This window comes from Pectinophora gossypiella, chromosome 3 (assembly GCF_024362695.1).
Source record: "Pectinophora gossypiella chromosome 3, ilPecGoss1.1, whole genome shotgun sequence".
NCBI lineage: Eukaryota > Metazoa > Arthropoda > Insecta > Lepidoptera > Gelechiidae > Pectinophora > Pectinophora gossypiella.
Window position 1 is genome coordinate 15,977,439 of NC_065406.1, and position 144,179 is coordinate 16,121,617.

Consider the following 144,179-nt stretch of genomic DNA (forward strand, 5'->3'; position numbering starts at 1 on the left):
AGCCATAACCATCTGTAAGAAAATAAATTAAATTAGTAAACAATTGACAATGTCATTGAATACCTACTAGTGCAATCGTAACTAAAACTTTAAAAGATGGTTCTGACTATGATTCTGAGTTGATATCAAGTAGAATTTTCTGTCGCAAAACTTTCTCTCTCTCTCTTTTTATTTAAGAGCTGCGCTCTTGTCGGTGAATTAATCACCTTCATTACTTCATAGATAGGGCGTGTAGAGCGGTGGTTGCCCCAATCGCCTTCCGTTCCGCAGTACACCGACCAATTTCTCAATCGGTGATGTCGCAAAACTATGGCACTGAAAATTATTTAAAAACAACTAAAAAAAAAACATTAATTTTGAGACGGAAAATTCCACTTGATATTAACTCAGAGTCATGGTCTGAATCATCCCCCTCAGTATTCGTTACGATGTCACTAACATCCTGTATTATTATGATAAAAGTGAGCTACGTTGATCATTGCAGTCGAGACTGGATTTCAGCCCGAGTCGAAGGCGAGAGCATAATGGAGCCAAGAGTGTTCATCGCTAATGCTCACGCGTTTGACACAACGATATTCAACACACTAGTAAAAAGAAAAAATACAAAAGCCTCCAAACTTAACTATTTGTAAAAAAAGACGGAATTGGCGCGTGAATGTATTTTTCTAATGACGAACGCAAATAGTGCAGATTCAAGAAGAGTAGAAGAATGTGGGAAGAATCAAGGGAAAGCTTTTGCTTCGTATTTGACAGATAAATTATAAACGCTAATCAGCTCATTTGACTATTGTCAAATACGCCATTAAATTTTCACATAAAACCCTAATTATAAGTTTTAGTTTCGAGCTTTTTTGATAAGTTTACTGCAACCTACCCTCTACGTTTAACATAATTATAAGTGGCTGAATGTCTATCTACTTGTAAGTTCTAGTTACGTGTGTCAAATAAATAAATAAATAAGCTAGATGGGAGAAGATATTAAGTGAGCCTTATAAATGTTCATACTTACAGAACTATCGTTGATCAAAAATATCATAAATAATACACATAGTTTCTTCACATGTAACCTGGAGAAGAACAACATGTCTTCCATCAAACGCCCATATGGGTAGAACCATATCAGAGCTATAATTTCTATGATTGTTGCATTCCATTGTCCAGATAAGTTCAAAAGAAACCGTGTCTGAAACAAATCAAATAAAATCAAATACACTTTATTGCACAGAACTAAATTTCAACAATCAGACATAAGACATGAATACAGTACAATTTGGGCGGCTTTATTGCCCTAGAGCAATTTCTTCCAGGCAACAAACATTTACGAACAACTTGGATGCGGGATACATAAACATAAACAGCCTATATACGTCCCACTGCTGGGCACAGGCCTCCCCTCAATCAACCGGAGGGGGTATGGAGCATACTCCACCACGCTGCTCCACTGTGGGTTGGTGGAGGTGTTTTTACCGCTAATAGCCGGGACCAACGGTAAACGTGCCTTCCGAAGCACGGAATCATCTTACTTTTTCGGACAATCAGGTGATTCAAGCCTGAAAAGCCCTTACCAAACAAAGGACAGTCTCACAAAGTGATTTCGACAATGTCCCCATCGGGAATCGACCCCGGACCTCCAGATCTTGAGCCTAACGCTCTAACCACTAGACCACGGAGGCTGTGTGTGTGTGTGGGTGTGGATGCGGGATGGTGCAACAAAAAAAAATTACCTAAAAGTAAATCTAAAATTTACTAAAAATATACCTAACCATAATCTAAGGAAACTATAATTATAAATAATAGACTATACACACATACAAAACAAGTATTGAAATAAATAAAATACATCATACATAATAGTAATATCCAACAGCTAACAAACAGCTATAATATTAACAAGGTGACAGCCCTAACTGGCCATTGCTGCTTTAACAAGCACATGCCCAAAGAAAAAGAGAAGAGAGAGAGAGAGAGAGAGAGAGACTTAGGAGTCTTTTTGTAATTATTTCTTTTTCTTTTGGTGCAATAAAGTGTATTTGTATTGTATTGTATGATCACTTCAGCTAAAGGACTCCAACTCTAACTCTAAATTGTGTTGATTCTGCCACATGGAAGCTAAAACTCCCTTACATAATATTAGGGGATAGTGAGCTCCCTGATGAACAAATTCTGTGTCATTTTTGGAAGATACTTAATGACTTTAGAGGCGCTCAAACATTTTACCACTAAAATACTACACGGAACTTTGAACTGTAACATAAGGCGGTGTTCTTACAGTTCGCAGTGATACAGTGCATGATGCCTGCATAGCCTAAAGCTTCAAAACAAAGAAAAGTAATTTTATTTATTTATTTATTTTGAGGAAGACTTACGGCCATATACATGTTCTAACATAATAACCAGACAATAACTAAAGGCTAATTACAAGTCTCCACCTAATAGTGGCTAAGTTACCCTTTTACAATTATAAAAATCAAGAATTAAGTAAGTAGGTAGGTTAAAGCAGGTTAAGTAAGGTAGATACAAACATTTAACGTTCTCAAACTAGGGCTGATAAGTCACTTGTGTCTCAAAGAAAGTTTTCGCAATTTTTTGTCGCATCATGGATACTTTAGAACAAAACAAGTCTAGATCGTACTCAGGTGGTAAGCTAATGACATAAACAGTCTTATAACTATATCATAGTCGAGTAATAGGTACATCCGATGCATCGCATGATGAACTACGTACTACACTTCACCGAGTTTTCTGTTAAGCCAACGTGAACTGTAACGCCGTCTATAAGTGTTAGTCAAAACTCATCGTGTTCCTAGCATTATCCCGTTTTACACAGGGTCCGCTTACCTAACCTGAAGATTTGACAGGTCCGGTTTATACAGAAGCGATTGCCTGACGGACCTTCCAACCCGCAAAGGGAAAATCAGACGAATACAGGTTAGTACACATACCTCCGAAAATGCATTTCTTGGGAATGTGAGTTTCCTCACGATGTTAGTGAAAACTGTATACTATAAATGAATAACTCATTGGTGCAAATCCAGTGCCCAGGTTTGACCCGGCGCTTCCCCAGCGAGAAGCAAGCCGATGTACAGTCATGAGCAATATCATGTACCCACTTTAGAACACTGTATCACTATTATATTTGACATTTACGGCTTAATTTTGTCAAAAAAGTTAATATGTGACATGGTTTCAAAGTATAAACATATTAGTACTCGTCACCGTACCATATTACAGTGACTATTCACAGTAAGTTACCGTTCCGTACGTAGTTGTTAATCTAATGCTTGTGTGGCATTAATTTTCCATCAATCACATTAATTCTCTCATTTTTAAGTGCAAGAATAAACTAATAGCTATTTAACGCCACAAATTACGAGTATTTGAAACTAATTACAATTATGATGTTGCTATGTACTAAGTAATCATTTTTTATGCGATTACAATGTTTGTATAATATGCTTACATCATGGTCTGCAAACAAACATTAAGTTCTTTTTTTTATCAGTAGTTATTTATAGCAGGGGTTTTTTTAACTTTTATGACCCTGTGAGAAACGAGATAATGCTAGGGAGATGATAGTTGTTACATAATCAGCTTTTACACGTCTCACTGCTGGGCACAGACCTCCCCTCAATCAACCAGAAGGAGGTATAGAGCGTACTCTACCACACTGCTCTACTGCTGTTACGGCTTGGATGTGTTTATTACGGCTAATAGCCGGGACCAATGGCGCGCCTCCCCAAGCACGGAATCAACTTACTTTTTTCGGATAATAAGGTGATTCAAGCCTGCCATGTCCTATTTTGTACACCGTACAAAAAAAACATTGGAAGGCTCAAACTTATAAAGGTAAGATTTCGTTAGCGTTGATAGATTTTTGAACAAAGAACAAGTTGATGATTCGACGCTCACAAAAAAGATGCATTTGAAAATATTTTTGGCCATTTATATATTTACTTTTTTTGCCGGTTTTGCAACGGCAGGACATGGTTTTCGTAAGTATTAATACCTTTTTACACGTTTCTACTACGATACCGCGGTGGTGCAACTGTGTATGTACCTAGAGATTATGCCAAGTTGTAAATGATTTCGGAATGCGACTGTGACAGTGATAAAAACGTATTGGATAACATAAGTTGCAGGGTGACATCAGGTGACATAACAATGGGGGTTTTCTTTTTTTCTTTGCTGTTGGATAGATGGCGCTGAACTGTAACCTACCAAGATTACTGCAAGGAACGGAATGTTGTATTATTTCTGATTTTCTTTGATGTAATTTTGAAATCATATAATGAAACGTACATGATACATACGTAAACTCACGCCCGTAATCCCTAATGGGGTGGGCAGAGCCACAAGTAATCAAAGACAACTTGCAGCCACTGTTGATACGATGTCATAAGCTGGATAAATATGATAAACCTTATGGTGATAAGGGATCAGCCTATCGCCCATAACATTAGTCCATCATGTTAGAGGACACAATCCCTCTATCTGTCTGTCTTTCTGTGTTTTTACGACATGCCCGGGAAGACAAGCAGCTGAACGTTTTCTATGTTCAGCTGCGTAACGTACACGATACAATGATTATATTCTGAAAATAAACAAAAACAAGAAAAAAAAAACAGTCGGTATTTTATTAGTTTGTGAAAGGCATGGAATAAAAGAAAGAGGTTGAAAAGGCCCTAACGGGCATTTTTAATGAAAACCGCTGTCGTTTTTTCAACTTTACTCTCTTCACCTGCAAACAGGTAACTATGATAGCGCAACTGCTTCTCAAATTCCATAACCACTTTACCGGCAATGTATATTTTAGGTTTTTCGTAAGATACAATAGTTTTTTTTTTTTGATAAATAGCCGATCATATTAAGGTTTTAAAGTTCCCTTTGATAACGAGGGATCTCCTTGCATGATAGTCTATATTTGACTTGTTGCCCTGCAGGTACTATAAAAAGCGATCTTTTCATATTATCGCGGATCTCCGTCCGTCGTTAAGTTATTTATTTATTTATTTTATTTCATATATACATAGTCATTACAGACAAACCAAATCGACAATGTAAGCAAACTATTTACTAAAAAACTTTAGACTGATATTAGTGAATTCCGCCAACGAACATGTATATAAATCTGTGTCCGGGTTTTCTTGAGCTATTTCGTTAATCGCGCGAGTAGCCCGGGCAATAGGTGAGTGCTTCCCGAGGTTGGTACGACCAATACCTACTGCGAACACCTACCTACCTACCTAGTTCCTAGTTATACCTAGTTCTCAGAAGAGTGGAGTGCAAGTTGAAGTACGAACTATTTGCTCATACATTTATGGCGCGCTCACTTGGCTCTTTCAACCTCTTTCTTCCAATCTGTGGTCAAAGGAATCTTATCAGAATGTCCCGAGAAAATGAGAATAATAAGAAAAGAAAGAAGAAGAGATTTGTGTCTTTGTCTCGTGGATTTTATGCAAAAATGAAGAAAACAACAGAGACGTTTAGGTGCAATGTTTTTTATTCCTATTTTTGCATCGTGGCAATCCCAGTAACAATATTGGTCAAGCGCCATCATCAGAAAGAAATCTCCCATTTCCAAATTTTTTTCCCACTGTTGCTATAATTTATGGAAATCGTTTGAAACTTGACTGAGACCCCAGGTGTCTTGTAAGTTGCGAAACCTACAAAACACCAGAGGTAGTTCTTACTCAACTGTAAACATTTTGTTAGAGGCGCATCCGTACAAAAAAATATATATTGCATGAAAGTACTCGTATTTGACTCAAACTTAGGAATAAAGGTAAAATTCGATTGCCTTGATGGATTTTTGACGAAACAATAAGCCACAGATTTGATTCCCATACAATATCCTCGTAACGCCCGGATTTCCAGGCACAATGGTTAAACAATGGGATTAGGATTTTAAAAAGCATCTGGGCCTTACGACCATATATACAGGGTGTTAGTGACATCGTAACGAAAACTTTAAGGGATGATTGAGACCATGATTCTGAGATGATATCAAGTGGAATTTTCCGTCGCAAAAGTATGGAACAGAAAATAACTTAAAAAAAAACAAAAATTTTCATGAATTTTCCGACTGAAAATTCCACTTGATTTCAACTCAGAATCATGGTCTGAATCATCCCCCTCAGTATTCGTTACGGTGTCACTAACACCCATACCTACTTGTATGGCTACAGTATGTACTTGCGCGGGGTGTAAGTGACATCGTAACGTATAGGTACTGAGGGGGATGATTCAGCTGATTATTCTGAGTTAATGTCTAGTGGAATTTTTCATCGCAAAAGTATAGAATTGAAAATAATTTAAAAAAACTAAAAAAAATCATGAATTTTGCGACGGAAAATTCCACTTGATATGAACTTAGAATCATGGTCTGAATCATCCCCCTCAGTATTCGTTACGATGTCACTAACACCCCGTATATGTTATAGGTACCTATTATTATGGTCGGTTTTGCAATGGGTGAAGTTAGTTTTCGTAAGTTTTACTTAGTTTATACTTAGTTTTTTCAATTTTTCTACTAGACTGGATCACCATACAAGTTCAACATAGAATCATTGTTAACTCATTTTTTTATAGGCAAATGGTGTGGATATGCGAAGCTTGGAAAAAGACCACACACTGTGTGTAAGGAGAGTTGCTTATTTAGTTTTCTTATTAAACACAATATGATAGGATGTGACAAAGGTGAACAGTGTTGTATAATACCTAGGCTAAAATAAAGATTTTAATGCATCATCTTTGTAGTATTATTGTTTTCTTCTTCTTCTTATCGTGTCGATGGTAAACTAAATAGTATCGGCCCAAAACACGTATTGTTTTTATATTTGATGATTTTCGTTTTTATAGCACTAACCCGTGCTTAGGGAAACTCACAAAGAGAAAATTTAAATCGCAAAAAATCTAACTCACACGGTCATCACCAGCCCATTAACGTCCCCACTGCTGGGGCACGGGCCTTCCCTATGGATGGATAGGGAGATCGGGCCTTAAACCACCACGCGGGCCAGTGCGGATTGGTGGTTATTAACGACTGCTAATGCAGCCGGGACCAACGCCTTAACGTGCCTTACGAAGCACGGAGGAGCTCGAGATAAAAACTTATTTTTTTTGTGGTCACCCATCCTATGACCGGCCTTTGCGAAAGTCGCTTAACTTCAACAATCGCAGACCGAGCGCGTTTACCGCTGCGCCACCGAGCTCCTCAACACGGTACTTGAGTACTATTCAGAGGCGGAGGACAGGAGTCCTCCGCCGGATAGGAGTCAGGAGTATGGCTTTGTAATAGATTACTCTGGGCGCCATCCCACTTGCGTCAGACAGAGTACTGCAGCGCGGAAGGCAAGAGGGAAACCACTACCCTATTTTTCCCTAAAAAAGGAGCATGGAAAATGCTGCACCGATAAGAGCGTGGCTCTTAAATTGATGATGATGACAAGACTTGAACCCACAGCTCTTGTCAAGCTTGTCTATTCGGAAGAATTTCAGATATTTTTTTTCTTAGGTATTTCATCAAAATTACAGAGTAAATTAAATCGAATAAATCTGACTCGGACGGGTCTTGAACCCGCAGCCGTTGTCAAGCCGGGACGGACGTGTAACTCCTGTCCGTGCGAAATTTTCATTAAGGCGACGCCGGCGTCATCTATCTAAAATATTGAGTACTAAAATTTCACACATGTATAAAAACCCTAACCAAACCCCACCCCCAAACCCCAAACCCAAACCCTACTCAAACTTTCGATAGTTCGGCAACAGTACCGGGAAGATAATAAGCAGTTAAGCGCAGTGAGAAAACAAAGACTTATTTACCTCGGCAGACGTAAAATGTATGTAAATCAAACCGACAGCAGTCAGTATAAGTGACGCGTAGATCCTTTCAATCATCCGCCACTCACACGTGAATACTTCTACTAAACATTGATATGTTATTACCTGAAATAAATGAACAAAATAACTGATGAAGAATATTCATCATCTCCCTAGGGTTAACTCTTCTTATCGTATTGGCTGTGAGGTGAATTACCAGCCTCATCAACCCTGCTGGGTTATTATTGAGCCGCCACAGGCACCTGACGTAGCTTATGTAACCAATACATACATCAGTAAGTAGTAACCGGGACCAACGGCTTAACGTGCCTTCCGAAGCACGGATAATCTTACTTGTGGACAATCAGGTGATCAGGCTGTAATGTCCTAACCAAACCAGGGATCACAAAGTGATTTTTGTGATATGTCCTCGCCGGGATTCGAACCCACTCAACCAACCACTGGACTATATAGGCCGACAAAAAATACTAGCAATAGACTCGCCCCCTATTACATAGGACTGTAACATAGCTGGCGAGAAGTGGGTATACATGCGTACAGCAAGGGCATACATGGCGTGATGCAAGTCAAATGTTGTCGACTCGTGGTATTCATCATCACTTCGTTTTTTCACGGGATCCGCTTACCTATCCTTAAGACTCGACAGGTCCAGTTCTTTACAGAAGCCACTGCCTATCTGACCTTCCTACCCGCGAAGGGAAAACCCAATACAGGTTAGGTCACATACCTCCGAAAATGCATTTCTCGGGAATGTGGCTTTCCTTAGTCAAATGTACAGTCGTCAAGCTTTTTCAAAAACTTAACTTAATCTAGAGGTCTGATTGACTGAGCTCTACAACAGAATCTCATCTTATTACTAGCTTAGTTAAAAAGGTAGCCTTTGTTACGCAGGCGCTGTTGTTAGAATGTCAACTGTTTGCTTAGTTACACATCCTGATAATGTTATCTTTTATCGTGTTGGTTGTAAGGTGGAGTACGAACCTCATCAATCCTGGTGTCAGGGTTACTATTGAGCCGCCAAAGGCCCCTGACATGGCTCATATAACGACTACTTACTTACATCAGTAAGTAGTAACCGGGACCAACAGCTTAACTTGCCTTCCGAAGCACGGATCATCTTACTTTCGGACAATCTGGTGATCAGCCAGTAATGTCCTCCAAACTAGGGACCACAAATTCATCATGTCATGTTTGTGTAGTTGTTGAAAAAATACTAACAAAAGTAATAAACTCCAAACTTAACATCGTTGTGTAAACAACCTTGTTGTAGAACGGGCCTAGGGCGAAATTTCTGAAAAACATGGGCCAGTAGACGTAGAAAGGATAAGAATCTGAAAATTCAAAGAAAATTAAAACTTCAAATTAGTATAATTAAAACACGTAATAACGGGTTGGTAACGCGTTTAAATCAGGGATTTGAGACTCCCGATATTTCGACACTGTTGCAAGTGACTGACTGAAGACTGATGAGATTGGAGTGGAGTATTATTATTATATTAATAGTATTTTCGTATTATAATTTAGATAAAATATTTTTTTTTTTTTGGCAAGATGGGAAGACAACAGATAGACTAAGGCTGCTACTGAAAGGGATGGTATGTGATATCGAGGCAGACCACCAGCCCAGTGGTCGGATGACATTGTAGGTATGCCGGAAAGCAATGGATGAGTCTTGCACAGGACCGGAAAGATGGCGTGAAGGAGAGAAGGCCTGTACCCAGGAGTGGGTGGACACAGGTTGAGTAGATAGATATACTTACTTAAAACGTTAAGCTGGACGTCAGTTCCCGCTTTAACATAGCAAAAATTCTTAAGATTGATATAGGTTAAATTTTGAAGTATAAAAAATAATAAGACAAATAAGGAAAATATAAGTGAATCTCGTCGCCATTTGACCTGTAAATAATATAAAAATGAACCATTTTTTCAGATAATACAAACTACTACTGTTAATACCACAATGGGGCATAATTATCTAAATCTGTATTTAGGTAGATTTATGATTATGGTGTGCTGGATGCGGGAAGCGCAGGACCGATCGTCGTGGAGATCTTTGGGGGAGGCTTATGCCCAGCTGTGGGCGTCGTACGGCTGATAATGATGATGATTATGGTGCTGATTCCTGCACACGCCATCAAATTTTAATTAATACCTGTCATTTTCGTAGCCATCGAAAAAGAAAGTGACCCAATAGTCAGGCATAAAATTTATGGAACACACGTAAATTTCAGGCCGAAAAAACAATCATCTCCAAATTTTAAATTGGTCAATACCCGACAGAATTAAGTTGACAGCACACGTCAAACTGGTAGCATATCAGCGAGATTCCTGAAGAAAAGTTTCTTGGCTATTTTTGTTTTTACGCTAATGATATTGACTTTAGCCACACCTTGTTTTACACAGATACTCATTGACATTATCGTACACGCGCATCTTTGTGCGTGACGTCTGACACCATACGATTCAAGTCTAAACTATGTTCGAGGGGAGATGAGGTCAACCTAGCTCAGCCGCTGGTGGGGAGCGGAGAGTTGCCGTTCTATACGTAGTATTATTCCTCATTCTATGCTTTCGGTGTTCGGAGAACTACGCGATAAAAAATAATAAGTAAGTTATTCGATTACCTTAGTACTTTTTCTGGAGTTTAACATGTGCAGGATTGGTGGCGCCGTTGTTGATTCGACCATCCCTATCATACTCGACTTCCGCAACTGAAGAAAAAAAGATCACGCTAGTGATCCCTAATTGGGTGGGCAGTGCAACAACTTATTAGAAATTAGGTTGCAACCACTTTTAGTACGGATTTTTAAGTTGGATGTTTATAATGTCCCTTATGGTGATAGGTGATCAACCCATTGGTGTTATGATTACCCGTCATGGCCTGTTATTCTGTAGTCGAACGGACCGGAGGTCCCGTGTTCGAGTCCAGGTTACAGGCTGGTTGTTTTAATGGCTGTAACTTTGACCACCCCAGTTGGGAATATGGCCGCGGTCTTTGTTAACAAATTTCAACTTACAATATCTGCACCATCTTCTTCAATTAGAGGCGGACGAGATGTTCTAACGAAACTTTCCTCCATAAGAGAAATTTCAATGTACACGTACGTCACGAAATATATGAAACACAGTATACACATTAAACACTTAAACACCTGAAATGATAAATAAATACCTAATGTTAGATGGAACAGAATCGATCAGCCTAATCTCGGCTGAGGTACAGCATTATACTAATGAACGTCAGAAATCGGAATCATTTATTCAACGTAATTATCATAACGGCCTCTGACAGAGGGCAGCAGTAACTTTCAGTACTACAGAGGCAGAGGACAGGGAGTCCTAGTATGGCTTTCATTGGCGCCATCCCACTTGCGTCAGAGTACTGCGGGGCGGATGGCAAGAGGGAAACCACTGCCCTATTTTTCCCTAAAAAAGTAGCATGGAAAATGCTGCACCGATAAGAGCGTGGCTCTTAAATTGATGATGATGAAACGGCCTCTGTGGTCCAGTGGTTTGAGCAACGGGGCTTACGATCCGGAGCTCCCGGGTTCAAATCCCGATGGGGACATATCACAAAAATAATTTTGTGAACCCGGGTTTTGTTAGGACATTACAGGTTGATCACCTGATTGTCTGAAAATAAGATGATCCGTGCAATTTTTACGTTAGTCTAATAGAAAACTCGGTGAGGTGTGGGGACTTGGTTCATCTCGCAATGGATTTTCCGTCCTTTGACTACCTCAATTGGGATACAGTTATGGGTTTTAGAATGTGTGTATTTATTATGATTGTATCCTCGTAAACTTCAAACCGTGTATAAGGATGTGGAGGTTACATAAGTCATGTCAGGGGCATCTGATGGTTTGGTAATAATCTTGATTTCGGTCACTGACCTTACAATTTGCACGAAATATTAAGATGAAGTATGTAAATAAGGGATTATAGACCACGTTCCAAAAAAAAAAAATAGATGGCTGTATATCTAAGGATATTTTCTCATCGCTGAGATACATAATATATTAAAAAAAATGTAATGGCAGAGACATAATTTAAAAAAATATTATTGCTTGATATTTGGATCAAATACGTATAGAATTATGTTTCTATTTACCTACATTGCTTGTGTTTATTGATCAGAATAATAATGGGTAGAAGATTTGTCATCATTTATACCCAAAAACAAGGATAAAAGATGCACAATAAGTCTTGTTATATATAGGACGGGAAAACAGAAAACACTTCGATCGCTATAAAAAAAGGCTTTTACGTGTGGGCAACCGAAGAGCGTGGTGCGCGGCGGAGAGGTTAGCCAGAGAGAAATTTTAAAAAACAAAATGTCGAAAATGATGTGACGCGCAGGCGCGGCGAGCGCCATCTAGCGCCGAGAGTCGGTTGCCCGCACCAAATTCGTTGCCGCTTTATTTTAATCGTTACATAGTTAATTCGTGTCGCTAACAAGTCTGTTGTCCATGAAATAGAAGGATGAACGACAGCAAAGTTGTTTCGATAACAATAGATAAACGTAGCTAGCCCGTCATTGAAAAAAATAATCTTACTCACCTTCCATATAAACTGTTTAAACATTTGACTATGGAAAAAAACTGCCATGATCCAGATCACGCCGTAGTACAAATAATAGAAATCAGAGAAGCTCAGGTTGAAACAACCGGCTTGCAAGTCATTCCGCAACCTTCACAAAATATTAGTTATTATCATCATCTCCATTATTTTATCCCGTTTGTCACAGGGTCGGCTTACCTAACCTAAAGATTTTATAGGTCCGGATTTTTACAGAAACGCCTGCCTGTCTAACCTTCTAATCCAAAGGGACATTCTCAACATAGATACAGTTTTAGAAAAATATGATTATACAACTTTACATTACAACCTTAAATTGACAGTAGGTAAACAATAACAAGTAGGTGGCGAGCCTAAAACCTGATTATTAATCTCGAGACAGCATACTGGGGGGTTAAAATGGCCACATCAAAGCAATTCCTCCAAGAAAGCAATATTGCTATTTGACATTTGTTTGCATCGCGCACTTAATTTTATATGCGCAAATGTCAAATTGCAATATTGCTTTATTAGATGAATTGCTTCTTCTTTGAATTCCGGTGGAGACCAATCACAAAATTGATTTTGTGTTCCATGGTTTGGTTAGTCCGAACTCCTAAACTAAGTAAGATGATTCGTGCTTCGGAAGGCAAGTTAAGCCGTTGGTCGCGCTTACTACTAACTGATGTAAGTACTTAGTACGTAGTACACTTCTTCTTGATAGAAGAAAAGCTATTTCACTGCATTCAAATGGTTTTGTTCTTTTTAATCTTTTCACTAAACCTGTGTGAGGTTATGTCTGGATGGAACATGCAGTTCGACCGTCTTTTATTTGCGCAGACTATTTTTTTTTTAACGGTAAAAAAGAACTACTTACATAATATAAAGTAATTGTGACAGTTGAAAATATGTTCCGTTTAAATTGAAAACACCATCGTCTAGTGTTGTATTCGCATTCCTGGAAACTTTGTAGAAATCATACAAATGATAGCAATGTACGGTTCTGTTTGTTATATTGTAGTAATCGTGAGCACATCTGTGAACACAAACTAAATATTTATTTGCCATTTGGATTATCCTTTTAATAAGACAATACCAAATATACTATTATTTATGTTAGAATGTCGGAGCCGTGGTAGCCCAGTTGGCAGAACGCTTGCCTCTCACTTTGAAGGCGCAGGTTCAAATCCAGCACAGGCCTAAAATTGGCATTAACTACTTGTCCGGACAAATAGGGAGCGCTGAAGGCTCTCACCCGGTACAACGTTTAAGAGAACAGGCCTGAGGGTGCCCAGTTGGGCGCGAACCTTGGTTCAGGGCGTCGTCTGAGAGGACAAATATTTGAAAGAATTAATCGACACTAGTGGGTCGATAGCGATAAGCGCTCAATGAGGGAAATCGGCGACCACACCAGCGGGGTGGGTATTGGGGTCCTGGAGTGTCGCGAGCTGATTGGCTGCCTCTAAGGCTAGAGTAATCGGGTCGTCGGGAAGAGAAAGAAGCGACGGTAATATCTTAGTACCGTAGTAAGTGGGATTCCGTGGTGTCTGCCTACTCCGACGGGTACAGTCATGAGCAATATTATCATGTACCCACTTTAGAACCCTTTCGCACTATCATATTTGACATTTAATGTGACTTACGGTTCAATTTGTCAAAAAAGTTAATGCGATATGGCTTCAAAGTGTGTTTATATATATATATATATTGGTACTCGTGACCGTACTTAACAAGCTTGATCTTACATGTGCATGACCATACACATCATCATCATCATCATCAGCCGTACGACGCCCACTGCTGGGAATAGGCCTCCCCCAAGGATCTCCGCATCCAGCGGCTTCCCGCGATCTTCACCAGATCGTCGGTCCACCTTGTAGCGGGCCTACCCACTGAGCGTCGTCCGACACGTGGTCGCCATTCTAGAACCTTTCCGCCCCAGCGGCCATCGGTTCTCCTCGCTATGTGTCCTGCCCACTGCCACTCCAGCTTTGCAATTCTCCGAGCTATGTCAGACGACCATACACACATGCTTGTATTTTAGTTAGATTCTAGGGTAGGCAGTGCTTTAATGCCTATAATGAGATCTACGCTGAATTTACATACCTATTCCATGGTACATTGTTTACTATTCCCGTAATTGTAAAATCCAAAATCGTTACTAATATATCGGAAAAATAAGCCACTTTAAAAAATCCACACAATATGACTTGCCACGAGGTACCTGAAAATTAAAATGATATAAGTATAGTAAACGGCCTCCGTGGTCCAGTGGTTGAGCGTTGGGCTCACGATCCGGAGGTCCCGGGTACGAATCCCGGTGAGGAAATATCAAATAGACGACAAACACGACGACTTTCAACAGAAAATTCCAGTTGATATCAACTCATCATAGTAATCCCAACCGACCCATAGTCACACCGAGTTACTACATCGGTGTGACCAATAAAATGGTTCTCAATCACGATATAAGAATATTTATCCAACTAAGCGGCGTTATACTGTGTGAGTTTTATATTTTTTAGAACTGAAAAAAAAATCAAGGGAGAAACTTATTTTACCGATGAAAAATAATATTATAATATTCAGACAAAGGTAGAAATGCAAAATTATTTTTTAATGTAAATAGGTATCAAAGATTTAACGCATTATTTCTAGAAAATTTGCAACAGTGATGTCGTTATGTCAGGATCGAAGCAAATGGAATTCTATAGTCTCTGCTTACCCCGGTGGGAAATAGGCGTGAGTTTATGTATGTATGTATGTATGTCGTTATGAATTAACGCCATCTGTTTATTTTTATTTTTTTTATTTATTGAAAGTAATAATAAACATTTTACAATCAAAAACGGTGTCTCATAAACCTATCGACAGATTTTTCTGATTTACAATGGAATTGTCGTTCTTAATTTAAATTTTTCATTTTTTATTGGGATTTATATTAATTTCAATATTTTAAGATTTTATATTATTAATTGTCACTTCATCTTGCAATACTTTTAGTAATTTTGTGACAGTTACATAATTTTTATTAAGTAGGTAATTTTCAGAAAAAAATAATATAACTAACTACGTCTCATCCATGGTGTGAATAAGGACCATTATAGTGATCCATACGGTCTCCCCCCCCAAACCCTCACAGTTTTCATTACGATGTCAATAACACTTTGTATAGAAAGAATACAAGTTCTTACCATGAAATATAGGAGTCATTTTCGAAATGTACATATGTTCTAAGGGTGAATACACGCTTAGAAAATACACCATAATTGCACATGGAATTGTTTTAAAGATGATGTACATTATGGAGGTCTGCCAGTACCTGTAAATAGAAAATAAATAGGAAAATAAAATAATTAATTTAATAATAATAATTTATAATTTATTATTTAATTTTTTTAATGTATTTTTATTTTTATTGTAATTTTTTACTAACATAGATATAAGACTTTTGTTACTAACAATTGCTATGGGAAAACACCCGAAATAAATGATTTTTTTTTAATGTGATTCAAGTGCAATAAAGAGTTTTTGTATTGTATTGTATTGTAATTATGTATTCATAATCATGGTCTGAATCATCCCTTTAAGTATTTTTTATGATGTCACTAACACCATGTATTCCTTTTATCTCTCTCTCTCTTTATTTAAGAGCTGCGCTCTTGTCGGTGGAGTAATCGCCATTACTCCATAGATAGGGCGTGTAGAACGGTGGTTGCCCCAATCGCCTTCCGTTCCGCAGCACACCGACCAATTTCAGCCGAAAAAATTCCTTTTATACCAACATCAAATACTTAAACAGCTTATATTTGTCATACTGCTGGATACTGGCTTTCCTTCTATCAACTGAAGGAGGTATGGAGCGTACTCCACACGCTGTTTCACTACGGGTTGGATAGCCGACAGTTCAACGTGCCATACGTTTAATATTTAAACCCTTTCAAGTAATACAAAATATTAATTAATTATAATTATACTCAAACCTCATCTTCTTGAATTACTCTATTCACAGTCACACACCGGACACTTTATACAATACGCCTTGTTTAACACAGACACTACACATTGACGTAAGCGTACACATGCATCTGTGTGTGTGAGACGCTTGTCGCCCGTACGATTGAAGAATAAAGTAAGACCGAGGGGGTGAGGTAAACCTAGCTCAGCCGCTGGTGGGGAATGGAGCGTAGTCGTTCTATACGTAGTACTTGAATTATTTCTTATTCTATTTCATTTATTTTATTTTGACCGTATTAACATCCATTTGGTTACAGCTGCAACGATTGACAGCCGTGGAGGGAGGACCCTTTTTTGTCTCATAGAGCTACTAAAATGTACTTACTTGCCAATAACAAGTGTCCTCATATTGTATGTTAAAAATACTCAATGGTACAAAAATAAAGGGTAAATACTTTTTATAACGTGAAAATAAACTACACTAGCCTACAAAACTTAAGTTCTACACTTTATTAATTTAGATTGTTTTTTCACTAACAATGGCCCCGATTCCTGGAGACACCGTCTAATTTTATTTTAAGTTATATCTGTCATTTTCATATCCGTCGAAAAGGAAAGGGACGGATGATTCACAGCTCTTAATTTTAGGAAGAATGAGTAAATGAACGTGTCGGGTTATTGACTGATGTAAAATTTTTAGACGGTTGGTTTAGATTTGTGCTTAAAATTGACGTGTGTTCCATAAATTTTATGCTTGTCGATTACCCGTCCCTTTCCTTTTCGGCGGATAAGAAAATGACAGATATAACATAAAATAAAATTAGATGGTATTTACAGGAATTAGCACCAATGTAGCGACATGTACCTTTTATGTTACGTGAATAAAGACTTGTCACAAACAAACAAAGTTATAATTAAAAACATAATATACACACACAGTGGTGCTAATTCCTACAGACACCATCTAATTTTATTTTACGTTATACCTGTCATTTTCTTATCTGCTGAAAAAGAAAGGGACAGGTAATCGACAGGCATAAAATTTATGCAACACACGTCAATTTTAAGCGGTAATCTAAAACAACCATCTAACTATTTAACATCGGCCAATAACCCGACAGGGTTAAGTAGACAGCACGTCACACGGATTGCATACCAGCGAGATGCCTATTTTATTAGCTCGGGTTATTCATTCGTTTTAAAATTAACTTGTTGATAATCATCTGTCCTTTTCCTTTTCGGCGGATAAGAAAATGACGGGTATAACTTAAAATAAAATTATGAGGTGTCTGGAGGAAACGGGGCCAGTGTATAAACAAAGTAATAATGCTAGACTTACAAATCTGAATAGAAATAGGAAACATCAAATATTTGTCTCTTTAATGGTGACCACATAAAGAAACATAGGAATGCAATTTGATCTGTAAGGGTTGCAGGTATCAAAGGTCGTTCGGGAGGCTTTTCTTTCTGAAAACAAAAACGCGATTTTTCATTTACTTGGTCGCAGATTTTAAATTCGGGGTAACACGATCCACGATTTTTTTATTAGTCACAAATAGTCCGCATACGAAAAAAATAAAGAAGTATGAAGTGTGTTAGTGACATCGCAAGAAGTACTCAGGGGGATAATTCAGACCATGATTCTGGGTTAATATCAAATGAAATTTTCTGTCAAAAATATCATGAACATTTTTATGTTTTTTTTTAATTATGTTCTGATCCATATTTTTGCGACGGAAAATTCCACTTGATATCAACTCAGAATCATGGTTTAAATCATCCCTCAAAGTTTTACTTACGATGTCACTAATAGCCTGTATTAAACAGCTGACTTTTCTGTAGCCTAGTTAGTGTCCCACTGCTGGGCAAAGGCCTCCCCCTTCTTTCTCCAACCCTCCCTATCTTGGGCATCGCTCTGCCAAGTGTGCCGGAAGGCGTCCAGCTCGTCCCTCCACCGTCATCGTGGTCTGCCTCGTCGTCGACGACCCTGTGGGAACCAATCAGATGTAATTTTGGCCCACTTTTCCGGATGCATACGGCAGACATGTCCCGCCCATTCCCACTTCAGTTTAGCAGATTTTTCTCCAACATCTGTTATTTGAGTTCTGAAGCGCAGTGTCGTGTTTCTAACTTTTGGACTTTTGATCCACCATAGGCGGAGATGGGCAATATGCACATGTCAATGAGTTTCCGCTTGAGACATATCGGGAGGTCACCTTTAATTAATTTATTCATCAACATAAGCAACATTGCACGACGAACTAACCACACCTCACCGAGCTTTCTATTAGATCAATGTGATAAGTGGTGAGCCATGTCGCCGGCTATAATGGTAATTAATAAAGAGAGTGTGTTTACCACTTTCATAACTTTGACAGCAAAGTATTTATGTTTGACATAGTTTATCGAATCCAAGTCTCTATACAATATAGTATCTTCCGTGTCGAAAGCTATCCATTCTTTTGTACCGAAATCTCTAATCGATGTATTACTCATGATAAGAACACGTTGACTCTACAAAAACTTAAATTCAATGCTACGACGTTACACTAATCTCCGTGTATTGATTGCATTATTTTATTTAATGTCATTTAGTACATTAAACCATTTAACTAAATCTTAGTTCCATGCAATGAGCACGATGTATTTCTATTTTCTTTGACGTGCAATATCAATCACGACATTAATTTTTATTATTCTTAAGTTTTTGACGTCAACGTCAATGTAACGACATTATTTTCCTTAACATTTGAAGAAAATCTCCTTTATCTGAACTCTAAATGCTGGCCATCATTAAAGGCGTTGCGCCGCGCTCTGGGAACCCGTTTTGATCCTTTTGTGGAATAGTAAGGATACTTACAAAAACGGAACCCTTTTATAATGTTGTGTGGTAACAAGATGATCAGCTTATAAAAAAATATCTTGTTGAAAATACTCATGTTAGAAATACCTATAAAATGCCATCTAGCGGCATACGTTGGAACTCTTTTCGAGTGTTGCTTTTCTACAAAGTTTCTACGTCGTTCATTTTCATATTTTCCATCAGATGGCGCTGTCCGACAAAAAATACAAATCTTATTGTACTTTTCTGGAAACTCCTCAGATGGCGTGTAATTGTTTGAAAAGGTATCAGAGTACTTTAGTTACATTAGCAAATGTAATAAATAATGCTCCATGATATTAGCTCTTTTGTACTGTCTCGAAGACTTTAGAACTATGTCATATATTTTGTCATTTAATGAGACGTTAGATGCAACAGATTAGATTATTTGTGTGTTATTGTTAATTTTTGTGTCAGTTTTACAATAAATGTTACTGAAAAGAGTAGTGTGAAAACGCCCTTAACAGTTATGTTAGTCAAACTCATACTCATTTTTTTTTTATTTAGTCCTCAACTAAATTACTCTTTGAATCGCCGAGAGCCTCCAGCGCCCCCCATTTGTCCGGCCAAGTAGTTACTAAAAAATGTGTTTTTAATAATTATTTTACGTTAATTTCACATTGAGCTAAGAAATCATACATCTATTGAGTGCTACGGATGTTATTAGAAGAATACTTTGCATAGTTTAGGTGAAATTCGAACATTATTTGTAGTAACAGGTTTGTTTACCTTTTATGAAGATCATTTTTGAACGTAAGTTATACAATTAAGAGTAAGTATTTAAAAATAAAGTAAAATTAAAATTACACATCAAACTTAAAAATTAGAAAAATATTAGGTAAATATAAGTATAAGTAAATAAAAGTAATTAACATCTGTTGAGTTTTTTATAATCTATATAATTTTTTTTATAGTCCTTGAACGCATACAAGTGATTACAGAACCCTTAGCGTCTTAAGAGATTTGTAGTAGAGGGATATATACATAAAGTATTGCTTTGTGATAATTAGTGATGAAACGGGCACACAAAGGGTCCGTGTGACCTCACAATTAATCCCATGACCCTCTTGCAGCAAGAACCTTGGACATAAATAGAATTCCATTATGTACAGAAATAGTCACAATAGCAAAAAATGTTTGCTTTATGTGACTGTGATTTTTGTGTTTGTGTTAATTCGAAAAACTTTAATACATACATACATAAACTTACGCCTATTTCTCACCTGGTTAAGCAGAGACTAATAAAAGTAAACCAAAAAAAAATACAAATAAAAAAATATTTATTCGGACAAAGTCAGTCATGTTCGGTCATGTTTGCCGAATGCAACATGATAGGTGGGCAAAAAATGTCACAGAGTGAACACCTCTTGGACGCAGAGGCAGAGGTAGACCTAAGAAGCGATGGAGAGACGACCTGGACGCGTTTCAGACGGATTGGACAGAAATCGCACAGGACAGGCAGAAATCAGAAATAGTGGGGGCGCCAACATCAACCAAGATTGGCCCACCCTGGCCGAAAACAACATTTTTGAAAGATTTAAACAGGTAATTTTTTTTGACGTAACTTATTGTAGATTTGCCACAGATGGCATTTACTACTTGGCCGGGCAAATGGGGAGCGCTGAAAGCTCTCATCCGTTACAACGTTTAAGACAACAAGCTTGAGGGTTCCCAGTTGGGCGCGAACCTCGGTTCAGGGCGTCGTCTGAGAGGAAAAATATTTGAAAGAATTAATCGACCCTAGTGGGCCGATAGCGATAAGCGCTGATTGAGGGATATCGTCGACTACGCTAGCGGGGTCGGTATCGGGGTCGTGAAGTGACAGGTACGAAAAATGTTGTATTTTTTGGGACTGAGGGGTGCCACTTTGAGGTGTCGCACCACCTAAATATTTTGCTAGGGTCGCCACTTTAACCAACCTATTATAAGATATGTGTATACAACCCAATAATGCCTAATTCTAGCAGCAAAAAGGGAAATCCCTATCCTGTGAATTGAATTTTAAATGAGACATTAATTATTTAGTTACCGTAATGCGGTCACTATAATCCTACGTGGACGTGTAGATTAACCTTTGCATCCCTGTTTGCCCATTTCAAATATATTCCCATCCGAATTTACTGGTGTAATAAGTAAATAGCTTAAAATATATCTACTTATATAAAAAGAAAAACAAAATAAAAAATCGCCTAGGATTCATGGTTTTGTCAACAGTTGGTAGGTTTTATGTTCTAAGTATCACATGGTCCGCTAGATATAAGCATGCGAAATTTAGGTAAGTAGGTAGCTACTTGATTCATCATCACCAGCCCATTAACGGCCCCACTGCTGAGGCACGGGCGTTCCCTATGGATAGATAGGGAGATCGGGCCTTAAACCACCACGCGAGCCCAGTGCTGTTTGGTGGTTATTAACAACTGCTAATGCAGCCGGGACCAACGGCTTAACGTGCCTTCCGAAGCACGGAGGAGCTCGAGATGAAAACTTTTTTTTTGGTCACCCATCCTATGACCGGCCTTTGCGAAAGTTGCTGAACTTCAACAATCGCAGAGCGAGCGCGTTTACCGCTGCGCCACCGAGCTCCTTGGTACGTACTTGATTAACTAATACAAATCTACTTTTTAACTTAACTAACCTAATATAAATCTAATAAAAAAATAACTAACTTACAATAATTAACAAAAATAAATATACAGTCTCAAAACTCTTTCAAATTCTTAATACGTACATACATAAACTCACGCCTACCGGGGTAAGCAGGGACTATGGAATTCCATTTGCTTTGATCCTGACACACTTCTCTTGCTTCCTCCACATGCATCAGTCGTTAAAGTTTCATACACGCACGTCGGCTCAAAGTAGGTCGTACTAAATCTTTTCTAAGGACATCTTCAACTGACGCTTAACTCACGCCTATTTCATATCATAGAAATATAATTTTCTTTATCATATGTAATTTTAAACCAAAACCGGCGATGAGTGGATATACAATAAGTACCTCTGCCTATTCATTAGGGAATATAGGCGTTATTCTGTGTTATGTCATGTTATTTTAATGTAGGTATCCGTGGTCCAGTGGTTGAGCGATAGGCTCACAATCAGGAGGTCCCGGGTTCAAATCCCGGTGGGGAAATATCCTAAAAAATACTTTGTAATCCCTAGTTTGGTTGGGACATTACAGGCTGATACCAGGGTTGATGGGGTTGGTTGTCCACCTTACAAACCACACGAGAAGAAGAAATGTATGTATTATATTGAATAAAATAGTCTAAGAAAATATATTTACATAATTCTAATCATTGTCCTTACAATGTAAAAAAATACACCACTGAACGGAAAAACCTGATATTTTATTATTTTGTCCTTTGAAAAAGTTATTTTTTTATGTTTAGCTAAGACAATGAGAAATACGAACACTTCCTTCCTTTAGTACCTCCATCCACCAGAGCATTCAAGTAAATTAACTAAAAAAGTCCATTAAAATCTCTTTTATGCAGCGAATAGAAAACGCTAAACAAAAAAAATCGAGAAGAGTTATAATAAATTGCCCGAGCCTTTAGCAAAGGGGTTACCATTGTTAGGTCGGGTAGGGTAGACACGAAGTTCTTTGTGTCTCTTTATTTACGTTACTTTCTGTGGTTCCGTGCTTGGATTTTTCTTTTTTAGGGTTCCGCACCGCAAAAGGAAAAACCCTTAAAGGATCACTGTGTTTTGCGCTCGTCTCTCCGTCAAGACAATTTTTCTCGGGAACGTGTAGTATCAAGTTATAATGAACGCCTAATTGTTATGTTTGCAGTCTCTTGAACTTGTGAAAAATCAAGCTTCTAAATCACCGCAATCCAAAGATTTGGCCATATTTAGCCTTAAACCTACTTTCCATAGTACTAGAAACATGAAAGGACAATGAGTCAAAATGTCCCCCTATATCAACAGATTTTAGACTTATCTCAATCGAAGCGTCTTAGTGAGTTGATATTTTTCTGGAAATACGCGGGGTTTAGCCGGAATTCGGGTCTTTAACTACGATTTTGGGTACCGCCTGGTTCACAACATTGTTTCAACCAATTTCAATTTTCGACAAACATTTATTTAATTTTATTTCTAAACCCCATGGAATTAGACGTTAGAACTAATTGGTAAAGATACTATTGAAAAACTATAAATTACCTGTTGGAAGGGTCTCATACACTTACGGCCATGGTCCTTTGACAAAAGAAAGGACAAAAAATTAGAAAATAATAATAAAGAAAATACTAATGTTGTACAATCACAAAAAAAAGTTTTTAATTAGCTCGCCCCCAATTACATGGTGCTTAAACATGGCTGACGAGGAGTGGGTGTATAATTACACACTTCTGCCTACCCTTTAAGATACAAGCGTTATGCTATGTTTGTTGCAATAAACTTATTTGCAGTTGGTATTCGATTTTCTCTTCTTATCGTGTCGATGGCAAACTAAATCGTACCGGGTGAGAGCCTTCAGCGCTCCCCATTTGTCCGGCCAAGTAGTTAATGCCATCTGCGGCAAATCTACAATAAGTCACGTCAAAAAAAAAAAAGCAAACACCTGAACAAATTGTCCTTACTTCGGCCCACCTGAGTTCGAAGTCTATTCCTATTGGTATTTCTATTGGTATTCGATTTATAACTATGTTTGGAGACAACAGCTTTTCAACGGCAAAGTCAAAGCCTCCCTTAAATTATCTTTGGTTTGGCTTTTGTACGGAACTCTAGGTGCGCGGATCGGACTCGCACTCGACCGGTTTTTATTTTTAGTCAGGAAGTTGTGCGACAATATTTCATTTTTCAGAATAGTCGCCACTACAGCCAGGAATTACGGTTGAATAGAAAATTCTAAATTATTATTATTGTGCAGGTGCAACGGTTCAGTGTTTTTTTTTTCCCAACGGGTTATTTTTTTTTTATATATATATACGTATATATATATATTATGTGGGTTGTGAGGTGGACTACCAATCCCATCAACCTTGGTATCAGGGTTATTGTTGAGCCGCCAAATATATACGCTTATGTTTTGTGTTGTTTGTACAGTCCATAATTGGAGTACCCTTACATACGGTTAAATAAGAATTTATTTATCATTGTACAAGATTGCAACCTCTATAAAGCGGGACTATTAATTCTATTTGCCTCGTAAATCGGCGTTATCTATTTTGGCCCAGGTTTTGGATATTTTTAAAACTATCTTAAGTGGAAACTTGGACAGTGATGTGTTACAGCGCTCTTTCACTGTTTATCACCCTAAGTTGGAAGTGAACCAATTTTCCCGAGAGGAAATTAAACCTGTATACAAAAGGCAAGACACACTGTAATACTGTTGCTAGAATATGGGTCGGTTGGAAAAAATACACAAAATATTACTGTTCATATGACTTTCTGGACGAACATTATATTTTCTATTTGTTTTGAACTACTCAATTGTATAACAATATTTTATGTTTTTTTTTTAAAGAACGTCTAGGGCCCTGTGGCGAGGTTTTTCTTGCAGCTTATTTTCCCCGGCTAAGCAGGTTGTGAGAAGCTGCAGTAGTTTTAGGCGGATGCGACTTTCCTATTGTAAAAACTGACGATTCAAAGTGTAACTACTTTACTTACTGAATAAAGATATTTTTGAATTTGGATTTTTTACAAATACAAATATCCTTTATTGCACCAAAATAAAAGAAAACATAAACGTATCTTAACTAGGTACATATCTAGGTATTAACCTTATCGCTTAAAGCGGTTTCTTCCAGACAATCATAAGGGGAAGGAATATGTAAAAAATTACATTAAAAGTTATTATGTTCCTATTGGGTTTCTGTTAAGATTTAATTTTTGTTTTATGATATGTTTGTATAGTTACTCCATCATCGCCCTCTAAAAATCCTTTTTTGTTTAAAATAAATAACACTAAAAAAGATGATGACTAAAGAATAATGACTTTTAGCTGCTTGTTCCCAGCAGGATCTGCATGACAACAGCGTCGCGCGTGGCGCGAATTTTACCGAGGGCTTACAGAAAGAAGAAAGAAAAAATATTTATTCGGCATACTTAACACTAATTAACAAAAAAAAAATAATTATACATAATGCCGAAACGGCTTCCGCTTAGCAAATGTCACGGCCTAGCTGTAGCAAGACTATGACGCTGATTTTCAGCTGCAGCCGGTTGGGGAATCAAAAAACAGTAAAACGAAAAGGAACTGGGCTCTAAAGTCTAAGCACATAATTACGTACCTAACCCGTAATATAAATATTTGAGGAAAAAGAAAATAATAAGAAAAATAAATAAATTAATAATTCTGTATATTATGTATTATACCGTTTGTGTGTGTATATATTATTATGTATGAGTTATATGGCTTACATGGAGCATGAGTACTTTTAATAGGTTGTATCACCGCCTAATTGACAATGTAGAAAGTATTCTTTTACCTTCGACCGAAAAGTATTAACATAAACTTAACACGTTGTCCTAAGCTCACCTAGAGTGAGATATTTAATTCAATTCTTGATGAATGGCTTCTGTTAGAGTGAGATAAGGTCAGGAGGATGATAATTAATATAAAATAAATATAGATTCCATATTTAAATAATGTAGAAATGCTATTCATCACTTACCTAAGTAAATTAAAGACAAAAAAAAAATCACTTACCTAAAATTGCTCTCCGTTGCACTTCAAAAGTGTCCAATCGTTTTCCGATTAACCACTAAAACCATACTAAGGGTTTTTTACGAAAAAAGTTGTTATATTGAATTCCAGTAAGATAAAACGCAAGCAACTTTCTTTTTGCAGGAAAAAAGTTTTCAAATTGAATTAACTGTGGCGCAATAGAAAATGTCGCCGACGGAATTAGCCCAGGGTGAAACGACTTTCCCTCGCTTTTTAATACATTTTTGTCACGTTTATTTCATAATAGAAATAATTCACTTCATAATTGGAATAATTTACGACGTAATTGTAATAATTTACTTCATAATTGGAACGATTTACTTGTGAATTGTAATAATTTGTTTTGTACGGATAATTATTAATTACGTTTCTTTGAACACAGGTTATTCTAGTAATGGAGTTCTGTAGTAAGGTACTTACTGGATATTATATTAGTAGATATTAGGTTTGTTTATAGTTTCATTATGTTTTATAATATGTACTTAGATCGTTTTAAGTTTTATTGCATTATTTACTGATACCTATATTCCTGGTGAAGAAAACCACATTCCCGTGAAATGCATTTTCGGAGGTATGTGCCTAACCTGTATTGGGCTGGTTTACCCTTCGCGGGTTGGAATGTCAGACAGGCAGTCGTTTCTGTTAAAAACCGGACCTGTCCAATCTTCAGGTTACGTAAGCGGACCCTGTAAAAAACTGGATAATGCTAGGGGAATGAATGATGACTTATACCTGTATTGCACCGTTCTCGACTCCAATATGTAGCAAGATCTTTCACTCCTCAGGTTTTTGAATCAAGAAATTGCTATTTAGCAATAAGGCCGCCGATTGTGCTTCTCTTTGTCACTTTTGTTTGGTGGAGGTGTCGTATATGTGCAATAAAGCGTTTTTGTGTTGTGTTGTATTGTATTTTAGCCACATTCACCAACTCGCAGTACGCACCAGCTATCCGGGTGATTGAGGGGAGGCCTGTGCCCAGCAGTGGGATGTTATTTACGTTATGTGATGTTGAATATCTAAACGTTTGCCACCGCAACCGCTTAAAGAGGCCTACAAATTACCTATATTTGTTGTTGAAAGCACTTGTATATGATATATTGCTTGCTGTTATTGTCGTAACAGCCCTTAGGTGCTTGTTGGAGTGGCACTTAGCAAGTAACGGGTTGGTGTGATGTGTTGCGAGTTGGCACAGCTTGATTTTACTGTTTATAAATATCGTCATCTCCTTAGCATTATCCCGTTTTTCACAGAGTCCGCTTACCTAAACCTGAAGATTTGACAGGTCCGGTTTTTTTACAGAAGCTACTGCCTGTCTGACATTCCAACCCGCGAAGGGAAAACCAACCAATACAGGTTAATAAATATATTTAATGGTAATAAAAATATATTTTTTTATGTATTTAAGAGCATTTTTTTTCTAAACGTGTACCATGACTTTTATTCTGATTTTTAATATAATCTTATTATGAAAGAAATATCAAGCCGCCCGCACCCGCCTCCACCAACCCGCAGTGGAGCAGCGTGGTGGAGTATGCTCCATACCCTCTCCGGTTGATTGAGAGGAGGCCTGTACCCAGCAGTGGGACGTATATAGGCTATTTATGTTATGTTATGAAAGAAATAAGGAAACGTTTATTATATAGGGACACCACAGTAACAAATATAAAACAAAACACGGAATAACACATAATTTTGAATCAAAACACGTAATAAAAACAATTTACACAAGAGAGTACCAATAAATAGACAGTAAACATTAAGGCAAATTGTAACTGAGTGTATGGACTGGTCATCAATGGTGGTGGTGTCCTTTATAAAAGTGCCTCACTCAGCATAAGCCGCGGCGCGGGGCACGACGCTGGTATTCAGTGAATCCTGCTGAGTGAGGCACGGAAATCGTGTTTGTCACAAATACAATTTCAAATTATGCAAGCGCTATTAATTTATACATAGTTTATACACTTTGGATATCTGTAATTTGTTTCGGATGATCTGTAAAGCTTTATAACATAACCAATACTTTATTGCACACACAGGAAATACAAAACAAAAGAGAAATACAAAGAGTACAATAGGCGGCCTTATTGCCAAGTAGCAATCTCTTTCAGGCAACTGTTGAGTATAGAAGATATGTAATATTATTATATAATATACTTAGCGGGATAGTGTACAGTATAAAATATACGTTTAAATTGCGATTTACAAGAGCTGGATTGGGTAATCAAAGGTACATCCATCGTAAGATGAACTGAGTACCCACACCTCACCGAGCTACAACTATACAATGTTACAATCAACAAAGCAATGTAACAATACAATTAGCGCGCGCGCGCGTTTGTGTGTGTGTGTGTGTATGTGTGTGTATGTGTGTGTGTGTGTATTATGTTAAATACATTGTTGGAATCTAAATTCTGAACTAAGCGCAATCGGCAACCTGCTTTACCTTTGCCTGTGGGTGAAACACGCAATTCGACCGGCTTTCTAGCGGTACACACTAGCGTGTCAACTGCTTGTCACTGACCACCAGTGGCTGAGGTCGGTGGCCCGTTTGAACAGGTACTAAGAGTCCATTACAAAGTTCTTTGAAGCCAATAATTCTGTGCTGCTATCAGACTCAGCAAGCTAATCTAAACTGGTTCCCGGTCAGTGGCACTAAATCCAAAACCCAATTTATCTTTGACGCTACGTTTTATACTTCTTCACTGAGACTGGGCGCAAGTTGTTTTGGATCAAGACGTTGAAATCGTGGAGGCGGTATTTATTATCTCGTATTTAGGACTAAATAAGGATACAGTTAACTACGGAAGAGATCTGTTTTAGAGATAAGCCCGTCTTATGTACCTACATTTCTTTCCTCCTTGCTAATTTTGCCCGTTTATTTTTATACTGCGTGTTCAATAAAGGGTCTATAAAGAGTTTAAAAACATAAATTGTATTTTTTTTTGTAAAGCTGCTTATTGTACTTCTTTTATCCTATTTAAAAAATATATTTTTCTTGCTTTTTGTGCAAAGCGATTATAATATTTTAAAATAAGGTAACAAAAAAAGTTTAGATTAGCTTGCTGAGTCTGATAGCAGCACAGAATTATTGGCTTCAAAGAACTTTGTAATGGACTCTTAGTACCTGCTCAAACGGGCCACCGACCTCAGCCACTGGTGATCAGTGACCAGAAGTTGACACGCTGGTGCGTACTGCATATAGAAAGCCGGTCGAATTGCGTGTTTCACCTACTGCCAAAGGTAAAGCACGTTGCCGATTGCGCTTAATTCAGAATTTAGAATTTGTATTTAACACCAATACACACACTCGCACGCACACACAGATCATAATATAATCATAATCATATAATTTATTGCGTTTCACATGGTAGAACGTTGGTAATGTTGGTAATATAAGGTGAGTAATACATATTATGGACCGGGATTGGGCACAGCAATTTAGAGAATTACAGTTTCATTATGTTTTAGGCTTAAACATAATACAAAAGAACAAATATATTATAATTAAGACATAAAAGCAACTTAAATCACATGACATTATCACATCTGAGAAGATTTCCTACTTCCACGTGATTGAATGTACCGCAAGGCAATCACAGTAATTACAAGTTTAATTCGCTACGGAGCCTTACGCTTGGAGCGAGTTGAGTGGCCTCCGGGCGGACATTTTCTATTTATGATACTGGCAGCAAAAAGTCGGGAATTTAGAGGAATTCAGTTAATTTTCAATTTACGACAGTGCGGATTATTCGTTTGAGGATTTTCGGTGAAATGAATTGTGGGATCCCCCTATGGGGATATAGTCGACGTGAGCGTCTGTTACCACAGAATGGTTTCCGAATAGAGACAGATGCAGGCGCGGCAGATAGAGGCGGAGATGGCGCGACGAGTTGGATGCTTTCTTGGAAGGCTGGCCGGAGAAAGCACTGGATAGAGTCCTGGAAGAAATGGAGGTGCCCTTGCCCAGCAGTGGGACACTTAAAGCTAGATAAGATAAGAGCTTATGTAATATGAATACCAACAAAAACATTTCAATGTCAAAAAGTTGTCAGATCACATTCAGAGCCAAGCTTCTAATCACGTTATGCAAAATATGAATATGTTTAATAAGGTCACTGCTGACAACATTCCCACTTCTCCACTCCTCCAATTTCACTGGATGCTCATACGAGATCTGCTACTCTGTCCTATCTCTATGCTCTTGTCCCACCTGACTGTCCTTTGTTTTCTTTCGAGCCAATCACCGAGGTTTCCATTAAGAAGAGTATTCGGTCAATTTCGACAAAGGCTATCGGTAGTGACTGTCTAAGTCTTGACATGATCTTGCCCATATTGGATGATATTGCACCTATACTCTCTCACATTATTAATTATTCACTTAGATGCAATATCTTTCCTTCACTATGGAAGAAAGCCTTTGTCATTCCTCTTCCCAAAACCTCAAATCCATCTTCTCTCTCCCAGTATCGTCCTATATCCATTCTTCCTATTCTTTCTAAGGTCCTGGAGTCGGTTGTTCACAGACAGCTATTCTCCTACCTTGATTCGAATAATCTCCTCTGCCCTCTCCAATCCGGTTTTCGTCCCTTTCACAGCACTGTTGGGGCACTGCTGAATGTTACGGAGGACATTCGTCATGCGATGGATAACACCAAACTCACGGCGATTGTCCTCTTGGACTTTAGTAGTGCGTTCAACTCTGTTGACCTTGACATCCTTTTGGGTACTCTTCACTCCGTTAACATCTCCCCCTCTGTGATTTCTTGGTTTCGTTCTTATCTCCTCGGTCGTCAGCAATGTGTCAAAGTGGATGGCCTATCATCCGATTGGACCTCTCTTTCAGCTGGCGTGCCTCAAGGCGGTGTTCTCTCTCCTTTACTTTTCTCAATCTTTATAAATACTATTTCTCACTTCATTTCTTCTTCCTTCCATTTGTATGCAGATGATTTACAAATTTACAGGCATTTTTCTCCCTGCGATGCCTCTGAAGCGATTGACGCATTAAATTCTGACCTATCAGCCATTAAATCGTGGGCAACTACTTTTGGTCTCCTTGTCAATCCCGCTAAATCACAGGCGTTGATCGTGGGTAGCAGTAGACTCAGAAGTATGCTTGACTGGAAGTCTTTTCCTCCGCTTGTCTACGACGGGATCCCTATTGCCTATTCTGAGAAGGCGAAAAATTTGGGGCTTATAATGGATTGTCATATGTCTTGGTCTTCTCATATTAATGAGCTGAGCAAGCGTATGCACTTCACGTTTCACTCTCTCAAGCGTCTCCAATTCTTCCTCCCTTTTCACACCAAGATTATGCTGGCGCAATCTCTCCTGCTCCCGATTCTCGACTACGCGGACGTCTGTTACTTGGATGTAACCGAGGAGCTGCTTAACAAACTCGAGCGTCTTCAAAATTTGGCGATACGTTTCATCTTCGGCTTACGCAAGTATGACCATATTTCTGAGTTTCGTGCGTCGTTAAAATGGCTCCCTATCCGACTTCGCCGTGATGTGCACATCCTTTCCTTCCTTTACAAAATTCTCTATGATCCTGGTACCCCTTCCTATCTACGGTCCCGCTTCCACCTCCTGCCCCCTCCCTCACGTTCTAGGCGTCCATGTATTACTAAGATGCTGGAGATGCCTAGGACCAATACCAATTTTGGCTTTCACTCATTTTCCGTCCGTGCAGCCATGCTCTGGAATAGGCTGCCGAGGGTAGTTCAGGAGAGTTCCTCTTACCTAATTTTTAAGAAGAGAGTCAAAGAGCACTTTTTATCCATAGAGTATTCGTAGTCTAAGTATATTGTTATATATATAATAGGTATGTATGTAGGTATAGTATATTTTATATGTGTATATATTTATAGAGGCTTAGGCATATGTTTGTGTATATATATATTTTTAAACGGTTTTATATGTAGATATAATTATTATAATGTATTTAATATATTGCACCTCTTTTTATTCTTCCGCAGTTACTCTAATACTACCTCTGGGTTGGCTGGAAGAGATCTCTCTTAGAGATAAGTCCACCCTTGTAAACGTCCATTTCTTGTTTGTGATGTAACTAGTTGTTAAGTGCAATAAAGTATATTCAACATATCCTAAGAATTTGGTTTATCTGGTATAATTCAAACCAGAGTTATGAGAGTTTCAAAAATCAACGAAACGTTTGGAGGAAAGGTAGGTAGTGCCCTGTCCTTGCGCTTCGCTTTGCTCGTCTTGGCGGGGACACTACCGTACCCCCAGATTATGGGATTCAGAACGTTTTTGGTATGAAGTTTGATATAATTAAAACATAATAATTGCCGCGTTACTTACCGCCGCCGCGATTAACGCGGTAAGAACCCGGTATTATATGTTTAATTATGACAATAACCGCGTAAACCTCAATCAATAACAGTTTATCATAGACAAAGCAATCTGAGTCCTTTGTACTTCATTCAAGAGTATTGAATAACAGAGAGGTTAAAATAGCCACATCGAAGCAATTCATTTAAGAAAGCAATATTACAATTTGACATTTGCGCATATAAAAGTAAGTGAGCAATGCAAACAACTGTCAAATAGCTTTCTTAGATGAATTGCTTCGATGTGAACATTTTAACTTCATTTTCATTTATATATTTTATGCCAGTATTTTTTTTATACCCGATGTTGCACCGTCTCGCACCCAACTATGATAAATGTTTCTTTTTTTTACCACTGGTTGCCTGGAAGAAATTGCTGCTTAGCAATAAGGCCGCCAGATTGTACTGTATCTTTCGTGTATGTTTTGTATGCTGTTCGCAGTAAAGTATATTTTGTATCTGATTTAACCCCAATCCATATCTCACATAGTGAACGAGTGTCCTCTGCCCCGGTTCCCAGGTGGCATAGCAGAGCTGCACTGTGTGACGGATGCGGCAGAGACCTGGTTAGGGGAGCTTCAGGTAGATATATGATCCACGCGGGATATTTTATTTTTGTCTGCCATACGCAATAATAATTTAACCCCCCAGGTTTGAAATGTTCAGATTTTGATCATAGGAAGTGTATTTAAGGTACAGGCATGCGAAGTACTTGAAACACCACGAGGCAAGGAAGGGTACTCTAAAGCTTAATCCCTCGGGGTCCAATAAAGGAGCCTTGACGATGTATACATACAATACCTCTGTTACATCCGGGCACTCTAGATAATCCTTGAAAACATCCCACACAGATTGGTGAATCCTTTCACAAAGTATATTACGAGTATGTTATACCATGGTCATATTCTTCTATCTTGTTGGTTGTGAGGTGAATTACCAACGTCACCAACCCTGGTGTCAGGGTTATTATTGAACCGCCAAAGGCCCCTGACATGGCTCATGTAACGACTACGCACTTACATTAGTAAGTAGTAACCGGGACCAACGGTTTAACGTGCCTTCCGAAGCACGGATCATCTTACTTTCGGACAATCAGGTGATCAGCCTGTAGTGTCCTAACCAAACGAGGGATCACAAAGTGACTTTTGTGATATGTCCCCAACAGGGTTCGAACCCGGGACCTCCGGATCGTGAGCCCAGCGCGCAACCACTGGACCACGGAGGCCGTTACCTAGTGTTGAGTAGTTTGAGCGCCATCTCTCCTTGAGAGATCTAAAACTAACGAAAAACATTTTTAAGTTTTTTGATTTATTTTGTTACTGAATATTAATTGACAAAAACATATATATTTTTATTTATTTTTTTAAGACAGATTTATTAAAGACTAAATGTTTATGTATAAATTATTTAATATTAATATTCGCACGCTGTATGGTTGAGTGATGTACTTTTTTTGATTATAATATATATTTAAGATCTTTTGTACTACTCTAGATCGAATAAACTTTATGTCATTTCATTTCATAATAATAAAATCGACATATTATCACGGTTTCCCATGACGTCACAGCGTACTTTTTCATACTTTCGAAGTACCTAATTTCGTATTTTGACATTTAGTAAACCGTTACTGATTTGACTAGTTGGAAACTATTTACGTATACACAATTTCTACTCTTTCTCTTTTTGACGTTTCATTAAAAGTATTTTGTTTGACTACGTTGTCTCTTTTCGTATATTTAGATAAAATATTTTATAATATAAGTAATTTTACTTGCAGGCGTCAAGTGAACTCTCTTGAACTTGTTAATAAAGATATTTTGTTGGAAATTTATGATTATGGTAAACGAAATAATATTGAAGACAGTTTCAAATCTTATTTGCATGACAATATCGTTCTTTGTAAATATGGAAGCCATAAATGTTTCATTCACCGAAAACTTGCATTGCATATTTAAGACAATATTTTTGTCTATATTGTTGGCGTCCATGTATTCATGGGAGATTTTTCTTTCCCGTGACACTAATCACACTCATAAAGGTATTTTCTCATTGGCTAATTACACTCATAAAGGTATTTTTAAAAGGTACCGCAGCAGAAAAAAAATATGAAAGAAAATAAAAGTTACATCAATAATTGGACTGTGAAATAATCCAATTATCGATGAATGGGTCATTATAGGTTGTTATTTATACAAAAATAAAATATGCTTAATTACATAAACAAATTAAAAAATGAAAAATATGCTAGAGGACCACTTTTATTAAAATATTATATAAATTTTGTCAATTTTGAGAAACTCGTCAGCTACATCTATTCAAGTATTTTTATATGATCGGATTTCTTTTTAATATTTTTTTTATTTATAATTAAAAATAGTTATTTCCTAACGTCGGTTGCCCTACAGCATATTTTTATTTTTTAATTTATTTGTATAATTTTAGTGTGCATTATTTTTAGTAATTTTTATAATTCACGCATTGAAATTTGGGCGGTATGAATCTTTCTTTAGACTTAGTTATTTCTAAGTCCTTTAAATACGTACGCCACACTGACGGATTCAGCTTATTACCATGTTACGGATACTCCGTATAAAAATCTAATTCTTAGCATCAATAAAATTCTCATTTTTTTTTTGCCATCTAACGCACAAATGCGAGCCAGACGGACTAACGTCGCGCGCTCTCTCTTACTTCTTAGCGGCTTACGGCCATGTGAGATACATCTAACACGGTGCCATATAGGCTAGTTTCCAACTAGTCAAATCAGATACTTTTTACTAAACGTCAAAACACAAAATTCCTGTGGAATTTGTATGAAAAAGCACAATGTGACGTAATAGAAGAACGTGACAAAGTGTCGCACTTATTATTACGTATTTCTTGATTCAAATTCATAAAAATAAGTAAAGTAAAAAAATGTTTCTTGTTAGGTCATGATCTGTCTCTATTTAGTAATTATAATTTCATGATCTATCTTGATTCTAGTGCACATTCATTATAATATATTATCATTAAATGTTTATTGCACCAGCCCGTGCTCCAATGCATAATCTTCTTTCACCCTAAGGTTGCCTGTCAGAAATTGCTGTTTAGCAATAAGGCCGCCTATTGTGCTTATGTTTTCACTCATAATGTTGTGCAATAAAGTATTATTGATTGATTGATTAATTAGTGCACGACCCAATTGGTGCGGTAAGTTAAGTCGTAACCGTGGAAACCACGATCTTGAGCGAGTTGGTGGGGAGTAACCATGGTAATCACTCACCATGACACGTGCAGCCTATCGTACAGGCGTACAGGAAGATGTAATAAGCCCTATAGTCATTCCAATAACCCTTACTTTCAATTTCGATACCTTGGTATGTGTTATAGGCATTAACGCCTCTTCTTTCTGTTTTAAACCCAACAGAACAAACTTCAAAAAGGCGTACCATTTAAAATCCGATTTAAACCAGTAAAAACCAGTTTAAAACTGTACTAATGAGTAGTATCCAGTTCGCCGCAAGATTTATGGCCCACTAGTAAATTGGAGGGATTTTTTTTATTCGACTGGTAAAATTCGCGTCCAGCAGAGATTTACGGTTACTGAACGCCCTATCGATATTACAGTGTTGTTCGTGTCGATTACTGCGCTTATTTGCGTCATTGTCGATGTTGACTTTGAAGACTAAACGTAGCTTCACGCCTGTATCCCCGATGGGGTAGGCAGAGGTGTATAGAGCGTTGAATGAATTACACACAAACACAGAACAGGTAAAAGGAAAAAACAAAAATAAACTAATAGTCATCGTGGGCAAGTGGGTTTTATCGCTAAAAGCGATCTCCTCTTGACAACTAGATAAAGGATATCTTTTATCTACCTGTACAAGTATAAACACAAGATAGACACACCACAGTGTAGCGCGAAAATAGATACTTTTAGCTTAATTTATAGAATAAAATCACATAATCATCTCCCTAGCGTTATCCCGTTTATCACGGGGTCCGCTTGCCTAACCTGTAGATTAAACAGGTTTTTTACAGAAGCGACTGCCTATCTGATCATCCAACCCGCCAAAGGAAAACCAGCCCACTACAGGTTGGATCACATACCTCCGAAATACATTTCTTGGGAGTGTGGGTTTGCAGATGGTCAGCATTTAACATTCCATTCCGTTTGCTTAGATCCTGACACACTTCTCTTGCTTCCTCCACATTCACCAATCGTTTCATACACGCACACCGATTCAGAGTAGATCGTACAAAACTTTTCCTTAGGACATCGCATTAAAAAATCCCAGAATATTATTATTATAATTTTTACAAAAAACAAAAACAGATTTTGAAAAAGAAAATACCTTCACTAGGGATGTCCATTCCATAAAAACCGGTTTAATTTTCATTGCATACCGTATTTTGGCACCGATGTTCGCTGTGTTACTTTATACGGTGAATTTTTTAAAGGTTTTAAACTTTTGAAATCTCGTTGAAACTGAGAGGTTTTTGTAACGTGACTTACCACAGATGTTCCGATGACATTAACGGCTTAACTTGACCGGATAGAGAGTGCAATCCCAACTCGAGATCGCAAATTAGAGATCTCGCGGGTTTGGAAATATAAACCCACGGAATTCCGAAATTTTCGGGATCTCGTGTAGTTCATAAAAAATGTGAAGTTAGGATGGCTAAAAACGATGAAAACTTATTTTAAGCAGCTACATGCCAACAAAAAAAATCCACATATATAAGTCTAAATAGTTAACTACATACTAAAAAACGCAAACCGTTTGTTAACGGAACAAGTCCGATAACAGCAGCATTAATAAATAAATAGGAAACGAAATAATAAACGTGACAGTTTAGGATACAAAAACATCTGAAATAAAACAATTCAACTAATCCTATCAAACACTATAAGCCTAACCTATCATATAATATATTTACCACCTTACAAATAAAACAAACACAGCCTCCACACACAAACACAACAACCTCCGTGGTGTAGTGGTTAGAGCGTTATGCTCACGATCTGGAGGTCCGGGATCGATTCCCAATGTTCCCATTGTCGAAATCATTTTGTGAGACTGTCCTTTGTTTGGGAAGGACTTTTCAGGATTGAATCACCTGATTGTCCGAAGAAGTAAATGCAAGATGATTCCGTGCTTCGGAGGGCATTGGAGGGAATTGAGGGCATATACATTGTGATTTGTTTGTTAGTTCGATAACATGTTTGATGAAGGAATGTGAGAAGACTTTTGAAAGCATGATGCCTGTAAGCTCCATTCGGGAATAATTTTTGAACTCATTTCTTTGTTGTTATTTTTTATTATTTTATTTTGTGTGTCATGTATGTTAAGTAATTTTAAGAGAAACTTTGTAACAGATGTGGATTTTTCTGTTATGTTACAATGTATATTTTTCTAAATAAATAAATAAAATGTAAACACCGCACGCACAGCACAACGTAACGCGTACGCTACTCACTACACAAAGGCGGAAATATGAAAAGCAAACACGTCTATTTACACAGATACTGCCGTAGATAACGCTGGTTTGCTAATCCTAAGCATTGCGAGGATTAACATGCTGCCTTGCACCCGTTAAGGTGTCTACATATGGCCTTACGCGGCTGCGGATTAAAATAGCACGGTGGGGTGCACACTTAAGCGGCAAATAGAATAACATAACATACATAACATAAACAGCCTATATACGTCCCACTGCTGGGCACAGGCCACCCCTCAATCAACCGGAGGGGGTATGGAGCATACTCCACCACGCTGCCCCAATGCGGGTTGGTGGTGTTTTTACGGCCGGGACCAACGTCTTAACATGCCCTCCGAAGCACGGAATCATCTCACTTTTTCGGACAATCAGGTGATTCAAGCCTGAAAAGTCCTTACTAAACAAAGGACAGTCTCACAAAGTGATTTCGACAATGTCCCCATCGGGAATCGATCCCGGACCTCCAGATCGTGAGCCTAACGCTCTAACCACTACACCACGGAGGTTGTTGTGTTTGTGTGTGGAAGCTGTGTTTGTTTTATTTGTAAGGTAGTAATAGGAGTTCAAATTCACGTTTTGATCATTCATGATTATAAATAATTATTATTATGTTGCTTCTCTGTATTTGGCCCGATTTATGGTAATAATGTCTGGCGCGGAGTAGGTGTATATTACCTCTGCCTACCCCTTTGGGGATACAGGCATGATGCTTTTATGTTATATTATATTTTAATTAATAAAACTGTGACCGACTACTTTATGTGCCCTTTGAAGCACGGATCATCTTACTTTCTGACAATCGGTTGATCAGCCAGCAATGTCCTGAACAACTTGAGGACAAAGTGATTTTTATGATAAGTCACTACTGGGATTCGAACCCGGAACCTCCGGATTGTGAGGTTAGTGCTCAACCACTGAACCACAGAAGCCGTAAATGGTTCAGAATATAATAATTATTTATAAGTTCAATGACTTCTGGGTTGTTATGTAATAGCTAGACACACATAATTTGGAAATTGCTCCAAAATTAAAACACATAATAACGGGTTCTTACCGCGTTTAAATGGGGATATGAGACTCCCCATTTAAACGCGTTTGGGAGTCTCACATCCCCATTTAAATGCGGTAAGAACCCGTTATTATGTGTTTTAATTTTGGATAATAACCGCGTAAACTTAAAACAATGTATAATTGCTCCAAAAGCTTCGATCTTATTCGATCGTATGAATTGACACCGATAATTCACATTCAAACGGACACAGGTGTTGAATGGATCACTAACACCACAGAACACGTCAGTCTGTGTGTAGCCGCCTTAACGTTCACTTCGCTAATGTATATCCTACTTAATCCGCGTACAACTTAAACCCACCTTTAACCCTTCAACATACGATTCAAATTCCTGTCGAAGCTTCGTAAAATGCACGTTGAATCCAGTTGGGTTGTCATATAATTTTGAAGCTTGCAGTTCAAATGATAAGGTTGGTATTGTTTCGTAGTTCTGGCGTAGTGAAGGTTGTATAACTTGGCACTAATTGGTGCTAGATGTGATCCGTAGGCCATTAACCTCCATTTTGAATTTGCATTTTCACTGGATGCCTTAGACGGCCTCAGTAGAACACTTAGCTTTGAGATTTTGCGCTCGCAATTGCTTTGAGATGCGATTTTAATAACTAAATCATTTTTAACACATTTTCGCCTAAACAAATTGTAAAATTAGTAAATTTGTTATTGTAAAAAAAGAATACATTTATGAACTCACGCCTATTTCCCAACGGGGTAGGCAGAGACTATGGAATTCCATTTGTTTCGATCCTGACACACTTTTCAAAAAAAAAGAAAAATAATAATAATATTAATATTATAATACTTTATTTCACATTCACAAGACATGCATACATACATACAATTCTCATCAAAAAAAAAGGGAAACACACAGAAATATAATAAAAAACAAACGTCATACTGTAGTGAATATTATAAGTCTTTTTTTATTTTTAAGTTTCAAATTCAATTTTGATATCCAATTAAACTCTTGTTTTGTTTAACAAGTATTCGGAAGAATTAGGTAAATCCTAGGTCAAAAATAAATTAGGAAATTCTGATTACTAAATAAAGACAGATCTTAAACTCACAAAAGACATTCTCTTATTTCTATTTAATTTATTTATAATATTACAAATATTTGTATATTTATTGTGAAATAATGTTGAATTAATCATTAAATGACGACTCATTTTACAAAACTTTAGGTTTTTATGTGACTTTTATTGATTTAGTAGCAATTAATTAGACAAGTTTTAAATTGACTAATCTTTTGAGGTTATAGAAAATGTGCAATAAACACAAGAAAATATGTAAATATTATGTACTTTTTATAAATAAAAATGTAATAATAAGTGCGACATTTTATCACGTTTTTCTATGACGTCACTGGTTTCTTTTTCATACAAATTCCAAGAGTAATTTCGTGTTTTGACGTTTAGTAAAAACTAACTGATTTGACTAGTTGCAAACTACCCTATTTCGTTTTGTTTTTCTTGACAAGTATTTTACGACACTGGCAGAATGGTCGTACCCCTAAGCGACCCATTGCCATAACCTTAAAAAAAAAACAAGTATTTTAGGTTGAGAAAACTTACGCTTTACCAGCCAGCAATCTTAAGGAAGTCAAAGTCAACAGATTTTTCTCTCTGAATCTGCATCTAAGTGCGAGCTAAGCTGGGATTATTGGAGGCTGAAGCTCACAATGGAACCCTGGAGCCAGACTTCGGTAACAATTGCCGGCTTATCTCCACAGGCCATAAGTTTACCTCGCCACTGATACAAAATAGTTGCTATAAAAGGTGGTATTAAAGTATAAATACATAAAATCATGCCGGTAATGCCTAATGCAGTGGGCAGAGCCTCAAGTAATCATACATAAAAGCACACATACATACATAAACAGCCTATATACGTCCCACTGCTGGGCACAGGCCTCCCCTCAATCAACCGGAGGGTGTATGGAGCATACTCCACCACGCTGCTCCACTGCGGGTTGGTGGAGGTGTTTTTACGGCTAATAGCCGGGACCAACGGCTTAACGTGCCCTCCGAAGCACGGAATCATCTTACTTTTTCGGACAATCAGGTGATTCAAGCCTGAAAAGTCCTTACCAAACAAAGGACAGTCTCACAAAGTGATTTCGACAATGTCCCCATCGGGAATCGAACCCGGACCTCCAGATCATGAGCCTAACGCTCTAACCACTAGACCACGGAGGCTGTTGCATATAAAAGCATTCACTATTAATACGAAGTTCTGATCACAGTATCTTGTATGACAAACAACGATTAGCTTCTGGATAAAAACCATTTCTTTAATAAAATTTTCGATCGACTTGTACACAATTCGTAGCTGTGCGCTACGGCGTAACGGTTTGTAGCAATGGCGTAGCACCCAGTTACGAATTGGGCACAATAACGTGTAGTTTAGTTTTGGATCATAATCCAACTCAATTATTAATAACGAATAGAAAAAAAATCACGCTCGCAATCCCTATCAGGGCAGGCAGGTACAAATTACCAGAATTTATAACAACAATGATTTTTTATAAACTATGCATGAAGACACGATGATAAATAAATAAATACTTTATAGATACTTATTATACGATAGTTATTTTAAGTAACTTTTCTATGCCCTTGCAGGGTCCAAGGTGAGATTTTCCGTATATCCTATCCTATCCATAGTATTTTCATGTTTTGACGTTTAGTAAAAAGTAACTGATTTGACTAGTTGGAAAGTACTCTATTGTACGTATCGGGAAACAGATTTGCGGGCAGAGATTTCCAGACCATAATCAAATCAAATCAAATCATTTATTTGCAGTAAATGTGGTACATTGGTTGTTATATATGACTAAATTAAAGTTTCACACATTTAACCAAAACTTGGTAATTTAATTGGTATGCAAATACAGAAAGGTCGTGCAACATACAATTACAATCAAAATATACATCATAATACAAAACAATATAAATACATAATACAAATTATTATACAATTTAACATTAAATTATATTTAAATAACAAAAATTAATAAAGAAAAGAGCCATACAGATTTATATACAATTAATTATTACATTTTGTGATCAATAAATTCACTGACACTATAAAAGGGTTTCTCACTCAGTAGCTTAATCAAAGATCGTCTAAACACTCTTACAGACAGGTCTCTGATACTTTCTGGCAGTTTATTAAAGTTAGGATAGGATAGGCGTTTCGTACGAGTTGGTGGAACAGTTACGGCGCAGGGGTGGGGTCATAGACCACATCTAGTTGCCTGAAGATGAAACGTTTTATACTCGCTCCCAGATCAGCAAAAAAACAAATATTTAAAAAGAATATTATTATTGTACTACCAAATTGTTGTATATTATTGTATTACATACATACATACATAAACTCACGCCCGTAATCCCTAATGAGGTGGGCAGAGCCACAAGTAATCAAAGACAACTTGCAGCCATTATTGTATTATTGTAATATATTATTTTAGTATTGTACTATTGTATTGTATTGTATTGTTGTGATTTTACCTAAATAAACTTTTTTATTATTTATTATGTTTGACATTTCCATATCTCGAGACTATAGAGTCCCGGACTTTTGGAACGCGTGCGTGGGGCCGAAGCCAACACGTAGAGGCCCCATAAGACAATTAAATCAAAATATGATGTGACACCAGACGGCGATTATCCCTTATTATTATTACTAGTCTCTCCTCCTATGACTTGTACCAACGTATATTCGCAATAATAACAACGGCCTTGGGAGGGATATATCTATTAGAAAATACCTGGTAATGCTAGTTTACACCGTTTTTTTTTATTTATAGAAGTCACAGCTTAGGGTGCTTTATACATTGTTTTAAGCTTACGCGGTTATTGCAGACAGACGCGGTTGGTGCAGATATGTCTGCCCGTAGAAAATTATGGATCTACCTACTCCACTCCAATCTCATCAGTCATCCCGTGATCATGGCACTTGCAACAGTGTCGAAATTTTTTGACAAATTTAACCGTAAGTCTCATTAAATGCCAAATATGATAGTGCGACAGGGTTCTAAAGTGGGTATATGATATTGCTCATGACTGTACAGGTCTCAGGGCACGCTGGTAGGGCGTCAGGTGAGCCATAGTCTGTAGCATAACACCGTTATAGTTATGTCTATAGTAATTTTTATTCACTCCCTTAGCCAAGTTGTGAACGATATGACAACCAATAACATTTATTTCTTTTTTTTTTGACGTGGCTTATTATAGATTTGCCGCATTAACATAATTGCATTAACTACTTGGCCGGAAACAGAAAAGTGATAGTAAAGAAGATGTATGGGACTGACATATTACGTAAGGTGACGGTTCTCAGTGTCGATGGTCATAATTTTATTGCAATAGCCAGAAAGAAATGAATAAGTAAAACGAAATTTTAAGTGAAGCTTGATTTCCGCAAATAAATAGAAATATATTTACTTACTAAATACATTTCAAAAAGGGAACTCTAGTAAAGAATGGGAAGCCAAAGAAGAATATTCCATTCAAGCTTTTTTGGCGTTCAAATAAAAAGTCGGCGGATATTTAAACAGTAATGGCAAACTTTTCAACCCTTTACATAAAATACTATTAATTAAATTCCTTTGAGAAAATATTAATATTTCCTCAAGACAACCCAGCCTTCCACAATTTACATTAGAGCGCCATCTATCATTATCTAAACGAACTAATACAAGCTCTCGCAATCTCTCCATGAAATGGGAGCCTCGGGAAAAACAGGTTCGAATTTTGTAACGAAATTTCAGTTGCCATGCGGCCACGTTCGCGACCGGACGCATGTAGAGTCGTGAACGATTCAAATCCAGAATTACCGCGGTACTGTAAAATAATAAAATATACGCTCCTCGCCGTTCAATGTAAACGTTTGTGACTGTCAATGCATTTGTTTAGCTAACGAACTGTGAAATAAGTGTTTTTTTTATACAAGTATTCGTGTCGAAAGTGACGATATCATGCTTCGTGTAACATGAAATTTAAACGGATATTTGATCTGTCACGATGTTTCCAAAAAGGTAATGTTCAACATTGTTCTTTTTAATTTGTTTAGGGAAGTGTTTTTAAATATTTCGCATTTGATATGTTTTAATTTCGTGTCCTAAAAATGGCTTTTCAAGTTTTCTTTGCAGCTTCTTTGATGTCTCGACACGGCTTTAGAAATTTTAATTAGTGCCATTCTTTTTCGAGGAAATAATTATGAATAAATGCTTTATGTTGGCCCCTTTGGTCTTATATCGCATTTTGGCCGTTTGTTTCTTAGTTTTGTTTAAGAAGCTTTCATTCTACAGGCGTCTTAATGCTCTCTTTGATATAACGTCTTAGATGGCTTCTAATATCTTGTAAAATCACAACAAATTAAAGTTATTTATGTATCGTTCTTAGTTTGCAAATAGACGATCATTTTAACATTCTCGTATTTAAGTTACAACACAGAATTAACAGGTAAAAAACGTCTCGCTTCACATTTTTTTTAAATTTAGAACACAATGCTTCACATTATTATTTTTAACTCAAATGTTTTACAATTAATTAGCGGCATCCTGATTTGTCTATGACGATTACTTTACAAGTACCAATTGTTCATGACAACAGTTTATCTTCTGAAATTGGCCTATACTTATATTATTATCATTATTTTTATTTTTCACCAAGAATTACTTTTACATACTTTAACAAGAGTAAATAATTTATTTATTTTTGTTAATTCTATATTTTAATGACTGACTTTTTTGACTCATTTGCCAGTTTGAGAAATTACTCTTCTGCGATTTACAAACATATTTATTTCTGTCGCTTCGTTATCATAATTGTTTTTATTTTTCTTTTTTTTAATCAGTTAATGCCATACTGCTTGGCCGGCTGTCTTATAGTGTTATCAATCAACTCGATAGTTCAATACAATTTGTTAAATATTTTTTATTTCACAGATAATTATAATCATATATTATTAACCTTTGTATGGTTTTGTTTATAATTGCGTGTGGAAGGATGACGAATAAGATCCGTTGAAGGTCGTTTTGTATATTTTCTTGACATGTTTTTCCTTTTGGAATTTAGTTATCTTTACGTGTTATAAGGAAAAGTGTGTGTCTCAGTAATATTTATGTTTGGAATTGGTCGACAAGCATTTGTATGGCTGACATATCCAGAACAGCTCATAAACGTTATGCCGTTTTATTCCCGAGGTCCGTTCACCTGACTTGAAAATTTTAGAGGTCTGATATTTTACAAAAATATATGTACTGTAAACAGACCTAACAACCAGAAGGAATACCTAGACCAATCATAGGTTAACGAATGTGTTATTGTAATTTTAAAATTAACGTAAAATATATTAAAAATTGAAAATGCTACACCGACAAGAGCGTGGCTCTTAAATTGATGATGATGATATTAAAAATTGCAAGTCCTGTTTTATTAAAATTAAGATGGGATTGCTCTTGACTACGTTCTTCTACGAGGAGAAGAAGATGTCGACGGTGAAACGAGCTTACCCAGAAGATGCCTATCCACCCGTGATTTACAGGATCCCAGGTTATAAAATTCTTAATTGAATTTTGATCCCAAGTTCTAAATTTAAATATTTATTTTAATAGGGTTTAAAGATCTTACAAAAAAATATCAGATTAAAACGAACGAATCGGGAGTAAAGTATAACGATCCGGGTATGTCATGAGGGTGCCATCGATCATAATTTTGAAATGTCAGCAATCTGGAATGCCATATTTAAACGGTTTGATTTTAATTGGATTTATGTAAAATTATATTGGTTCTTATTATTCTGCTAATGGGATTTTACATAGGCCGATTTAAAAATCGGTTTATTTTGCTCAAAAAGAGAGGCTATTCAATTTATTTATTATTCTTGATCCATCCATAGGGAAGGCCCGTGCCCCTGCAGTGGGGACGTTAATGGGCTGGTGATGATGATGATGATTATTCTTGATTACAATTTTGCCACCTGCTTTTACCTGACAGAGTCACTGTCAGTACTATTCAGAGGCGGAGGACAGGAATCCTAGTACGGCATTGAAATAGACTATTCTGGGCGCCATTATTCTCGCGTCAGACAGAGTACTTTGGGACGGAAGGCAAGAGGGAAACCACTGCCCTATTTGTCCCTAAAAAGTAGCATGGAGAATATTACACCGACAAGAGCGTGGCTATTCGTTATGTAAAAATTTACGATTCAAAGTGTAACTATGTTAACTACTGAATAAAGATATTTTTGAATTTGAAATTGAAAATTAAATTATTTATGATGCAATTTGGCCGAATAAATATTTTTGCTTTTTTATTTTATTTTTCATTTTTCTACAATCTTACCAATTTGGCTACATATTGCTGGTCAATTAATTTATTGTGGAGATTTGACTTATTATTTCAGTAGGTTTTGATTGAGTTAAGTTTTTTTTTAAACTGGACAATACATTCAACAACTAGGTACCTACGTCAAAATTGTACAATTTATCAGCCCATCTAATATATATTAGAAAAATAATAATAATCATTGATCGCATTTTTCTACATTTCTACCTGTTTTATGACATGATAGTCAATTGAAGAGATTTGATTTTTTTTTGTTAGTTTCTTTTTTTATCTAGACGACACGACAAGTATATTTTACCTGTAAAAGGAGCCCACCCTGCTACTAAATAGCAGTAAAAAATACAAAATAAAATTAAATCGTCGGAACTTCATAAAGCTTTTAAACATAGTAAAAGTATTATACAAAGGAAGCCAAGCGAGAGGTCACTGAATTTTGGAGCTCCTCAATTTCAATAGTCTGTTCGAGAAGTTATTTTTAACACCTCTTGACCTCACTCTCATTACTTTCTATTTCGCTATAATTTCCTGTAATTTATCGGTCTTCATTTTATTTTTTTGTTACATTTTTCTTCTCTCAGGTTAAATTTTGTTGTTTTTTTTTTAAATTACTTTGCTGGAGAAATGAATATTGTCTATTATAAAACTTTAATCATCATCATCTCCGTAAGGTTTGAGAACTTTTTTACGGGCGAACATCGTCAATAGAGAGATATCAAAAGACTGCCTTGGACAGTAAACAGCCGAGCGCGTTCTATGTTTTTTTTTGTTTTCTTAATCTTACAATACAAACACATTTTGTAAAATTTTAATTGTAAAGCGTTAGGGCTTCATTTAAAATTACAATTCACGAAAAATTATTCTCGTAAAGGGTTCGTTCGAAATTGAAAACGTATCTTTTTTATACTACGAAACAAAACGAAATGATATTTAGCAGCAAAGGTTGTTGATTGAAAAAATAACTGTTTTGGGTTCAGTCGCGGTGGTATCAGACTTTATTCGTACATAATCCACATTCCGCGAGTATTTCAGGTATAAATAAATGAGTTTTGTGGTTAGAACTGCTGATTAAAAAATTTGGTTACGAATCGAGGTGCCTGCAACCCCAGTGTTCTAGTGGTAAGAGCGGTGGACTCTCGATATTGAGGTCCGGGTTCGATTCCCGATGGGGACATTGCAGAAATCACGTTGTGACACTGTCTTGTTTGATAAGGACATTGCAGGCTTGAATCATCTAATTATCCCTGATGGCATGTTATGCCCTTGGTTCTGGGCTACTAGTCCAAACTTCCACTAACCCGCAGTGGAGCAGCGTGGTAGAGTATGCTTCATACCTCCTCTGACGGGGGGCCTCTGCCCAGCAGTGGGACGTATACAGGGTGTTAGTGACATCGTAACGAATAATGAGCAAAATTCATGATATTGATTAGTTTTTTTAATTATTTTCAATTCTATACTTTGCGATAGAAAATTCCACTTGATATTAACTCAGAATAACATCCCTCCCAGTAATCGTTACGATGTCACTTACACCCTGTACAAGTACATACATGTAGCCATGCAAGTACGTATGGGTGTTAGTGACACCGTAACGAATACTGAAATGGATGATTCAGACCATGATTCTGAGATGATATCAAGCGGAATATCCTGTCGGAAAATTCATGAAAACTTTTGTGTTCTCTTTATTTATTTTCAGATCCATTCTTTTGCGACGGTACACTTGATATCAACTCAGAATCATGGTCAGAATTATCCCTCAAAGTTTTTGTTACGACGTCACTAACACCCTGTATATGCTATTTATGTTATGTTTTATGACACCAGTGAGCTGGTAGTAATGCCATTAATTGTTAAACGATAACCGAAAATAGGTCAAACGCATAAATCTACTTTCAAATTGAATACGTGCGTATTGGCATTTTGAACTGAATTAATATTAAGTATAATAAATTTTCGTATAATGCTTGGTTCGAGAGCATTAATTCTAATTCAATTTAAGTTATAAATGCAAGCAAATAATAAAATAACAAATTCATTATTTAGTAACATAATACATAAAATTGTAATTGTCCTGTGCCCAGCAGTGGGATCTATATAGGCTGTTTATGCTTCTTTATGTTTTGTATTGATACTTATCAAAAGTTTCATAATGATATTACAATAAATAGAACCCGGACCTCCAGATCGTGAGCCTAACGCTCTTACCACTAGACCACGGAGGCTGTTAATTACATATCGACGGGGAAGAAGCAAATACTCCTATCTTACACAGACCTAACTTTACAGGAGGAGGAAAAAGCTGAATAACTTTTTTGTTAATAATTATAGCGCGACGTCATGTTCTGAAGATAGTTTTGTTATTTCAAGAGACATTTTTTTAAACTAATATTAATTTTGTATATATAGAGGAATTAAAGTTAATGTAAGTTAGAGCCTATTGGTTTCTGTGTTGGGTCGAAAGTTTTGACGTTAGACGGTTTTTCCACTTGCAATTAATCCTTCAAATTCCTATTGTTTGACTTATTTCTCTTTGTAAACTATTCACTGTAGCTTCAAAAACCTATTAATAATTAAAAAAAACAATAACTATAAAACTAACGTAAATTATACATGATTTTGTAAGATAGGATGTATTGCTTTGAATGAATTTCAAATTATGTTCAAGTTAGGAGATATTATAAAGCAATGCCGCAACATTTAACTAGTAAATATTTAACTGTAAACTATTATAAAGCATGCAATATAATAACAAATAATCGTATTTAAAAAAAAATACTGAAACGACAGCTTTTTTAAAGAAAGTGCTACGCTTAGCATTTTTAATGAAAATAAACTTTGATCTTAAACAAGATTTAACAAATTATTTATTGATCATGATAAAGTAGGCACCTTCGTTTTTTAATTGGCATTTAAAAAAAATATCAATATAGTACGAATTATATATTTATTAAGTCAATAATCAACTGAGATCAACACGTAGGTACTTATTAAAATCATTATCAATAGCCCGGTCAATAAAGGGGTTGTAGAGTATGTGGGAGGAATCCTATGATTTTTCTTCAGGAATGTGTTCCGGAACACATTCCTGAATGTGTCCTTATTTATGGAGTTAACATAGTAAAAATTCCCACGTTTACATGGTGTCATTTCCGTAACTTAATGTTTACCAAACCATACAAAAATATAAAATATCGATATTTTTGTACGGTATTATTGGTCGTTCGATTTACTTCTCACTTTTTATTCTAAATTCCTCTCCAAAATTAAAACTGTGGGAATTTTATTGACAAAAAGTTAATTATAAATAACCCAGTTATCCAATATCAAATAATTAACTTGTCAAACAATTTTTATTAATAACTGTCTTTAAAAAAATGTTTTGTGTTGCGGAATGGGTGTAGGTCAGAGATACCAATTTTGAGTTTTTAGCTGATATCTCAAAAACAATGCGTCCTAGAGAAAATAACTTTATATTAATTTAAAGAACATTAAATTGTCTACAAATTTGTTAATTTAATATTTTTTTGATATTTCGCCCGTTTTCGAGCTACACGCTTAGGAAAAAAATAATTTAATATTAAAAAATTGTCTGTGATCGAATCACCCCAAAAAGTAGATCTTGGGTCCATCATCTCTTATTTTTGAAACAAAGACACATTTCGTGCCATGCCCATTGCCCATCATCATCCATCGACCTCCATCATCTTCCATTAAACAAAAAGACTCATGCTTGATTCTGAAGATAGGAGCTATTATCGATTAAAACATGAGATAGGAGTTATTTATTTCTGTAGAAAGGAGATATTTTTATAAAAAATATTGCAACATATAAAATCTTTATTTTAAGAGCTATTTCTATTCATCGAAAATCACCCTAAAAGTAGGAAATATACAACGGAGATCTTGCCAGCCAACGTAAAATTAAATTTCGCAACGAACTACATCAAAAAGTCGATTTGCCTAAAAATGTAAGATAGGAGTATTTGCTTCTTCCCCGTCGATATGGTATTTACTAATAATTACAAAAATACTTATCTGTATAAAAAAGGTTACCCTTTTTTGAATACTGTCAACGCCCTTCAGAGATATGAAGCTTTACAAGTGAGACTGACTTGACAGCGCTACAAGTGACGTAATTAATTGCTCGCATTCAACGAATTTCATTCGCGCACCCGACTTGAAAAATAGAAGTGGGCGTTTTAACTTACTTATAAAATTCCTGAAAATTACTTTTTTTTGACGTGACTTATTGTAGATTTACCGCAGATGGAATTAACTAGTTGACCGGACAAATGGTGAGCGCTGAAGACTCTCACCCGGTACAACGTTTAAGACAACGGGCTTGAGGGTGCCCAGTTGGGCGCGAACCTCGGCTCAGGGGGTCGTTTGAAAGGAAAAATATTTGAAAGAATTAATCGGCCCTAGTGGGTCGATAGCGATAAGCGCTGATTGAAGGTTTTATATGCGCAAATGTCAAACTGCAATATTTGATGAATTCATCTTATAAGAAAATAAATAAATAAATAAATCTAGGCTTCGGTGTGGCCTTTTTAACCCCCCTGTAGTCAGCAAAGGTGCTTAAATGCTTTATGTTACTAGCCCGTATTCGTGTAGCTAGTATTCGTGGTTCGGAAGACCCTATAAGACCACACAGGCGGGGTCGGTATCGGAATCCTGAAGTGTTTGATGTCGCGAGCTATTTGGCTGCTTCTATGGCAAATAAAACATAACAAATGTAAATAATGTACATTTTCCTTATTAATTTATCGCTGTTTATATTTTGATGTGGTCGTATTGTCACGTAAAAGGGTATTACGGTTACGTAAGGGCGTTACTTCACAACCCACACGATAGAAGGAGAAGGGATATTTCATTGTTCTTGGATCCTTTTATTATTTATTCCAACACAACAACACCAACACAACAATATTTTAACAACGTCTTATTTTTGGAAAATTTCCTCCCGTTCCATTCATTAACCATTCTTAATTCATACCATAAACAACCAAATCCCCATTCATTATCCTTGTATTTTCTCTTACTTTCTATCAACCTTCTTTAGGGTTCGTTCGCCTCATTTTCCAACATATATACAGGATGTTAGTGACATCGTAACGAATACTGAGGGGGATGATTCAGACCATGACTCTGAGTTAATCTAGTGGAATTTTCCGTCGCAAAATTCGTATTTTTCTATAGTTTTTTTTTTCATCACCAGCCCATTAACGTCCCCACTGCTGGGGCACGGGCCTTCCCTATGGATGGATAGGGAGATCGGGCCTTAAACCACCACGCGGGCCCAGTGCGGATTGGTGGTTATTAACGACTGCTAATGCAGCCGGGACCAACGGCTTAACGTGCCTTCCGAAGCACGGAGGAGTTCGAGATGAAAACTTTTTTTTTGTGGTCACCCATTCTATGACCGGCCTTTGCGAAAGTTGCTTAACTTCAACAATCGCAGACCGAGCGCGTTAACCGCTGCGCCACCGACCTCCTCGGCTTAATCAGCCCTCTCAGTATTCGTTACGATGTCACTTACACCCCGTACATACAGGTAGCCATACAAGTAACTATGGGTGTTAGTGACACTCTAACGAATACTGAGGGGGATGATTCAGACCATGATTCTGACTTGATATTAAGTGGAATTTCCTGTTGGAAAATTCATGTTTTTTTGGGTTTTTTTAAATTATTTTTCGTTCCATAATTTTGCGACGGAAAATTTTACTTGATATCAACTCAGAATCATGGTCTGAATAATCCCTCAAAGTTTTCGTTACGATGTCACTAACACTCTGTATAGTGTACGATTCCTACATCGCCAACCTGAGTAATATCTCACGACTGTGACTTCCAGCGCTTTACCAGCTTTGTTCGTGGCTAGCTCATTGCCAGAGTTCCAAGCTACCTTAATACTACGACTTAGCTTAACGACAGCGGTTTTTGCATGGCACGAAAGTCATGAAATATGTGTTTAACATTGCTATCGTAACAGCTTAGTGTAAGCATGAAGTAGTAGCACTTCATACAAATTACCTCGTTTTCATAGACACTACACATTGACGATATCGTACGCAAATGTGTGTGACGTTTGACGCACATATGATTGATTAATAAAGTCAGACCGAGGGGGGTGAGGTAAGCCTAGCAGCCGCTGTTGGGGAGCGGAGAGTTGCCTTTCTATACGTATTATTCCTTATTATATGGTAGTAGTATTGGCGGGATTTGCGCGAGATATATTTTACTTATTTGGTACCGTGAGTCAAAATAATCATGCCACAGTCTGCAACTACATAAACCATCAGTAGTTATATTTAAGGATTTTCAGTAAAAAAGATATACTTTTTTTAATTATAATAGCTAAAATAAAATAAGGAGGTGTAAGCAGAAATCATGACCAATTCTGGGTGTTAATGGCATAAACAGCCCATATACGTCCCACTGCTGGGCACAGGCAGGCAGGCTGGGTTGTAGTTTGGCGATAGTATTAAAATGTATATGTATGTAATTTTGTTTATAAAAAAAAAGGCCTCCCCTCATTTAACCGGAGGGGGTATGGAACATACTCCATCACGCTGCTCCAATGCGGGTTGATGGAGGTGTTTTTACGGCTAATAGCCGGGACCAACGGCTTAACGTGCCATCCGAAGCACGGAATCATCTTACTTTTGGGACAATCAGGTGATTCAAGCCTGAAAAGTCCTTACCAAACAAAGGACAGTCTCACAAAGTGATTCTGACAATGTCCCCATCGGGAATCGAACCCGGTCCTCCAGATCGTGAGCCTAACGCTCTAACCACTAGACCACGTAGGCTGTTAGGGAGGGTGTTAATGACACCGTAACGAATTGAAATAGAAAGTCTAAATGATTCTTGTAAAAACGATGTTAGGTGTTTTTCTTGTCGGAAATGTTTAACATAACAACATAACAAATACTGTATTACACAAACAGGAAAATACAAAACAAAAGAGAAATAGGACGAATACAATAAGCGGCCTTATTGTATAATTAAGATTTTAAGCTGGACGAATATTTCAATGACAACATTTCATAATTCGATAAGTACTTCTATTTATATTTTTAATTTGTATTATCATTAATATTATTATAACAGTAACTTAAATATTGTATACCCTTGCGGCGGGACATAGCCGGTTAAGATGTATAATGCACCTATGATCCACAATAAAAAATATCTTATCTTAAGTGTTTACTGTACCATAACAACAAACACGTAGTTCGATTTACATTGATGGATTTTAATAATTTGCCATTTTTGTTTTATTAGTTTAAAAATTTGGTTTTTAAGCGGCTTAAAGCACAATATGAAAATAAACACTAATAAGTAAATAAACTATAATAAGTAGTCGTTACATGAGCAATGCCAGGGGCTTGTGGCGACTCAATCATAACCCTGACACCAGGGTTGATGAGGCTGGTATTCCACCTCACAACTCACAAGATAAGAAGAGGAAGAAAATAAACGCTAACTTTTATGAATTTTATCAGCAAATTTCACTTGATACCGACTTAGAACCATGGTCTGAATCATCTCCCAAGGCTTTCGTTACAGTGCCACTAACACTGATATATCTTTATCTTGGATTTTTATAAAAGAAATATCATGTTCTCTCTCTCTCTCTCTCTCTCTCTCTCTTTCTATTTAAGAGCTGCGCTCTTGTCGGTGGAGTAATCGCCATTCCTCTCTTCTTCCCGCCAAAACCTTCACCTCCCGATACGACACGACCTGCACCTTCTCTTATATCCTATCCTATCCTTCTCCTTCTTTGTTCTACTCATATCAAAAGATGATATTTTCAAAGTTGCGGACCTACTGAACTGCAATGGAAGCATAAGGACTTCTTTCTTTGATGTATATACTAAGTACAGAACTTCGTTCACAAAATGAGCTATCCGGCTAATTAGTTAATTGTCCAGCCAATAAACTAATGCCCTCTCAGGCAAAACCTACAGTAAAACACGTCAAAAAAAGGAAACTCACGACTATAAAATATCACAATTAAGGTAGTCTGTACAATCAAAGAGCAAAAGTGCAGTCACTGAGCCTAGCGAATTATTTGTAAACAGTGGTGAAATTGTGAACCATTAGTTGTCATAATTATAAAATGTATGTTTTTCTAGGTATTTTGGTCTATTACAGAAACGACATGTAACCAGGAGGTCTTAATTGGAACTAATTAATTTATTACTTTGCAAGAAACTGATTGGACTTTTGCACCATCGCAAGACGCACTAAGTACCAATACCTCACCGAGCTTTCTGTTAGACCAGCGTGATAGGCGGTGAGTCGTATCGCCGTTAATAATAGCCAAGCTAACTGTGTTGGTGAAGAATTTCACAAAAGATTTCACACATTAAAGTAAATTAATAAATCATTGATGCAAGCCCGATAACAAGGTTTGAACCAGCACTCCCCGTTTGAGAAGCAAGCCACAGAAACGCAGTGACGTAATCATAGCCCATTACGTATAAATGTTAATCTTCCATACAGCTTACTACAATTTCGGGGAATGTGTGCCCAAGTAGCTTTTATATTCAAATTCGTACGACATAGTAACACGAATCGATACCGCATTCGATACTCGATTCCATTTCCAGATAGCATCTCATATGCAGTAGAAATGAACTAACCAATAATTCGGTTTGTTAGATGTAGTCAACGTTTGATTTCGTAATTTGGTATAATGAACTACGTATATGTTTACATTTACCAATAGCGGTTTCGACGGGTTTCGTGGATCTCATTATAAGCTGGCGTAATAGTAACGACTTTGCATAAAAAAGCGGCCAAGTGCGAGTCGGACTCACCCATGAAGGGTTCCGTAACAGCAAGTAACATAATATAAAAGTAAATTACGGTTTACGATTTATGATGTATTAAAAAAAACTACTTACTAGTAGTTTGCATGCTAATCTACATCATATATATTTTTTAGTTTTATCCTCCTCTTATTTTAGAAGTAACAGGGGGGGGGGGACACATTTTACCACTTTGGAAGTGTCTCTCGCGCAAACTATTCAGTTTAGACAAAAATAATATTAGAAACCTCAATACCATTTTGAAAGACCTATCCATAGATACCCCACACGTATGGATTTGATGAAAATATTTTTTTGAGTTTCAGTTCTATGTATGGGAACCCCCAAAATTTATTGTTTTTTTTTTCTATCATTGCGTAAAAATCTTAATGCGGTTCACAGAATACACATATGGGTCGTTCTTCTTTTTTATCGACAATGATCTGTCCTTCGTTCTGCTTCTGATAAGTTATGTTTTAGAATTTTATTTCATGTTTTGATTGTCCAAAAATATAGTTATCTTATTATACTCAAAATACAAGCAAAATACTAATCGGTTCCTCAATTAGTTATTAACGTAGCTTGATCGTTTTTCACAAAATTCTGTGACAGAGTGGTAAATTGAAATGCTGTCTCCGATGAAAAGGGCCACTCTGTCACAATATTTTTTGGAATGCGCCTGCAAAGAAAAGTATGTTACCAAGATAAAGAGAACCACGAAATAGTCCTCTACAGACACATATTTATATGATGTTTTAAAATAATTATTGGCGTTATAATTTTAAAGATGTTAAATCCGATAAATCGAGAAAATGTCTTTTTATTGTCGATAAAAAAGAAGAACGACCCATATTTATCAAGTTTCAACACTATAGCTATTATAGTTTCGGAGAAAAGTGGCTATGACATACGGACGGACGGACAGACAGACATGACGAATCTATAAGGGTTCCGTTTTTTTCCATTAGGCTACGGAACCCTAAAAATGGTATAAATATTAGTGGTAATGGTATAAATGATAGTCGATGGATAAAGAGACAATGCAATTGAACAAATTTTGGCTTTACAGGACTTGAATCCACAGCACTTATCAAGCCGCAACGAGCATGTTTAAACCATTACACCACCTCAATATTCAATATTTGCATCCTATGATGGGGTACATCATCATCATCATTGGCCTTATACGTCTGTTTCAGTTGATTTATGACGTCATTGCCTCGAAGAAATGCACTTTCTTTCATGGCTGTGCAAGCCAATCCTAGAGCGGCAAACTCTACCGCACACTCTGCAAGCACTCACTCACACTCTCACTCTGCTCTCTCTCTCTCTCTCTCTTCTCTCTCTCTCTCTCTATGGGGTACAAGTTAATAAGTTACATATGAGTTTCACATGAAAGGGTTTTCGGGCACAACAAAATAGAAGTTAAAAAGAGAGAAGGAAGCTTGAGAGGAGTAGCATGAAACAGAATCTCTAAAAGGTTTAATTTTCTGCATACAAATCACATAATTACCATACGACTCATCATCTTCATAGCCGTTTATGCACGGTTTACCTAACCTGAAGATTTGACAGATCCAATTTTATCGCAGAAGCGACTGCCCCTGCTTGACCTAGCAACCCGCGGAGGGAAACCAATACAGGTTAGGTCACATACCTCCGAAACTCAATTCTCAGGAATGCGAGTTTCCTCATGTTTTCTTTCACCACTGATCACGTGATAAATTTACGATCCAAGTATGAATTCGACGAATATTGGTTTAGCCCCGTTCTGGGATTCGAAACTGACACAATGCCCATACGACTCTATGGGTGGTATTAATAAACTAATCTCAGCTTCAAGACTGCCCTCAAGATCATGTCAATATGACAGTTCTTATACAAAACAGGAACTTGAGCATGATGTTGAGGGCAGTCTCAGCTGAGATTTGTTTATTAATACCAATCTATGTCCCAAATTCTCTAACTTCCACAAACCCATTTAAGAGCCCAATAAATATTACGTAAACAAATCCCTAAGCCGCTATATCTCATTACTTATACTAACATAAGGGTTAGGTCGCAGATGGTGTGAAAGGTTCGAGCCAGGAAATAAGGATTGTCGCACGGGCCCAGCCGTGAAAATATATTCCACGTTTTAATAAATTCCGTGATACAGAACAGGTGCCAGAGCGTTTTAAATATTCTTTAGGGGTCGTCTTCGCGTATATATTCTACATTCGCTTCTATGCACTGTACTTATATTTCTCATATAAGAACCCGATGTCACTAGGAGAGTCCGGAACTTCTTCTATCGTGTGGGTTTGTGAGGTGAATTACCAACCTCATCAAGCCTGGCGTCAGAGTTATTATTGAGCCGCCAAAGGCCCCTGACACGGCTCATGTAACGACTACGTACTTACATCAGTAAGTAGTAACCGGGACCAACGGATTAACGTGCCTTCCGAAGCACGGATCATCTTACTTTTTGGACAATCAGGTGATCAGCCTGTAATGTCCTAAACAAACTTATTATAAAATTATTATTTACTGCATCCCTGTATGGGGTGGTGCCTTGAAAACGAAATTCGCAGTAGCAGAAAGATCTCAAAGGGCTCTTCTTAAAGTTATGTATTTTAAGCCCCGGTTATACTCCACTGATCTATTGTACCTTGAATGTGATATATTAACAATTAGGAAACTTTATGTTCTATATACAGTTCTCAAAAGACATCAATCTGTTAAACCAGATCCCTCATATCTATTGAAAAGAATAAAAAGCAAAGTTATACAGGCTGCTAGGGTGAAAACTAGTTTTGCGAGACGACAATATGATAGACAATCTGCACACTTATATAACCAACTCAATGAAAAACTAGAAATCTACTTCTTATCTAAATTCGAATGTAGAAAAAAGATTACTGCATGGCTCAAATTATTAGATTATAAGGAAATAGAAAAGCTTTTCGAATACTTGGTATAACACTTATCCCTAATTAGTATTAGTGTAGAGGACCTAATTAGTGTCCTTGACACATACATACACACACAAACACACATACACACACACACACACACACACACACACACACACACACACACACACACACACACACACACACACACACACACACACACGTTTGTTTTCATATTTATTTTTCTTTATTGTTTACTTATAATACGATGTAGGTATACTTCAGGCTTTTGGTACCAACAAGTACTTATGGATATGGAGGAGCGTGACCTTCTGACACAGGTGTTTCACACTTACTAGGAGGTCACAACTGCAAATATTATTATGTACCATCTCTGTTAAAGAAATAAATATTTTTGATTTTTTTTTTTTGAACTAGGGATCACAAAGTGATTATTGTGATATGTCCCTAGCGGGATTCGAACCCAGGACCTCCGGATCGTGAGCCCAACGCTCAACCACTGGACCACGGAGGCCGTGGACTTAACGTCATAGTGTCAAGAGCCCAAATCGCTCGGGCTCTATACCACTAAATACGACTTTAAAAATTTGACTATGACTTCATGAATTAGATCATGGATAATTAGGATAAAAACCAGAAGCTCAAATGTCGGCGGCAGCACTATTGAGGGTCCCTAAATATGAACCGTTCTCCATACTCTCCAGCTAAAATTCGTGATAAATTGCTATAAGATGTGAAGCAACGTGAAGTGTATCCTGAAGGAAAACAGCCATCCAGATAAAGGCAGTTTTGATAGAAAATAAGTTTGTCTAAATTTTCTTCTTTTTGGTCGTTAGGGAATAAATTACACTAAGATTTTGCAGTTATACACTGCAGAAAGGGTCATAGTGTAAAATATAACCAAAACATTATTATTTTTGACGTGACTTATTGTAGATTTGCCGCAGATGGCACTAATTACTTGGTCAGACAAAAAAAAATGTTTGTTTACTGAAATTGTATGGGAAACTGTTAAAACTTAAAGACACTCAACAGTAGTGACACCTGATGAGAGTCATCATCATCATCAGGCCATTAACGTCCCTACTGCTGGGGCACGGGCCTTCCCTATGGATGGATAGGGAGATCGGGCCTTAAACCACCACGCGGGCCCAGTGCGGATTGATGGCTATTAACGACTGCTAATGCAGCCGGGACCAACGGCTTAACGTGCCTTCCGAAGCATGGAGGAGCTCGAGATGAAAACTTTTTTTTTTTGGTCACCCATCCTGTGACCGGCCTTTGCGAAAGTTGGTTAACTTCAACATTCGCAGACCGAGCGCGTTTACCGCTGCGCCACCGAGCTCCTCCGATGACCTCGCCTAATGAGAGTAATAGATCGCCATCGACTCGCAAAGAAGAAGAGAATTATACTTTTTGATGACGAGACATCGACAAAAATATAGTTATATAAAAAATACGATTGAAAATGTAACAATGTCACCTAATGAATAATGTTTTTTTTTTTGAGTTTTAGTTTGAACAGATTCCTCTGTCTTTACATCCTCAAGTCCCCCAGTCATAATATGAATTCTTTTGTTAGGTACCTAGGTATAGTTCCGTATGCACGGAACGTAACTCGTATTTTCACTTTGAAACCATTACGGAGCCATGCAACAGTATGAAGCGTACTGACACAACATAAAACAAGCTAAAAAGAACAGGTGTAGAGATGTTTATGTGCTCCTAAACTTTGTACTTTTTGCGCAAAAAAAGAACCTTTTTCTGACGGCAAAGATGGTGTATCGAAAAATAACTTACGAAGTGTTTTTGGATGCCAGTCGGTAAATGTTTGTCGTACCAAAAGCGTGTCATCCCTATTTGATGGGGTTATTTTTCGAAGGTGTTTTTGTACCGGAAAATCGAAAGTATACGCTGCGTTGAGTGTGTAGTAAACTTTCTGCGGCTGAAGATGATGGAAAAATAATAATGTTTTTTGGTTGGTGAAATATCTAAGTGACGAAGCACAAAAACTCGACTAAAGGTCCGTGCCCACTACACTTTATCATACTAAGACCGTATCCGTCGCGGCATAGACTAAACATAAATTCTTTGTATGGCGGAACGCCCACTATACCGTTCCGTCACCGACCAATAATACCGTGCCGAATAAATAGTACCGGACCAAACTAGGGATCACAAAAGTAATTTTGAGGAGCTCGGTGGCGCAGCGGTAAACGCGCTCGGTCCGCGATTGTTGAAGTTAAGCAACTTTCACAAAGGCCGGTCATTGGATGGGTGAACACAAAAAAAAACATCTCGAGCTTCTCCGTGCTTCGGAAGGCACGTTAAGCCGTTGGTCCCGGCTGCATTAGCAGTCGTTAATAACCATCAATCCGCACTGGGCCCGCGTGATGGTTTAAGGCCCGATCTCCCTATCCATCCATAGGGAAGGCCCGTGCCCCAGCAGTGGGGACGTTAAAGCTGATGATGATGATGATGATGATGATTATGTACATGACTCATGAGTCACTTGTTCAGGAGCAGTAAATTAATGTCTTATTTTTATTGTGTATGTGTGTGTGTATCTGTGTAATATTAATATTAGTGAGTAAGAAATTATTGTTACTAACATCCTGGGTCCAAGTTACCCGTAATATATATTTTTTATTATTATACCCACCGGGTTTCGAATTCCGCCTATCGTTCATTATCGTCTATTTATAATGAGACAAAATACAATAGGTACCTATCTCTGTCTGTCTACATGTAATACGATTTACAAATTATTCGCATTTTATCAATAATATCGCATTGTACTGCCGATACAAGGCCTCAAACTCTTCCCCAATGTTCTTCGCTATAATGTACATGTTATACAGGCTTGGCAGGGAGCCAAATATGAAGCATTTATACAATACGCGTAAGTAAGAAAGGGTAAGGGTGGTAGTCTTGAAGGCGGACGCGGAAATATTTAACCGAATGCAAAAGCAAGAATGATTCGTCAATTTCGGGTCACTTGTATTAAAGATCAAAATGTTTCGACAAGATTATTTTTTTTTGCGCTTTTTCCTACATGCTCTCGCTTAGCCAAAACCATCATCCCTCTTGCATTATCCCGTTTTTCACAGAGTCCGCTTACCTAAGCTGAAGATCTAACAGGTCCAGTTTTTCACAAAAGCAACTGCCTGTCTGACCTTCCAACCCGCGAAGGGAAAGCCCAATACAGGTTAGGTTACATACCTCCGAAAACGCATTTCTTGCGATTGTTGATTTCCTCACGATGTTTTCCTTTACCGCTTTTATGATCCAAATATGAACCCGAAAACAAATTAGACAATCATTGGTTTAGAACTGTGCGAACTGTGAACTGAGGCAAGCGTTCTACCAACTGCGCTACCACGGCTCACTTGCCGATATTTGCAGGGTTATTCGTTAAGAGCGCATTTTTATAATAAAAACAACAAATTAATCTATTGTCTCAAGTGACACAACCTTCGAATATCATATTTCGGAACTGGAAGAATGTTTATCAATACCCTTTTCTATGCCCCGAGGGGAGGACCGCAACTGATCGCAACTTACTTTTATTCGAAAGTAATAAATGAATGATTGTTGTTTCAAATTCAAAATTGTGGCGATGTAAAGTTTTTTGATACTTTTATTTCAATGTTCTGATTGCTGAGTTTTTGTTTTTTTATATACATAATAATTATAAATCTCCGATTTATAAGTTCTATAGAAACCCCTGTTTATCTTATGTTCTGTTGTGTTGGTAAAAAATAATATAATTTTAAACGTATACATATTTTCACAGTTAAGTTTTTGTCAGAAATTCATAACATCAATCACCTTAACGTGTCAATGAATGCGGGTTTCCTTACGATGTTTTCCTTCAGCGCTGAGCTGGCTTATGCTAGGATTCGAAGCTACGAACTCACATAACGACGACCTCGAATCGGGTATGTGGACTATGAGATGATGGAAACATGAGTATATTAGAATTAGTTGCATTAGACCAATTTCAAAACAGTCGGAATCTCTATAAAACTTCCAGAAAATTGGTTGAAGAGCCAGGTACTAACTATTATTATGGCGAGACAATATTAAATTACCTTGTTCCAAGAATATTTAATAGTACTGAGTTCGAAATGGAATGTTGTAGTAAGCCAATTTTTTAAGCTGAACTCATTTGATGAACGTATTGTAGTAGTAATGGTTAGTAGGTTTGTAGCATATTATTAAGAATTAAGTTTTGGTGTACAACTTGCTGTAATAGATACGTATAAGTAATGAGTGTATGAATTCGCCAAACAAACTGTCTTCCAGTTTGGCAATTGTTTAAAAGTGTAAACGGTATTTATTTTGTTATTAAAAAAATTAATAATATTAAATAAAAATATTATACTTTACAATACCGGCAGCGTGCAAGAATACTGTATTGGAGACTAGAGCCCTATCACTTAGAAGGGTTATCTACTCTGGTGTTATAATAAAATTATCAGCGGATTGTAAACTCAGGTCTCACAGAATACCAGCGTCGCGGCTCACGCCGCGGCACGGCTTAAGCTGAGTGAGAACCTTTTATACGGGACACCATCCACTACACATGGGTAAGCCGACATGACGTCACATTTTACATTTAGGTATAAGTTTCTGTGTTCGTTTTCCATGTTTCTATATAGAAAATATTTCGTGTGTGCGTTGACTTCTGATGTAATGTCATTATAATGTATATATTATATGTAATCCGTGACTGTGGTGACCTAAATAATAAATGTTTCTTTCTTTCTTCTTCTTTCTAAAACTGGTAATTATTGGTTCTAAGAGTATAATAGAAAAAGGCGTTGTCAGCTGTTCCGTCGAGATCGTCGCAGTGTCCTCGTAGCGGCGCGCAGACCCGTTACTGTAACCTTGTAAAGGCGCGCAGGCGCGTTGCGCCTCTTATGCCGCTCGTAAGTCCGGGTGGGTTTAAATGTCACAACCAGATACTGACCAACCGAAGCCGAAATAATCAAAACAAAATAAACGCTTGCTCCCGAGGTGTGCCCCTGAGCCCAATATAAAAGAAGTGTCGAACATATCACGTATTTTTCCGTCACCACGCGTGTGACATCGAAATGAAAAGGGCCAGGCACACGACAAAATGTGACGTCAGAAACACCTGGTGTTTCGAAAAAAATATGAAATCGCAGATAATCTGTCGGTTTAATCCCGTTAAGCTGTCGCCGTGGTCCCATCGTCCGACAGATTATGAGTTTTTGGAACGTCCCGAAATGTGGCAATACGTGGATTTGGACATGTGAAGCGTTGGATGAATGATTTGATATTATGAGATTTCTATGATATTATAATGAAAAATCGGTTGTTCAGTTTCGGGTCCAGCAATTTTTTATTACCTACATAGCATTAGGGAATGCGGGGTTGACTTTATGTAAGTATGCATAAGAAAACGAAAACCTTAGGTGCAGGCCCAAAGATATCTACAAAAATATATTCACAAATCCTCACCACCAAACCCGCAATAAGTCCATCCCAAATCTCAGGCGAACACAAAAGAAACCTAAATTCCCAGAAAATAGCATTCCCCAGATACTGGAATAACCAGAACGACGAATTCAATTAAGGAAATTTACCAAATCTTAGGAACCAAGCCACCTGTCTAATGAGTTGAGAATTGCCATTGAAAACTGTGGGACCTCGCCGGGAGGGGCAAAAGCCGAAGTGAATAAGTTAATTAAAATTAAATTAAAATAAGAAATGACAGCTCGGAATTCCTCTTCTTTGTTTGAAATATCGACTTCGGTTAATTGAGTCGTCTTTGTAGGGTGACTGTGAATTTTGGCAGGAAATATATTGTACTGCGTTGAATTATTCCTATCAGAGAAATGGTATATGTCATGTCTGATCGGATAATGGAATTCCAGACACTTATGTAGCAGATAGTATTATTCCTTGGAAATGAAGCTGCAAAAATATCCGCACAGGGCCCAAGACGCTTTTAAAAAAAAAACATAAAATATTTTTATACAATTTAGTAATTAGGTTGCCTAATATTAGTTCCCAGATAGTTAATCTCATGCGTTCATATCTTATAAATAATCACAAACCTTATAATAACCTTTTTTACAAAGTTTCTGTTTTATTACTGCCTAAAAATGTTCAAAGGTAAATTCTAAATGTCAATGGGAAGCTTAGTGTAAAAACATTTGCATTGCTCCTTAAAAACCCTATTATCGCTTGGTTTAGTTGTAAAATTTGTGAAGCTCTATTTAATTAATTTGATATTTAGATACTTCTTAGTTTAGTAAACTTTGAGACATCAGTACTTAATTGCATTTTAGTCCACTTTGTAATTAGGTACCTATTAATGTCTGTGGATTAAAATCTACAGGGGTCGTTATTCTTTTAATAAAATATCGTATTTCGAGTCTGTAGTTACCTAAAAATCCGAAAATAAAACGTTTCCTTACTTACATCTACTGAAGTACGTAGTCTCTACTTTATCAGGGGCATTTAGCGGCTCAATAATAACCCTGATACCAGGGTATGCGTGGGCGGTCATTGACCTTAAAACCAACACAACGCACGAACAAGAATATTAAGAATAAAGCCATCTTAAAAATTCGTACCCAGCAATCACTATCAGCCCGTATCTCAACAAAGCCTGGAATAATATCCCAAAATTCTACGAACTATGGTTACCCTGAAAACGTAACGATGAAATTTTATTACATTAATTTATAAAACGGGCTGTGATGGTTCCAATTGTTATGGGTTAAGGTAGCCATTAGAAATTTCCGCGCTCCGCAAGCTTACCTAACGAACAAAGGCTAAATTCAAATGATAATTTTCACAGAACATCTTTATTAATTTTGTAAAGTGAAAATTGTCTTTATGCTTGGAAACTTGGAAAGTTTTCGATTTGAATGTTCATTTGAGCTTTGTCATTAGACGGTGATGGTTGTTGCTAGTTTATTGTTATTCGTAGGTTTATTGGTTTCTTTGGCAATGAGCGAACACTTTTAGTGATGGTATACTTGTATAACTTGTATAAGTTCAGAGTGGTACATATTTGGATCATAAATTATTATCACGTGCTCAGCGGTGAAGGAAAACATCTTGAGGAATCCACGTTCCGAGATATGCGTTTCGGAGTTATGGGATGTTTAGAATCAGGTCCTCAGGGTCGGATGACATAGGCGTGAGCGGTCGCAACTTAAAAATGGCCTCAATTTGGACAAGTGTAGCTTTCAATTCCTCATAAGTAAGGTGACAATGTCCCAACACTCGCTGAAGATGAAACTTGGTGGATTTAACCGACCGCCAAGTCTCTGGGCGGCAGAAGTAACCATACTTGTCAGTCATTCGCGACCGCTTACGCCTTTGTCATCTGAACCTGAGGATCTGATCTTGAATAGGCTGGTTTTACCTTCGCGGGTTGGAACCTCAAACAATCAGTCACTTAAAAAAAATCTAGACCTGTCAAATTCTCGGGTTAGATAAGCGGACCCTGTGAAAAACGGGTTAACGCTAAGTATTAATAATGATGATAGTGAAAACCACGTAAGCGCCTTATTGAAAAATCCCATGCGAATGAAATTTTTGTTAAGAAACCCTTGCAGTAGACAAATAAGTTTTAATACAGGATAAAAAATGTGGTCTCAATTTTTACTTGGAATGAAATAAATGAATTTAAAGAAATCGAGATTTTGTTGAAGAAAGCCACATCAGAATGCGTTTACGTCATTTTCACTTAAAGGCGTCGTTATAATTATGTAAAGTGTATAATGCATTTTTTTTGACGTGACTTACCTATTGTAGATTTGCCACAGATGACTTGGCCAGACAAAATAGATACTTATATTTTTAGTCAAATTTGCTTTAACTAATATCTAACATTTCAAAACACCATAAAATTCTTGCATAACAATGGGATCTTAACATATTTTAAGCGAAAAGGAAGTACTTTGGTATACTCACAATGCAAAACCTAATTTAGAACATTCTATGAAATAAATCCCTGACTACTTATCAAATAAAATATTCTTAATACGAATGGCCCAGCATGAAATAAATTGTGTTAATCAGCGCCATGCTGAGTCAATATCGCTTCCTGTTGAGATACAGTAAGCGGGATTCGGTGTGCGTGATTTAGAATTTCAGTTTCGAAATAAACACCGTATTGCGATTTTTTTTTTTAATCAACATACAGTAGCGGCTGAGCGTTGGGCTCACGATCCCGAGGCAGGTTTGAGTCTCGGTAGGGACATAATCACAAAAACAATTTTGATCTTTAGTTTGCACAACAATATAATAACATCATTATCTCCCTAGCATTATCCCCTTTCTCACAGGGTCTGTTTACCTAACCCGAAGATTTGACAGGTCTGGTTTTTTACAGAAGCGACTGCACTGTACTGTTTCCGAAGCGACTGCACTGTACTGTTTCCGAAGCGACTGCACTGTACTGTTTTCCCTTCGCGGGTTGGAACCCGCGTTGTGAAAACCAACGCAATACAGGTTAGGTCACATACCAGTAGTTTCCTCACGATATTTTCCTTCACCGCTGAGCGTGATACTCATTTATAATCCAAACATGAATTCGAAAACAAATTCGACAATCATTGGTTTAGGCCTGTGCTGGATTAGAACCTGCGACTTCAAAGTGAGAGGCTAGCGTTGTACCACAGCTCGTTGAATATAATAATTACAAAATTATTTAACACATACATACATACATACATAAACTCACGCCCGTAATCCCTAATGGGGTGGGCAGAGCCACAAGTAATCAAAGACAACTTGCAGCCACTGTTGAAATTATTTAACATCACGCCTGTATCCCCGAAAGGGTAGGCAGAGGTGTATATTGTATAATCCCACTCCTCAAGAGCTATGATTAAGTCCCATGTGTGTGGTTGGATCAGTTAATTAATTAACTAATTATTGGAGCAATAAGATAAAGCAATAAATCTGACATAATCTGTTTTTTTTTTATATTATTTTTTTTTAGTGTTTTTCATGTTCATAGTCTTATTTTTGTTTATTTTTTATTCATTGTTTATTTTGTGTTATATTAGTTTTTATATTGTTTTTTTTTCTCGTCATACAGCGCATTGGGGTACACTGTAATGTTGTATGTACCTTTATAAATACATAAATAATAAATAATAACATAATATAAGCTAACTCACGACTATATCCCAATTGACATCTATCACAAGATGTATACCCTGTATAGAATGATGATATAGAATGATGTATAGAAGTACCCACACCGAGCTTTGTGTTAGACCAATGTGATGGGTGGTGAGCCGTATCGCCGTTTATAAAGGTCGAGCCAATTGTGTTTGTGAAAAACTGCGCTTAAATAATCAATCTGTTAATTACGTAAATAAATCAGTTTTGTGACTAGAACTGTTATAAAGGATTTTTTTATTTTTATAGCACTCATATGTGCTTAGGAAAGCTTACAGAGTGACGAGTATAATTATTATGTCGTGGCCAGATCTTATTTTTTTTTTTTTCTTTTTTTTTTTTTTCTTTTTTTATTTTTCTTATTTAAACTTGATTGATATTAATATAATCGATGAAACGATGTCATTGTACAATTTTCCATATCGATTAGGTAAATAATTTTGAAATTAATCGACTATTGGCATTTTTACACCACATCACATGGGTACCGCCTACATTAACGATATGGCCAAATTTTGATTGAAATATCATTAATATTTGACGTTTCAACGATATGGTCAACTTTAGTTGGCTATTCCGTGAAATAGGACCATTTCATGAAATGGTCGAACACATCATGAAATGATCAATTTTAAGATCTGGCCACGACGTATACATTAATCGGGGGACATTGCATTTGACATTCCCTTAATTCCTATTCTCATCTCAACCGCCACATAAAAGTTACCGTAAATATTTTTTACCTAGCCAGTCGTTCTTGCTTACAAACCAACATTTATCACTTTGACAATAAACGTTCATCTGTGCTGGGTCCCACCGTTCATATCTGCCTCCACAAATCATTTTTGCATTATTGAATCAGGAGATAGCGTGGAGGTAGAAAATGCTTTCCACCGTTGACCTGCGATATTTTATGAGGTTAGAGAATGTCGCGTCGATATGGCTCACCACTCATCACGTTGGTGACAGAAAGCTCGGTACTTCGTCTTGCGATGCATGTACAGTCAAAAAGAAAAAGTTTAGTCACTGAGCCCAGCGAATTATTTGTTAACAATGATAAAATTATGAACCATTAGTTGTCATAATTATAAAATTTATGTTATTGTACGTGTTTTTGGTCTATTACAAAAACGACATGTAACCAGGAGGTCTTAAGTGCAACCAGTTAATTTATTACTTTGCAAGAAACTAATTGGAGGGTTAGTCTTTTTTAACCAGATACGCTACACAAAGCTATTTGCTATTTTTGAATCTCAATCAAGTAATTTCTTTTTTCATTATGGAATGTAATTTAAATTATTCGAATTCCACATTCGAAAATAAATTAAAATATTCGAATTTCATAACCTACCAGTGAAAAAGATGCACAGATTTATATATGTCACCGTAAAATTGTAAATAGCGTTAGATTATAATCTATCGATTTGAATCTCGCGAGATTGTGAACTGTCGAATAATTATGAATCGTATCATATTGCTTACAATTTAACGTATTATTTTTCGGTAGATTATAATTTATCGAAGTGAAACCGTCAAATTGTGATACGAAACGCACCTCGCGTGCTATACCATAGAGTTACAAAACTATTAGAGTGAGCATAATGTTAATTTGGGATTCTCTTAAAATGCATAAATGTTTTTGTCATAATTTTAATTATCATAATCCTTTTTGCATAGCGTTTTTTAGCATAATAGTTTTTACTTTCCCATAATAACATCTAGGAGTACTGGTTTGTTAGGTATAACTTATTTTTGGGATTAATAAAAAGATATCCATAATTCTTTTTTAGAATAATAGTGTTTTGTCATAATTTTTACAAGGCATAACAGTAGGTTAGGGTGCGGCGGGGGTGGCCCTTGGGCCACCCCTATGCCGCCAGCATGTTTATCTTACACACGAAAAGTATACTGAATGATACGTTTCAGATTTTTTAATTTTGATACATTTTTTCTTACCATGTGATGTCAGAATTATTGATTACTTACTAAATAATTAATAAATACGTACTTGATTTCACAATCTTGAAGAGTATTTATTTTATTTGACTGACACCTGTGTTTTATTCCTAACTCTATGGACACAGAACGGTCTACTGTAAGGCCGACCAATCAGGGACAGCCGTCGGACAGTTGACAATTTGACAATTGTAAGATTGTGATTTAACAGTTTTACTTCGATAGATTATAATCTGACGAATAATAATACGTTAAATTGTAAGCAGTATATTACGTTTCACAATTTTTCGACAGTTCACAATCTCGCGAGATAGATTATAATCTAACGTTATTTACAATTTTACGGTGACATATATACCGCGGACAGAATTAATCGAAAAGTGAAATGACATTCATTTTAAAATTCCACCCTCAAAAATGTCCGTACTTGTTGGATATTACTCGGTCGCATGAAAAAAAAATATTTTGCGAAATGATATCGGTTTTCGACCGTCCATTATGGGCTGTTAGACGGAAAAAAATATCCAATTTGTTCCCCACGCGAGAACGGAATGCCTCCGCGATTTTTTTATTATCTGTAAAAATTTTTTATAACATAACATGTACCTCGTGAGATGGATTGATGGGAAAGAAAATGCTTAGAGCATGTCGTTGCTGATGAATACCACCAGACGAGTGAATTAAAAAAAAAGTTAAAATAGTAAAGAAAAAAGTAAAATAAATTATGTTTGTGTGTCAGCTACGTATTTTCTTATTATTATGGTCTAAGCACGTGAATATAATTATTATGGACTACGCACAGACTATGGGATTCCAGTTGTTCCATTTTTATTGGTTTTTTTTTTGCTAGTTTCATGATATCGATAATCATAAAAATTTTGCTGCCGAGTCAATTTTGGGCAGATACTTAAAAAACTTTGACAAAATTTTGGAAGTTCCTCTAAAACACCTATTTTGAGAATCTATGACAAAATTTCATAAAGTCAATTCACATAATGCCATTACACCATACCATTACTTGTCTTAATTATGAAAATCCCATAATTTAAATATTAGTTGGTACGTAAAAATATATATATAAAAAATATAGCATTCGTTATAGCAGCCGTTGGGAGTAATATACGTTTAGATATAGGTAGCCCTGTTCGAAGAACGCGTGGCAATTGTGACGGGTTTGAATTCCGGTTCGCACTCTAAACAAAAAAAAATGACTTTATGAGTTTGAATTTATGTTTAGGTCATAGATTAATCACATGGTTTCCATGATTTGCGTCCGGTTAATGCCAATAAGTTCGCCCCCTATTACATAGGACTCAAACACAGCTGGCGAGGAGTGGTACGTGGGTGTATAATATACTACACACGTCTGTCTACCCCGTCGGGTGCACAGGCGTGATGTTATGTTAACTTTGTTAGCATTCCAGCCAACATGTGAGGTGTGCTTGAAACAAAGCTGGCGAGGAGTATTTACTATTTATCATACAGCGCTGCCTACCCCTTCGGGGATGCAGGCGTGATGCCATGTTATGTTAGCAACAAACACGTCAGAAACAATAAGACCCAGGAGTCCATCTCGCAAATTGTACCGTTAATCCTCGAAGGGTTTACCCGTGATGGCAAAACCCTAATTATATAATTCTTAGTTTCCTTTGCGTTTTCCTTCTACCCCCTTTTTTAGGGCTCCCTACCAATACTGAATCCTATTACTGAGCCTACGCTGTCTTACATTTAAGACTGTATTTTTTGATACCGTAGGTAGGGCTCTCTACCAATACTGAATCCTATTACTGAGCCTACGCTGTCTTACATTTAAGACTGTATTTTTTGATACCGTAGGTTGGGCTCCCTACCAATACTGAATCCTATTACTGAGCCTACGCTGTCTTACATTTAAGACTGTATTTTTTGATACCGTAGGTAGGGCTCCCTACCAATACTGAATCCTATTACTGAGCCTACGCTGTCTTACATTTAAGACTGTATTTTTTGATACCGTAGGTTGGGCTCCCTACCAATACTGAATCCTATTACTGAGCCTACGCTGTCTTACATTTAAGACTGTATTTTTTGATACCGTAGGTAGGGCTCTCTACCAATACTGAATCCTATTACTGAGCCTACGCTGTCTTACATTTAAGACTGTATTTTTTGATACCGTAGGTAGGGCTCCCTACCAATACTGAATCCTATTACTGAGCCTACGCTGTCTTACATTTAAGACTGTATTTTTTGATACCGTAGGTTGGGCTCCCTACCAATACTGAATCCTATTACTAAGCCTACGCTTCTTCTTCTATCGTGTGGGTTGTGAGGCGGAGTAGCAACCTTATCAACCCTGGTGTCAGGGTTACTATTGAGCCACCAAGTCCCCTGACATGTCTAATGTATCGACTAAGTACTTACTTACATCAGTAAGTAGTAACCGGGACCAACGGCTTCACCTACCTTCCGAAGCACGGATCATCGTACTTTCGGACAATCAGGTGATCAGCCTGTAATTCCCTAACCAAACAAGAGACCACAAAGTAATTTTCGTGATATATCCCCACCGGGAATTGAACCCAGGACTTCCACCACAGAGGTCGTTAAAGGTCGGTAACCTACCCTGTGTAATATTTAAGTATCTTTTGAACCGTAGGTAGGGATCCTTGCCAAGACTGAACCCTATTACTAGCCTACGCTCTCTACCATTTAAAAGACTACCTTTTAAACAGTATAAAAGCAGTTTTATAAATAAATAAATCACAAAATATAGGTTACCACAATATACGGTCTCGAGCATTAATATGTATACCCTTTGATACCATGTCACATTAACTTTCTTGACAAATTGAAATGTAAGTCTTACTAAATGTCAAATTATGTTAGTGCGACAGAGTCCTAAAGTGGGAACATTATATTGCTCATGACTATACAAAACAAAATAACAATAAGCTACGTATAATTTTTACTTGACCGTAAAATGAAAAGCAGAAAAAAAACTGATGATTTTATTTCAGGCGGGTTACGTACCACTGTACGAAACCCGCAGTGTGCGAATCCACTTCACACTTAACCGGCTTTCTTCTTCCCCGCCCTGATTACGGTATTTCGTTATTATTCCGGTCGTTTGTTTTAGGACCTTTGATTCGCTTACCTTCCCTTTGGTCGGGGGTTTCAATCTTTTTTTAAATCTCTGGGTTGAAATAAGGTTAAATTCCCTGGTGCAGTGTCTTGTTTATTTAGGATTAAAAACGTACCTAGAAGGTTATATTCGTACCTAATTTCAATAATTCCCAAGTGTTTACCGTGAAAAAAAAATATCGCTTTCGTGAACATTCTTGTATTACAAAGAGAGAAATTTCTGACTTGGACGGGACTTGAGCCCGCAGATGTCGTCAAACCGGGACGAGTGTGGAATTCAGTGGTTTAGAGCACGCGCAGGGATTCCAACCGGTGACACTGTGGTGTTCCGTTCTCTGAACAGAGGTAACACCCTCTCGCCAGCTATGTTGTTATAAACCCTAAGCGAAGATGAGCTTAGTGTAGTAAAGCCAAAATCGAAACTATTCCGTATTCAATGAGCGTCCACTACGAAGGTTAATCAGAATAACTTACTTTTCCCTACGTTTTTGGACAAAGAGTTGGTTAGTATCTTCTAGGTATTAACATGTCACGTATTTCTTTTGCAGATTTTGTTAAAATACTACTAGACTAAATGGATCAGACTGTCTACCCAGCTTTTTTCTGAGATTCGATTAACTAGTGTGGGGGCTATTCAAGTTGCAAACGATTTCGAAAGGGATACGAGTATTTTCGAAAATCTTTTTTTCTTTTTCAAATTAGTTTCCAAATTCAAACTTGGATCATACTTAAGTATTGGTGACGTACGCAAAAGTAAAGCAGAACATCGTGAAGATCACACATACAATTCACCTCGGTGATATATGGCCTAAACTGTATTGGGTAGGTTTTCCTTCGCGAGCGTGTTGGAAGGTCAGACAGCCAGTGGCTACTGTAACAAGCCGGACCTATCAAATCTTCACTTTGAGGATGTTTCAGACAAAACAGAAAACAGTATTATAAACTCACAACATAACTTCTTATATCCAAAGGCCATATTGAGACCGCTGTCATTCTCCTTTTTCCGTATTTGCGTACTGACTGGTCTCATGAAAGATTCAATGAATCTGATGAAGAAAAGGGTTCGATAGATTCAGCTGTCAGTAATAAAAGTGAATCAGATTTCTCATTCGGATTCGGATCTCAACATGTCATGTTACTATTTTTAGTATTTTTTTCACTTCTGACTTATATGAGGGGTGTCTACGGTGGCGTAGAAATGACGAATCGGCGATTGCAATTGATGTATTTTAAAAATACAATAATTAAAGTTAACAATTTAGGCTGCGTCCGATGCTAGGAGCGCTAGGACAAAAAGTGTCATTCATATCAAATAATAACTTATTCTAAGGAAACACGCTGGCGCCTCACTTTGTTAACACTCAGCGTTATTTGGGTGCAATGAGGGCGATCGATGACCGGTGATATGCCTATTATTATGTAATTAATTTTAATTTTACCCCAGTTTATCATTTTCCCATGTAAGTGATTTGGTATTGTCTTAAATGAGAATAAATAATCTTTAAACCACAAAATATCTACATAATAATATCTGTATTGTTGTGTATTTTTACACAATATCTGTGTCTATATGCGATATGCTGTTGGGAGTTGATTGTTACATTTATTTTTAGTTCGTTAGAGATGTAAATAATTCGAGTTTTAATACACTGTTTGATGTTATAGTACCCTTGTCATATTATTCGCAATTTTAAAAAGTAGATTATTATTTAAATAATAATCGCATAGTCCTTCATTATGCGCACTGCTAAGTACTGGAATTCTCTGCCGTCTTCTGTAATTCCGAATGCGTATAACCCGGGTGCTTTTAAGGCCAGAGTGAATAGGTACCTTCTGGGCGGCTCGCTCCATCTTAGGCCTCGTCAATGCCTTCGGGCAAGTCTGCCCAGAACAAACCCATCAAAGGTAAAAGAAATAATTGTGTTCTATTATATAATTATGTTGTAGTTACGTTCGTATCTAAAGCTAACGAAAATAGCCCAATTGGTGTAGTCAGTGGTACGTCTATCGCAAGAATTAGTACTCACACATCATCGAGGTTTTTTTTTTAATTAATTTAAATGAAAAACTTAAACGGTAGATTTATACATCCCGCCAGACTTCTGTTACCCCTATCCATCCGAGGGTAGGTAGATGTGTAGTATATACAACCCTGACACCAGGGTTGATGGAGTTGGTAATCCACCTCACAACCCACAAGATAAGAAGAAGACTGAGATTGTGGTCAAAGGTGAGCCTATATTATTTGAAAAAGTACTGTTTTGTAATGTATTTTTAGTTAATGCCATCTGACACAAATTTTACAATAAATCACGTCCAAAAAACTTAAAGGTCCAAATTTTTCGAAATTATTATTTTATTACCGTACGCTTTGTACTGTCTGAGAAATGCGTAGACACACATAGATACACCTGTGAAATTTGGCACACGTCTACAAAAGCCCACATAGACTAACATAATATATGAATATTGTGCAATTCCAACAACATTCCACACAATATGGGCCAAATTGATAACCTCCTTTTCTGAAGTCGTTGAAAGAGCTTCATTTGTTTTCTTATGATATTTCTTCTTACCCCAGAGCAGTTTCTACTTATCTACATCACTATACTCATTTCTTTTCAAGTGTTATAAAGATAAAGGGTACGATATCGCAGCTAGTTTTCAATAAAATAAACAGCATCCGCAGTTAGCAATTCGACCCAGAATCCAAATAGGTATTTGGGAAACTATTGTTTTTTTTTCAACGGCTATTCTGAACAACCAGTTTGTTTTTGTTGCCAGTTAGCATACAAATGTTCGTCTTATCCCATGGGGCATAGGGTTAAGGATCCTGGAAGTGGTATTTATAGTATTAAGCTGGAAAAAACTGAATCCGTTATTTTAATTTCGTGCTTCTTGTTAAAACACCAAAACGTCGAGAATGTTTTTTTGTGTTATTGTAATTTCTTAGTACTTCCTTTGACACGAAAAATTTACTTTTCTGTGAGAATTCAATTAACTTCGACCTTTATCACACTTCATTTCAATTTCCCTAAAATAAAAAAAATAAGTGAGAAATTTACATTTATTTCTGTTATCCTGTTCTTAAAATTGGCGGAGACGGTAGAGCAACAGTATGGCTGGTACACAATACTAAAAAAAAATAAAAAAATATTGCCATAAAACAGTACCACGGTAAGTAGTTGTTCGGTTACACTGTCAATTTTTGTAATCTTTTGCAACTTGGCTAAGGAATGATGATCGTAATGCCATACAGCCTTATAAAATTGTAATGATATCTTTATTTTAAATACTATGCGGCTTTTAACGCAACCGTATCGAGTCGATACGTGTATTCAATACAAGTTTCCAACTGTAATCGAATACAGGACTTCCAGATCGTGAGGTGAACGCCTTAACTGCTGGACGACCAAAGGCGTATTAATATACCTAAATATACTGATTCGGTTTACATAGCATCACACCTGTATTCCTAAGGGGTAAGGCAGAGGTGTACTTATAGTATACTGCATGGGTGTTATGACACCGACCACGGCTAGCTTCTAAACATCACCATTCGGATGAATTTCTAAAAAAAAAAATACTAATTAAATAAAAAAACCTATTTTCTTGTTTCATACTTTTTAGAGCGTAATTTTTCCGAAGTCTAATTTTAGTTTCAAACTTTTTTTTATTCAAATTCAAAAATATCTTTATTCAATAGGTAACATAGTTACACTTTGCATCGTAAATTTTTACATAACGAACGTCTCATCCGTCTAAAACTACTGCAAAGAGCGTGGCTCTTAAATTAGTGATGATGTGATATGAATAAATAAATAGTTAATAAAATAACCTGTGTACGTCCAACTGCTGGGTACAGTCATCAGCATTATCATGTACCCACTTTAGAACCCTGTCGCACTATCATATTTGACATTTAATAAGACTTACGATTTAATTTGACAAAAAAGTTAATGTGATATGGTTTCAAAGTGTATACATATTAGTACTCGTGACCGTACAGGCTTCCCCTCATTATAATTAAAGGTGCACGTTACCGTAGTTTTTTTAGATGTTTTATGTCGCTGGTTGTTTCTCCTTGACAACTTCTCCAACAAGAGCGAATTGATAAAACTGCACTGCACTCACTTTGAACAGCACTTTCGCGTTATGTATTTTATAGCTCAATTAGTTTATATCTGTGAAGTAAAAACAAATGCGTGCGCGATGACCCTCTTGTGCATAGTTGACAACACACACTGATTCGATAGATGACAGTTCGTGTATTCTTTTATTTAAATGTGCCCCGGAAAGGGAAGCGTTTGTGAGTGTTTGAGTTGTGTGTTCGAACACATATATAAATAATAGTTTAAAAACTAAATATAAACATCAGCGCAGCCACATATTAAATATTTCTACGCAACGATTTCGCTGCGGTCGTTCTAGAATCTTGCGATCTTTCGTCTCTTTGTAGATGCATAACACTTTCTATTAGAATTTAATTCCATGCTATACTTGCTATCCAATGGTCTGTCCTGCCATTTTCTCGCGACACTGGTATTCTTTGGGGCTAACGATGAATAAATTCTCTCCATTTCCTACTTTTCCTTGTTATCCTCTTGTTTTTTGGCGTTCCGTGTCATAAAAAGAAAATCCAAACGGTTTCAATACCGCTCGGTTTTGTTTGTCTGTAACAAATTAGTATAAAGTTATTGGTTTTTTATGTGAATTATTGTATTTTTACAATGTTGTGTAGTTGTGGATTACTAAACTTAGCAACCCTGACTGGTTGTTTCAAGATTATTTACTACTTGCTCGATTAAATATTAGCGAGGTTTTACCGTACACTATTAGTTTAAGGTATAATTGTATTGTGTGGGCCATTTTGCCTGATTTAACCCTTTCACGGACAGACACTATGGGTCATTGATGGTTCATAATAGATAGTATGACACCTTGGAATCGGAACGTCCGTAGGGGTTCTGTCCTTGAAAGTGTTAAATAAATAAGTCACCTAACCATTACTATGAAATTTTAGTTTTTAGTCTTGCTATCTTTGGAATTCCACTTACTACGATCCCGACACACAACTTTCGATTACCTATTCCCCTCTAAACGACCTGAATTAACAAGACTTAATGGATAAGTTCCAAAAATGCGTTAAGAAAAAAGTTTAAATTGGTCCACTAACTGGTCACCGTAGTAATTATCAATACGGAACCTTAATTGTGCGAACACGGCTCTTACTTTTTCTTTTCTTTTTTTTTCTAGTTGCAGTCGTATTGTCCTTTTTGCTTTTTGCCCGCAGCGGAAATACTTAATTTGAAGTTAAATGGACGGTCGAGACAAAAACTGGATTTGCTAATTATAGCCAACTCCATTTTCCCTGTGGTGTTGCTGATACAAAATAAAGGTTTGTTGGAATTAGATTATTCAGTTTTAAAAGTGGAATGTTTTTGCTTGTCTTTTCCCTATTCTTGAATAGTATGATACCAAAAATAAAATATAAAATATCTCTGCCACACTGGGACTATAAATACACATTACACAACTTACCATCACTCCTGTATCCCCGAAAGGGAAGGCAGAGACGTATATTCTGGCTGATGGCAAAAACAGAAAGCTCGGTGAGGTGTGGTCACTCAGTTCACATTGAGATCCATGTACCTATGAAATGGATGTATTACATGAGACTTAAACATATCTGATGAGAAGTGGGTGTACTAATTACTCCTCTGCCGACCCCTTCGGGGATGCAGGCGTGGTTATGTGTTATGACCAAAACTGTGAAAGACATTCTTACAATACAAGGAACAAAAATAAAATTGCTCTCCTAAATTCTAGGCTAAGTAAATTCAATTCGACTTTTTGGTGTTATGTATACGTTTTTACAATAAAATACCAGACAGTATTTTGAATTTGTCATCAAATAAATTTAATAAAAAAACAAAATAATAAAAAAGTTTATTTAGGTAAAAAAAACATGTGAAGCCTATAGAAAATATTGGGAAAGCCAATTTCGAACCCCGTTACTGGATTTGCCCTTATAAGTAATTCATTTGTCGAAAGTGCAGTTTTCACTAACACAGTTGGCTCGACCATTATTGACGGCGATGCGGCTCACCTGTCACTTTGGTCTAACAGAAAGCTCGATGAGGTGTGGTGTGGTCATTCAGTTTATCTTGAGATGGATGTACCTATGACTACTCCAATAGGGATATAATCATAACATAACATAACAAATACTTTATTGCACAAACAGGAAAAAACAAAATACAAAACAAAAGAGAAATAAAATGAGTACAATAGGCGGCCTTATGGCTAAGTAGAAATCTTTTCCAGGCAACCTTTAAGTAATCGTGAAGTTCTGTTTATTCACATGTATTTTATGTTTTTTGAAAAGGACGTTTTGGGCCGAAAATTTTCTTGCAGCTTCTTTGCAGCAGTTTTAGGCAGATGAAACGTTCATTATGTAAACATTGACGATTCAAAGTGTAAGTGTGTTACCTACTGAATAAACATGTTTTTGAATTTGAATTATGTTACGTTTCTTTGGTTTTTTTTTGACATGACTTTTTGTAGATTTGCCGCAGATGGCATTAACTACTTGGCCGGACAAATGGGGAGCGCTGAAGACTCTCACTTATGTTACGTGTAATAACAATTATTATCACACAAAACGGTCAGACCGAGCGAGCGGACAAACTCTTCATTTCCCACAAGAGGCGGCAAATTCCTCATTCGTCCGACAATTTATCCCTTTGTAGAGGCTGACGAAACACAGACAAGCAACAAGGCATTGTCTGTGGTCCCGCAAAGCCGTTGAATTTGCATACAAATACACCGTTTCTGTGATTTGCATGCCTATATTCTTTATCTCGCGTGTGTAGACGCTGAAGTATAGCCTGCTATAAATTACTGCGAGCCTGTATAATTGGATACGTGAGTGACGCCGCTTTGGCACGAAAAAATGAAATCCCCAAGAACAATAGAGTTAGGACTCTGCGATATTGATCTGATGTTCTCTCTCTGGGTTTTATTTGGTTTAGTCAAAGAACTTGGAGGGGTGAACTTATTTTGTGTTTTCGAAAGAGCTTATCTGTTAGTTCTCACTTTGTGAGACTGTCTCTGGTTTAGACAGTACCGTGGAGGCTGTAGGCACTTGATCATAACATAACATAACATAAATAGCCTATACTATATACGTCCCACTGCTGGGCACAGGCCTCCTCTCAATCAACCGGAGTGGGTATGGAGCATACTCCACCACGCTGCTCCACTGCGGGTTGGTGGAGGTGTTTTTACGGCTAATAGCCGGGACCAACGGCTTAACGTGCCCTCCGAAGCACAGAATCAACTTACTTTTTCGGACAATCAGGTGATTCAAGCCTGAAAAGTCCTTACCAAACAAAGGACAGTCTCACAAAGTGATTTCGACAATGTCCCCATCGGGAATCGAACCCGGACCTCCAGATCGTGTGCCTAACGCTCTTACCACTAGACCACGGAGGCTGCTACTCACGGAGGCACTTGATCATCAAATCAAAATGTACTCTTATGCACATATTATTTATATTGAAACATTTTAGAACATACACAACATTGGCAATGTTTCCAGGCGACCAGGAAGTACTGATAATAGTTTAAGACGCGACGGAGGGATGGTACAATAAAAAAAAACAAGGTAATGAGAAAAAAAAACATTATTTCATTTCAAAATAAGATCATTCCATTATTTGGGAATCACATTAAGCGCTTGAACTGGGTTAATAACTACTTAGTACGTAAGTATGTCGTCGTTAATTAAGGGTCTCCCTATCCATCCATAGGGAAGGCCCGTGCCCCAGCAGTGGGGACGTTAATGGGCTGATGATGATGATGATGGTGGCTCAATAGTAACCCTGACACTAGGGTTGATAAATTCGGTCATTGATTTCACAACCTAATAAATGTTTATTTTCTACATTATTTTTTTTATATGTTTTTAACGTGACTTTTTGTAGAGTTGACGAAAATAACATTAACTATTTGGTTCTCATTTAATACAAAATTAAAGACAACACGCCTGAGCCACCTGTTGTGTAAAAGGAGTGATAAATACTGCGCTATAAAGCGGGTTCGGTATCGGGGTCCTGAAATGTTTTTTTTTCGCGAGATGATTGGCCGCCTCTACGGCCTTGGGGTGCCGATGCTTTTCAGTACCGTCATATGTCCACTATGCTACATCCACCTTTCGAACTAACTACAATTCCCAACGTCAACGTTACTACTCCAATCCCCAATAGCTTTACTTGAAATCTGTTTGCAAGTAGCCGTTCAACAGATTCCAACCAGTGTTTGTGGTTGTAATAGGGATAGTAGACACTAACAGAGGTCAAGCTTCTAGAACATTGAGTCCGACAAATTAATCGATGTCCGGACTTCAATTTGATTTGCTGAGTTCAAGATTTCTGATTCGATTCCCTGAACTCGAATTCTGAGGTGTTCTGTAATCTGTTTAGGATGGGTTGGGGATGGGAAGGTCTATTCTGTTTGCAAAGGTCGGCCGATATGTTCTACCTATTGACGTGAAAGCGTCTATTGTATTGCATCTAGCATTGTCTTCTCATCATAGGAGAAATACTTGTATTATTATTACTTGTATCTAAAAAAAACACGTATATCCCGATCGTGAGCATTACGCTCAACACGGGTCTAATCCAATGATTTTCGATTATCGAATATGTTTTAAAATTCAAGTTTGGATCATAAATAATTATCACGTGCTCACCGGTGAAGAAAAACATCGTGAGGAAACCCACGTTCTCGAGAAATGCGATTTGGAGGTATGTGACCTAACCTGTATTGGACTGGTTTACCCTTCGGGTTGGAGGGTCAGACAGCAGTCGCTTCTGTAAAAAACCGGACCTGTCAAAATCTTCAGGTTAAGTCATCCCCCCTAGCATTATCCCGTTTTTTCCTGAAGATTTGATAGGTCCGGTTTTTTACAAAAGCGACTGCATGTCTGACCTTCTAACCCGCGAAGGGAAAACCAGCCAATACAGGTTATGTCACATACCTCCAAAAATGCGTTTCACCCCAAAACTTTTTTTTTGACCCTGTGTAAACGGAATAACGCTATGGACATTAACGTTTCTAGAAACTATAAAGTTTACACAATTGATTCTATTGATACTTACGTATACCAAAGTTCCTCTACCAACCAAGAAAACCGTTAATTTTATTTGTATAGGAGAGAACTTTCGTTACAAGGTTTAGAGTTATCCCAACAATGGAGCTCTGACCAGAGGAAGCTTTTGTTTCATCCTGTTGAAGATGTATTTTTACCTCACAAAGCATTATACGGATGCGGTTTGGCGCTCGATCCAGCAAATGGAAACAAATCGCGCGAATATTTTACATAAGTCCGCTGCACCGTTTTAAAAGACCGAAGGAAATAAAAGCAAAGACATTGATCGATAGATACCACTTTAGAATAATAAATTCTTGGTCGAGAGCAACCGCGGAAATAAACTAACTAAAAGTAAATTAAACCTGAAGACTGCAAGATTTCTCTTTCATGTTTGAAAAATGTTAAACAAAAACTGAAACTTTAAACGAGTTGTAAATAGAAGATCGTTTTGGTTTGTGGCGTAAGTTGGAGGAGCTGGCTGTAATTGTATGCGCATTTAAATCAAGACTGATTTTTAAACAATTTCAATATAATAGAACTGGTATGATATTTGTAACGTTGTTAGCGCAAATCGCAGTAAAAAGGGTAGGTTTGAGAACAGAGAGTAGTCAAAGTTACATCCATCGCAAAATTAACTAAGTTAACCACATCTTACCGCGCTTTCTGCTAGACCAATATCATAGATAGGTGGGGAGCCGTATCGCCAGTTATATGTGAAGCTATAAATAAATAGTTTTAAAAATTACATAGACATTTCTATGCGACATTTGGTATTTATGATAAACCGCATAATTATGAATGAAGGTGCTAGCAAAACAATCGTATGCGCTTGCAGAATTTATTACAATCTCTAACACAGAACAGACGATGTCGACTTTTGTTTTGTCGGTCTGGCTCAATAGACACCAGGTTGATGAGGTTGGTTATTGGTCACACAACCAACACGAGATGCGAAAAATTTACAAGGTTATTTGCAACAAAGACCATACAGATTTAAATGCAAACCAAACCAATAAGTAAACATCTTGTCTAACATAAATTGAGACCTAGGACTAAGTTCAATATTGCACCGTAAACGTTTCTCGGAATAAATAAATGTAATGTCTCGAGAGGAAACGCCATTTAAATTGCGATGGGAGTTGGTGGCGCATAGATAAAATTTACTTTACTTGTAAAAGCTGTAAAATATTGCTCTGGGTTTGATGCCAGTAATAAAGTTATTGCATTCGGTGCAGCGGTGGTCGTAGTTTTATGTTGTCCTGCCGGGTCTGCATGACAACCGCGCCGCGCACGACGCGTATTATATCGAGCGCTTGGACCAATAAACCATACGAATGCTATCTACGTAGATGGACGACAAACGGCTATATTGGTCAAAGCGCGCAATATAATTCGCGCCACGCGCGGCGCGGTTGTCATGCAGACCCGGCTGGTAGATAAATAGCGAGTATCTCACGACGCGATAGAATTCGTAAGATATCGATATAAATAATTAAGTTTAAACTGACAAATAATTTTATATGTCAGTGGAAACCTGAAACTGAAAGTCGCACATCTATATCTGATCGTGTTTGGAGCGTAGCCCTGATTTAAATATTGCTCTAATAACTACAATTCGTGGTAATAAAGGAGATTGACCAAAAGTGATCCAAATGACCACCATCAACGTGACATATGTACCGAAATAAACTACTAAATACTGAGTATAAAATACCAAACCGCTGTCAAAAATAGTCAAACATATTTTTATACATAGAGTCGACTACTCCTGCATTCGTTTTGGTTGTGAGAAACATGTCATTTATTTAATTGTTTACGAATATTACGATAACTATTTGTCGCCAACAGAAATGGGTGTTGTAACTCGAACAAATAACATACATACATAAACTCACGCCTATTTCCCACCGGGGTAAGCAAACACTATAGAATTCTATTTGCTTCGATCCTGACACACTTGTCTTGCTTCCTCCACATTCATCAATCGCTTCATACACGCACGCCAGTTCAGAGTAGATCGTATTAAACCTTTTCTAAGGACATCTCCAATTTGGTCAATGTCAGTCCTTCTAGGTCTTCCTTCCTCTGCCAGCCCTACCATCAACTTTCGTTTTATACACCGCTTTTGCAATTCTATTATCCTTCATCCGCTCTACGTGTCCAAATGAAACGAATTAATAAATTAATTGTTATAAAGTCATCATGACGAAACCCACATTCCCGAGAAATGCATTTTCGGAGGTATGTGTCCTAACCTGTATTAGGCTGGTTTACCCTTCGCGGGTAGTAAAGTCAGACAGGCAGTCGTTTCTGTAAAAAACCGGACCTGTCAAATCTTCAGGTTACGTAAGTGGAACCTGTGAAAAACGGGATAACGCTCGGGAGATGATTAATTGTTGTAAAGATTTAATACTAAAAACCTCACCTTATAGGTGCATATCTATGCGATATCTGATCGCATCTTGGACTGTGGGCTTAGCACGGTAAGCGCGCGACTCTTTCTCGCCTCGACATACGTCACCCGTCACTCTCTCACAGTACTGTACAGAAAGAGACAGACGATCTCTATCGCGGCGAGAAAAAGTCGCGTGCTTACGGTGCTAGGCCCGCTGGTTTAAATATTGATCTTGGTGTTGCCGCCAGTATATTTTATTTTTCCTCTGTAAAATGTAAGTCACGCAGTCTACGAATAGGGTTGGAGAATGCTTACATCATAGTATCACAGATCCAAATCCCGGCTTGGGCAGTAATCACCGAATAGGCTACTTGACAACCTAGTCAAATGAGATACTTTTCACGAAACGTCAAAACGGTAGTTTTCTTTGGAGTTTGTATGAAAATACCATCCTGTGACGTCATCAATAAAAGCGCTCAAACATCGTACTCATCGTACTTAATTCGTAGTTAAAATTCGAGAATAAGTCGAAAAGTAAAATGAGATTGATTTTGGAACGTCATGGGCTGGCTTCTATTTCTAGATTAGCATTTTATAATTTATCTTTGACCCGGTCAAATACCCAATTCGACGTTGAGTTTGAATTCATATTTAGAACAAAGAGGTACTTAGATAATTGTTATCACGTGGTTTTGGCAACAGGCTCGCCCCCTATTACATGGGATTCGAACATAGCTGGCGAGAAGTGGGTGTATGTACTATTATACACCTCTGCCTACCCCTTATGGGATACCTGTATGATAATATATTATGTAAAAGTTTCACAAGTAAGCTCCTACAACCTTGTTTAATTACATAATACGTACATAACATAAACAGCCTATATACGTCACACTGCTGGGCACAGGCCTCCCCTCAATCAACCGGAGAGGGTATGGAGTATACTCGACCACGCTGCTCCACTGCGGGTTGGTAGAGGTGTTTTTACGGCAAATAGCCGGGACCAACGGCTTAACGTACTTTTTCTGACAATCAGGTGATTCAAGCCTCAAAAGTCCTTACCAAACAAAGGACAGTCTCACAAAGTGATTTCGACAATGTCCCCATCGGGAATCGTACCCGGACCTCCAGATCGTGAGCCTAACGCTCTAACCACTAGACCACGGAGGCTGTTCAATTAAATTAACAAAAAAATAATACATAGGGTTGGACGTCAGTATTCCATTTTCAAAGACTTTCTGCTCGAATTGAAAGATTTTTCCTAGAAAAAGAAAATGTGTTGTTGATCAAAAGCCCCTAATTAACAGGGGCTTAGTTCTTTCTTCGTAATTAAGATTTACCGTATTTTCTCTGTTCCGTTAAATTAGATTTTTATTAGTCTGTAACTTCGGCCTTTTTTCGGTGTTATGCCAAGAATCTGTTTTGTTCTTACTTATTTTTGGCTGTCTGGGAGCGTTTTATGAAACATAGAATTTCTGTAGAAATTTCTCAAGGATTCCTTTATTTTAGGATATGATCCTTTATTTTTTTATAGCACGACGGCCTCCGTGGTCCTGTGGTTGAGCGTTGTTCTCACGATCCGGAGGTCCCGGGTTCGAACCCCGGCGGGGACAAATCACAAAACAGCTAGCGAACGTGGATGATAATGGATGTGTCGTGGCCAGATCGTAGAATTGATCATTTCATGATGTGTCCGACCATTTCATAAAATGGTCATATTTCATGAAATAAGTTATATTAAGTTATAATTAAGTTGACCATATCGTTAAAACGTCAACGTTTAATGATATTTCAATCAACGTTTGGCCATATCGTTAATGTAGGCGGTGTCAATACTACGTATGTAATGTAATAATATTTCGAATGGTAGATTAATTTCTAAGATTCGATATGGAAAATTGTACAATTACATCGATTACTAATTTTACGATGTGATCGCCAACGTTTGGCCATATCATGACGCGATGACGTAATCATGCATTTAGTTGCTCATATCGTTATAATTTTGTGTATATTAATTTGGCCAAACCACATCATGATGTGGCCAACGTGTGATATTCTATTTCATGAAATATGACCATTTCATGAAATGATCAGTTCTAAGATCTGGCCACGACAGATGCGTACAGTTTGAGAGCCTTTTACAAACAAGCACATTCGCATAGTCCGAAAAGTGCCTTAGGATTTTGTTTTAAAAGTGAACGTTATTATTTATACTTGCTCTAACCAATCTAAAGTGGATTACGCTCGTCAGTAATACATATATAAACTCATGCCAAATTCCCACCGGGTAAAGCAGAGACAATGGAATTCCATTTGCTTCAGCCTTGACACACTTCCTTTGCTTTCTGCACATTCATCAATCGTTTCATACACGCACGCCGGTTCAGAGTAGATCCTGCTAAACTTAAGGGAATACTGTATGTATGTATGTATTGTGTTTTTCTTACATACTGCCTATTAATAAGGTTGTCAACTTAGCAAAGAATCCGGCACTCAGGCAGTAAACGATTTCTTTGTATTTTCCATATTTTGCATTCCAATTTACTTCCATTTGAACTTCCCAAGAAAATCAATATTTTCTTCTTAATATTCCTCACGGGTCCATCGAATTTCTATTATGTGGGTATCCTTGAAACTCCTATCATATTGAAAGCGTTCGGCATACATCGTACCGACAATTAATCCATCTTTTGGCGTCTATCCAGTTTCATTCTCATCCCGTCTATTCCCCAAAGCGAATTGCAAACGTCCGTGTCATCTATCAAATAGTTGCATTGATAGACATACACTTGTGCTCGTTAAGCCATCACAAATCACCAGATATTAAGTACAAACATAAATTCATATGCATGTCCTTTATCCACCTCTGTGGTCTAGCGGTTAGAGCGTTAGGCCCACGATCTGTAGATCTGGGTTCCATTCCAAATTTTCATTATCGAAGTCACTTTGTGAGACTGTGCTTTGCTTCATAAGGACTGTGCAGGATTGAATCACTAGATTGTCCGAAAAAGTAAGATGATTCCGTTCTTGGGAAGGCACGTTAAGCCCCGGCTCCCGGCTATTAGCCGTAAAACAAGCTTGAAGGAGTACACTCCACACTTCCTCCGGTTGATTTAGGGAAGGCCTTTGCCCAACAATGGGACGTATTTAAGCTGTTAATGATTTTTATGTTTATACATACAAGGTAAAAGAGACAAAATGAAAAAATGAATGAATGAGAGCAAATGGAATTCTATAGTCTCTGCTTACCCCGGTGGGAAATAGGCGTGAGTTTATGTATGTATGTATGTATGTATGTAAAAGAGACACCGTAATGAAAACTTTGAAAATGATTCAGACCATTATTCTGAGTCGATATCAAGTGGAATTTTCCGCTTTTTTGTGGAGTGTTATTGATTGATTGATTGAATTTTCTGTCGGAAAATTCAATAAAAATGACAATTTTAAAAAATAATCATAAATGTCATCAACCAGAGTTGATCCGTCATTGATATCACAACCTACACGAGAGAACAAAGGTCGCGTTGGCTAGTCCGTTAGGTTCACATCTTAAGAGGTTACTCAGGTTAAAATGCTCAAGACAGGAAATCCGACTAGATCGGGTGAGGACCAAAACTCGCATTTCTACGTACTTGTCTTCAATTTTACTTCCTTTGACACCGCCTTAGTACCGTTGATCTTCAGAGTCAAAGATTTCAGCGCCATACCAACATAGCTTGTCTTCCTCTGTTTTTAAGCTCAGTTTCGACAAAATCTGCCGAGATGGGATTCATGCCACGTCGTACGGATTGTAGTATACGATGATAAGAATGCGTCGCCCCTTGCAATTTGATCGTATCAGTACAACGTGTGTGTAGTGTATTCAATTTTTTTTATACGGCAAATATGTTGTTGGGATCGGGATAAGGAAATGGTTTTGAATACATTCTGCTCGGTACATGTGGAGGGATTTTGTTTGAGATTGACCGGAGTTTATGTTTGGAATACCGATTAGGAGATGTTATCAACGCGATGTTATCTTTATGCATATCGCTGCCTTAGGTTTTGTTATCTGAGTAAAAATTTCTATAGAAGATATTTCCGTCTGAAGATATAGAAACCTGGATTTCTATTGGTCTATTTAGATTTTTTATTTTTTTAATCGCTACCAAAAACGTGACATTTTCAATGTTCAACTTTTAGTATTCAAAGCTGCTGGTGGTGGTATATATATATGTACCGTTCGCGTTATATTATTGGTGTAAAGTGTAAATAAATATTTTCGACAAGAAAAACACCTTCCATCGTTTTATTACGAACAAGTGCAAGTTCCAATTGTTTATCATTGCGGTGTCACTACAACCTGTATATATTGCAGGAGTTCCCAAAGTGTGCGCCGCGGTGCCCTGGTGTGCCATAGAAAGTAAAGAGGGGCGCCATGAGTTCTATCATTATCCGAAACCACGAATATTTTTCCAATCTCCCTGGAAGTAACTTAACCTAACAACTTAGCTAGGGCAAGGCACCGTTACAAAACACTAAACTTGTAACTGCGCCCCAGGTTGAAAAATATTTGGAGCACCTGATATATTGAATATCATTGGTTTTAGCACTGAAACATAAGACAGGCAACAGACAGGCTTTTAAAAGTATTTGTATCAGTAATCAAATTGGGCCCAAGATTCCTTCTGAATACTTTAGTAACACAGTCTCAAAGTCACATCTAAAACGTTTCGGGACATAATTTGACATTGAACGTTCTCTTGCTAGTGACACAAGATAAATTATTTTCTTATATATATTTTTTTATTTTTCTAGAATAATATCGCAATGTTAAAACATATATTATATCAGACATACTATTATTTGCCAATTTATCATTTATGTCATTTATAACTGCAATTAAAGTGTGGTAGATTGGCGTTGTAAATTTATTTTTTTCATTCAAAGCAATATTAACATTACATAAACACCTGCATACATCCCACTGCTAGGCACAGGCCTCCTCTCAATCAACCGGAGGGGGTATGGAGCATACTCCACCACGCTGCTCCACTGCGGGTTTGTGGAAGTGATTTACGGCTATTAGCCGGGACCAACGGCTCTTGCCGTCCGAAGCACGTTATTATGTTACTTTTCCGTATAATCAGGTGATTCAAGCCTGCAATGTGCTTACTAAACAAAGTTTCCCATTTGGACTCGAACCAGGATTCACAGGTCGTGAGCCTAACGCTCTGACCACTAGACCATGAAGGCTGTTAAATAACAACGCAAAATAAATGCAGTTGTATAAACACTAACAGACGACATAATTATTAAGATATACATAACTCTTAAAGATCCAAAAATACAGAATAAGGCAAAAGTAATCAAACTATTGAAATTTGTGGCAAAATAAAACCTAGTGGTCGCTGTTGGCGCCAGATCTGGCAACCCCCGTTGCCTAGGTATTGTTGATTATATGGCGCTTAGCAACGGGTGTAAGTTAGGTGTTTTACATTATTGTATTTTTGTGATCTTTTACTCTTTATTATACGTTAATACTGAGTTGGTCATCTTTCATTTCGCTCGCTAATAGTCTTCGCGCAGCTCCGTGCAACCCTACTCAAACATTCAACGAATTAAACTCATAAATTATAAGACAATTTAATTTGGACCACTTCTTACCCACAATCATTAACCGTCTCTAACATAATACCATTAAGGGAACCCTGCTACATCTAATCATGTTACAAAATAGCAGGACGCTGGAACCCCTTTTAGGTCGAAGCCATCCCATCTGACCCTTCGAGATAGTCCATTTCTAATCCAAACGTCTGCGCAATGACGCAATCGAGAGCAACGACGTCCGTTGCTCCTTTTCTATTTTCGTGAACGCACGAATCGTAAACAAAAATAGCGATGCAATAGAACGTTCTGAGAAATTGAATTGTTTCTTTGTTTCTTAAAGATTCCGGCCCGAGGATCGATGGTGAACCGGATTGTTGTCGATCGTTTCTCGTGTCAGCGTATATATTACTTTGAATTATCACGTTAAGTATGTTTTTAAGGGAGAGTGAAAAATGATCGGTTGCTCTTTACGTAATAAAGACATTCAAATAAATTGACTTTGGCATCGGAAGATGAATGGATCTTTTGTTATTGTTGGAATTGATAATGGCGCTCGGTTTACAAATACATTTCCTTTAGCAAATTGAGTCGAGCTCTTTATTGGGCGGGTCGTATTGGAACGCAACCTGCGATCGCTGTTTTTGGTTGTATGATTTTGTTTGTATCGTGTATAAAGGCAACATATTATCTTCGTTTATCTTACAAAAGAAAACTTTGTCAAATGGTAATAAAGTCAGTAAATACCCGGTGTTAGCACACAGTAACAAAAACTTTGACGGATGATTGAGACTATGATTCTGAGTTGATACGAGTGGAATTTCCTGTCGAAAAACTCATGACTTTTTTTTTAATTATTTTGAGTTCCGTACGTAGTCGTTACATGAGTCTTGTCAGGGAGCTTTGGCGGCTCAATAGTAATCCTGATACCAGGGTTGACGAGGTTGGTAATCCACGCACACGATAGAATAAGAAAAAGTTCCGTAAGTACTTTTTATTCTCCTTGATATCAACTCAGAATCATGTTGTGGATCATCCCTCAAAGTTTTTGTTACGGTGTCACTAACAGCCGGTATTTACTACATCTACTAACTACCCAATAAATTGACTTGCCAGTATTGAATAGTGCCTGTTTCACGGGAATGCTATTTCATCATAATTGGCAACTGATTGGCTCGGTCAAGTCTGCTACTATCTGCGGTTGGGACGCGGATTGAGTTTGATTTGAATGTGGGAAACATTATTCGCTATACCATCTATGAGCCGCGGTAGCCTAGTAGGAAGAACGCTTGACTCTCATTATGAGGTCGCAGGTTCGAATCTAAACACGGGCTAAACCAATGATTTTAGAATTTGTTTTTGAATTCATGTTTGGATTATAACTGATTATCAAGTGCTCAGAGGTGTGAGGAAACCCACATTCCCAAGAAATGCGTTGCTAAGGTATGTGACCTAACTTGTATTGGGCTGGTTTTCCTTTCGCGGTTTGGAGGGACTTCTGTAAAATACTAGACCTAACAAACGCGATAACGCTAGGGAGATGATGACGACATCACGAGCCAATCTATAATCGCTTTAGCCAGTTGTCTTTTTCCTCCAGATCTTCTCATTTATTAAGCCAAGTAGGTAAATTACATTAGAGATAAGTTTTAAATAAGTTGTGACGCGCAACTTGAGGCACCGCGTACCGCACCACGTAACGCCCCGCGAGTCTCTGATCGCGGCCTTACTCTTCGCCAGCAATGTTTAAGTCCCATGTAAAAGGGGGCGATCTCTTCAATATGCCGGAATCGTGCCCTAAGCTTCTTCGGACATATTATGCGGTCTCCGAAGCACAGTCTGGAGAAGCAGATCATCGTTGGGCAAATGGATGGCAAACGTGCGCGAGGAAGGGCGCTTACGAGGTGGTCTGACATCCTAAAGAAGAAGGTAGGCGGCAGCATACAGAGGGCGGTCCACGCATCATATAGCCGTACCGAGTGGAAAACCATAACCTGTAGTCGCGATCCTCAGCAGTGAGAGAACGACGAAGAAGAAGTAGAAAAGAGAGCAAGCCTATTGCCCTTAATCGGCCGCAAATCCTGGAAATCACGTGATATCAATAATCTATGATCCAAATATGAAATCAAACTCACACAGTCAAAGTGGTTTAGATCCCGAGCTGGGATTTGAACTGGTGACACTATGGCGTAAGCTGTGGATGTAAGTCACGCAGTCTCCAAACTGGAGTATCACGGCTATCAACTCATTACCTACAATGTATACGTACTTGCTGAACTAATTCAAACAGCATAATAAAGCCACAAAACAAAATAAAGTTGAACTCGTAACACTCAATTGGGACGAAACCAATATATAAGGTTGTTGTACAAATAAAACCCCTTGTGGCTTGTTTCGGAATTTCATCCTACAAAACGTTTGTCACCGCAAACGTGTTCTATAATGAAATCGGTTGGGGAAAGTTGAACTGGGGAATATCGCGGTCAGGTATCCATTTGCTTTCTGGTAATCATTTTTGCTTCTTTTGTAGACAATGGGCACGAACCATAGTTTGATTATCCTAATATATATTACATTAAAAGTCACTGTGGTCCTGTGGTACATGGGCTTGGTTCTCATTGGGGAGCGCTAGATCGGGCCCAGGTATCGGACTTGCACTAATGATTTATTAATGTATCTTAAGTGCAGTTACACAGATTGTCGACTATTATAGACGGCAATATGGCTCACCACCTATCACGTTGGTCTAACAGAAAGCTCGGTGAGGTGTGAGTACAGTCATGAGCAATATAATGTACCCACTTTAGAACTCTGTCGCACTAACATATTTCACATTTAGTGAGACTTATAGTTCAATTTGTCAAAAAAATTAATGTGACATGGTACCAAAGTGTATACATATTAATGCTCGTGAGCGTACTAAGTTCATCTTGCGACGGATGTACCTTTGACTTCCCCAATTGGCATATTGTTGTCAGCTTATGTTTGTAGTATGTATCTTATATTTATTATACCTGTTATGAAGTACAAATTTGATTATGCCCGAGCCGCGATGCGAATCTGCGACATCACACTGAGAGACAAGCGTTCTTGCAAGTGAGCTATCACAGCTTCTATCGTGTGGGGTGTGAGGTGGCTAACCAACCTCAGGGTTCAGGCCCATAGGAGCCTGACATGATTCATGGCTTTCGGACAATCAGGGTATCAGTGTGATTATAAAAACAAGGCATAGCATTACGTCACCCCGATGGGGTTGACTGCGGCGAACGTAAATACCCTGCTCAAATTAATCAGAAAAATCTAATAGACACATGTAGATAACAGGGTAGAACCCACCAGTAACAAACAACATAGAACATTCACTTCCTTTCATACCAGACCATGCGAGTAACTTAAGCATTCTGTCTTCCAAAATAGAAGCCAAATGCAAAGTTCACTTCACCGTTAGTTCCAAAAAGCGGCCAACTAACAAGAAGTGAGTTTAAATGCTTCTTTTCTAGAATCAGTTGACCACTATCGGTAAAGTTTCCCTCATCCCGGCTCCAGCGATGTAAACTTGGGAACTTTGCCTACGAAACTTGTACTTGTTAGTATCGAGTGGTGAAGTGCGGTGGTAAATTAAAAATCTAACCACAAGAGCCCTGACAGAGCATATTATAGAACTGATATAATGGAGAACGACTTCTTGATATAACTTGTTCAGATTTAAGTTCGAAAAAAAAAAAAATTTGTTCGTTTTGTAAATTGTAATTTTTACTTAATCTATTGTTTGATAGCGGGCAACATAAGATCAGTCCTATCTCTAGCGGTGCTTGATGATGATAATGTGTATATTCTAACAAGAATTAATATTTTATCCTTCTTCATACGACTCTGGACCGGGTTTTTACATAACATAACATTGCACCTGTATTTGTATCCCCGAAGGGGTGGAAATATATGTTGAAGATTCCGTGAAGATCTATTATGTATGTTATAATGTAAGTACATCAAAAAGTAACTATTTCCATTTGTTTTGTTTCAGATGTGGAGTGACGCGCCAAAAGACGCCCGAAGTTAATCGGATAGATAAACACAAAACAAAAATGATAACATGACGAAATATGAACCAAATCGGACAGTTCCACAAGGCTCGGACTAAATTCAGTGAATCGAGCATGTATCATAATGACAGTGAACAAAGTTTTGAAAAAAATAGAATAAAAAATCCGGCCCAAAAAGTAGTTTCTTTCAATTTGTATTATTTTATTGTCATCACTTGCCTTTCTCTCCAAACTGTAAATTCTAATACTACAAACATGAATCGACATTCGAACGATAAAGGTGTTGATAAGCATGTTGGTTTTAATAAACAAAATGATTCACCTAATGAAGACAGTTATGAAGACCACGAAACTCACGCGAATGAAAACGTCGATTACACAAAAGTCAATTTTGAACAAAATCCGTATTACAATAGCGAGGATTACCACCACAAGTTTTACAGCAATGAAAACAGTTATAGTAACTATGAGGACTATAAGAAATTTTATCTAAATCCTGCTAATCCTATACCGAAAGGCAATGTTAAGTTTAAAATAAGCAGTAGAATAGTTCAAACTAAATATGGGAAATTACAGGGCATAGTGTTGGCTATGGATGAACACAGATATTTGAGTCCTCTTGAAGTTTTTTTAGGTGTACCGTATGCTACGCCTCCTGTTGGATCTAACAGGTGAGTTCCCAACTTTTATTCTATGTATTTTCTTTTTTTGTAGCTGAATTTTTGGAAAGTACCTCTATACGTAATTACGGTGGCATTTTTTTTTTTATTTTGGATTTAAATATATAAGTGTTGGGTACAATAAGGGACTTATTCTACGCCATTTGATTAGATCGAAGTCTAAATCTCATAACGTCATAAGAAGAATTTGGCACAAAATTCCACTAGAAGTTTTCGAATAAATAAAACAACAGTCAATAAAAAATTATAATTGTTACAATGCACTTGATGGGGAAGGATTTAAATGAGCGTTTTCTCTAGTGAACAATTATACCGTCTCTATATTGAAATATATGAAATACAGGAGGGTTAAAATGGCCACATCGAAGCAATTCATCTAAGAAAGCAATGTTGCTCTTTAAAATTTGTTTCCATTGCGCACTTTTATATTTGCAAAATTGCAATATTGCTTTCTTAGGTGAATAACCTCCCAGTACAGTTTATGTTTAGAGACACGTTCTAATTCACCAACATAGTTATAAAAAATATTTAGAGCTTTCTGAACCTACTTAATAATTCCTCAAGCTTAAAACCATAAGCCCGAACCTTACTGAAATGGCTATTGTTGAAGATCCTTTTTGATTTAGAGTAGGTCTATTCGTCTGTTTCGGTTTAATACTACGACACAAATTCATGAATTATTTATTAAAACCTTGAATCTATATTAATAAGGAGTGTCTCAAGGTCGTTTCTTGATAATTAACTTATTACAGATATTATCTCACATCACTTATTTAAGAGCCACTCTCTTGTCAGTGTAGCCTTCTCCATGTTACTTTTCTAAAGAAAAATAGAGCACTGGTTTCCCTTTTGCCTTCCATCCCGCTCTATCTGACGTGAGTGGGATGGCGCCCAGATTAGTCGATTTTAAAGCCGTACCAAGATTCCTGTCTTCCGCCTCAGAATAGTACTGACAGTTACTGCTGTCCTCTATCAGGTTCCAGATGTTATAAGTACCTATATTTTGTATGAGTTCTTACGTAAAGATTCAAGAATTTTTCAAATGCGAATGGACATTGGTACATAAATAGCATGAAGTATCATAATTTTAGAGTTTCAAAACTTGTTCAGTTTATAAATTGTTAAATCGTTTACCGAAGTTTGAAATATTCTTTAAGTACATAAATAAAAATATATATGTCATTTACATGAGTTTTTTTTTATAAATCAGCGAAGTAGGCATACAACTGAAAAAGCTCTTTTAATAAAGAAATAACATAACGACTATAATAATCCCAACCTGGGGTAATGAGAGGTCCATAACAAGATGCACTCAGTACCTATTTATGCGCTGCGCTTTTATTGCGTTTACCCATCTCAACATTTTTTTTTCTAGATTCAGTCCCACAAGAACGCCGTCGCCATGGGATGGAGTGAGAGTATCAGATAGACCAGGTCCTGCTTGCCCACAGAAGCTGCCAGATCTCGCCGACGAGAGGACCATGTTAGACAAAATGCCTAAAGGCAGACTAGAGTACTTAAAAAGACTGATGCCTTATCTTAAGAATCAAAGTGAAGATTGTCTATATTTAAACATTTTCGCTCCATTGCAGAGTAAGTCGATTTATTCTTCAAATCAAATCCAATATACTTTACTGCTAAGAATTTTTTCACATCTTCTTTTACTTCTTAATCTTCTTCTTTCATATGAGTTGTGTGTCCAACCTCATCTACACTGATGTCAGGATTATTACTGAGTCACCGTGTAACCTGACACATGGCACCTCTTTAGTAACGCTTGAAACATAATTAGGAATACAAAACATTTTCTTGGGTTGGTCTTTAGGTAGTCTATATGGATTAGTCTCAGATTGTCTGGGTGGCAATATGACTAACTATATTAAAAACTATACCGCAAAACGACTAGATATCATTTTACCTAGATCTTACATCAACCTCGTTGCAAATTGATTTGATCATCAATATAATTGCAAAATATTGCTGAACAAGTTTTATAAAACCGATTCGAATTGAAACTCGATTGAAATCAATGTAATCCGCGATATCAAACAAAAAGTAATTTGTGGGAAGCAATGAAAGCTTTTATTTGAATAGGTAAAACGTTACCCAGACACCGAGACATTAATGCCGGGAAAAGTGAACCAATCATTTTAAGAAATAAAAGAATGTAATAATAACTATTATGAAGTTTAAACAATTGAGTGGTGATGTTTCTATGCTGAATTGCCAGAGAACTGCCGTTAAGCATCTTATGAATTCTTCGCCTCATTATTTAACACTTTGAAAAATACATACAAATATAATATTGTACAATTGTGTAAACAAAATAGTAATCATCTCCCTAGCATCCCGTTTTACGGGGTTCGAATACCTAACCTGAAGATTTGACTGGTCCGGTTTTTTACAGAAGCGACTGCCTGTCTGACCTTCCAACCCGCGAAGGGAACACCAGTCCAATACAGATTAGGTCACATACCTCCGAAAATGCATTTCTCGGGATTCTGGGTTTCCTTACGATGTTTTTCTTCACCGCTGAGCACGTGATAATCATTTATGATCCAAACATGAATTCGAAAACAAATTCGCCAATCATTGGTTTAGACCTGTGCTGGATTTGAACATGCAAAAGGCAAGCGTTCTACCAACTGGACAACCACGACCTATTAAAAAAAATAGTATAATAATCAAAAATAATATCACGTTCAACTGCTTGTCATCTCGGATATGTCGTATAAAATCCGGCAGAAGGATTGCGTTCTTTAGGACTTCCACATAATATCTATCTTATGAATTCGTAACATCTGTGGCTACAAATTGTCTTTGATTACTTGAGAATCTGCTCGCCTTAGGGCTTAGAAATTACTGGTAAGTTGTTATAAACAATGTTTGTAATACCAGTAAAAATATGTGAAACCTTTTTTGTACCATATACTACAACAAACAAATCATGTCATGGTTGCACGAGAAGCAATAAATTCCAGCAAACTTCGTCATTGTTGTGGTGGAATTATGTTGGTGTCATGGTCGGAATACCTTCACTACTTTTGGCACTGTTTCAAATTTTATCCACACGAAACAAATTACTCTGTATTTATCATACAGTGGCATATGTGGCATGTAAATTAAAGGCCCCTGACTCGGCATAACATCGCGTTTGCGGGTATTCGTTATAATTTTACCATTAACGCCACGTAATATATGTATGAATTCATCACGAACAGACTGCTTTCATACATTTCAGATACGTCATATGAAATGGTACAATGACCCCCTATGGAATAAATTGCTCTTACTGCTAACGCCTCGAGTGGCAAAATCAATATGCTAGTTTACATACTATCTGCAACTTACGTATTATTATATTATGAAAAATAAAGGACTCGAGCTGATACAACTCGAATGGTCACTGCAACCTTGAAAGATGTATTGTGACAGAGTCCCTAAATTAGAAGTCCTTTTCTTTACATTGGTATAGAGGAGGAGCGGATTGCCGCTTGATAAGATCCAATGTCTTTTTGGGAGGAAGCTTTCCATAACATCCCGGGGGTCCATTATACGGCCCCTAGTGTCCGGCTTCAGCTGTGTATGAGAGCCTAACAGCTGCGCAGCAGGTGTAATGGTGTCTCATGTTTCTTTTAACAGAATCTGCATAAAGGGGACTCGGTTAGATCCATTCATTGTAGCTGCTTGTATGACCCGTGAAGGCCCTTATTAGGATTCTTACCTGCCCCGAAGTAGCTTACGTGTTACTATAAAATTTCTTTAATCCTTTGGCGCGTTGGCGGCATGGTATTATAAGACGTAATAAATCAAACCCACGTGAATGCTCATATACATCGCTATTAGTTTGAATATACCGCACGACGCGCCTTTCAACGTACACGTATCGTTCTAAAAGGCACCTCTTAAAATAATTTCAAGTTACGTTTTACCCAAGGAAGAATTTTTTTAACAGTTTTCTTTGTTTTTCACCTTTCTATTTTCAAATGGATAGTAGGTATTTTCCGAAAAAAGTAGTAACAGATAAGGTTCGACGCTTTACTAATCCTATTCAACTGAGCCAGGATTCCGTCGACTTTTCCTCTTTCGCTTTTATACTATTATCTTTTTCTTTTTTTGGCCTTTTTTATCACAGTATCTTTATTTCAGTGGACGAAAAGAAACTAGCACTGCCGGTATTAGTATACATACATGGAGAGAGTTACTCTTGGAGCTCTGGTAACCCGTACGATGGAGCTGTATTGGCCAGCTATACTGATCTCATTGTCGTCACACTGAACTTTAGACTTGGCGTTCTTGGTAAGTCCACATTATTATTTTTGCTATCGTTTTAATCTTGGAAGTCGATTAACAACCGTGGTGTCAGGGTAATTATCGAGTCATTGGTTCACCTTCTGCATAGTCGACAAATGTCACATCCTAAGTAGACTACCCGGATAACGGTGAAGTTGAGAATGTCAGATATATTTTTTTTAACGAGTTTTATCTTACAAAAAGATAATGTCACTCCGTAGTGACTTCTTCGATTCTACAACTTACAGAAACTAAAAACAACTTAAACTAATACAATAATGTTTGCCTAAACAAACTGTTCATCCCCTTCTCTTAAAGCCCATCATTACAGTTTTGTACATTGTACATTTTGTACATTGCTTCTCCCGACAATGGGAAAGATAAAGCACTGTTACAGCCCCCCACCTGATAAATATTACTGCAACTATCTAGCAGCTGTATATGGCAAATATAATATTGCTTTAAGGCACAACATATTGAAACATTACCTAATGCGTAGATCATGATAGTACATATCACCTCAACCATATCATAAAAGCCATCTAAGCCTTAAAATCTAAAGGGGTTTTGTATGTATGAAGTTGAAAACTGTATTCTAGTTGCAGTTTTGTGAATAGTTTGCAGTTTCAAAGAAGTCCTCCTGTAGCCCAAGAATCAAATAAATTTCACTCTCCAACTCGAAGTTACTCTGTTATTTCGAATTTACCGATGCTTTTAAAGTTTAAAAGAAAAGGCTTAAAAATATTTTCAAAAATTTCACTTTACAGCGTTTAATTAACAACGTTACTTACATTGCTTTGATCATGCATCGCGACATGAACATATTCGTGTTCGTGTTTGTCCATCCGAGTGTCTTCTGTAATTTTTGTAAAAATTTTGCTTTGCATTCCTGTTTCACAAAACTGCCTGACGGTAGAATTACGTACTGCATCTGAGCAGATCGCACCCTTCGTGGAAAAACGCAGTAAGTTGATTTTATCAACTTTTCAGGAGCTAAAAAAAACTGTCCTACTAATTAGTTATAAGTCCTGGAAATAACCTTCAAAGAGAAAATAATAGCAAAATGTAGCCCGGATTGACCCACATTTATTAATTTTTAATTAATAGTGTATATTTGAAACAAAATTAAAAAAACACGATTGCGTAGATATTCCACGAAACTATAATCAAACGTTCCGTTGTAAGTACAGACACTGCTTTATTATTACGTAGTGCAAACAACATTGACAGTTGTAACTTTACCTACAACGTTGTTCACCTTCCGATTTCGCCTTACTCGGATGTTGTAAGTATTAGTTACTTCGTTCTTACACGAAAAATTTTAACAAAATATTTTGCGTAAGTTGAGAAACCTATTTGTTCCACGTGAAAGTAAATGATCTTAGATAGTGTAACTATAGAAATTGCTTTTTTAATAAGGAAATATCTCAAAATAATTGTATGTATCTTTAAATACTTGTTTGTTGCAGGGGTTAGTCTAGAATGTAGAAGTATGTATGCTCATACATTATACAGGGTGGCCCAGAACTTCAAGTTCAAAATGAAAAATTAGATAGAGTGGCTCATTGGCTACTAGAAACACCCCCATGTATGTTCAGCCATAATTTATTATTATTTATAGTTTAAGAGATATGACCTATTTTGTACCTTTTTCTAGATTTTCTACCTTACTTCAGAAATAATCATTTTGTCGCTATCTCTTTCTTAATAATTATTTTATTTTACTTCACAACTACGTCTAAAGATATATACCGCTAGGTAAAAAAATAAAAACAGTCAAATCAAAGACAAAAAAAAAGTTATTGGAAGTCAAAGTGAGAATTGGACCAAAATTGTCACAGTTGTTAAAACTTCGCTGAAGAATAATTAACACATGAGATTGGCATGGACGCTGACAGTAGGTATCTCTAAAAAACTGCTCCAATTAATAGGCTTTTAGACACATCCAAAAAAAGTACCCTTAATAGAAGCAATAAACTAAGTAATTAGACCTCAAAGATTGCAAGATAGACAGATTTGAAGGAAAAAATTACATTCTCATACAATGTAGGTAGCTGCTTCTTTCTAACGTTGTTAAAGGTGCTCAAAGACACATTTTCAATAAAAAGAATCACGCTCATAATCGCTAACAGGGTAGACATAGCAACAGTCTGAAGACAAAACTTGCAGTCACTTTTGGTATTCATATTGTAATGAAGGAAAAAGTTATCCCCAAACACTGTTGGTGATTCATACTATGAGATACTAAAATAAAATCTGTCTGTCTTGCAATCTTTGAGGGCTAATTACTAGTTTTATGCCCCTATTAAGGGTACTTTTTTTGATGTGTCTAAAAGCCTATTAAATGGAGCAGTTTTTAAAAACACTTTCAGGGTTCATGAAAATCTCATGTGTTTATTATTCTTCGGCGAAGTTTTAACAACTGTAACAATTTTAGACGAATTCTCACTTTGACTTCCAACTTCCAATGACTTTTTTATCTTTCATTCGACTGTTTTTATTTTTCACCTCGCGATACACATCCTTAGGCATAGTTATGAAGCAAAATAATTAGAAATTAAAAAGAAAAAAATAGAATTATTAAGAAAGGGATAGCGACAAAATGATGATTTCTGAAGTAAGATAGAAAATCAAGAAAAAGGTGTAAAATGGGTCATATCTCCTTAACCGTAAATAATCGCTGAACATATATGGGGGTGTTTCTGGTAGCTAATGAGCCCCTCTATCAAATTTTTCATTTTGAACGTGAATTTTTGGGCCACCATGTATATTGAAATAAATTAAATCAGTGTTAAATTAAGTGTTTATTCTAATTTGTATTAAAAACATGAATATTTATTTACTAGCTGTGCCAAAAGTCGTTTGACCCGCATGGGTTTTCAGTTTTCAGGGAGTTATTTCTATTTGTAATTAAAATCCAACTTTTAATTTTAAAACGTTTATTAATTATTACATGCATAATCACAAAATAATATTAATACGGTATGGCACTTGCCTTTATTAGAAAAACCTTCATTTTCAGTTATTACAGTTAATCATTAAGAGTTTTCTTGAACATTTTGCTCCTTTCCGATCACCCCCTCTTTGCTTTTCGGTAGAACCTGCAAATGACAAAATATAAAAACTATTCAGTATGATAATAAATTACTAAAAAGAAAAACAACCATTAATACCTATTATAGTAAGCTTAGAGATGAGCCAATTTTCCAACGTATCCGAAAAGCGACAGAGTCAGTGATAAAAATGTATGTGATTGACATAAGGTTACATGTCAATCTCTCAAATCACTGTCACTGTCGTTTTACGTACTTAATCGTTGCGACTTGGCTAAAACCCTATAAAAGCCAGTTGGTTTGCATAAGAGATAACTCTAGAAAAAACTACATTAAGCAAATCAAAAATATATCTGTGGTTGTTATGATAAGAGGAAAATGACAGAATAATTATACCACAAATACACAGGCACTGACTATTTCAGAGAAACTTTACCACGCGCCGCTTCCAGGTTAGTAGGTAAATAACTATATCAATCTAGAATACAAATACTGAAAGGATATTTCGGCATACAAAACAGGGAACGTTTTCAGCTGCTTAGCTTCCCGGCCAAGTCGTAAATCAGAAATGGTACTAATATTCATTTTAATATTTAATATTAGTACTATTTCCTAATTACCGACATACATAAGTAGTCAAAGTGACACCCATATCGTAGCCGAGTGGCGAGATCACTAAGACATTGCAGTCTGGTTACCGGATGGCCCAAAAGTAAGATGATCTGTGCGTCGGAGAGCACGTTAGGCAGTCGGTTGCGGCTTAATTAAGTATGCAGGTATGTCGTCGTTACATGAGGCATATCAAGGACCTATGGCGGCTCAGTAGTAACCCTGATACTAGGGTTGATGAGGTCAGTCAATTATTGTCTCAACCCACACGAGAGAAGAAGAAGTTTACTCGACTTTAGTAGGATACGGATAGGTACATACGAACCTTCAAGAGAATGTGTCTCATGTTGACTACGACGAGAAGATATCCCATAGTTTCTTGAAATATTTTTGCATTTCTGGTCATACTTCCACTGGGTTGTACTGGATTGGGTTGCAGTATTAGTGGAATCTGTTAATTGTAACATAATGGTTTAAATACATTGTTTGTAGGTAGGTACATAATAGACGTTAAGCAATAAAAATGACCCATTACCAAATCACCCTAATAATTAGACACAAACCTAGATATTTTATCGTTATTTAGGTATTAAATAGAAGGTTAGTACCAATGTGTTAATAATAAAATGCATATCAAACTCAAGCGAACAAATAACAAAATCAAGGGTGTTTTTGCAAAAGTTAACTTATATACCTAGGTAGATAATTCACAACCAAGCCGAAATACTACAGTTGATCACGTAACAGTTTTTTGTTAAAATATCTTTATTTTATTTATATACCAGGTGCTATGCCAGGTGATAGCGAATGTATAAAAACGGCACACCCTAATTTAAATAGGTAGTTAGTTTATAGATTAAAAGCACCGAATAGGCACCTAGGCATGCTTAGTTTACTTTAATAATTAGTACAGAGCAGTGCAATCATCATCACGCATTAACCAAACCAACTTACGTCAAGTAGGTAGGTATCTGCTTCTGTGTAAACCTTACAAAACAAAATATTTATAATATTAATAGTCTAATAAATAGTAATATACTAAGTAGGTAAGGTAATAGGTACCTAAAATCTAGCTAGTCTATTTATAAGTAAATAACTCACCATCTTCGATTTTGTCCAAGTTGAGCATACGTATAATCCTTGGGTTTTTTACTTCCACACAAAGATATGCACGCTTCGAGTAGCCACCATGAACAAATTAAATAGAGAGATAATTATTACATCTATCCAACATTCGTCAATCATGACTTTTTATTCTAACAAAAATCGACCTTATTATTACTGCAATGCGATCGTTATTTGTAGGGTCGTATGCTGACTGACGGAATACCGTGGTAAAATTACGATCACAAATAGACAATCAGCTTTCAATCTACAAATAACGATCACAGTGCGATAATAATAAGGTCGTTTTTTATAAACTTCGTCGGCTATAATTTTGTCTATGGGTGATCTTGGTTTTACCGTGGTAAAACCACAATCAGCATACGACCCTACAAATAACGATCACAGTACAGTAATAATAGGGTCGATTTTTGGTTGAATATAAAGTCGAGATTGACGAAAAATTGGTGGATAGATGTAATACCTGTCTAATATCTTTCTAATACCTCTCTTTGAGTGTGCAGCCCGCCGCCGCCGGTGCGGCGAAAGTACAGTAATTAGAATAACACGACAAATGATTCAAATTATTGCCTTTAAAAGAGTTGTATTCATATTTACGAAGAGTGTAGTATAAAATATGTCATCGAAAAATGAAGTTAAATGAAATAACGTAATAGTAATATCAAATCTTGCTTGGAAAAAACTACGTGATTATATTTACACCAAACCGTTACCCTAAAAGATTCGCAGAATAGGCAAGTAGCTGGAGTTACACCAAATAGTAACGCTAAAAGATTCGTGGAATAACGAAGTAACTAGACGTACAACAACTGTCGTGTCGTATAATGTCGTGAAACATGTTAGTACGTTTACTTACAACTCGACCATCCTAAAAAACTTTCGTGTAAAATCGACGTAAGTGTTATTATGACTTTACTATATGGGAAAATTACAAAAAAAAATCACGTATTTATACTTACTTTCTTATTATGGGGGAAAAATATTTTTATCAATGTTGCACAATTTCATTGTTTTTGTAATAATTTCTTCATTTTTACTGATATCTTAATGAAAATTTGTGAGAAGGTGTATTCGTGTACGCTGAATTGAATGGTGCAATAAAAAAAATGTCGCTAGTCCACTTACTGCGTTTTTCCACGGGGGGTGCGAGATATCTGGCTTATTTAAAATTTTTATATTAGCATTCAATGCATTAGGCAGTTTCCTTCAACATGATATTCAGAACGGCGAGTCTACTTATAGTAAGTGGCTCTACATCGCGTTTATCATTTATTGTTTGTAGTTCATGATGAGACAAACTACTTGGCAATCTGCTTAGTATTATGCAATCGATGTAATGTACAGAGAAAAGAATGACCAGTTACAATAGTATAAATGAACTCCATTTTTCAACATACCCTCAAAAGTTATAATCAGATCTAAATCCAATAAATAAACTTTCAAAAGGCCAGTTTACTAATGAGATAGAAAACCGAGCCGAAATCGCTTACGGAATCGGTCAAGCAAAATTCTGAGCAAAATTTCGTACAGACCCCTCTTTCCTTAATTACTTCAGGCCTGGTCTGATCCCTTACAACTTCAGCAAGTATTAGGATCTCATACATTCGCTGAGTGATTAGTGTACCTTTAATCCTCTTGTTGGTGCGTCACTTTCTTATATACTTACCCATGCGTTGTAACAGCCTCCATGGTCTAGTGATTAAAGCATTGGGCACATAATCTAGAGGTCCACGTTCGATACCCGATGATGACATTGTCGAAATCACTTTATCACTGTCCTTTGTTTGATTCGGCCATTGCAGGCTGAATTTTGATAGTGATTTATCGAATGCTAACTATAAAATGAGATCTACCTACTCAGTTTCTATTCACTCACCGCTGGGTATAAGCTTCATTTGTTTCTTTTTTAACTTTTTTTTAAAATGCGATATTGGTAAAAACTTCTCCATTCCTTGGAATTTTTAATAAAATTTATTCAAATTTAAATGAATGCTACCTAGGCAATAATATAGTGCCAAATATTTGAATATAAATGAGAAAAGATAATAATGAATCTGAAAATAATTTGTAAAGAAACGTGACGTTCGCAGCCATCAAACGTTTAAGTTATTGCACACACCACCAACTCACGGTGGAGCCGTGCGATGGAGTATGCATACCCCCTCCGGTTGATAGAGAGGAGGCCTGTACCAAGCAGTGGTAAGCTGTTTATGTATCGATTTATGTTTATGTAAGTTAGTGAGCAAGAAAAATTATTATGAATTAAAATAATTTATACAGGGTTCAGTAGATATGAAATTATGACCTTATTAAAAATCCTTAATGGTGCTGTATTTAAATATAAAACATCACGTTTTTATTCTAATCTTTCTTAAACTATAGTATTGAATAAAAATTATATCAAGTTACTTTTTATTATGAAAAAGTCAAAATTATACAAACTCTATAAAATTTTATCGTCTCCTATCGATTTCTACAACGAACATAAAAACTTTTGGCATAAAATTCTTTGGTACGTGATGATTGGCAACAAAAACTTTTGACTGTTGAATGACCAGTTTTTACTACTCAAATATGAATGTCTCATTCTATATAATTTTACTCTCACTCCAAACAGAACAATCCCTGTTTATACCAATGTTTATTGGAAGGTCAGGTTAAAGTACCTATCTTAAACTGGTGAACAAAATATAAAATTAAGTCATAGAAATAAATTAGAAATGGTTCTTTACAATATTAACTGTTTCTAAGGATGTCGTGTCGTAACAACGGATTCCTAAAACTGATATGTTCAACGTTTCCATAGAATGTCTTTTAAAAGGCTTGGAGACGCAACCAGTCGTAATGAATGCGAATTCTCTTCGCCTCATTTTTTTCTCGAAATATCCGCAAACACACAACCCGGTGTATTTTCCATTCGGATTCGTTTGAATGGGATGCACTCTTTGAATTAAAGTTGCCCCTTGAGACTCGGATTTCAGACTGAATATAAATGGAAAATGAATTGGAATGCAAAACGAATTGAAATTGCTTTAGTTAATTTGATTTTTTCGACGAGACTTGCTTAATGTTCATTGGATTTTTGAGAGGTTCCGTCGTAAAATCTGTTCTTTCGCCATTATGTGTGATAAATGCGTATGCATTAGCCACTTAAATATTTACATTATTAAAATCGTACTAAGAACGTCTAGAAGTTTTATCGTTAGAATAATAAGAATAAAGTAGTTTCTAACTAGTCAAATCAGTTACTTTTTACTAAACGTCAAGAAACGAAATTACTGTGCTATTTGTATGAAAAAACAACCTGTGACACCATACAAAAACGTGACAAAATATCGCACTTATTATTATTTTTTTCCTTAAAAAATAAATTCATTAATAAGTTAAATAGAAAAAATAAAACAATTTTGATACCTTTTTTCTCTGTTTATTAATCAGAATTTCATCAGAATTAAAAAAAAATCATTGACTTAGGAAACTACCCAATTAGATATTTTTACTTTTCCAAGAACCGTAATCGTATCAAAGTGATTAAATACTTACTCAAATTGAAAATAGAATTTGTAATAAAAGTATTTTATATTGGGTACATTCTTGGTTCTAATATTCATTATGGACTTTAAGGAATTGTGAATCTTCCTGTCATCATATTTTGACAAAAACTTAAGTATGTATACGCAGGATTACAAGTAAATATATGATACGATAAAGCTACAGTTCCTTATCTAACGCCTATGCACTGACTAGGCACTGCACTTTAATTCTGAGATTAACGACCGGTCTAATGAGTGAATTATCCACAGGGTTCCTCAACGCAAATCCATCCCCCCAGCTCAAAGCCCGGGTAGCTAACTACGGGCTAATGGATCAAATAGCAGCCCTGCACTGGGTTCAGCAGAACATAGCACTGTTTGGAGGCGATCCAACGAACATAACCCTAATGGGCCATGGGACCGGCGCAGCTTGCATTAATTTCCTTATGATATCACCCACTGTTATGCCAGGTTCGTACTTTGCATAATTAAGATTTGTCACAAGTTACACCAGTGTTTTGGGATTTTCTTTGTTCTTCAGCTTGAGAGGATTAGCAGAGAAATTGTTGAATTCTTAATTATTTTCTCCACGAAAGTGTATGTATATAAAAGCTCACCCTTTTACAAGATTGAAGTAGACAGTGAAGATCAAGTTTTTTAGCTGAGATATTAATGAGATTAAATAACATGAGAAAGGTTAACAACATTAACTAAGTAAATTGTATTTTACATTTCAATTGAAATTTATGCTTCTTTGTGATAAAGTTTTTCGTTTCCAAAAGTTTTCGATATTTTTTTCATTATTTTGCACTTCTTGATATCATTTCAAAAATATTTTCCATCCCCAGGTCTGTTTCACCGGTCAATACTCTTATCAGGTTCTGCTCTTAGTTCTTGGGCTATAGTAGACGATCCCGTCTATTATTCCCTAAAACTAGCCAAGCATATGAACTGCACAATACCAGACGACATGTCTAAAGATCACGAAGTAATTGTCGATTGCCTTCGAGAAGCTTCTATAGAAGAATTACTATCAGCCGACATATCTCCGCCAAACTTTCTAACAGCCTTCGGCCCGTCAGTTGATGGAGTGGTTATCAAAACCGACTTTGCAAAAGATTTCCTCACTATGTACGCTACGGGAGACTTTCCGAGTTTCGGTCCTTTGAATAATATGAATCAAAATCTTAACATGCATATAAAAAGGAGCGATAGTGGACGAAGGTTATTTCAAAATAAATATGACCTACTCTTTGGAGTAGTTACGAGTGAGGCTCTATGGAAGTTCTCGGCTCAAGACGTACAAAATGGAATTGAACCGGATAAAAGGGATCGTATGTTAAGGTAAGCATGTAATCGATAATTGGAGAAAATGCTTGGCAGAGGTCAAATTGAATTTGGAATAAGGAAATAGCACATAAAAAACTTTACAAATAATGTACAAGTAATGATCAATGTTGTCAGTATTGTGATGGAGGACGTAGTGGTATTTAAATTAATTGTATTTATTAAACCTGTACTAATACAAGATTTGCTTTCAGGACTTATGTGAGAAATGCGTACACTTATCATCTAAGCGAAATCTTCTACACTATTGTCAACGAGTACACCGACTGGGAAAGAACGGTAGAGGTTTGTTTTGTTCTATGAGTAGGGTTTGCATAGTAAACAAATATCTTTCACACGAGAGAAGAAAATCTATTGGACCCATCTTTATCTTATCGTTATGCTGCTTATTATGTTTATTAAATCCATATTCCAAGAATCTGAAAATTACTGTACCACGAACTCATCAAATAACCCTCGATTGGATTCAAAGAAAAACTCCAAATTGAATTTTCAAAAAGTTTGGACCATCTTTTACTCCCAGAAGTTGAGTTTGCCAAGGATAGATCATTTCACAAAGACAAACTTTGACAATGTGATGACACTACAAATCAGGAGACTAGTGAACCCAGAAACGACATTTCTAGCGGAAATCAGGCAAATTTCGAGTTCATGTTTTGTTTACTCGTAAAATGAAAATTTTATTTTGACAAATATTTGGTTCTTTTTTGTAATTTTAAATGATTTAAACCAGCCTATTTATTCTTACTTTACATTTAAGTCTCCATCTATATTTTAATTTCTGCTAAGATAAACAGAAAAAAATATAACAACTTTTATTCAAAATAATGTCAATGTAACTCCTGTAAAGTATCCGGCATTTATGCTCGCGGTATCTTTAAAAGAGTTTCCAATGACAAAATGATTCAAAAAATACTTCTACAGAGAATTTTGACATGGCAATATAAAGTTTTAATTGTTGCAGAACCCAATAAATACAAGAGATGCGACGGTATCAGCCTTGTCAGATGCTCAGTATGTGGCTCCATTAGTCCAGAGTGGAGATTTATTAAGCGGAGGACCAAAACCGGCTCCGAATGATGAAGATGGTCCAAGACGACCAACTAAGACATTTTTCTACGTCTTTGATTATCAGACTCGAGATGGATTCTATCCACAGGTAAGTTATCTTTAGTCTTATTTACTAAAAAATTCTTTAGGCACCATGGGCTTCAAAAATAATCCCACATTGAAGTAATATTTTGTATGCTCAAATGTCAATTAGCAGTATTACTTTTTAGATGAATTTCTTCGATGTGGCCTTTTCAAACCCACACAGACACAAAGGTTAAACAATGGGGTTTGGATTTTAAAAGAACTTCGGGCCTTAAGACCTTACGCTAATTTGGTAGAATGTGAGATTAATTTCAACAAGTATGCGTTATTAAAACGTAAAAGGATCCTCCTTTATTTTAATGAGTTTTTGAAATAATTAGTGACTATTATTGTAGGGGTGTTTTCTGAAACGATTTAATTTAGAAGGATGACGTGTTTGTAGTACTTCACTACACTGGAAGAAAAAAAAAAACTTTGATTTTGTTGACGGGAATTTGGTAAAAAGTAAAATAATCTGCTACAATTATTATTGTTTCATAATTATAATTAAAACACATAATAACGGGTTCTTACCGCGTTTAAATGGGGACCCCATGCGGGATGTCATCCCGTGATCATGGCACTTGCAACAGTGTCGAAATATCGGGAGTCTCATATCCCCATTTAAACGCGGTAAGAACCCGTCATTATGTGTTTTAATTATGATAATAACCGCGTAAACTTAAAACATTGCTTCATAATTATTTATTTCTTTTATTTTTTGACTTTTAATATTTTCGTTTTTAAATTTTACTATCTAAACCTAACAGCACACAATTTATTAACATTTGAAGACAGTTTTAAAAATGAGGAACAGAAGATAATTCTGTGGGTTTTTTGACCACCAACGTATTTATGTATGGTATAAAAGACTTTCCAAACTGAACTCATTTCTGTTGGCAAATAAAGTAAGGTTCTTACTTTACATAAAACTCGTACCCTCAGAACCAATTTGAGTAGAAATACAATGTTTGGTGGCACGAAAAACCAAACATTGAGTACGGAAAGTCAATATTTATTGTTAGGGCCTTCACGAACTTGGTATTTGAGACATCATGACGAAGTAATATAAACTTGAGTCTGAAAGTTACTTGTGATTGGAACGTACTTATTGCTTAATTTAGTGGTATCATATGGTGCTATGAGTACTAGGGGGAGGCAAAACTTGTATCAAAGAACAGCTGCGCATTGAAACTGTAACTTGCTACAAAGTTCGTACTTACAAGTTCGATAGAACATGTAACTGAAATTTATATGAGTGCATTTCAACAGTTCTCTATAGCCGTTGGCAGCGGTTGCGTCAAAACTATTTCGGTACATTTCGTAGAATTATTTAGCAGCATCTATCTTTTGTTAGGCTTACCGCGAACCAATACTACTCTGTCATAATTCATCAAAGGCAGAATAATACTGCCTTTGATGCCATTTTTGTGCCCGCTACATATCCGCCACACTCGGGTTCTAAATAATTGAATTCGACTATAATGAGTTTGAATTCAGAATTGATATCACGTGGTTTCCAGGATTTGTGCCCAATTAGTGGCAGTGGGCTCGCCCTCTTTTACATGTGACTTAAACATAGCTACTATAATTATGTGACGTGATGTTATGATAAATAACAGAACACAAAAATAAAATGACTTCCTTTGAGTTTCGGAAATATTATTTCTAATTGTCATTTTCGTTGGCCGAAATATTAAAATTGAAGAATAAATTTTTAGAAGCTGCAGTAGTTTTAGGCGGATGAGACGTTCGTTATGTAAAAATTGACGATTCAAAGTGTAACTATGTTACCTACTGAATAAAGATATTTTTGAATTTGAATAAAGTTGTTAATTTTAAATATATTGGTCCATTTTTTCTTTTATTGTTTAATTTTCGTGTCTACTCTGTAAAACAAAAAAATACAACTCTTTTGTCTAAATTTCATTTCTCGATTTGATTACCATTTCTGTGGCGTCCTATTATAATAAGTATGGTTTTTTCTTTTTTATTTATAAATAAACGATAAAAATAACTTAATCTTGTTCTAAAAAGTAACTGAAAACTGATAAATAGTTGTTATAATAAAGTTATCAAAATATGAAGTCACTAACCTATTCGAGACTACTAAAGAAAACCCATTACAGAGTATATAATGGCGACTATAGATGGTGTTAAAAGTTCTTTCAGAATATCTCTTGAATACATAATACTGTTCAACGAAGGGAATAGACTGTACATTGAAATGTTCAGTGTTATAAACGATAAAACGGTTTGCTTAGAGGATTACACGACGTGAGGTTATTGGTCCTGATTCCATATTGTAATTGACACACTATATTGTATTTTTTTTAAGTTATCCTTGTCATTTTCTTATCCGTTAAAAAGGTTAAATTAATGGAACACACGACAATTTTAGGCAAAAATTTAAAAAATCCTTCTAGAATTTTATACCTAGCACACGTCAAACGGGTTGTTTATGAGCGAAATGCATTATTTTATTCACCCGGGTTTACACATTCATTTTAAAATTAACAGTTGTCAATCATCCGTCCCTTTCCTTTTCGGCGGATAAGAAAATGACAGGTAACATAACTTAAAATAAAATTAGAATGTGTTTAAAATTCAGGAATCGGGGTCAATGTACGTTTAAAAATAAATTAAAATTAAGTCCTATTACAGAAAGTAAATGGGCTAATAATCAATTCAATTGTAAGTATAAAAAGCACTACAGAAACTCCATACAAAAATCTCATTCTTACCGTGTGCCGCCTTATCGCGTTAGTGGGAGCGAGACAGACAGTCCGCGCGCGCTTTCTCTTACTCCTTAGCGGCTTGGGTACTGACGTTTCGAATTACGGCGTAACTTTGCCCAGAGGGGGTGAGGTAAATCCAACTCAGCGCTCTATATTAATTGGTGCGGGATGAAGAGTTACAGTTCTGTACGTAGGATTATTATTTATTCCAGAAAGGCTGCAAGTTGTCATGTGATGTTTTGCGTGTCTATTCATTCTAATGTTTACTGGCCATGTCTATCTTCTCAAATAGAATTTTTCTAGCCTCACAGTATATGTGATGCAGTTAATAGGCAAAACAAAAGACTGTTAAATAAAAGGCACTGACGCGAACAAATCTAAGGGGATTTTATCACCAATATTTTCAGTCAAATGTGCCATAACTGCCTAAACGTGCTCCAGAATCGGCGTAGATTTTACGATATTCGTTTTCAGCGCAGCGCTATCAATTTCAAAGCCTGAATTTCCTGTCTATGCCAGCGACTGTGGCTGCAGTGGAAAATATTTCTTCATAGCTCTTTGCGGTTTAACACGAAAGCTGGAAATATTTCAAAACGCAGTGTGTTCTAAAACTAAATAAATCCATTTGCAATCGACGATGTTGACGTTATAAAATCAAGACTATTTCGTGGGAGTTTCAAAGTTGGGACATAGATCAGAGGGATAAGCAAAGTTGCGAGCGATTTCTAAAAGCGAAAGTTTTTTGACGTGACTTGTTTTAAGTTTGCCTCAGATGGCATTAACTACTTAGCCGGAATAAAGTGACAATGATAAAATTGTATGGGATTGACAGAAGGTGACAATGATAATGTCAATCACATTTATTTGTATCACTGTTACTATTGTTTTGCGTAATCCTTTGCAACTTGGCTAAGGCCCCTGATATCTTCGTTGATGATCACATAAAGGAATGATTTAACTTATATAAGTTGTTTTTTATTGTCATCATCATCAATTTAAGAGCCACGCTGTACGCTCTTGTCGGTGCCGCATTTTCCATGCAACTTTTTAGGGAAGAATAGGGCAGTGGTTTCCCTTTTGCCTTCCGCCCCGCGGTACACTGTCTGATGCAAGTGGGATGGCGCCCAGAGTAGTCTATTACAAAGCCAAACTAGGACTCCTGTCCTCCTCCTCTGAATAGTACTGACAGTTACTGCTGCCCTTTGTCAGGTTCCAGGTTACAGTCCCTGTGACTTGCCCCTCCCGTCCTGCATTGCCGTACCAATGGCTCCCATCTTCGCCTCTGCAACCATTGAGGTCTTCACCCGTATGCCTGGGCAAGGCATACGGGTCTTCGTTATACCCCGTAGGTCTGGTCTAGTCTGAAACTTATAATATTGTATGTTGGAGATAATCTTTTGAACTATCCACTGAGTCTGTTCTTCTTCTTGCTTAGTTGGTCATTATTTTTATTTAATCACTATCAAAATATATTTTTGTTTCTGCAAACATGCTAGGACGTACAAATATAAGTAAAATTTTCGGTACTTATAAGTCGAAAGAAAAAAGAGTTTTATATGTATTTATGCTCTTTTGCGGCATATTCGCGTGGCTTGGCAAAGGTACTTTATTTAATCATTCGGAACATAAAATGTTCCTTTGACAGTCTGTTCAAGTGTAATGTATGGAAGTAAATCATGTTCATATTTGGGTCTTTCTCTTACTTTGCATGAAAATTAAATAATACTTCATATAATTTATTGACACATGCCACCAGGAAACCGAGAATCAAGATAAACCAGTTATGGTTTAGCGATGCCATTTATCAAAACTGTATGATCAAAGTTGCAATAAGTAAAAAAAAATCCAAAACGCCACAAATGAATTGGCTCACAAGAGCCACGGGTTCAAATTCCGTCGGTGTAAAAAATAATTTGGTTACTTATTTCGATATTTCCTCCTTGTCGAGGTCACATTGTCATAATCCCCTAAAGGCGCTTACAGACTAACCATTATGGTGTTTTTTCTCTTAAGATGTATCCGAAAACTTTTGTCCTATAACATTTTTGTCTTTACAGAGAATGGGGGCAGTACATGGAGAAGAACTGCCGTACGTGTTTGGAGCACCATTAGTAGAAGGCTTCGGACATTTTCCTCAAAACTTCACCAAGTCGGAAATAGCATTGTCGGAGTCTGTCATGCTATTTGTAGCAAACTTCGCAAGAACAGGGTAAGAAGCACTTTAAAACTCAATTGCAGTGTACCAATCCATTAGAAAACTAATTACCGGGTCAGTGTTCACTTTTAAAAATGGTCAAAAAGCCTTCGACTGACCTTCGATTGACAACCACCGTAATTTAGGAAGAAATTATAAATTCTTGCTAGTCAATTGTTTTATTTTAATGTTCAAGATAATCAAAATAATCATGTAAACGAAATTTTATATCAATTCATTATGAGAAGCTATGGTGCAACAAGGTACTTAACTGGGACCATTACTGTTGATATATTACAGTAGAGCAAATCCTTTAAATAATTACAGACACTCCATAGCTTGCAGCTTATGAAGGTCTAAAACAGGATTGCAAACTGCATTAAATAATATAATGCTAAGAACTCGAAACTTAGAGTAGTCAAATTTAATATCAAACTTGAACGCAAACGTTCAACGTACTAAATGGGCAAAGGAGTGCATGCCTTATTGACGACTGAATAAGGACCTTACACCAAAGTTTGCACGGAGCGTCTCGCCTTAATGTCTAGTTTGTCGGGAAAGTTTGAGGAAGACTAGGTGAATAGATTGTCCTAGATTAAGAGTCTTTGTTGGTGGAAAATCTAATTTTGAAGAGAGAGAGCTTTTCATTTTCAATATGAAGGCTTGAATGTATTGGAGATTATGAATGAGCATTGTGATATGAAAATTAGCTTAACTATTATTCTTCTTTATTCCGGGGATCCATCTTGTGATCATGTACCTCCGATTGGGATACAGTCAAGAACTTACGTATGTCTATGTTTATGTTTGATTCCGGGGATCCAATCACTTAACCTAAACTTTGATAGCTTCGGTTTATTTAGTGGCGACTGCAATTCGAAGGCCATAATGACATTAAACACATTAAAAATATTTAATGAAAAATACATTTGACTATCACTGTATCAAAAAGAGACGAAGGTACGATCCCCAGTACCGGAATAGCACCAATGAGTCATTAATTTATATTAAGTGCAATTTTCACAAATAGCTGTCTCGATTATGACAGTCAGTGACACGGCTCATGAAGTGAGGGTGCTTAGTTCATCTTGCCAATTGAAATATATTCGTGAGCTTATGTGAGTAAAATTGAATCCAATGACCACCCCGTGCACAACTTCGATTGTATACAGTGTCTAAAGTCTAAATGGTAAACAGAATTTTGTGGTAAACCAAAAGCAAACAAAATCCTGAAACCCAAAAACTTTTAATTATCCGTTTCACTTCCTCTAAAGCTAACAATAGCAACCCGTCGCCACGAGTTTTCGCATACCCCTAATCCCTTATTTACAAATTCAATCAGTTGCAAAAACAAATATATTTGTCCCACATGAACAGTTGTTTGCTTCGTTACAGTAATCCGAATGACAACATTCGCCAGGAGGTTCTGCTCCCCGCGTCTCGAGAGCGCAATAAATTCAAGGGCATAAATTGGGAGGAATACGACTCGACGCACCAGAAATATTTGGAAATAGGTCAGTTGGTAACAGTTCTGAAGATTAATAATGTAAATAGAAGACAATTTGGAGAAATGTCTTAGATTTGTAGGCAATGTTAACATTTGATAACTTGCGTTTGTTCTTTAAGTATTTTGCTAAGGTTACATAAACAAAGTTGTCCTTAATCCAGCGTTATTCAATGTTAGTCTATGTAATCCCTCTGTCAGTTAATTGGTCAAACTAAACTAAATAGCCAATTAAAAGTTTCGTCCCATGGGTCACAATTTGTATGATAATCCCTACAAATATCAACCCACATAGTTTTGTTACCTTGGAACTTCAGTTTTATCGCTCTACTGAGAGTATAAATTGTTATTTCTGTTTACAGGTATGAAACCTCGTTTGAAGAATCATTATCGAGCTCATCAGCTTTCCGTCTGGTTGCGTTTGGTTCCTGAGCTCCATCGGGCTGGTATGGATGACTTCGGTATACGACATAATCTATTCAAAAATCACAATGAACAAGAACTCTATGAAGGCGTCGTAAGGCCGGATCCACTAGCTAGAAACCCGAATGAAATCGAACAACGAAGGAATGGATCTGTTTACTCGGATACTGCGTTAACAACTGTCGATACGATACTAGCTACATGTGTGACCCTTCTGCCGAATGGAAGAGACTTGCAAACACTAAACGCTACTGAAAACACACTAGCTAATTTGGAGGCCGCGGGCTATGCTGCCTATTCGACTGCTCTTAGCGTTACGATAGCTATAGGTTGCTCACTCTTGATACTTAACGTATTGATCTTTGCTGGCGTGTACTATCAGAGAGACAAATCAAGGTCTCGTGGTAAACAGCAGCGATTCAACGAGAAACATTTCGAAACGATATCTGGAAAGCATTCCCATTATCACATGGACCCAACTCACGCGCCTAGCTTAGTAGTCGATGTCGAGAGACAAAATCGGAAGAAGCATTTGAATGATCCTCACGTGATGAACGTAAATTTTAAAGGGCCTCTCGACGTGCCCAAATCGCCGCCGAGTCCTACACTTAGTATAGACAACATGATGCTCCCGAGTAAACTGGGCAGCAGAAACAGCAGTTTCCGGCTGCCAAATGTGAGTTATCCACAAATGGGTGGGTACGCGACGATGCCGAAGAATTTGAACCAGTTTAATAACTCGCCGCCCTTACAGGAGTTGAGGCAGGCAAAATTCCAGCCTCCGAACGGCTCTACCGCGCAGGGATCTCCCGGGGGGCGCGACGACGGGGCGAGGGGGCCCCATGCCACCCTGCGAAGGGGTAAAGCCCCCCACCATGCTTCTAACCTCCCACAAGCAGCCATTGACGAAATGAGAGTGTGACATTTAATCCCTACGGACTTTACATTACAGGATTAAAAAATGTTTTTGGATTTTAAAGTGTATGTGAGTGTACATATAGTTACGTATGAGAATGGTGAGATTTTTTTTTTAGAAAATGTTATCGATTTTCTGAATCACTGAAATATGATTATCGAATAAAATCAATTGTATTACGAAGTCTACTTTTTATTTCTAAACCGAAAATAATAGGGATCAAGGATATACTTACAAAAGTAAAATGTTGTAAGAGTTTTAATCAGGTTCTGAGGCTGAAACATAATTGAAGATTATTCGGAGTCTGGTGAAAGAAAATGGGATTGGCAACTTTTAAATTGGTGCTTTTATTCTTGTTAAGTATATAACAGGACGTTTTATATTCTCGTCCGCAAAATATCTCGGACATCGTAGAGGGTAGTTATAAGTGGGAGCAAAACGCACATTTTGCTAGGAATGCCTTGCGGTCGACGATAAACAAGCCCATAAAGGGTCTTTGTTCGGTTCCCCGTCCGGCATACGTAATAGCAAGATATCTAGTGAGGGGGTGAAAACATGTCGATGTGGTTCAAGGTCACATAAGACGCTGTCGACTGAGTAAGACAATGAAGTTTTACTTCATGCAAATGAAATATAATAGAAAATAGAATTTAAAAGTGGAAAACAATTTTTATAATAATAAAGGTTCAAATACAAACCTTATCGACGTAAATAAAAAATGTATCTGTTTCTTTTAATTGCCTCTCTTGATGTAGAGATATTTTGTGGTATATCTTTTTAATGTACCAAAGTTCATTAAATCAAATTCCATAAAGCGGTACTTCAGTCTACAAGAAATAATATGTTTTTTCTATAAATATTGCACCGAGAGTTCTTTCAAGAGAGATTATGGACTGTTTAATATGTGATGTAAGTAAGTAAATACCAAACGATAGATTCTATAAATTATTAGTTTTTTAACAGTTTATTGAATAGGGTTCAAAAACAAATCTACTAAGACAAGACACACAAACGGTCTAGCTTATTTGTAGTAGAAATCTCTTCTAGCAGACCGGGAAAGAGCCGAAATTAAAACTAAAGGAACGCAGAGACCTTTACATCTATTGATGATTGATGATGAATAAGATAAATAGTAATAAAAATAGACAAAAACACATACAATATGTTTACAATATCTAGACACAGAAGTTAGCTTGCATAAATATTGTGTTTACTTTCGTATTACACAATCATAATAAGTATTGGGCTGGTTTTCCCTTCGCGGGTTAGAAGGTCAGACAGGCAGTCGCTTCTGTAAAGAACCGGACCTGTCAAATCTTCAGGTTAGGTAAACGGACCCTGTGAAAAACGGGATGACGCTAGGGGGATGTTGATGAGTACACAACCATATCATCATTAATAACTTAAGAGCCACGCTCTTGTCGGTGTAGCATTCTCTTTGCTACTTTTCTAGAGAAAAATAGACAAGAGGGAAACCATTCCCTCTTGTCTTCCGCCCAATCTACCATGTACAATTATAAAATAATATATCAGAAATCAGAATCATTTATTTAACGTCATTATCGTGGATAAACTTGTTGAAAGTCAATGTAACATTTATGAATTTACGGCATTTCGCAAGATGTTATGTCTGAGGAGAAGAAATGACAAGAAACTGCAACAGCAATACATCTTTTAAATCAGTGTAGGTACAAGTTGTTTAATAATTAGAGGAACACATTTAATTTTGGACATTTTTATCATTTATATAATCATGTATCTTATAATAAGAAATCTTCTTAAATAAATAATACACATTTTGAAATTTAAATAATAAGTAGGTATTCTACTAAGAGTTTATTCTACTCAGAGCTACCAACCGCAGGGCTTTACTATTATGGAATCGTAGCGGATAACGAAGCTAACCCTAATCGGATTACACTAAAGAGCAGCTTATCGATAATCGATAATGCATCAGAAATCCCTACGTAGCATTATGTATTGCCTCATCTTCATATCTGGTTGCTACCGGAGCTTGAGTGACACCTTTAGGGTTCCCTCCAATGAATTAACTCCCATAGTTGTTTTAAACATTTAATATTGAAATCGGTTTTAGAAGTTCGCATAAAATAGCATGTTCGCATATCCTTTAAGGGTTAGGCAGAGGTGTCTAACTAAAAATTCTAGACACGATAGGCTATGTAACCTATGCATCCAACCTACCTATAGGGGTGGGTAGGGTCGTTTATAAACGACCTAAAATTAATAAGGCCTATGGCATGAGGACCTGGATTTACAAATTACCTGATATTATATTAAATAAGTTACCTAAAGACAAGCATGCCGATCTACTTACTAACATAATAAAAAGATAAGTTATAAAAACTAAAACTCGACAACGGAAAAATTACTCTGTAAAACGAAAATAGATAAAATATGAAACAAGAAAACAGATATATTCTTTGAAATTCTTCCTAAAAGTGACGTTTAGGAGACACCCCATTTGTTAAATTTTGACAAATGGTTAAGTGATATAAATATAAGTAATAGATATACGTGATATAAAATATCTATCCAAACATGAATTCAAACCCATAAAAAAAAAAAACAAAATTATTTATTTGCTCATAAAACATGGTACAATAAAGGCTTTACAGTAAATGTGAGAATCTCATGTTTTACCGCAATTTGGCATGCAAAAATTATATACCAAGATAACGCAAAATAATAGTCAATGGTGCTAATTCCTGTAAATACCATCTAATTTTATTTTAAGTTATATCTGTCATTTTCTTATCCGCCGAAAAGGAAAGGGACGGGTAATCGACAAGCATAAAATTTATGGAACACACGTCAATTTTAAGCACAAATCTAAAACAACCGTCTAAAAATTTTACATCAGTCAATAACCGGACACAGTTAGTAGACAGCATGTCAAACGGATTGCATACCAGTGACGTACCTTTTTGATTCGCTCGGGTTATTCATTCATTTACTCATTCTTCCTAAAATTAAGAGCTGTGAATCATCCGTCCCTTTCCTTTTCGACGGATATGAAACTGACGGATATAACTTAAAATAAAATTAGGCAGTGTCTGCAGGAATCGGGGCCAATATAATCAAATTTAAATAGGTATAGGTAAAGTCGAATCAGTAGTTTAGAGCCCGAACCGAGATTCGAACCGGTGATCTACGATAGAAGTCACGCGTTCTCCGACCAGGGCTATCTACGAATCTATTTTCGTGCTGTCTCATTATACCAAATTAATTAGGTCGAGCTGATAATATTAGTTTATTAGAGACTATTGTTACGAGAAGGCTTAGGAGTTACGATACTGCAGTTCAATAGGCAATTTACGTGTTAAAGGTCTTTATGTAATAAAGACAGAGATTTAATACAGATAATCTGTATAATGGGAGATTTACTTTTTTAGAATTAAAAAATTAAAATAGTTCTCAAGAACTCGTGAGATGGCGCTTAACTAACTGCATTACTGGCCCATTGCCGGCAGCTTGGCAGTGATAAACTATTAATAAATGGATTTGTATTTTCCTCGTTATTTATTAATATCATCATCATCATTGGCCTTATACGTCTGTTTCAGACGATTTATGACGTCATTGCCTCGAAGAAATGCACTTTCTTTCATGGCTGTGCAAGCCAATCCTAGAGCGGCAAACTCTACCGCACACTCTGCAGGAGAAGTCTCCAACTGGTGGATTGTTGTTGGTTTGATGGCGTTTCATTATTAATATATCGTCTCGTTATTTGTTCATTTTTGGAACATAATTCATACCTGTCATTAAGTTCTGTGTAATAAAGATTTGAGTTGATATTTATTGTGGTACGTATGTTTTGTTTTATTATTTCAAAAAGACATCAAAGAAAATTAGTAATAGTAGAACGTTGCGTTCCTTGAAGTAACCTTCTAAGTTCAGCGCCATCTATAAAAAGAATTTCCCTCATTGTATATTATTTTCTTAAATTAAATTGGGGCTACGACTTTCCTGGGTGCTTTTCTGGAAGGCTGGGCGGCGGAAGCACTAGAGAGAGAGAGTCCTGGAAGATATGGAGGGAGGCCTTTGGCCAGCAGTGGGACACTTTAGGCTAGATAAGAAGAATTTAAGTTGACAGCACGTCAGACGGGTTGCATATCAGAAAGATGCCAGATTTGATTTGCCCGGGTTATTCGTTCATTTTAACATTAATAGGTGTCAATCACCCGTCCCTTTCCTTTTCGGCGGATAAGAAAATGACAGGTATAACTTAGAATAAAACTCTTTGATAACAGAAGGAATCGGGGCCATTATTTATGTATTACAATTAAAAAGACTTTTCCTTAACGTCAACATTCATGCATATATTTCAGAAAACCAAAACTTCCTCAGAAAAGAAAAGTAAAGTTGTGTCCTTGCCAAATTCACAATTTATGTTTTCACTTGACATTGGCAGTAAGCTCCGAGGAATGGTGCCAATTATCTAATTCTCCAATGCCCCATATTTCGAATTAGAACTGATTCTGACAGGAAAATCGGAATTCTAATCGAGGAAAAGGTTTTAACGAATTTCTGATGACAAATGTATTGGAATCTTTCTGTCAAAACGTAAAATGTTGTTTATTTTGTTACAAAAGCGTAATTCTATTTATCGTGTGGTTTGTGAGGTAGATTACCAACTTCATAAACACTGGTATCACGATTATTATTGAGCCGCCAAAGGCCCTTGATATGACTCATGCAACGATTATCTGCTTACATCAGTAAGTAGTAACCGGGACTAACGGCTTACCGTCCCTTCCAAAGCATGTATCGTCTTACTTAAGGACAATTGGGTAACCTGTAATGTCCTAACTACTGGTATGTCCTAACCAGGATTTGAATCCGGGACCTCCGGATCGTGAGCGCAACGCTCAACCACTGGACCACGAAAGCCGATTCTTGTACTCGTCTGTGATCAAAATTGAATTCTCACTATAGGAAACTTTTTCGACAGTAAAAATGTGATTAGTTAGGTGCTTAGTTTCAAGTAGCTATCTAAATTTTAGAATTAATATATTACGTCTCCAGGCTTTCTCGGAAGGTACCTTAGCTCTCCAGGAGTGTGTGAAGTGATCCAATAGTGACCTATTTCCTGAGTGATACGATCATATTAAAGTGATAAAAATGAATCGTTTACTTACTAACTTTGTCTACTGCACTTCTAAATACAGTCGGGGCTTTACGTAAAAATAAACGTAATTTCATACAAACTTACATAAAAATAAGAAGTAAAGTTTTTGTATTATAAATAAATAAACTCATGCCTATCTAAGCAGTAAGCAGAGACTATGGAATTTTATTTGCTTCGACCCTGTCATACTTCTCTTGCTTCCTTCGCACGGACATCGCTAATAACTTCCTCTTACTTCAAATTTTCCTGCAGTTTCACACATTTTCATCCATCTACTGCCACTCTATCTAAAACCCGAGACGATATAAAATATCTTATTTATTACTTTACATTTTCTCAACACACGCCTCTCCTGTTATACTGGGGCGTTTTCCATTTAGCAAATAGTTTTTTGATGAAGGACATGGGGTAGAATGGAACCGTAAAATCTACCCTTCAGCCCCGCATTTTTATTGACCATGGAAGATTTCTTGGGAGCGCGATGGCCCCTAAGATGGCCCATAAAAACTTTATAATTTTGTTTAAAAACCCCCTTTGGAACCAAGTTTGAATAACTTTAGAATATACTTACACAAAACCTCTGAACTAATATTGGAGTTTCGTACCTTTGTGATGGTATTTTTTTTCTATAAAATGATGGAGTACTTGACTTTATGAATTGTGTGCGTAGGTTCCTCTGGGGCTTTTCGTTACTATACATACATAAACGCCTATTTCCCACTGGGATAAGCAGAGACTATGAAATTCCATTTGCTTCGATCCTGCCACAATTTTCTTGTTTCCTCCACATTCATCAATTGTTTCATACAAGCAAGCACTGGCCTAAGGACACTTTTCTGGGGATATCTCCAATTTGGTCTTTGTAAGTACGTCCTTCCTCTACCAGCTTTACCACCAACCTTCGCTTAGTTGCTATGCAACTAGAAATTTTAGTATTATAAAATACAAACTCCGAGAATTACAGACGGGAGTTACTGTTACCAAGCTCACGCGTTTCCCTCTACTGTTATACATAAACGATCTTTTCGCGTTTTGTTATTTGCGTAACGATTTTGTTTGTCAGTTTTAATGATTTTTATATATGTGACAAATAATAGTAATAAGATACATGGAAGCACTAAAACAATTAGAAAAGAAACTTAAACACTTCTAAACACGAAATGACATAACTAATTAACAAAAATAATTCTATTTACTGCACTCGTCAAAAAGCCCGCCCCTGACTAATCCGGGCGCGAAGGTTCCCATTTCACTAGCCGCATTTCCTCACTGTACAGCAATGGACAACCTTTGCGCCAAGAACAATCCGGCACGGGGGTCATCTCCACTCTCTCTTACACTCTCTCTTCTTCTTTTGTTTGTTTGACCTAGAAGGACGTACATTGCCAAATTGAAGGTATCCTTAGAAAAGATTCAGTACGATCTACTCTGAACCGGCGTGCGTGTATGAAGCGATTGATGAATGTGGAGGAAGCAAGAGAAGTGTGTCAAAATTGAAGCTCATAGGATTCAATAGTATCTGTTTACCGCGGTGGGAAATAGGCGTAAGTTTATGTATGTATTTTGTTTTGTGTTTATACAGATCTTATGGTACTGCGGCAGTCAGTAGATGTGTGTTGTACGTTAATAGATACTGTAGTATCTTCCGCCAAAAAGTGGAAGATAAAAATAGTGTAAACCTAGCCAAAGGCACGTCTGTATTTTTTCTCAGAGAGCACAAACGCGCAGTTATTTAATTACGCGTTGGTTGGCTTGTTTCGCCAGTTTTAGTAAAAAAGTACGTTTTTAAAACGAGAGAATCGCAATCCCAACTCATTTACCGACCAAATAGTTTGCAATCGACAAACTCGACTACCAGTCCACAAGTCCGTCCAATTAGCATGAAAACGAGTTTATTTAAGAACCTCAATAGAACAGATACTGCGTAAACTGAGTTCAACTGAATAAACTTGCTCTGAAGCTAAAAATAAGAAAAGCTGGAAAGGAACTAAGTATTTGTTCTCGACCAACTTTATTCCAGCTGCAAAAGTATGGTGCTGTTACAATGAACCTTAGCTTAGCTTATTTACTTCGTTATCGTTCTTCTTTGTAGTGGCAATATTAAGCAAGTTTGTTGCTAGATTTAGAGTAACAAAAAAAATACAAGCAGACTGTAGTCATTTGTTTAATTTGTCGAACGCCGGAACGCAGATCTCAACCAGACACAATGCAAAGTCTATTGTGTCTGCTATGAGTGTCTGAAAATTTCGTAAAATGAAAGACACAAAAAACAAAATTCAAAAATATTTATTCTTCAAAATTGGTTTGCATAGCGCTTTTTGAACGTCAAAAATTAAATAACATTTAAAAACAATAAATATAATTTTTATTTTTTTCCAGTATTTTATAATATCGAAATTGTGGACCTCCCAGTAAGGAATTTGATATGCTTGTGTTGGGAGAAAATAAAGAATCACACCCGAATGTGTTTGTTTTTAAAACACCCTTACGTGGTTTTCGGTATAAGGCATCGACAACTATTCTGTGCCTCTGACCCGATTATGTTACCACCGTACCGCACTACTGTACTACATACATTTATGTTACTACCTGTAAAACTACTATCACATCGGAAGCTGTATCGCTGAGAGACAGACGTGGCCACAAAACCTTCCAGCACAGGCCCTACACAAAGGGAGACGCAAGCGTTGCGAAAAAAATGTTTATTTATTTATATTTTATTGAGTAATAGCGTGAAAATTAGTGTGATAAGACAGAGATGTGGTGTAAACAGTCACTAAGATTCAGAAGGGAATTTTAAGTTAGTTTGGACACGTAGAGCGGATGAAGGATAATAGATTACGAAACCAGTATATACAGCGAAGGTTAGTGGTAGGGCTGGCAGAGAAAGACTTAGAAGGACGTACATGGATCAAATTGTAGATGTCTTTAGAAAAAGTACAGTACGATTTGCTCGCAACCAGCTTACGTGTACGAAACGATTGATTAATGAAGAGGATGCAAGAGAAGTGTCTCAGGGTCGAAGTAAATGTAATTCCATAGTCTCTGCTTGCACTGGATGGAAATAGGCGTGAGTTTATGTATGTATGTATTTTAATTTTATGCAGCTACTTCACTTGTTTAAGCTAATAGGTACTTCATCGTCATTAATTTACGAGGCACGTTGTCGGTGTAGTATTTTTATTCTTCTCTACCAAAAGCTAATTCTTTGACCTTTGACTAGATACTTATATAAATACATAATTTCAGATATGAAAACGTTGTATGTACTTAACATATTTTATAAATATTCAATCCCTTTGAAGGATTCCAACTTTTTATCCATAAACCATCAGACTGCTTAAATAAAAATCTCTAGCTTATTGAGTTGCTCGTTTTTGAATAATTAATCTGATTGAAGATTCTTCATATTTTTTTAATGGAGATTGCTTTACATTTTTGTTTGTGTCATTTATCTTGTATTTTCTTCGGAATATTAATTTATTTTTTGGCTTCAGTTTTCTCAGATTTACTATCTTTGTAATCGGGTCAGAGGCACAGAATAGTTGTCGCTGCCTTATACCGAAAACCACGTAAGGGTGTTTTAAAAACAAACACATTCGGGTGTGATTCTTTATTTATAATTTTGTCTGACAGGTTTGTCAGGAGGCTTCAATGTCTTGCTAAAAAGAAGGCAATATCTTGGGGGAACTCTTGCTAAAAGAAGGCTGCGTGTGATGTCGTTCACCTCGTGACATCCACAAGACATCCACGTCTCTATGCCACACTTATGACACATTACACATGACGTGATATGCATGTACCTTATTCCAATAAGAAATTTCTCCGCTCCCCACCAGTGGCTGAGCTAGCTCAGCCGCTCGGTCTTACTTTAGTCATCAACCGTATGGGCGTCAGATGTCACACACACATACGCGCGTGTTGATAACGCCAATGTGCAGTGTCTGTGTAAAACGAGGTGTTTTGTATGAAGTGCATTTCTTCGAGGCAATGTAAAGTTTATTTATTAAAGTAAAGTTTATTATTAGAATCCACAAAAAGACAAATACAGTAACAATTGACTTATAGTTAAGAGTACAGCATCTCTTTGTGGAGGGCCGATGCCTATGCTAGGTGGAAACCTGTATTATAGGTCATCCCCCCCCCCCCCCGGATGACACAGCGTTGTTGTACCTTGCATTTATACAATTGTAGAGCTTAAATTTAATTTTAAGTCGTTGAAGACAGGCAGACAGAAATGATACATAGATTAATCCTTAATTCTTATAGTGTGTGTGTGTGTTTGTGTGTGTGTGTGTGTGTCTGTGTGTGTGTATGTGTGTGTGTGTGTGTGTGTGTGTGTGTGTGTGTGTGTGTGTGTGTGTGTGAGAGAGAGTATGTATGTAAATATATTATTTTCTTAACGTGTGGGAATAAGAATATCATCGAGATCCCTTGACGTCATAAATTGTCTTAAACAGACGTATAAGACCAACGATGAGGATGTATGAAGTATCCAAGGCGTGCTTGTGATGATGAGAGCGATGATCGGCGCAAGTTGATTAATTTATATATTTTTTCTGTACTCCAAACTAGTAGAACAAAATCAGGTACCTATGCCGTCGTCTTACTCTGAATGTTGGTATGTTTTGTTCGTGTAGATATTTGATTTTGAAACCACCTAATCGCCTTTTTGCAACATCACATTCTTATGTGATTTTCAGCAACAAATTACTAGATTTCACTCAATTAATTTCATTCCGTGTATAATTTGAGACCACAAATTTTTACCTGCATTGACACTAGGGGTGGTATTAATAAACGAAACTCAGCTGAGACTGCCCTCAAGATCATGCTCAAGTCTCTGTTTTATATGAGAACTGTCACATTGACATGATCTTGAGAGCAGTCTCGACCCCTAGTGTGGTATTAATAAACTAATCTTAGCTTCGAGACTGCCCTCAGCTTGTCTATTGCAAGGTATTGTTAACAAAAATCACATTTAAATGCGACTTTTCAAAAATACGCCTTTTTGTATTTAAATATGAGGCGACGACGGCAAATAAACTTGTTTATGCAAATCCTTTTACGTACATAAAAAGTTTTGTTTACTATTCAGTCGAATCCATATGAAAACACTTTTATCCACCTCATCTGAAAAGTAAACATGTGCCTATATAAATATTTGGTCCCTAAAGTTTTTAAAGACCCCTGTGCTAACTTTGAACCTTTTTTCAGCTACTGAAAGGCCATACAAAATGGAGTAATTTGCTTCAAGAGGGTTCGAACTCTAACTATAGGTATTCAATATTCAATATTCTTTATTTGCATAGTATGATGGTGTAAAAGTTGGTAAGTTACATTATTATTATATGAGTTTCACATCACAGAACCTTTTGGGCACAACAAAATAGAAGTTTAAAAGCTTTTCATATATTGTAATATCAGTATCATTAAGGTATTAACATACTAGTGTTATATTAACAATTTATTTATAAGAAGTAATTTTGTTTTTAAAATAAAGTCTGTCACTTTTTTCTTTCAATACGTTAAAAGCAGTTTATTAAATTTTTTGAAGGACATCACAGCTAGAAGAATGTAGGACCAGTCTAAAAATAGTTTTTAATCTCTTGCCATGACGCAATGTGTATTTTACAGAAATATCTTCGCGGCGTTTAAAAAAGATATACATGTAATATTTTTTTTCTTAAATAGATCTCCAAGAATGAATAGGATTTGTAAACTAAGTAAAGATTGAGTTTTGTCGTTTCTTTTTTTGAATTCAATTTCAAAGTGTGATACAAATCTATTTAGTAAGTGTGAGTGTTTTATTGTGATGTGGATCGGCGAGTTTATACAGTGCGTATAAAACGGTTTCCCTCCGCCCCGCATTAATTTGTATTGGGCGCTGACTTCACCCCCTCTGGGTCTGACTTTAGTCTTAAATGGCCATAAACTGCTAAAAGACTAAGGAGAAGAACTTGCGGACTGTGGCTCACTCTCACTTATGTGTCACTTATATACATGGCAAGACGTCCGGCGTATAATTCGAAAATATAAGTAAAAAAAAATCATCTTACACTGGCTTATTATTTAGCATTTTGTAATTTACTTTTGACTCAGTCAAATTCACTCTTTAATAATTTAATAAAATACACAAGATTTTCTCGTTTAAAGTACCTAGCTAAAGGATTAAACATATTTAAAACAGGCACCGCACTAAATTGTGTACTTCAGTACTTAACTGCTTATTTTCGTCATAAAAATTCAAATGAACATCACATCTCTCTTCAATGTTAAGTGTTTACCGCCTTCGTGACATGGGGTTTCTTTAACATATTCTTTCTCTTTCCAACACATAGCTGGTCTGTATATTTGTCTCTTTTTGCCTGGGATACAAATTTTCTTAGAGCCTTGAGCTTCGCCATTTATGACTTGTTTGGGACAAGAGGGAAGATTTCAGCTGTTTTTGAATAATCGACATTACCTTGTACCAGTAACGCAGTTGTCTCGACCATTATAGACGGCGATACTGCTCACCACCTACCACGTTGATCTAACAGAAAGCCTGGTGAAGTAATACTCAGTTCATCTTTCGATGGACGTACCTCTGACTAGCCCAATTGGGTATAGGCGTGAGCTTATTTATAATAATTGTTATTTATTTAGAAGAAACATGGGTTGCTTGGGAAATGTGAAAAAATATGAATTCACAATAAGATTGTCTATTTTACTACTACCAATAAATTCACAAAGAGAAAATTAAATGGATAAAATATGACTTAGGCGAGACTTGAATCCGCAGCTCTTGTTAAGCCGAGACGAGCGAATTAACCATTTAACAGCACAGTCCTAATCCTAAATTTTTTTTAAAAGTGTCTTCATAACATACATACATAAAGAGCCTATATACGTCCCACTGCTGGACACAGTCCTCCCCTTAATCAACCGGAGGGGGTATGGAGCATACTCCACCACGCGGGTTGGTGGAGGTGTTTGTAGGGCGTACAAATACCTCCGTAATAGACGGGACCCTCCGAAGCACGGAATCATCTTACTTTTTCAGACAAGCAGGTGTTCTTGAAAAAGACTAAACAAAGGACAGTCTCACAAATTGATTCCAACTAACGTCCCCATCGGGAATCGAACCCGGATCTCCAGGTCGTGAGCCGAACGCTTTGACCACTAGACCACGGAGGCTGTTGGAAACAAGGAGGTTACTAATCGTGAGCCCAACGCTCAGCCACTGGAACGCGGAGGTCGCTCTTCGCTCACCACTCCGCTTCTTCTGGTGACTTACCCGCATTTCCCCCAAATAAACCGCAAGGAATGTCTCACTACGTAACGCAGGACCATAAATTATTTCCAAAGGACACGTAAAGGCCCAAAGATTGGCGACGCGTCAAACCGGAATAATCTTGCCAAGAATACAGCTTTCATGTTAACTTACGCTTTAAGATTTAGTGAGGAAAGGCGAAATCTCTTTGATGTTTTTGGGAAATTTGAAATTCCAGAAGCAATGGTAGTACTTGCCTTGAGGGTGCTTCAAGAGCTTTAAATGACAGTGCTGACGGTTTAAATGTCTGTATAGTTAAGACTATTAAATGCACATTTGCTAGAAGTCGCTTTGCTGAACAAACATCAAACACATTGTCACGGGATCGAATACCGGTTTGGGGTCTAAACCACTGAATGTAACTTTATGAGTTTGAATTCACGTTTGAATCGTAGATAATTGATAAAACGTGGTTACTATTTGTGCCCAGTTAATGGCAATAGGCTCGCCCGCTAATATATTGGACTTAAACATAGCTGGCGTCGAGTGGGTGTTTATACATATATCACACTTCTGCCACAAAAAAAAAGTCTCTCCGTTAAGCCTTTGGTCCCGGCTGCATTAGCAGTCATTCATCATCAGCCCATTAACGTCCCCACTGCTGGGGCACGGACCTTCCCTATAGATGGATAGGGAGATCGGGCCTTAAACCACCACGCGGGCCCAGTGCGGATTGGTGGTTATTAACGACTGCTAATGCAGCCGGGACCAACGGCTTACCGTGCCTTCCGAAGCACGGAGGAGCTCGAGATGAAAACTTTTTTTTTTGTGGTCACCCATCCTATGACCGGCCTCTGCGAAAGTTGCTTTACGTCAACAATCGCAGACCGAGCGCGTTTACCGCTGCGCCACCGAGCTCCTCTTTACCGCTGCGCCACCAGCAGTCATTAATAACCACCAATCAGCACTGGGCCCGCGTGGTGGCTTAAGGCCCGATCTCCCTATCCATCCATAGGGAAGGCCCGTGCCCCAGCAGTGGGGACGTTAATGGGCCGGTGATGATGATGACACTTTTGCCTACCCCTTCGAGAATACAGGCGAGATGCTGTGTACTTTACTGAATAAAGGAAGATAAGGAAAACCTAATGTACTTTGACTTGGGTTAATAAAAGTTTAATCAGAATTCAATTCAGGAGGTAAATTACATTTTAATCCGCCAAGATTGATATTTTAATAATTTATCAATTTTCAAGTGAAATTGTAATGTAAAAAGTTAACCAGGATAATTGGGAAAAACTCATCAGTATTCCTGAAAGTATGTTTGATATTTTCTCTTATATTTGTTTAACGGGTTTGTTTGGGATTTCCTGGAACTTTAGCCCCATAGCATTATCCCGTTTTTCACAGGGTCCGCTTACCTAACCTGAAGATTTGACAGATCAGGTCTTTTACAGAAGCGACTGCCTGTTTGACCTTTCTACCCGCGAAGGGAAAACCAGCCCAATACAGGTTAGGTCACATACGAAAAATCATGGGATTTTCTGGAACTTACGATATTAAGATATAATTATTTTCTTGTTATCCCTGTTCTTTTTAGGGGGTGTGCTGATGTGCCCAAAATGTGGGCGCACATTTTCACATAAAATTGGCTATACGAGCTATCACAGAGCACACCAGAGAGCAGACTGCGGCACGCTGAGAGGTGAGGATATGGTATCCCGACGTGCCGGCAGAGTAGGGGAATGATGGGTGATGACGGGGATAAATTAGAAGCAACAGCAACAGGAGTATATACAGTTTATTAAAAACACTTCACAAACTTAGTAACATAGTCACAAAAATAATGGTTCACAATATACACATTTCATAAAAGAATCAGGACTTAGAAATTAGAGGGCACGGCCCTAAACGGTATAACACACTTGTTGTTTTTATGAACGTCGGGGATTCAGTGAGTCAAAAGTGAGTAGAATGAAAGGAAATGCGAATGGAATGGAATGAGAATTTCGTAATTTAAAATGATGATGGTCCGAACAAAAGGCCTGTATGTGCAGAGTTTGTACTCTGCTACAAGACTTTACAAGCTCTTGAATGACAACCGTCAATGAATCCACCAGCTGCTGTCGCTGTAGTCGAAATCGACTGTGAAGCATCATCATCATCATATTTCGTAAGTTGTGGCTGTGAGTTGATTACTTGTAGCTCTTCCTACTTCATTAGGGATAATGTAACACAAATACTCTGATGTAAATATCCATGTTATTGTAATTCTTGGAGAAGCATGATTGCTCTTATATCACAGACGAAGCGACATACGAAAAGCCAATGGTCTCTTCTCCTTATAATGTGGGTTGTGAGGTGGAATACCAGCCTCAGCAACCCTGATATCAGGGTTATGATTGAGCCGCCAAAGGCCCCTGACATGGCTCATTAACGACTACTAACTTACATCAGTTAGTCCACTCTCTCTGTGGTCCACTAGTTGAGCGTTGGACTCACGATCCCGAGGCCCCGGGTTCGAATCCCGGCGGGGAAATATGACAAAAATCACTTTGTGATTCCTTCTTTGGTTAGGACATCACAGGCTCATCACCTGATTGTCCGAAAGTAAGACGATCCGTGTTTAGGAAGGCACGTTAAGCCGTTGGTCCCGGTTACTACTTATCAGCCAATGGTAAAAAAAATCTAGGCTAAGTTTTGACTATAATGAGTTTCATGACGAAGCATGGGAATAGATTTACTTCTTTCTACAAAAAATATTACTTTACCTGACAACTGATCAGCATTTTGTCGACAAAAGGGTCCAGAAAATTCAGAGGCACTAAAGCTAACTTGATTTATCGCTGCCTTTTTTCGCCTACGCTTAATAATAATATATCATTTATACCTAGTCGTGCTTTTGAAGTAGGTTTCATACTATATTATTAGGTAAGTCCATAAGTCCGAAATATACTAATGTTTATTATTTTAGTGGAAGTTGTGGGACTTAAATATAACTGTCGTGGAGTGGATGTATATACTCACTTTCAGGTCGCAGGTACGAATCCAGCACAGGTCTAGTCCAATGATTATCGAATTTGTTTTCGAATTCACGTGCTCAGCGGCGAAGGAAAACATCGTGAGGAGACCTACATTCCCGAGATATGCATTATCCCTTTTTTCAAGAGGTCCGCTTATCTGATCTGAAGATTTGACAGGTCTGTTTTTTTACAGAAGCGACTGCCTGTCTGAACTCCCAACCCGCGAAGGAAAAACCAGCCCAACTAATCACATACGTCTAAAACGCATTTCTCGGGAATGTCGGTTAGCTCACGATGTTTTCCTTCCCATCATAATCATAGTTAAATATGATACGAACATAAATTCGAAAAGAAATTTGAAAATCATTGCTTTGGCGGGATTAGAACCTGCAGCATCACATACAATGAATTGGGCTACCACGGCTCCATTTAATTAATAGAAAGTGATATTAAATGCGCTCGGTCTCCGATTGTTGAAGTTAAGCAACTTTCGCAAAGGCCGGTCATAGGATGGGTGATCACAAAAAAAAAGTTTTCATCTCGAGCTCCTCCTTGCTTCGGAAGGCACGTTAAGCCGTTGGTCCCGGCTGCATTAGCAGTCATTAATAGCCACCAATCCACACTGGGCCCGCGTGGTGGTTTAAGGCCCGATCTTCCTATCCATCTATAGGGAAGGCCCGTGCCCTAGCAGTGGGGACGTTAATGGGCTGGTGATGATGATATTAAATGATATCATATTCTCTTTTTCTTCTTCTAACTATTTTATCCTCTGTTGGGACAGATTTCGCGATCTATACGAGTAGTATCCTCTGTAACTTGCTCCTATGACATGCCGAGAGTTTTTAATTCCCGATCAACCGAGCGTCGACGTCGCCAGCTCTCGTTGGGCCGCACCCTTTTGCGTTTTCCACGCGCACACCAGTTCAGAGGTCGTCAGGACGGGTTCCACAGGTATCCTAAGGTTATGACGAATCCACCGCCATTTCCGTGTGCCTCTTTAATTTTTATAGTTTAACCTCAGTATAAAATCAAACACTGTAGTCTCGGGTGGGCCCTAAAGTTTCCTATATTTTTAATTAGTCTTTAATAATGTCGAAATGTAGTACGTATTGAGTAATTTTCTTCTTCTACTATCGTTTAGGTTGTGAGGTGTATTGCCAATCTCATTAACCGTGATGTCAGAGTTATAGAGCAACCAAAGGCCCTAATGCAATATTGAGGAAAGATGAACCATAAATCTTGACACCAGTATCACCAAAGGTGTTCAGTATTTACACCGGGGATAGAGGCATGACGCATATTATGTCGTGTTATGGTATACATGGTGACAGGTAACCAGATTATCGCCCAATTTACCTGCTGAAAAGGACATAATCCCCTTATCGGCTTTTACGACATGCGCGGGATAAGCAACTTCCATACGACCTGTTCAATAAGTATTTATGTAAGTACTCTTTGGGATAATTTTATTTATTTATTTTATGTTGATAAAAATAAAAGTTTAAAAACTATAACCCGACCACGGAAAAATCACGCTTGAAATTCTTTTGAATAAGTAGTGATGTTAAGAAGACAGCTGTGTGATTGTGTTGCCGTGGTAATCAAACTCTTAGGACAGATTAACATACGACCACAGCTAAGTTCTAAACATCACTATTCAGAAGAATTTCAGAGAAATATATTATATCTATTTTCTTGTTTCATAATTTTTGGAGCGTGATTTCTCCGTCGTCGGGTTTTAGGTTCGAAACATATATTTTTATTTATGTTCAAAACAGGTATTCTATTTAAGTAATTTGAAATTATATTATTTATGTAACTCACTTAACACACTAACTCGTAATGGAACACGATATTCACTCGGCATATCGGCTCGTGAATACCAGCACCGTGACTCTCGCCGCGGCTTATGCTGAGTGAACCGAGGTCCATTTAAATAAATAAATAAAAATAATTATATTTTTATCCAGTATTTTACAATATCGAAATTGTGGACCTCCCAGTAAGCAATTCAATATGCTCGTGTCGTCAAATTATAAATACTAAAACTTAAAAATAAAATAAAGTAAAAAGAAAAACAAAAATTTGGATGCATTATCAGCTATTTCAAACAGCAGGCTTTTTATTATTTTTTTTTTTAATTGAAGACGTCTGCCATAAATGATCATCGTTTGCATCACTGTTTTTCTTTTTAAATTGTCAACTGTGTCTCTCCGTGTGTGTACCTTCATTCTACGGTTCTGTGTAATAGAACTTGACTCTTGAAATAACCAGATCAATTAAAACTACGTGAGAGTTCTTACTTGTTCTTTAGCCGGAGTGGTTATTGATTTTGTCCTTGTGGTATCTGACATATGTTTCTGAAGTTCTACCCTTAATCGGATTATGTGGACGGGATGACTGCAAAACCTCCTTGGTATTACCTGGCATGGGATAAGGCGTGTAGAATATCGTATGAGGGTTGTAAGTAGTTTGGAGGGGAATAGGCTACATGACAACTTAGTCAAATGAGTTCTTTTTTTGAATCGTCCAAACGGTTCAATTATCAGTTTTTAAGAGAATGCAAAGCAGTGACGTCATCAATGAACGTGGTCAAACATCGTATTCGTTGTTGCGTAATTCATAATGGTTTTTTTATTTCTTTTATATAACGTGGCCGTATATAACAAAAACCTCGCAAGCTTCCATTTTTTATAAAACACATTCGGATAAGATTTTCTTCAACAAGAGCTCGATTAAGTACTTAAAATAAATTTCAAATCACAAATTTTACCTTCATTGATAAAAATAACAATCCGTGTTTACAGCAATGTTTTGTCAACAAAACATAATGTGATTTATAAAAAATGGTGCTTAAGTACTTGATTTTCGCTATAAAGCGACCATAATTGTTTCGATACATCACTTCCGAGTTTTAGGAAGGCACGTTAAGTCGTTGATCCCGGTTACTACTTACCGATGTAAGTAAGTAGTCGTTACATGAGCCATGTCAGGGGCCTTTGGCGGCTCAATAATAACCCTGACACCAGGGTTGATGAGGTTGGTAATTCACTTCACAACCCACACGATAGAAGAAGAATTAAAACTCATAATACAGAGTTCTTACCACTTACACACACGCACACATACATACACACACACATAAATTATCAAGGTTCATCGAAAAATATTTTAAAATATTTTGGAAATAAATATTCAACCACTTCTGGTGATTAAAACAAAGGTTTATTTTTCCCGAAAAAAGTATTTTCCCGTATAAATATTATCCCAGTGTACGCAACGAGAATAATTATACAAACCAAACAAAGATTTCGTTGGACAAAGGACAGAATGCATACTAAATAAACAGACGTAGACGCGAGCCTTTGAAAAATACTGTAACGTTACAACGTCATTTTCCGACACAATCAATTGTGAACCTTATTATGAAAAACCTGGAAAGTAACATTGTTTGTAAAGAGAATTTGTAACGAAAGCTTGCTTAGTTTTTTTTTAAACGCGACTTGTTCGTAATGAGAATTGACATTTTGAATATTTCACAACTTATTTCGCTCCAGCTTTTTCGTTTGCTTTATTAGCTCCCTGCAAAGTTTACTTTAAAATGTGACGTTTATTTCCTTCTGTTATGAAATCTCATTTATATTTTTTTACCTGTCCAGAATTTGTACAATGCTTATTTGAATGAATGTCAATTTTTTTATTTACCATTTTCCTTGAAAGTATTTATCGATACGGCATTCATAATTATTTTTAACTTGAGATCGACTTTCTTGATAATAAAATTATGACTGATTTTTTCCAGTCACACAAAAAAAAAATATTACTTAAATGGGTTAAATATTATTTAAAAATACTATTTGCTGAATTAAGCTTTCTTCAAACATATTGTTTTCGAACAACTGGTGATTGCAGTTTAAAATATCCTGACCAAACAAACAGTGATTTTTTTGTTAGATGTGTCTCCACCATGAATCGAATTTAGGTCCTTTGGAATGTGAGCCCGAACCTTGCGACCAAAGGATCACGGAGGCCATTATGTACGTTACCAAGTTTATAATTAAGAAACAAAAAACTAGAAAGATTGACAGTTTTCGTGCCTACACCAACATGAATTATGGAACATGTTTGATCGGCGACGGATCGTATTTAAAGCTCTCTTCTTCTTCTTCTATCGTGTGGGTTGTAAGGTGGAGTATCAACCTCATCAGCCCTTCAGTCAGGGTTATTATTGAGCCGCCAATGGCTCATATACCTAACGACTACTTACGTAGATCAGTAAGTAGTAACCGGTACCAATGGCTTAACGTGCCTTCCGAAGCACAGATCATTTGCTTTCGTAGAATCAGGTGATCAGCCTGTAATGTCCTAACCAAACTAGGGACCACAAAGTATTTTTTGTGATATGTCCCCACCGGGAATCGAATTCAAGACCTCCGGATTGTGAGCCCAACACTCAATCACTGGACCACCGAGGTCGGTATAAAGCTTTAATTATCGATAGAAGTTCGTGTCCTGGAGGAAATCGAAAAAAAATCTCCAGAGAATCCCTTTTTTCTATGGCCTCGGAGCATTTGGAAGTCTGAAAGCTGTTCAGGAAGGGGAGCTCGCGTGCATGGTTTGTCTCTTTCGCACTTACTCGATAAGGCTGCGTTTCCATTGACGCGGAGCTGGGCAGAACGGAGCGGAGATGTGCAGGAATCAACCAATCACCGTGAGGGAGAGAGTGACAGAGCGTCTTCGTTTTTTGCTCTCTCGAACGCTGTGATTGGTCAAATCCGCACATCTCCGCTCTTCTCCGACCATCTCCGCATAAGTCGAAACTCGGCCTAAGGCGGTTGACGATAAGAGAATTTTGAGAAAAGTATTCGTGGTAGATACTCGTAGTATAACAGAACATCAGTTCCAGTACAATTACTAATTATTGTTCAACATAGATAGTTTAAATTAGCCTGGAGTTATATACTTTTTTTATTAGTTTTAGTAGTTTAGTTTTAAATATTCGTAATTGGTTAGTTTAATTGGGGGAGGCCTATGCCCAGCAGTGGGCGTCGTACGGCTGATGTATGGTTAGTTTAAGAATATTTTAATGAATAACAAAAAAAAAAAATGTTTAACAATAATTGCAATGTGAGGTATAAGTTGGATATGTCAAAGTACAGAAGCTAGTGTTGTGACATTCATCAGCATAGTGATGTATCAGTCGAGATTAAACCGATCAATTTTGTTCCATCTTAAAATAAGTATGTCTAAAGTAAGACCCAGAGGTGGTGAGAGCACTGGTGCAGGCTGAGGGTTACCGCTTTACACGTAAGTAATACTAATCTTTATTCTTAGCTTGCAGTCCAGCATCGAAACACTAGAACTTTTATTATTTTTAATTTAATTAAAGTAATTCTAAATTGTATAATTCAATTTATTTGTTTGTTTTTGAATTATCATACATACATAAACTCACGCCTATTTCCCACCGGGGTAAGCAGAGACTATAGAATTCCATTCGCTTCGATCCTGACACACTTCTCTTGCTTCCTCCACATTCATCAAAAAAATCATTCATTCATTCATTCATTCATCATTCAATTATCATTGCTTGTATATTCAAATGTGTATTTAGACTTTGTAATTATGTATTTAAGTATTTAAAAAATATATTTGAATTTGAGTTTGTTGTATGCCGATATATTTATATTCTTTACTAACTATACTCTTCTCAACTGTTCCTCAAATATATATTATAGCATATGTCACTACCATAGTTTGAGGTAGTCATCAAAATTCTGAACACAAATTGTGTTCCCTTCAACCACTTCATATTCAATCGCGTAAAGTTAGAGCCATCTAAACACACCTCAAACTTAACGGCTTGACTGGCCTAAGGGCCCGTGCGGGGTAAAGTTAGAAACTATTAAAATAAATTCTTCTTCTATCGTGTGTTGTACCAACCTCATCAGCCCTCATGCCAGGGTTATTATTGAGCTGCAAAAAGCTCTGACATGAAACATGTAACGACTACGTACTTACGTCAGTAACTAGTAACTGGGACCAATGGCTTAACGCGCATTCCCAAGCACGAATCATCTTGAAAAAAAATCTTACTTTCGTATAATCAAGGTGATCAGCCTGTAATGCCCTAAACAAACTAGGGACCACAAAGTGATTTTTGTGATATTATGTCCCACAGGAATTCGAACCCGAGACTTAAGATGATTATACATTGTTTTAAGTTTACGCGGTTATTATCATAATTAAAGCACATAATAACGGGTTCTTACCGCGTTTAAATGGGGATATGAGACTCCCGATATTTCGACACTGTTGCAAGTGCCAAGTGCCAAGTGTCCCGTGATCATGGCACTTGCAACAGTGTCGAAATATTGGGAGTCTCATATCCCCATTTAAACGCGGTAAGAACCCGTTATTATGTGCTCAGATGATTATCCGAGATGGTTTGAGAGAAAGGAGGATTTAAAAGAGGGCGAATTCTGTAATCTGTAAAAGCCCTGTTCGGAGAACGAGTGACTTATAAGGCCCCCCTAACATGCTCAACATGATAAAAATATTGATTGAGTCGATAAGTTTTGTCGATATCGATAACATGCGTGTCACGCTCGATAAATTGACCATGTCAAAATTTTATCACGCATAATTTAACCTGGCAGAATCAGAATCAGAATCATTTATTCAACGTAATTATTATGGATAAACTTGTTGAAGGTCAATGTAACATTTTTGAATTTACGTCATTTCGCAAGGTGTTATGGCTGAGGAGAAGAAATGACAAGAAACTGCAACAGCAACACATCTTTTAAATCAATGAGGGTACATTACAAGTTATTTAATAACTAGAGGAACACATTCAATACCAGACATTTTTATCATTTAGGTAATCAATAATCTTATAATAGGCTTTTTTACATAAAGTAAGCTTCACGTGAGCTTTAAATTTATACTCTGACAAATTTAAAATATTATCTGGTATTTTATTGTAAAAACGTATACATAACCCCAAAAAAGATGAATTTAATTTACTTAATCTAGAATTTTATTTTTATTCCTTGTATTGTAAGTATACCTTTCACAGTTTCTCGGAAGGAGAGATACATTTTTACGCACATACATAATATTTTCATAAATATATTGACTTGCGACCGTCAGTATATTTATTTCTTTAAACAGCTCCCTTAAAGAGTCCCGACAACGCAGATAATAAATAGCGCGAACTGCCCTGTTTTGAATAATGAAAATAGTTTCTACATCAGCGGCTCGACCCCACAATAAAATACCGTAAGACATTATACTGTGGAAGTAGCTGAAGTAGGGCATATGCTGCTGAATTTAGCTTGCTCGCTAGTGATACAATATGTGGGCCCCATTGAAGTTTTGAATCTACAGTAATTCCTAAGAAAACGGTGTGTTCAACAAAATCTAGTTTCTCGTCGTTAATTTTAATGTTATTAGTTACTTTCTTTACGTTTGGTAGAATAAATGGTGATGTGTTTGTACTATTAGATATAAGTGTAAATAAATAAATAAATAAATAAATAAATAAATTTAATACACTTCGTTTTCTTAGCATTTAGAACTAGGTTATTTACTGTAAACCAGCTTAGAACCTGCGACACAGCGCTGTTTGCTTCGTCAAGTTCCTCTAACTTTCTATTGATTTTAAATATAAGTTCAGTCAAGGTTTAAAGTCCTGGCTCAGGTTCTTTAACACTGAATTCGACTTGTTTGGATCATAGTTAATTGATATCACTTGGTTTCCAGAATTTATGCCCGGTTAGTGGCAATAGACTCGTCTCCTATTACAAGGGACTTAATATGGTGAAGACTTACAGTATGTACGTTCTACACATCTCTGCCTATCCCTTTAGGGATATAGGTATGAGCACATTTATTTATTTATTATTTATTTATTCAATTCAATTCACAATATAAGCTTACAGCTAACGCCAAAGCAGTTATATGTGCACATGATTCCAACTACTGTAACAGAACGCACCACAATAATCGTCGCGGTTGGAGTCATCTAGTTTATTTTCAATAAACTTTAATGTACATCAATAATGTGTACAAATATTTGTCTAAAAGTTAGTAGGTACTTAACAGTAACTAAAAGGTTTAGTTATGGGGTGAAATATTGTAACAGAACGCACCACAATAATCGTCGCGGTTGGAGTCATCTAGTTTATTTTCAATAAACTTTAATGTACATCAATAATGTGTACAAATATTTGTCTAAAAGTTAGTAGGTACTTAACAGTAACTAAAAGGTTTAGTTATGGGGTGAAATATTTTTTCGACTTTTATTTATTATTTTCGTCCTTTTGAATTTATATTTTTATTATTATAATATTCTTTTATTTTTAGATTTTAGACAGGGAAAAACCATAATTGGAAATTTGAGAAACATGTAGGCTTTGTTTCACTTTTAGGTTTCATAATTTCTTAGACCTACAAACAAATGGAATTCAGTGGTCTCTGCTTGCCCTGGTGGGAAGTGGGCGTGAGTTTGTGTATGTATGTATCTACGAACCTATATGGAAGTGATAATGATTTTTTAGTGATTATACCATTATGTAAATACTTAATTCTTAATTCGAATCTAGTGTTTCTATAAGGCAACTTTTTTTATTATTTTTATAAATTTAACGCCATCTATTAGCGAATAGATTTGGATAAGTGCGTCTACTCGTACATAGATGGAGTGGGAAAAGGACTGACATTTGTGAAAAGCAGGACTTCATTTCTAGGCAGCTTGATAGCTAGAAGTCATTGTAGTACCATAGCTTGCCAATAGATGGAGCTGTACGATATCAATAAAAATAATCAACCAGGGGATTATTAATGAAACATACTACTTTTCTCCAAAACTGCTTTATTTACTATTGATGTTCATAATTAACAATGTACCTTTGATGTGAGAAACAGTAGCATGCTTGTAGGCTTAAATCTTTCATCTTGCTAAATCTGTCCGTCATTCAAATTTGTTTTCCCATAATTTTCTTTAATATTCTGCAACAGATTCCAGGTTTGGAGTAGATATCTGTCCCTCCTGGATCTTTGGACGATTCTGAAAGTAATTCAAACTGAAATTAGGGGTAAATTCTATGTGTGAGCATAACCACTGTCTAGTACCTACTAAGACGATGACTTGCATTTACTTATTGTTTCTACAGGTATTATTTGTGATTCACAGGACTCTAATAAACTAATAAAAACATGTAAGTACAATAGGAGTAGGATTCATTCTTATTCTCAAAAGATTATGAAGGGAGATCAAATCTCATCATGAAAGCCAGTTTTAAGCGAAACCGTTTTGCTAATAACTTTTTATTTTATGTATCAGTCCAGAAACTATTGGTTGATTTCATGTCTGGTAGGTATGTAATTTACTAATTATTATATTACTCATCAAAAAAACAAGGTTGTTAGTGACTGAGCATATGTAGGAATTTAAGGAATATTTGAAAAATTTCATCTGTTAATATCTCATTAAATCCTAAACAGATTCAAATAATTCTTGTAGTCCTGATAAGAACTATTTCCCCATACATGGAGTTAAGTAATAAAATTTTGCTTGATTGCTGTTTGATAGTTGAAATTATCATAAGAAAAATTGGAACAAATGGTTGAAACAGTGACTTTTTGCACTACGAATTTCTCTATAAAATACTTAACGAATACAAAAGGTATTTATTAATTTCTTACCTGGCGAGTGAATATTTTATAGGATACATTATAAACATCGTCAAGAAGTCTTCAATCTTACTAATTATTGTAGCTAAAACCCGTACGTTGCATCTTATTTTGTCTTCCTTCCATTATGATTCCCACTATTCTGTAGTCATATTAAACACAATCTGAAAGGTTTAATAATTATATTTAACACAAAAAGTACACTAATTGTCCAAACAATACAAACCACACTACTTGATTCAACTGTTTTGTTTAACTGTGAGAACGAATGAAGGATATGTTCAGTTTACGTCACAGGAATACATAGATTATAAAAAGGCATACGAAATTTTAGAGTTTGTTAATTAGGATTCGAGATAAGGATGTTATTTTGAAAGAATATGTACGAATTTATGGAATAAAATTATTTAAAATACAAAAATAGACATTAGGATAGTTTGAATTTTCGCGGGAGTAGCAAGCACCAAAAGGGTGTCGATGTAAAAATATATGAATGAAGGGTTTTGAGCTGGTATATTTTACAAAATTGAAAATAATAGCTATATTACGTAGTATTTGTTGTTGAAATTGATTTATAAAGCATACGAAGTTCGTACCTATCGTTTAAAATATTATTCTAATTTTTTAGAACTGTAATTCGTGAAAATTGAAAAAATCATGGAAAAAAAAGTAAAACTAAAATAATGCCAAGTGTGAATCGCATTATTTTGAGGGGTTCCGTGCCTACAATTGAAAGAACATTTAGTGAACAAAAACATGAACGTGAATTGATCGTGAATTTTATATTGCTAGTATGTTGTCGTTGTTAATGACAAGCCAAAACATGCATTGGAGGATCGGGTTTGTAGAGTGGGGAATCTTTTTAAATGTTTGATTTATTGTGTTTCTATGAATTTGTAGTTGTGATGGCAATGGAGATGCATTGTTTTTGAAAGTTTCAGCTACCTAATTGTCACAGTTTAAGAGATATAGAGGAATTTAGGTATTATTCATGGTTTTTGTCTCCAAAAACGGAACCGTTTTTGGATTGTTGACAAGGTGTTGTATTGTACGCGTTTTAGACCCTAAAATAGAACAATCCAGAAGTCACGCCACTTTTCGCGTACACAGAGAAACAGCCAATAAGGTTGAGGAGCTTGGTTTGTGTAGATTATGTAAATTAGAGATGTGTGCGAGAAACGTCAGGCAAATGGTCGAGCGAGTGTTTGGCTTTTTAGAAATTCTACAAAATTGGATATATTTTTTATCTAAAATTCTGCAGTTCTGATTTGATAAATTAAATAGAATTTGATTAAATAAATAACATCATTAGTATTATAGTCTACTTAAGAATAAAAATAAAATTAAATGAATATTTTTATGTCAATAAGAAGTATGAGATTTTCAATAAATACCTCGATTGTCAATGTCGGGTAAATGTCATTTGGATGTTTTTGAGGCGCTAGTGGTAGCAATATCGCGATTGCCTGATAGATGAGAGGGAGCATAACGGGTATAAAAGGGGTTTTGCACGATTTTTTGGAGGACTTCATTCGTGGCATGAGTAGCAGAAAGTGCTGTCGGTTTTATAAGAAACTTCGTTGGTGACATTAGCAGCTGGAGGTGCTGCCGGTTTTAGAAAATTCAAGTCGGACTAGAGTTTCTGTAAGTCGGTAGGGATCCGTTCTGCTGGATTACCAGCTGTCGCGACTTTTGAGAGCTCCGTAGCTCAGGATTACAGTGCGCGATTATTATTTTGTCAAAATATGTAAATTTGCTCTTTAATCAGCTATTCGAACCTTCCGTGGTGTAGTTGATCGTCTACCGCGCTAGAATAGGGATTAGAATTAGTTTCCGTGCGTAGATTACGTGAAATATGTAGGTTTTGTCCGACAAAAGTCCGCGGAGTGCGCTGTAGGGACCTTGTTAGGTTTAAACTAGGAAGTGTGGTGTACTAATTACCTTTTCTTTCAGGCATCGTTGGAAACAGGTCTGAGATCATCAGATCTCAGACGACAGGTACAATTTTACGCTAAAGATAGGGCCCGATAGGAGTAGGATGTGTCAAAAGTGTGTAGGGAAGCTTGCGAACGTAGGGATCATGTGCTGCTTGTGATTGTTTACCTTTGTTTGTGTTTTGTTATTATTTATGTTATTTTATGTAGTTTATGTATG

The 144,179-nt window shown here is 36.8% G+C and overlaps 1 protein-coding gene and 1 long non-coding RNA gene across 3 annotated transcripts in view; one reads left to right on the forward strand and one right to left on the reverse strand.

Moving 5' to 3' along the window:
* The first annotated feature begins 43,616 nt into the window (after positions 1-43,616).
* LOC126382070 (neuroligin-4, Y-linked-like) lies at positions 43,617-116,986 on the forward strand. Of its 2 annotated transcripts, XM_050031771.1 has the most exons (11): positions 43,617-43,859; positions 93,335-94,024; positions 95,409-95,626; positions 98,183-98,332; positions 106,917-107,117; positions 107,495-107,990; positions 108,188-108,278; positions 108,958-109,152; positions 113,923-114,074; positions 115,455-115,573; positions 115,926-116,986. In XM_050031771.1, the coding sequence occupies exons 2-11, from the start codon at positions 93,414-93,416 to the stop codon at positions 116,906-116,908; spliced, it is 3,216 nt and encodes a 1,071-aa protein (XP_049887728.1). In that variant the 5' UTR covers positions 43,617-43,859; positions 93,335-93,413; the 3' UTR covers positions 116,909-116,986. The 2 variants fall into 2 exon arrangements, with proteins under 2 accessions (XP_049887728.1, XP_049887729.1); XM_050031772.1 differs by lacking the exon at positions 43,617-43,859 and having other exon boundaries at positions 93,830-94,024; positions 108,188-108,272.
* Positions 116,987-141,028: 24,042 nt separating this feature from the next.
* LOC126382189 (uncharacterized) overlaps positions 141,029-144,179 on the reverse strand; it is a 5,638-nt gene continuing 2,487 nt past the window's right edge. Inside the window, exons 2-3 of the long non-coding RNA XR_007569032.1 lie at positions 142,038-142,189; positions 141,029-141,399 (exon numbers count right to left, since the gene is read on the reverse strand). This is a non-coding gene — a long non-coding RNA (uncharacterized LOC126382189). The remainder of the gene's footprint in view (positions 141,400-142,037; positions 142,190-144,179) is intronic.

Bases quoted from the DNA above. Each gene is read 5' to 3' on its own strand.
- LOC126382070 (XM_050031771.1), top strand. From the start codon at position 93,414: ATGAACCAAATCGGACAGTTCCACAAGGCTCGGACTAAATTCAGTGAA. The intron at 94,025-95,408 runs GTGAGTTCCCAA...TTTTTTTTCTAG, and splicing joins CCTCCTGTTGGATCTAACAG to ATTCAGTCCCACAAGAACGC. The intron at 115,574-115,925 runs GTCAGTTGGTAA...TTCTGTTTACAG, and splicing joins CCAGAAATATTTGGAAATAG to GTATGAAACCTCGTTTGAAG.